Here is a 129,277-nt window from a genome sequence, read left to right on the forward strand (position 1 = left end):
AACCTTCAGAAAGGAATTTATTTCTTTGTATAGTTGTACATCTTCACTTGCCAATATTTTCCTCACTTTTTCAAAGGTATTGTCATTTGGAAATTTGTTGATTCTCCTGAAACATTGTGCTCTTGCGTAATCATAATGTGGGCATTCAAGCAAAAGATGTTCTATAGTTTCTGTGACACCATTGGTGCATAGTATACACAAAGGTGTAAAATATTGTTTAATTTTATGCAAATGTTTATTAACATTTGCTATACCAATCCTCAGTCTAATGATATTAATCATTTCAGATCTAGTCATTTTTTGGCCAAAGTACCAAGGTCTAAGCATACTATTGTTTTGTATTGTTCTGTACCAGGCTGCCTTGGTTGAAACTTGTAGCCTGATGTTTCTTTGTTTTAAGAGTCTTTTTTTCTGATATGCTTTTAAGTCCGAAATCGGTAAAGATATGTCTTTGACTTCTGTTCCCTCGGTAACAGCTTGTTTGGCAAGTTGATCAACAGTCTCATTATGTTTTAAACCAATATGACTAGGAATCCATTGGAAGGAGATTTCTTTCTCAGATAGTAGGCAATTTCTTATGATTTCTAGACACATGTTATCTTTAATTAAGCCATTTTTAATATTCTTGAGAGCTTTTATTGCAGATTGTGAGTCACTGCAGATCAGAACATTATCTTGTGGGATTTCTTTCAGGATTTTGGAGCATTCGAAAAGGGCAAACTGTTCTGCTGTGTATATAGAAGCATTTAGAGGTAATTTAAATTTTCTCTCTAAATTCATGTGAGGAATCCAGATTGCTGCTCCTGTTCCGTCTGTAGTTTTTGAGCCATCTGAGAATATTTTCAGAGAGTCTTTCCATATCTGGTTCAATGTATTGTGAACCACCTGGTGGCACACCGAAGGGTTTGTTTCACTCTTTTTTGATTTAAGATTATCCAGTGTGTCATTGAAAGTTATCTTAATGTCTGTTATTGAGGGATAGGTATCCCAGTCCAATGCCCTACCATAGTCAGAGTTGGCTTCCAAATAACTTTGGTTGAACTGACAAATTGAAGTAATCGCCCTGATATACAGAGGTTTCTTTTTGTGTCTCCAATAAGGTTTTGTATTTGTGAGTAGCTGCAGGTAGAGGCATTTGTATCTGTTTTCACTTGAGTCTTCTGTCATTGTTTTGTAGATTAGCCGTTCAGTCAAAATTTCTCTACGGTCAGCTATGGTTTCCATTGCCGTTTCATTGTGAAGGGCAATGATTGGGGTGAACTTGCCAGAGGCTGTTGCTATTCTTAATGCTTCATTCTGAATAGTTTCAAGTTTAAACAGTAAATTATTTGGGAGGTGCCCTAAAAGGAAAGAGCAGTAGTCAATCTTAGATCGTATTAGACTTCTGTAAACATTGAGACAAAATTCAGGATTTGCTCCATTCCTTCCGCATGATATCATTTTTAGAATGTTCATGTCCTTGTGGCATTGTACTAATAATTTAGATATGTGAGTGTTGAATTTTAATTTGCTGTCTATTGTTATTCCTAAAATTTTTAAATGATCTACTATAGGTAGGGGTTGGTTTTCTAGTTTGAGTTTGATTTTGGAGCTATCTATATTTCTCTTCCTACTGATTATCATGGAGTTGCATTTCTCGGGGCTTAGTTGGAAGTGCATCTTGTTTAGGGTTTGCTCTATATTTGTTAAGGCATTTTGGGATTGTTCAGCTGTTTCTTCTATATTTTTTCCAGATGAGTACACAGTGATGTCATCAGCGTATTGTAAGGAAAAGACACCATTTGGGAGGGCTTCATTTATTTCTGCTAAATACACAGCAAATAAGAGTGGGCTCAAAGTACTGCCTTGAGGTAGGCCTCTACTGGTTGATCTGCAAATTATTTGATTTTTTATGGCCATGTTTAAAGTTCTGTCTACAAGCCATTTTTGGCAGTGAATGATGAATTTCTTGGGAATGCCATATAGATACATTTTTCCAAAAAGTCTGGGCAGATGTATATTGTCATATGCGCTTGTTATATCTAATGAGGTAAATATAACCGTTTCGTTTAATGTGCGAGCTGTTTCCATATCTAGTATTAGATGAAGGAGATAGTCAGCACACCCCCTACTTTTTCTAAAGCCATACTGTGTTGTAGGTATTATTTTTTGTTTTTCAACAAACCATTCTAATCTCATTTTTATCATTGTATTCATGATCTTAAGAAACACTGGGATCAACGAGATCGGTCGGTAGGATTCTGCTTGTGCTGGATCTTTGTCTGTTTTTAGGATTGGTATGATATTTATTTTCTTCCACCTACTTGGTATTTTTGATTTGGAGTTCCAGATGTCATTATAACATTGAAGGAGGATTTTCAATGCTTCCTCAGGAAGGTTTTGGACCATACTATATGTAACCTGATCATGACCCGGGGCGGTGTCTTTTTTCTTTTTATTTAGAGCCTGTTTAAGTTCGTTCATTGTTAGGTCTACTTCCAGTGGGTGATTGGTATCTCTGATTGTGGGGGTATGAATTTCTGTTGCAAGGGGAACATAGTCTGGGACTATATGGTTCATAAATTGCTCTGCTAGAATTTGCTTGTTTCTGATGAGATCCGGTTTTTCGGATTTTTTATTGGGCTTGAGTTTGTGGATTATTTTCCATGCCATTTTGGTGTTTTTCTTATCTTCTATTAGGGAGCATATTTTATGCCACCCTTGGCTTTTTGCTTGTTTTATTGTATCTCTAGCTTTTAATTGGGATTCTTGATATTGATGATAAGTAGTTGGATTCATATGGATTCTAAATTTCTTGAAACATAGCCTTCTGTGTGCAACAGCTTTGGAGCACTCTTCTGTCCACCAAGCTTTAGGTACAAATCCTTTTTTGTTTGTTAGATTAGGGGTGACAAATTTGGGAATAGCATTGTCTGCTGCAATGTTGATAATTTCTTCTAGCTTGTCTGCGTCCCAATTGTCAGCTGAGTTTGATATCTCCTTAATATGGCTATTTATAGTTTCTGCGTATCTCTTCCAGTCTGCCTTGTTGATGTTTCTCCTAGGCTTGTCATTGTTTGCCGTTGTTAAGTTTATTTGGCTGTTACTACCAAAATTCAGGTTAATAGCGATGGGGAAGTGATTACTACCCATTGCATCGGATAAAACTTCCCAATTGTCCATGTACCGGTATAGTTCGGGGGTTATGAAGGTAAGGTCTATTGTTGATTGTTGGTGACATAGATTTGGGACAGTCGTGAAAGAATGGTTGTTTGCCAATATTAGGTTCGATTTGCAGTAACTGTTGAAAATGGCATTTCCTCTTTTATTTGCCCTTTTGGAGTTCCAGTATTGATGATGAGCATTGAAGTCACCACATATTAATGTGAGGCCTTTATCTAGTGTGAAGACCTCTTGTTCCCAGAAAATCTGGTTGACCGGTTTGTTGTTGCAGTATATATTATAAATTACTATGGGTTTAGTTAGATTGTTTATTTGAATTCCGAGCATTTGTAAGGCGTCGGTACTGTATCTTTTAATGATTTTAGTTTTTATGGACTTGTGGATAATGAAGGCTACACCGCCGTAACCATCTTCACGATCTAACCTTGCTATTTGGTAATCACTATCTGTAAGAGTGGTTGTTTTGTCTAGCCATGTTTCTTGGATGATTCCGATATGTATTTGATTTCTAAGCATGTGATTAACTGTTTCAGCCCATTTTTGTTGTAGAGATCTTATGTTCCACTGAATAATATTAATTTCTAAGCTATTATTTCTTATTACTGCTATTGTTTCCAGTAGAAGTTCTTAATGTTGTATGTGTAAGATTTTTTGACGGCACTTGTTTAGTGGTTGTAGATTCTATTAGGCCTATATCTTTCTGAAATTGACTCAGTAAGTCCTCAAATTTAGTTTTGCTGATTGTGTTAGAACCTTGTATCTTATTCCTCATTTCTTTTATTTTTTCACTAAGTAGTTTTTTTAAGTTTACATTGCTGCCGCTTGAAAAGGAATGTTGCTGGGAGGTACTTGATGCCGAGGTTGGGGTTGGTGGTGTATTGTTTGGGGTTCTTGACCTAGGTGCTTTATGGTAAGAGTGGTCTTGCTGATTGCGGGGGGTTGGAGTTGTTTTGGGCTTAGTATTGTAGGGAACTGGTAGGCTATTAGGGCTGATATCAAGATCTAATTCATCTTGTAGTGGAAGATATTTATTGCTTATACTTGTTTGACTGTATTGATATATGGGGCTCATGCTTCGTTGACTGTGGAGTCCAGCCTTTTCAGCATAAGACGCTCTAGGCCTATCGGACAAGAATGATTTGTTGTTGTTAGGCTTTGATACGTTTTGACTTGCGGTGTAATAGTCTTCTTTGTAGTCATTCATCCTCTCATTTATTTTTTTTTGTCTTATATACTCTGCGCAGGTTTTGCTGTTGCTTGGGTGGGGTCCCTCGCAGTTGGCACATTTCATCGGTGTTGTACAAGGTCCCTCGTGGAACTCTTGACCACAATCTCGGCAAGTTTTGGTTTTGTCGCATGGTGATTTGGCAACATGTCCATAGCGGAAACAGTTATAACATTGCCTAATAGGCCTCATGTATTGTTTAACAGGCATTCTTACATAATTCAGATAAACGTACTCCGGGAGTTTGTCGGAATCAAAAGTTATCATCATGAAGTTAGTGTTGATTACTTCCCTGTTTATGTACCTAGTGATGCGCTTGGCATGAACAATGTGATAGATGCAGTTACTCTCATTGATGAGTTCGTCTTCTTTAATATCCGGCTCAACAAAAATTACTCCAGTTACCTCAACCCGGGAGGCAGGTATAAAAACATTATAGTGTACTAGGTGGGGGGAATCTACCAGCTGGTTTGCTGAAAGTGCATCTTTGCAAGTAACAACGACATTCTTTCCAGCTCGCTTTATAAAATCAATTTTTTCATGGTTATTTTTTATAATTTTTCCAACAGCAAAAGGGTTGATTTTGTTTTTATCCCTGCTTTGTATAATTACCTCAAAAGGACCTTCATTGGTTAGATTGTATTGTCTTTTCCGTCTCGTATTTTGTTTTTTGTACCTATTCTCACCTGGGGGTAAACTTTCTGTGACTGACTCAGCAGATTGCTTTCTCTTAAGCGGGTTATCAGTATCTGTATTTGTCTCCATGGTTTCATTATCATTTTGGCCTTGGCCAAAGTTTATTATTGAGGCTACAGCTACATTTGTTTCATTTTGATATTCTGATGTTGCCGAATATGTCTCATCCAAGGGTTGGGCTGAACCTGACCCTGACATGTTGTCAGGCCCAGCCAGGTGTTTTGTGTTAGGTGTTGTGAGCTAACTATGTGGTTATGTTAGGCTAGGTCTAGAGTAAAAGACAGATAGAGAAATATTTAAGGTTAAATTAGGCTTAAATAAACACTTACCCACTTATTACATTACAGAATGTATTAGTGAACACATAAGGGATACACAAAATTAGGTTAAAGACAACCACAGGATTATTTAAAGGTATGAATTAATATCTTAAACAACTCAGCTCAAGATTCAACACGCGAATGGACGTTGTGGTTAGTGCCAGTGCCAGTGGTTTGAGGTTATGTTAATATGTTTTGTGTTTTTATTTGTTTGTTTCTTTTTACTGTCTGTGAGAGTGGCAGACACGGATGGACAGTCAGTGAGCGCGTTCTGGCCTCTGGGACTGGGAACATACATATAACATGCACCGGTGCGGTGCACCGGTACATGTTCCCAGAACGCGCCCAGTGATTTCGAGTTGGTAGTGTCATACCTTATAATGGCATAGCTTAGCTTATAAATTGCGAATTTCTTCCCAAATTGAATTGAATTGAATTGATTGGGGTTGTGAATTTCTAATTGTGATAATGGGGCATAGCTTATAATGGAAAATTTAAACTGCTTTATAAGTGATTGTCATAGAAATGTGATATATCTTACAACGGTTTTCTTATAATATATAATGGTATAGCTTAAATGAATTGCAGCTTAAAAAATCCACCTGAAAAAATCGTTTGTTCTTTATTTAATAAAGACTAGCTGTGTGCCCGTTCTACGCACGGGGATCTTATAGTAGTCAGTTGAAACCTTCTTATATTAAGATTAAGAACAGCAATTAGTTTGCATATTTGCAGATATGCTGGCAAAACTATTATATATAAACCTTCGCAAATACAGTATCTGACAGTTCAAGCCAAAATAAATGCTTCGCAATTAAATGTCACCCGGATCGTGTTGGTCCATAATGTCCAATGATTAAACTTAAAAATGTTTTATAGATCCATGAAGCGTAGCCCTAAAGTAGGCCTATAATTGAAAGTTACTTTCCACATCGGTTAACTTAAACGTATTTAAAGTACTACCTCAACCTCACCATTTAACACTTTATTCCGGTTGACATTTTCAGTATCAAAGGTGCTCTTGTCCATTCAGTGAAACACTGAGAAATAAGGACATTTTTAATGCGTTACCAACATACAACAAAACAACACAATACAACAATCCAACAAAGGCCACGAACTATTGATACATAAACAATATAAAGGCGTAAACAATTCATGATGGTTTGCCCAACAAATGTTTTACTCAAATAGGTTATCATTTTCTTAGCATACCGGGTAAGCTAAGATTTGGAATCCAGGCAGAAAAAGCAAAACTTATACAGAGTTAAGACATCACTTAAATTGAATACGGACGGCTCTAATAAATAAGGTGCAACACCAACGATATCTAATTTGTAAACTACCGGTTCTAAGGAAAAGAACCAGTACCTACGTAAGAACCTACCTAAGAATTACAGTAAATCGGACCAATTAAATACATTAATATCTATAGTCCCGAGGTTATTGATCTCTTATTGCTTTTGGATTTTCTCGTAAAAAGTTATAGCGTAAACTTATCGGTGTCAGTTTGAAAAAGAAGCAACCTTACCCAAACAACTTTTTGTTATTTAATAGATTACGCATTCTCTAAACAATGATTAGTATATCTATTAACATTAGAAGGAAATGTGACGAAAATCACACAATGTTGGGGGTTTGGTCATTTGTAATTTTATTTTTTAAGTAGGTAGGCCATGTATTCTATTGAAAAGTACCGGTATCAAGGATCGTCGTCAAAAAGGTTGTTATGAATAAATATGTAGGCTTACGTACCCAAGATATGAGCTATGGGCCTATTGGCTGTATGGTCCAGCGATTGCATCACACGGTGAGTAGAAACAGAAAGTGACACATTGGAAAAGCGAGTTTAGCACTTCCTCTGTTAAACCTCTGTTACAATCACCCACTGCAGTTGTGATTTTTACTTTCTCCCCCTATACCATAGTATATGGAGAAAGTATTGTTTTCGTCAAAATTTTCGAGTTTGAGTTTTGAGTGGATATATTCGTTTTGGGTCCCCCTGGACCCAAAAAAGTGGTTTTCGAAGTGATGTCTGTGTGTGTGTGTGTGTGTGTGTGTCTGTGTGTCTGTGTGTCTGGATGTGTACAGAGCTAGGGACTACACCTGTGGTCCGATTTCGATGAAATTTGGTATGTAGGTTCTAATCCATGGTATCTCCAGGCGATTTTTTCATTTTTTGAAATTTTGATTTTTAATGGGGATTTTCCCATAAAAACCCATAAAAAACCGGAAAAATCGTATTTTCTCAAAAATGGCCCGAACGATTTTGATAAAAATTTAGTATGTTGTAGCCCTTTAAATTCTGAACAAAATGGTACAAATCCCATTTCTGTAAAAAGTACAGTTCAAAAGTTATGGTAAATTATGTTATTTTCCCATAATAACCCCATAAAATAACGAAAAATAGGATTTTAGACAAAAAAATCTGTTTTTATTTAACATAGTAGGTTATGGTCCTTACAATTTTGATAGTTTTTCTCATTTCTTAGAAATTTTTATTTTTAATGGGCATTTTACCATAAAACCCCATAAAATGACGGAAAAAAAGATTTTCCCAAAAATGGCCTGAACGATTTCGATAAAAATTTAGTATGTTATAGTCCTTTATATTCTGAACAAAATGGTACAAATCCCATTTCTGTAAAAATTACAGTTCAAAAGTTATGTTAAATTATGTTATTTTCCCATAATAACCCCATAAAATAACGAAAAATAGGATTTTAGACAAAAAAATCTGTTTTTATTTAACATAGTAGGTTATGGTCCTTACAATTTTGATAGTTTTTCTCATTTCTTAGAAATTTTTATTTTTAATGGGCATTTTACCATAAAACCCCATAAAATGACGGAAAAAAAAGATTTTCCCAAAAATGGCCTGAACGATTTCGATAAAAATTTAGTATGTTATAGTCCTTTATATTCTGAACAAAATGGTACAAATCCCATCTCTGTAAAAATTACGGTTCAAAAGTTATTGTAAATTATGTTATTTTCCCATAAAACCCCATAAAATAACGGAAAATCATATTTTCCCAATATTGGCTCGAACGATTTTAATAACAATTTAGTATGTTATAGTCCTTTAAATTCTGAAGAAAATCTTACAAATCCCATTTCTGTATATTTACTCTCACCGCTTACACATGATAAAGGTTTTTGACAAACTTATGGGAGAAAGTATGTGTCAGAAAGCTGATACCGTTTATTTACTTTACACTTTACACAATCGCCATTGAAGCGCCGTCAATGAGTGGAAACCTTTTACTTTCTCCCCCTATACCATAGTATATGGAGAAAGTATTGTTTTCGTCAAAATTTTCGAGTTTGAGTTTTGAGTGGATATATTCGTTTTATGTCCCCCTGGACCCAAAAAAGTGGTTTTCGAAGTGATGTCTGTGTGTGTGTGTGTGTGTGTGTGTGTGTGTGTGCGTGTGTGTGTCTGTGTGTCTGGATGTGTACAGAGCTAGAGACTACACCTGTGGTCCGATTTCGATGAAATTTGGTATGTAGGTTCTAATCCATGGCATCTCCAGGCGTTTTTTTCATTTTTTTGAAATTTTGATTTTTAATGGGGATTTTCCCATAAAAACCCATAAAAAACCGGAAAAATCGGTATTTCTCAAAAATGGCCCGAACGATTTTGATTAAAATTTAGTATGTTGTAGCCCTTTAAGTTCTGAACAAAATGGTACAAATCCCATTTCTGTAAAAATTACGGTTCAAAAGTTATGGTAAATTATGTTATTTTCCCATAAAACCTCCATAAAATAACGAAAAAAAGGATTTTAGACAAAAATCCAGTTTTGATTTAACATAGTAGGTTATGGTCCTTACAATTTTGATAGCCTTTTTTTCATTTTTTAGAAATTTTGATTTTAGATGGGGATTTCCCCATAAAACCCCATAAAATAACGGAAAAATTGGATTTTCCCAAAAATGGCCCAAACGATTTTGATAAAAATTTAGTATGTTATAGTCCTTTATATTCTGAACAAAATGGTACAAATCCCTTTTCTGTAAAAATTACGGTTCAAAAGTTATTGTAAATTATGTTATTTCCCCATAAAAACCCCATAAAATAACGGAAAAATCGGATTTCCCAAAATTGGCTCGAACAATTTTGATAAAAATTTAGTATGTTATAGTCCTTTAAATTCTGAACAAAATTGAACAAATCCCATTTCCGTATATTTACTCTCACCGCTTACACATGATAAAGGTTGTTGACAAACTTATGGGAGAAAGTATGTGTCAGAATGCTGATACCGTTTATTTTGTAAGCTATTGGCGACGATCATTTCAGTGTCACAGCCCTATACAACACTGATTCAAGGTATTCTTCTTTCTGGTTGTCAAAACTCAAGAAACATTTTATACTCAAAGAATTTCTGGTTCCGATTTGGACGATGTCTAGTTATTTAATTTCATTTACGGTTACACTATTAGACTATATTATTGCACTTGCGATTAATTAAATCCGTTATGTAAGAAAAACGTTTTTAATCTCACTTGGTTGGGATTTGCTTTCAAATCGTGATTCGAAATAGTTGCGGTATTTGTAAACAACATTTGTAAACATGTCATTGACAGCTAGAAAAAATCATCTTGATCCGAACAGCTGTTCGTTATTTCATAGACGATTATGTGATAAAAATTGAACGAAAATTTGACAAAAATCGCACAAAACTGCAGCATTTTTGAACGTCCGTAATTTTATTTACAAAGTAGTGAGGCTATATTTAAATCATTAAAGACACGCTCGCCAATCCAGTGAATACATTAAAATGACTTGGATCTTGATATGTACTCTGGTTTTCACGGAGAAGATTGCGTAAAATGCCATCTTGAGTGTTACAGACAAAGGGACAGACAGACAGACAGAAATTGAGATAAGACTCGTTTCTGCTTCTTTAATGTATAAAACGTAAAAATAACCTAAAAGTATATAATTCTGAGCAATGTACAGACAAAACTCTAATTTTATTTATATAGATATTAAATAAAAATTTTATTTTAGCGAATTTCCCATATGAAATGAAAATGAAATGAAAAAGTGCTTTTATTTACAAATAAGTGAACAAAAAATAACTTCTTAGCACTAAATACAACTATGGACAAAAAGCCCGTCTGTTGCGGCTGGCGTACCTGGTTAGCACTTGTACAAAACTGATTAATAATAACAATTTAATGAAACTAATAAATAATAATAAAAAAGATTTTAAAAGTAATGACATTTGGGAAAATGATTCTCACAGATTGAATTCTTGAATTAACCCCCATCTTTTAGACCAAGCATCTTTTAAATAATTGCTTAAGACCCGCCAATCCCACCCATTCAATATCTCTATATTATATTGTTCCTGTGTCAAAATTGGACAGCCAAAATAAAATTTCCTTATTGACTTCAAAATGGGACAAACAGATAAAAAATAAAAAAACATCTTCTTTCTCTTGTAAATTACAAAGAGTGCACAAATGATAATTGTCTACAAGCCACGGTTTGAAGTTGAGGTTGATAAGCTCAGCTCTTGCCTTAATCGTCCAGGACATCACAGTTATTTCATATCTGTCAGCGAGGTATGTCTTATCTTTTAGGTCGAAGTTAATAGATAAGAGTTGTTGGTGATACAGAGAGTGCGCGCTCGACCCTCGCAATCACTTTTCCATGCTGCCCTTTCCCCTTCCACTACACTCATCAGCTGTGATTGTAGAACAGGGATGCCAACCTCGTCTACGTCAAAATTTATTTCCCTGCCATGCTTGTTTCCCAGACGCTTCCAATGTTTACACCAGTAAATATTCTTGTTTACTATTTGTCTGGCTAATTTAAAAGGTAAACGACTTTCAGACATTGATAACACGTTTAATAGATAGTTAATATTTAACACGCTTGAATAAAAGTATATCTTATTTGTTAATGATTCAATATAAATTAAATAATTTGGTGTGTTTTTCGGAAGATGAAATAATCTCTTGATGAAAAACTTATTAACAGACTCCACAGAATCGCTGTCAATGAAACCCCACACTTGCGCGCCGTAACAAATAATTGATCGTATGACAGAGTTAAAACACAATTGTTTGGCACTGAGTGGGACTTCGTTGCTATTTATAAGATTTCCCCAAAGTGAATTAATAGCTAATTTAGACACTTTTTCTTTTACTTTAAAATGTTTTATCCAAGATAATGAGGGAGTTAAAGTAATACCAAGGTAAGTATATTCATTCACCACTTCAATACGCTCGCCTCTGTACCACCAACGATCAGCAGACCCCAGTTTGCCTCCTTTACGAAACACCATAACTTTGGATTTACTTAGATTTACACGAAGATTCCAACGTGCACAATAATCATCTAATCGATTGATCATATGCTGGAGGACAGTAGCTGTTGGAGAAATTAAAATTATATCATCAGCATACATTAAAATATTCACTTTGACTCCCTCAAACAAAACTCCTCCACCAATCTCCTCTGGCATGTCGTTAATAAATAAATTGAACAAACTAGGGCTACACACACATCCTTGACTCAGACCTATCGTATTAAAACTATCTGTAACACCTGCTCGATTCCAGACAGAGGCACTTGTACCGTTGTAATATTGTTTTATAATATTCAAAAACTTTGTTGACACACCTAAAGATGAAAGTTTGTACATTAATGATTGTCTATCTACAGTGTCAAAAGCGGCGCTAAAATCTACAAAAAAACAGTTAACTTTTCTTGTTTATAAAATTGCAAATGTGCCATGCATGTTAAACTAAAAATATTATCAATTGTTGAATAGTTTTTCCTGAAACCAGCCTGAAACTCAGTACGAATATCTTTGTCATTGGCCCATTTAACTAACCTATTATTTATTAAACATGAAAATATTTAACCGATGCATTCAATAAAAGATAGGCCTCTATAATTTGTAACTAAATTTAAATCACCTTTTTTGTGTAAAGGAAAAACAATAGATCGCTTAAAAGATTCCGGAACTTCTTCTTTTGAATATATGTTATTATATAGAGCAAGCAATATTTGAAGAAAGGGCAATGGAGCATTTTTGTAAAATTCATACGGAATTCTGTCCAGACCGGGCGCTTTCCCCGTTTTTACTTTATTTAGCACTTCCAGCAATTCATACATCTCAAAATCCCGATCTAATCTATTGTCTAAAATCAAAGGTTCAGCATAATATATCTCCACTGCCATATAGGGAATAAGCTATTACCGTAGTACTCATGGTAAGACCTGGACGCGGGACCGATTTTTCTTTTCGTTTTGCGGTCCCTAGAGGCCAAAAACACCATCCGTTCAAATTTATATATGAGGCGGGTCATAGTAAAACTGGCTAAGTGACATTTTTTTCGAAATTGAGATTTTGACGTTTTATTATTCTATGGGAGTCAATACACCAGACCGTGTGCTCACTTTATGTCAGAACTGGCTATTTCCTATTTAAAAATCGTTTTAGCGAATTTCCCTATAGGGAAGTAGCTATTACCGTAGGTGGCACGGTAAGACCTATACCCGGGACCGATTTACTTTTTCATTTTGATGTCTCCAGTGGCCAAAAACACCATTTTTGTTCAAATTTTATATATACGTCCGTGAACGCGATAACTTGAGTAATTTTTGTCCGATTTTGATGAAATCTGGTTTAAAGGTGTAAAGCGGGATAAACTTGAATGAGTTCACGAACCAGCATGATCGGACCATGGGAACGGGGCTTTACGGGGGGCTTTATGGGGTTAAAATTGGTTTTTCTCACTTTTGACCCTCAAAACACAAAATTTCCCAATTTCTCTTTAGACCTTTTTAAAGAGCTTAAAAAACAATTAATTTAGTAAATAAAAGTATTTTTGTTCGGTTAATAGTTACGGAGAAAATTTAAAAAAAATTGTAAATTTAAAATTCCCGTGTTATTCTTATGGAGAATATTGTCAAATGTTGTAGTTTGCTTGTTTATGCATATATTTGGTATTTTGATCGAATTTATTTATTTTGTACTAAGCTATCTATATTTTACAAAAAATATTACACTTTATTAGTTTCTTGTAGCAGCAAACCTAGGTACTCGTTAAACCTAATGTTATTAAAATATATTTAATTGAAAATCAATTAAGACAAACGGAAATTCGCTTAGTCGGCAGGTTTGCTGCGGCGGGGTTATTTAAGTTTAGCGGTTGCAGCAAAACTCACCTTTTCCATCCCGACTTTTGTTGCAAAACTGGTCATTTGCTGTCCGACCAATGGTAGCGCAGCTTATGATCACGTGAATTTAAGTTTGTTTACACATCAACTTTTAAAGAGTTAGTCTTGATTTTTAAAATAATTGTTTCACGTCATTCTAATCTAGGGAGTTAGAAACGTTATTAAAAGGTTTTATATGTCAAACCTATGCTTTTATTTTAAACTCCTTATATACCATTTTAAAATGTTTGCTGAAGCAAAACTGGTTTTTTATAACAATGGTTGTTGCAAAACTGGTTATTTTTAGTCTGTCACAGCAAAACTGGCTAAGTGGTATGTTTAATGTATTTTTACTGGCTAGTTAATAGTAACAGCTGAAAAATATTTGTTTCCCAAGATATTTAAGTACTTAATGTACTTGTAATAGTATATTTCGTACCTAAGCCGAAAATGAGGTTTTGCCGGCTCGAGATAGTTTTTAAGTTCGAGACGAAGTCGAGAACTTAAATCGATCGAGAGCTGCAAAACCATTTTGGTCCGTGGTACGAACGCTATTTTTCACCACACTATACCCTATTACCACTATTCAACACTATAATATTAGGCCTACTCAACATAACTACAACTTTAAGGTTATGTGAAGAAATGATTTGAGGAATCAGCAAAAATTAAAATAAATAGTTGCTAGGCAACGGTGACAATAACACAATTCTACTGTATTGCAATGCTATGGGGCTATGGGTTTTGATTGTGTATTTAAAATGCGTTATTTTCATGTTTTAAGTAAGTAAGCGGACAGCTGATTTTGCGGCCCCGGCCTGTAAAAACCTGCTCGGTCCCCAAATTACGATGACAGCTGGCATGGCCAGCAAAACGTAACTTTCAGCCACCAATTAACGTATGTAATACAGCCAAAAACATCATAGTGTGGTGAAAAATTACAACTCTATAACTTTAACAGAACAATAGTATATTTCGTACCTAGGGCCGAAAATGAGGTTTTGCCGGCTCGAGATAGTTTTTAAGTTCGAGACGAAGTCGAGAACTTAAATCGATCGAGAGCTGTAAAACCATTTCGGTCCGAGGTACGAACGCTATTTTTCACCACTGCACCGTACTATTTTGTTAGAAACTGGAACAGATATATTTTGTTCCATTAAATAAATAATAAATCATCAAAAATATAGCTCAGATCAAAATGAAGTGCATTATGTTTATGTTTATGTTTTATAGTAATGTATGTAAATTAAATTGAATTTTGCTTGGTCAACAAAACTTTTTAATTTGCCAGATAGAGAATGAAAGGTTTAAAAAAAATATACTTACTGTAGGCTAATTAAAAATAAATGTGTTGGCTCCTGTTTGAAAATAAAAGTAACTAATAACTAACTAAAACCCAAAATAAAGCTCTAAGCATGAAATAAATATGTTTTTTATGACAACTATCCATTTCATGGTAGACTACAATCATTTTGAGAAATGTATGGGTTTCGAATAGGTATTTTACTTAAACATTATCTTTGTCGAATGCCTACAAACTAATCGTAAGGTAGCTTTGTAAGGTAAGGGAGGAAGGTAGGGCAATATCATCAGACTTGGTATCGGAAGTCTAGTGCCCTAAACGCAAATATCTTAACTAAATCAATAGTTTAATTTTTACTAAAAGCAAATTTAATTTAAAAGCCTCTAATAAAAAAAAACTTGAATATTATTATTATTGCAGGAAATGCTAAATAGAGCTTACTCCTTGTTTAAATGGACAACATATAATAGACCTAACACAGTACGGAACTGTATTTATAGCTTTAGTAAACTGTAATGAGAAAAAAATAAAACAAATTTATTCCTCTACACCTATATTTGATTATAAACTAATTGAGAAATTATCTTTATGAGAGAAGTTTTGACAATGGAAATCAAACAAAGAAAAAGTGCACCAAACATTATATATTTTTAAGATATTTCCATAAGTTTAAATTAAAATTTTTACAGTTATTAATCACGAGGAACATCTCCAGCAGCGAGTGTTGATGGCTGTCTGTTTGACCTGAAAAACAGAAATTAAAGATATTTTGTTGTCTCAATAAAACTGATGTTTTGCAGTATTTTTTTAAGTTGTCATATAGGTATTCTCGCAATAAATTATGTGACTTTGACAAATATATGGATTATAATTTCCATTTGATCTTAAAATACTGATTATTCGATGTGATAAATGTTGTGTTTTGAAATATCGCTCTGTGTGTGAGCCAATTAATTGCAAAACAACTATAGGTACGGTGTTCCAAATTAATTAATTAGGCCTAAGTAATTTCTTTGATTAGGTTTCCAAACAAATTCAGAAAATAGTCTGATTGGAATTTTGCCGCCGAAATGAGTCTTGCGCGGCCGACGCTAGGATCGCCTGCATGGTGGCAGCACTACTCTATCTCATTCAGTAAACTGACTTGGCCGCGCGTTTTCTAGATAGTCTACCTCAAGATGCATGGAGTAATAGTGCACTTTTACTCCATACATCTTGAGTCTACCTAGCTGCCGATTTTGCAAGAAATGAGACATTAAAGGTAAAAAAATTGCTGCATCCAATACCACTTGTTAGGTATCTGCGTTGCGCTGATATAATCTTAATAAATTAATAACTTGTAATAAAAATAAGAAAGAGCTTTTAATGGACTGTATTGTGTATATTTTGAAAAAGAATGAATACAACAGATGTTAATTAAATCAGCACCAAAACAAATGTTATAGAGGAAACAAGCAAAGAGTATCAAACACCACTGTACCATATACATGTAGCTTTTCTCACACTCAGTGGGGTCTTGACTCAATATATAACTAAAATTGAAATCTAATTGATTTGACCTGCATAATTGACATTGACTTGATATGATACTCTCCATGCACAGGCCTGAGGCCCACGTGGACAGGCAAATGTGAGGTAAAAAGGTTAAATAATCCTTGAATTTAACTGGTTCTATTAATATGTCACAGGTATGGTAAATGTTTTTATTAATATAGTTAGAATAATCTAAATGGCATTTTCATTAAGTACGATAGCCAAACTAACAGAAGAACTGTGTACAGTTTCAATGGAAACCTAAATACAGGGTGTCTATATAACTCTTAGGTTTGACATATACATATCTCAAAAGATTGGAAATATGAAGTTAATTTCTCAATAACAAACAGTTCAACTCATATAGGCCTACCAATTGTAAATTTTTGGTCATTATTTTTGGCAACGCTGTGGCATATAAAATTTGAAAATATCTAGAGTTGCAATGAGCCAGAAAATGGTGCTAGTAAATGGGGAGTTATTTTATAGACACCCTTTACTCATAATAATTTCTTATTAATCACAAAGAAATAATTAAAATTAAATTGAAAAAATACCTCTTCATCAATCTGGGCGTGGCTTGCTGCAGCCACTTCTTGACTGAATTTCTCATATCCTCCGTCGATGCTTCTCGATGCTTTCGCCTGACAGCATCTATAAATCAGAAAAAGGTATAGATCAGAAATCGGTTCACTAACTTCAATTGTAATAAATTTTGGAAATGATTAATTAAATAAATCACACCCATCAACGTGTACTGAACATACAAAGAAAAGAGTAAAGTATCAGAGCAGAAATACCCCTGAAGCAGCAAACCTGCAGACTAAGGGAATATCAATTAGTCTTAAATTGGATTTATGCAAAAATATTTCCATAAAGCATATTAGCATATTTTCCCAATTTAAGTAAAGTTAAAGATCTAACTAATACTTAGGTTTGCTATTATGGGGAATGTACAAATACGTTTTTTGAACAAATGTTGATATTAAGGTGAAGTAGTAGGGGTTAGGGATGGAAATTATCGTTGTTTTCCGGCAACGGTTGTAACGATAACGCAGCTGCCCAATAACGTGTTGCGGCAATACTTAAAATATTCGTCATGACGAGAAACCTTGCGCAAAACTATCCATATTTTTCATAAATTGCCCTTTAAGGTCATAATTGCTTTCTAAAGGGAACTTTCCATATACTTAATGCTAAACATACTTCAGCTGTTCTAATTTTGTATGTTGTTATTTCAATTTATTACCTTATTAAAATCTGGTGTGATATTTTGTTTGTAATGCTGTAATCTGTTTTGTTTGTTTCAGCTTAACTTAACCAATCAATAATTTTATGAATACTTATGAAGTCAAACGGGTTGAAGCCTGTGGGTAACAGCTAGTTTTAATAACGCTTGCCAACTCGTTGCTGCTAAAATCATTCCCTAATATGAAGCATAGGTATAAGATTTAAGATAGGCAAGTCATTCAATTTCATTAGACTTGTGTATCATGCAAAGTGAAGTGGGTTACCAGCTTAATACTACCATATGTACTACATGTGTGGTCATTCAGTGAAAATAATAGAATTTACACAAAAATGTTTCTAGGCCTTCAACTTAAGTTTTGGACTCACAATAAATCAAATACACCCGCTGCAGCAAACCTGCAAAGTGCAAACTAATCGAATTACCATTTGCCTGGATTGATTTTCAATTAATCTATTAAATTAACATTTATATTTAACGAGTACCTAGGTTAGCTGCTACAGGGAAACTAACAGTGTGTGCTTTTATTAAATCATCAATAGCTTATTATGAAATAAATAAATCCACCAAGTTTGATCAAAATATATCCATAAACAAGCCAACTACAACATTTTAAAAATTGTCCATACGAATTACATAGGATTTTTAAATTAATTTTTCTTTTTTTTCTCCCTAACCAATCACCGTACAAAAACAATTTTGATATACTACATTATTTGTTTTTTAAGCTCTTTAAAAAGGTCTGGAAAAAATTTTAAACATGAGAAACCCTTATTTGTAACCCATAAACCCCATATGAAACGATCATGCTGGTTCACGAACTCATTCAAGTTAATCCCGCCTTAAACCTTCAAACCAATTTTTATCAAAACCGGACAAAAATTACTCATGTTATCGTCTGGACGGACACACACACACATAATATATATTATATGTGTATATAAATTTGAACGAATGGTGTTTTTGGCTTCTGGGGACATAAAAATGAAAAATATCTGAAAAAAGACAATTCTTGAACCTTCTAAACTACATTCTTGCAAATTATCAATCAAGTAAAAATATCATAAAAAATGCTTACCAAACATCGAGCAACACGTTTTAGTTCCTAGGAACTTCCTCTTGAGGGGGAAGTTTCCCATTCTCTTCCCTATAAGGGAAAACATTTCTGCAGCCTCGTCCACTAATGTTCCTTTTAGTATATTGACCATCAAACAATGTGAATCTTTCCCTCCGATTGTAGACATTACATTCACCTGAAAATAAAATGTATCAGTTACTTGATGAAACATTCTAGTAGGCCTATCCATTTTAATGTTAAGCTGACCAAATCTATTTAATTTTTAATTGTTAGGGTAACTTCTGCACAAAACATTTTAAATCCTACCCTAGTGTCCAGGCTTTAGCGAAGAAAGAATTGATGGAATCTCATTTAGAATAAATGGCATCACAAAACTGACACTGACACAGTCTTTCATCCTCTAATTTGCATAAAATGACTTTTTTGCAACACAATTGAATTAAAACACAGAATAATCTTACATATATAATACGCTAAGCCGATTTTTGTGAATAGAACTCCTCGCTCATTTTTGGACCGATTTTGATGATTAAAGTGTCAATAAAATTGCCCTGATCTGTAGTTTTGCAAAAGTTTTTAGTTTTTTGACATCTTTATTAGTTTGGGCAGGATCTTCCATCAAAGTTGGATTTTCTCCAATAAGATTAACATGGGGGAATCTAAATATTTAATTGGAAACTTTATCTCCACTAATTTGAGAGAACGGCTGGGCGTAGAAACTTGGTAGAGGTGTCCAAAGAGAGGTCTTGGTCTGTAGATGAGTTATCAAAAGAAAAACGAAGTAAATTCACTTAGGGCTCTGCCCCAGAAGCCTTTAAAGATCCTGGACTAACATGGGAGGCCTGTCTTAGAATGACTGGTATAAAATTACAATTATTTCAAGATATTGACATGCATTTGTTCATAGAAAGTGCAATCAGAGGAGGAGTCAGTATGATTTCCACACGTTACGCTAAAGCCAATAATAGATATATGGGTGAACATTATGATCCCAATAAAGAGAGTGTGTATTTAATATATTTAGACTGTAACTCACTATACTCTACAGCAATGTGCGAGCCACTGCCCGTGGATGGATTTCGTTGGACTAATGAGATTGACTACAAAATATACAAAAATAATCAAAATGATGAGTTTGGATACATTTTAGAAGTTGATTTAAAATATGATAAAAGTTTACATGATTTACATAATGACTATCCATTAGCACCTGAGAAAATGAATGGAAAATGAATACACAATTTAAATGACAAAACTAAATATATTTTACATTATAAAGCATTACAAAAATATGAGGAATTGGGTTTGATTGTTACAAAATACCACAGAATTTTAAAATTTAGACAATCAAAATGGCTTGCACCCTATATTAATTTTAATATTGAAAAACGAAAATGGGCTAAAAATGGTTTTGAAAAAGACTTTTACAAATTGTTAAATAATAGTCTCTTTGGTCGAACAATTATGAATCAACGCAAGTTTCGTGATATATATCTCAAGGATGAGTCGGTATTAACAAAATATGTCACTAATCCAAGGTTTGACTGTAGCAAAAAGTTCGATAACAATTTGCATGCTATACATTTGAATAAATTAGTTGTAAAGTTTAATAAACCTATATATTTAGGCATGACAATTTTGGATATAAGTAAAGTAATAATGTATGATTTCCACTATAATTATATGTCAAAATTTAAGAACAAAAGATTTCTAATGACAGACACTGATTCTTTAATGTATTCTATAGTTACAGAGGACTTTTACAAGGAAATAGAATATGACTTGCACTATTTTGATACCTCTGGATATAGTAAAGACCATTTCTTATACTCTGATAAAAATAAAAAAGTCACTGGCAAGTTTAAAGACGAATTAGATGGTCATATTATGTATGAATATTGTGGTTTAAGACCAAAGTTATATTCTTACATTCCTCTAAAATGGTTATATGAAGAAGACAGGCAAGCTTTAGAGGTCAAAAAAGCTAAGGGAGCTGATGGTGCCACAGTTAAACATCTCCTTAGACATCATCATTATTTGAACTGTCTTGCAACTGGGCAAGATTACTATGAGAATGTGACGAGAATTAAATCTACAAACCATCATCTTCAAACCTTAACCATGAACAAGAAAGTACTATCCTTTGTCGATGACAAGAGGTTTATTCTGGAAGATGGCATCAACACTCTTGCTCTTGGTCATTATAAAATCTAGGATCTATAAATTGTATGTGTAGATTTGTATGTGCTATTCAATGCTGCAAAATAAATGCAAATTCTAAAAAACTTCAGTCTTTCATTTATTTACCCTGATAAAATTGGTCAAACATAAATCTATATTTACCATTATTCTTTGACCTTTCTTTGTCTATTACGAAAAAGCCATATTTAGTTTTATCCCAACATTGATGACAGAGATTTTTAAATTGGTCAAATGAAAAGTCATTACCAACATGATTGTGATATACATGTTTTAAATTTAAATCATCTTGTTTTAATAATATTAGGAAATTTACATTATCACGTAAATGTTTGTGTACTTTGCTGTAAGATTGACACAAGTAAAAACAGTTAATATTTTTATGTCGACCCATTGAGAAAAATTGTGTAATATTTGGACTATATATGTCATCAAATACAACAACTGACTGTGATTTTACATCATTTGGTGTGATTTCACAGTCAGTAAATGTGTGTAATTTCACTTCATCACACAAACTAAATATTTCAATTATTTTTTTATATTTTTCTTGTTCTAAAGATTTAGATATTAAATATAAGTTTGTAAATTTTAATCCTTCCTTTCTTACAATTAAGTTATAAATTACAACCGTCTTTCCACTTCCACTTGGACCACAAATAACACATCGAATATTGGTAGGAAATAGACCCAACTTCTTTGGTATATTTTCCTTAGTATGTACTATTTTAAATTTGTGTTTTTGTTGAATAAAAGACATTTTTAATAAAAATGGTAAAAAATGATAAGAAAACATGTAAAAAGGGCAAAGGTTTATTCCTAAAGCCTTACAGGGGTCGAGGGTTATTGAATACTCTTATAAATAACCTTCCATTCCCACTTCACATACCATCATATCGGTACTGTGGACCTGGAACGAATATTTGTGAGAATCTAGCTAAAAATGTACCTCCAAAAAATAAGTTAGACTCTTATTGTAAAGAGCATGACATATTCTACATGAATAATCCCGATACCGCTGCTCGGAACAAAGCAGACATGAGATTAGCAGACTTAGCTTGGACTAGAGTAACGGCGAATGACGCAAATCTTGCTGAAAAAGCAGCAGCTTATGCCGTGACAAATTTGATGAAGGCAAAAGCAAAAATGGGAATGGGATTAAAATTTAATAAAAAAGATGGACAACTACCAGCTGTTAGAGGCCGCAAAAGACGTGCCTCACTTCCGGGGGGTGTACCTAAAAAACGAGCTAAAAAATCTAACACCAAGAGTAAAAGAGTGCGGAATAGTTAATTTAGACAGTTCATCTGGCACACACTGGACAGCATATCGTAAAAATAAAGATATTGTAATTTATTTTGACCCATTTGGGATCCAACCTCCGAAAGAAGTAATTAAATATTTTGAGGGATATAAAATCTACTATACAACCGATCAAATACAAGAAGATTTATATAGTTCTATTTGTGGAATTTTATGTTTATCATTTATATATTCTTTATAAAAATGGATTCATTTACTATAACATTTTCGGGTACAGAGCCAGAGCTAAAGTCAGTGTTCTTTCCTCCCATAGAATTAAATGATGATTATGTAATTGGATTGGTAGATTTTCAAAGTTATAATTCTATATTTAATGTTAAAAAACCTCTAAATACTTTAACATATTACAAAGTAGAGAAAATAACATTACCAAAAGGAGAGATCTCAGTTGATGATTTAAACAATTTATTAGATGGTAAACTTAAAGTTTTAATGGATAAAAATGGAGAAGCATTAATTAATACTAAAGTCAAACTTATATTCAAAGGGCTTATTCCAAAATTAAATCAACTTAAAGGCAACAAATTAACCATTGGAGAAGGTGATGATGTTTTCTTTTATGACCACAAAGCTCCAATTATAATAGAAATTTCTGAAGGTACATATGAGGTGGTTGAGCTTGCAAAGGAAATTCAAAAACAAATCCCAGAATTTTTCCTCACAGCTAATAATCAAACTATGAAAGCGTCATTACATTCTGTCCATGTGTTTGATTTTACAAAGCCTTGTTTAGGTTCTGTTTTATTGGGATTTAAAGGAGTTTCTACTTGTGGTGTTCCATTCGAATCTACAAATAAAATAAACATTAATAATGTAAATGTGATTAGAGTAAAATGTAATATTGCAAACGGATCCTATTTAAATGGCAACAAATCACACACCATACATAGCTTTTATCCAGAAGCTCCTCCTGGCTACAAAATTATTGAAGTTCTAAGAAATATTATATATTTTCCTGTAAATAAGAGAAGTTTAGATGTTGTCAGTATTACATTTGCCGATCAGCACGACAAGGCAATTGACTTTAACGGAGAAGAAACTACAATTACTTGTCATATAAAAAAGATATGAGAATTTATAAGAATTTATCTATAAGTGTACAAAATGCTAGGTTCCTAAAGTCAATAGGACTAAAGTTGAAATTTTCTATTAATAAAAATTGAAGATTTTCTAGACGTTACAGGGAAATCCCAATTCGACGATAGTGTGGTTAAAATTACAAATCACTCCTATGTTCCCCACAACACTTTGGCAATAAATAATTCTGATGAAATTCGAATATGTATTAATAATCAAGATTTGCTAACTCTCCCATGTAGGAGTTATCTGTATATTAAGGGAGAAATTGAGAATCATGATAAAGGTCATTTTATAAATAATGCATTTGCATTCTTATTTGATGAAATTAGATACGAAGTTGCAGGTAAAGAAATTGACATTGTAAGAAACCCAGGAATATCTAGTCTTATGAAAATATTGAGCTCTTACAATAAAACTACTAAATTGTCAAATGTGGCATTTGATTCTGACACGAATTTAAAAGAGTTCCATAAAGGTGGAAAGTTTAGTACATGTTTGCCATTAGAGCTGTTAATGGGTGTATTTGAGGATTTTAATAAGGTTTTAGTAAATGTCAAACAAGAATTGGTGTTGAAAAGAATTGCATATTAACAACCACTAATGCTCCAGCCAGTGGCACTGCTGATACAATTCCCAAAATTACACTTAACTCAATTCAATGGGTGATGCCACATGTGATACCATCAGATGGGGAGAAGTTACAATTACAAAAGATGTTATTGCAAAATAAGAATTTGCAAATTGCATTTAGAAGTTTAGAGCTGCATGAACTTCCATCATATCCCAATACTACAATACATACATGGTCAGTAAAGACGTCTTCCAGTTTGGAGAAGCCTAGGTATATTATATTTGGTTTCCAAACAGCTAGGGACAATAGTGCACGAAAAAGAACTGATGAATTTGATCACTGTAAATTAAAAAATCTCAAAGTATTTCTAAACTCTGAATATTATCCTTATAGTGATTTAAATCTCGACTTTGAACATGGAGATGTCTCTAAAGCTTATGAGATGTTTATGAGGTTTAGAGAGACTTACTATAATACTATCCCAGATCCTATGATTAGTAGGGCTGAGTTTATGAAGAAATGTCCACTAATTGTGATAGATTGTTCTAGACAGAATGAAACAGTGAAGGAAGGAATTGTTGATATTAAATTAGAGATTGAAACTTCAGAAAATGTGCCAGCAAATACATCTGCATATTGTTTGATAATACATGATAAAGTGTTTGAGTACAATCCTTTGTCAAATGAGATAAATAAAATGTAAATAAAAGATGAAAAACATTCAACAAGAATTGGTTGACTCTGCAAATCAAATACGAGAGAAATATAGAGCTTTAAAACGTGGCAAGTTTCTAGAGGCTGAAGAGAGGTTCCAAACATTTCAACCTTTAATTGAGCCATTACAAGAATTAAAAAAAATTGCCAAAACAGAGAGACCTCGATTGGAGATTCTCCCAATGACTCCATCTAGAATACCAGTGATACCAAGAGTACAACCATTACAACCACACACCCCACAGAAATTAGATTTTGGTCTTTTAGCATCAGACTATTTAGGAAATTACCTCAGTAAAAGTAGTATGACAGACACCACATATGGTATTAGACGAGAAGCAAATAAATTTTTTATTGGAAATAAGGAAGGAAAACATGACATGATAAAGAAGAAAATCAATTTTAAAATCAGACAATAACATTGAAAATACTTATTTGGTAGAATTCAGTAACTCCCAATAAATGTGTGTTGTTTGAAATACAATCCTTATATATAATACGTGAAGGCGATTTCTACAAAACACTACTCCTCCGTTAATAATGGACGGATTTTTACAAACGACGTGTCAAAATAAAGTATTTTTTGTGTAGACGCCCCCTTTCACCAATTCATGTAATAAAAATCCTCGGGCTTTGCCCCACAGGCCATCAAAGTTTGAGTTTCTCCCATAAGATTAACATGGGGGAATCTAAATATTTGATTGGAAACTTTGTCCCCACTAATTTGAGAGAACGGTTGGGCGTAGAAACCTGGTAGGGGTGTCCAAAGAAAGGTCTTGGTCTGTAGATGAGCTATCAAAAGAAAAACTAAGCAAAATCCCTTAGGACTCTGCCCCAGAATCCTTTAAAGATCCCTCCACAGAGTTGTTTACATTTTGGCCATGAGAATAATACTTTTAATGAAACAGCTGTTCATTTTTAAATTGTATTTCAAACAACACATATTTATTGGGAGTTGTATTCTACCAAATAAGTATTTTCCTACAGTCACCCGACAAAGTTGGCTTCCTTGTTTTACATATTACTTGAATTTTACCTTGTTAGATTTACCCACTATCGGCACAGAAAACGTACTACTATAACCCAGAATGCCAACCGCATGGTAAAAAGCATTAAGCGGTTTGAGAGAGCTTTGCCTGTCAATCCGTAGGCAGCGCCACCAGTGTTGCCATGCAATAGCATAGCAACGCTGGTGGCGCTGCCTACGGATTGACAGGCAAAGCTCTCTCAAAACACTTAATGCTTTTTACCATGCGGTTGGCATTCTGGGTTATAGTAGTACGTTTTCTGTGCTATCGGTCCCAATTACCTTGATCAAGTGAGAAATTTGTTCACACATATCACAACAAATGTAAACCAGTAAACCTAATACAATAGACAAATGTATGATTCATTACAATGCTCTACGAACCTTCTGCTAACTCTAACTCTGGCCATTTGCAGCCATGCACTGATGCACTGTTTTACTTCGAGCTCTGTGGCTTCTTTGAATCGCCTCTTGGCTGCAACTGCAACAATAATTGAAGTTAAATAGCACCCAAAGGTCATAACCAACAATATAGTACGCATATTTTGTTTATAAAAACAATTATCTTTTAAAAACACAATATAGCCTACCATGTAATTTTCATTTAACCAACAATAGATTTTTGACTGATAGTTAATTATACATCTGTAATAGGGTAAGATACTAAAATAAGTTGCCAGTATGTTTGGGTGGTGTACAGTGGGATTTTCACAGAGAATCAATTTAAAAAAAAAACTAGAAAACTTTTGTCTTACTAAGCTTGTTGTGTGTGTTGTTGTTGTGTTTGGACTTGTTTTTTGGGGTCTCAATATTGAAAATTCAATTTGAAAATTTTCCCAAACAAAAATTACATTACATATCCTAATATGGCACGTACAGGAAAATCTCAAGCTAATTTTATATAGTGCAAGTAAGTTTTAGCTGCCAACATTTTAAGTTGGTTTCACCCTTCAGTTCGATATAGTTTTACCTTCATGGCAACCTCAATCTTGTATTTTTATTTTAAAAACAATTATGTTTAGTTTTTCTCTTTAATTAACAAATCTGTGGTGTTACTATAACACTTACTGTGAACACATTTGCAGACATTAAATTTAGAAAAAGTCAATTTTTCTTTTTTTCCCACAGATTTCCCTGTATAAGAAATATTCATAGCAACCTCGTCTGCAGTGGCCCTCCTCATCATTGCATTGATGCTTTGTTTTAATTCTTTACCCCCGATATTTTCGAGCATTTTGATCTGTAACAAATTAAAAATAAATTAATTATAATAGCTAGGCCTACATAATTTTTACATAAAAAAGAATTATTTAGTGTTAACTTGTTTGATGTATAAACAAATACCCCCGCCACAGCAAACCTGCAGACTAAGCGAATTTCAACTTGTCTGATTACATATTTACTAAAATATTTCCATAAATAAGACATATTTATTCCCAATTTAAAAAACGTTAGATTTAACGAGTGCTTAGGTTTGCTGCTACGGGGAAGGTAAACAGTGTTTTTTTGACCGAACGTCAATAGTATAGAATGAAATAAATAAATGTGCTAAATTTTATCAAAATATATCCATAAACAAGTCAACTACAACAGTTTTCATTTTCTCCATAAGAATAACATGGGAATTTTAAATTTGCCCTTTTTTAAATTTTCTCCCTATCCCTTAGGCATACAACAATGCTTTAATATACTAAACTATTTATTTTTTTAAACTCTACAAAATGGCTGGGAAAGAAATTCCAAAATTTTATCTTTTTTGCGTAAAAAATGGGAAAACCCCATTTTTTCTCCATAAAACCCCACCATAAACCCCCGTTCCCATGGTCCGATCATGCTGGTTCGCGAACTCGTTCGAATAAATGTAGGTTTACACGTTTATACCAAATTTCATCGGTATAAACGGACATATATATATATAAACATATAAATATATAGGCTATATATGAATTTGAACGGATGGTGTTTTTGGCCTCTGGGGACCTCAAAACAAAAAAATAAATCGGTCCCGGGCCCAGGTCTTACCATGAGACCTACGGTAATAGCTTATTCCCTATATGGGAAATTCGCTAAAATGAAGTTGTTTTGTCTGTGTTGATGTAGAAAACAGTATGTTCTTCATAACAATTTTACCAGAGGGTTTTTAGCAGCAAACAAAAAATTACTGATTCCCAATTGTAATTAAAACTGTACATAGAAACCTTTTAAACTCTAGTCGGTTATGTGCTATATTGTATACGATAAAAGCTAAATTAACCTTGCATAGCTATTGTCAGCACTACACGGTTAAACGTGAGGTTTTCGTTTAAATGTAGTGACATGGAATACTATAACGATGATGATTGCTGTGTTTGATATTAATTCTGAGGAGGGATATAATTGTATTCCCAAACAGGCTAGACCTACCCCTGTACCAGCCACGCTCAAATTTCTGCAACTTACAAGCAGCATTAGATGATTCAGTCTTAATACTTAAAATTGTTTGTACGTTTCTTCATCATTTAAATTCTCTTCTAATTTTTCGAATGCCTTTTGATTTTCACAGGGAATATTAGTGAATGATTCTATTTTGGAAGTTCTATTTGTTGTTAGTTCATCTACTGTCTTCTTGACCAAATCTAATTTTTCTTCCATTCTTTCCTGTCGCTCCATAATCTCTCTAATTTGGTCTTGAATTTGATGGAGAATTGTATTAGACGAGAAGCAAATAAATTTTTTATTGGAAATAAGGAAGTTGAAATTGCTAATAATGATGTTACAGTTGCAAATAAAACCTACAAGGGAACAAAAGGTTTGTGGGAATTGTTAACTTTAAAAGAACCTGAAGATTATGCTCAGGTTGATTTGCAAAATTATAAAGAGATTTTGGAAGCTACAAATGGACATTTAAAGAGTTACAAAGATGGTGCACCAATTTCAAGAAATAAACATACTAAATATCTTAATATAATTAAACCTCTATTTAGATCTGTTGGTGAAGGTTTGAGGCAAGTGACTGGTAATAAAAGAGACTATATTTATTGGGATGATCCTAATGAGCTTGTAGATAGGTTAAGACTTCTATGGCTAAGTCGCCAAGCTGGTAACTCGGGAGTGGATAATGAAATAGATTCCATTATTGAGGAATTGAGAGAAAGTGGAATTATTTATTAAATAAAAATATGTTTATAGATAAATTTTATCGTTTATGTAATCCATATAATAAACCTGCAGAACCTAGGGCGGCTCATGAACCTACTTTAAATTTAAAAGACGATAGTTGGAATTGTTTAAACCGTAAAATTGGTAATGTTAAAGATGGAGAGTTTGTAGATGATGTATCAACTTTGGGGCAGACATTAACTAGAAAAGGTGATGTCTTTTTACAAGGTAAAACTAAATATGAGTTTTTAGAATCTAAGAATAAAAATTGGAATGCTAAAAAACAGAAAATTACTAATGTGGAAAAGGGTGAAAGTTTAGATGATGTGCCCACTTTACAACAGACATTAATACGAAAAGATGGTAAATTTGTACAAGACAATAATAATTATGGATTTTTAGAATCAGAGAATGGTGTTTGGAATGCTAAGAAACAAAAAATTACTAATGTGGAAAAGGGTGAAAGTTTAGATGATGTGCCCACTTTACAACAGACTTTAATACGAAAAGAAGATGGTAAATTTGTACAGGACGATAATAATTATGAATTTTTAGAATCAGAGAATGGTGTTTGGAATGCTAGTGATTTGATGGAAGGTACAGATAGTAAAGATGCTGTGAATGTTTCACAAGTTCCAAAAATGGAAGCAAGCTATTGGAATTTTAATAATAAAAGGTTAGTACGTGTAAAACCTGCTATTGATGAAACTGACTGTGTTATAAAAGAACAGACTATAACTTTTGATAAAAAAGAAAAATGTTGGGATGCCAAAAAACAATTTATAAGGAATCTACCAGAGGGGGGACATTTGGATGATATTTGTCTAATGTCACAAGCTATGCATTATGATGGATCAAAATTTGTATATGGAGAAAAAAATTTTAATTTGATGGAATACAATCCTGATTTATTAGTTGCTGACCCCACATCTTTGAGTGGATTTAAGTATATAGATAATAGACCATATATACCAGAAAACTATGTATTTAAAAGAATGGAAGATAATCTATTGATTGGGGCTAATGGTGATGTATTTAGAGTTACAGGAAAGGGTGATGTTATAAAAAATGAATAAAATTGCATACAAACTTCATAAGCCTGCAAGAAAGTCTTTTAAAGTATTGGGTATAAACGAAACCATACAAATAGATTTAATTGATATGCAAAACTATGCTAGAGAGAATTCTGGCAATAAATATATTTTAACTTTAATAGATACTTTTTCTAAAAAAGCTTATGCTGCTCCACTAAAGAATAAGACAGGGTTGGTGGTTACAGAAGCCATTAAAACCATTCTACCAAAGGGGGTTAAAAACATTCAATCTGACAATGGAAAAGAATTTTTTAATCAATATTTTAGCAAACTAATGAAAAAATTAAATATTAATCACTATCACACATTTTCTACAACTAAGGCTGCAATTGTGGAGAGGTTCCAGAGAACTTTAAAGAATTGGTTATATAGGGAATTTAGTGCTCAGGGAAGTTATAAATGGTTGGATTTACTTCCAAAGTTAATTCAAAAATATAATAATAAAGTGCATAGATCTATAGGAATGAAGCCTAACCAAGTGAATGTTAAAAATAGTAAATATGTGCATGAGAGGTTGACTTCTAAAGTAGTGCAAGTTAAAAAGCCAAGATATAAGGTAGGTGATAGTATGAGAATTTCCAAGTATAAACATGTGTTTACCCCAAATTGGACAGGGGAGTTATTTACAATAGCAGAAGTTAAGAATACAAAGCCTGTGACTTATATCTTTAAAGATGAAAATGGCAATATAATAAGGGGAGGATTCTATACAGAGGAGTTGTTAAAGACCAAGTATAAAGACATGTATTTGGTAGAGAAGGTAATTAGGAGAAAAGGTGATTTATTGTATGTCAAATGGCTTGGGTTCCCAAGTAGCCAGAATTCATGGATTTCTGCAAAAGATGTCCAAGGGAGCACGCCCGCGACCGAGAGCGCGCCCGCGCCATGAGCCGGAAGCACGTGCAAACCACGCTCGATTTTGAGAATGATTTTGAGACAGAAATATAGACAACAACATATCAACATATCAAGAACAACTGGAAAGGGGAATGGTAGATGTACTCGCAATTAGGCATGGGGCGGGGGAGTTGGCCCAAAAATGCCGCTCCTCAAAAAAAAAAAAAAAACAGCAGCGGCACACTATACTACTACATAATCAAGTAAAAAGATTTTTAAAGTTCCAAACCAAAACAGATAAAACGTAAAATATCGTGTACACATGGTGGGGTACTATGGTACAATTGGGGGTTGCTCGTCCTGCTGCTCATGCAGTGAATAGCGTTTTTACACTACTATACTATGGGACAGTTGGTAGGTTGCTCGTGCTCCTGGTTCAATGAATAGCATATATATATATTTGAACCAAAACAGATGAAACACACAACATGGAGTAAAATATCCTGTACACATGATGGGGTGCTATGGGACAATTGGGAGTTGCTCCTGCTGCACATGCAGTGAATAGCGTTTTTACACTACTATACTATGGGACAGTTGGTGGGTTGTTCCTGCTCCTGGTTCAATGAATAGCAGAAAATAAGTGAGGAATAAGGTTTGACAATTATATAGGGATGTGTAGGCAAAGATCAGGATTTTTGGTTTTGGTGGCCAAAAAATGATCCCATGTTATTCTTATGGGAAAAAACACCTAAAGTGTCATGTCTTTCTGGGTTCACCACTACTGTTGTGAAATCAGGCCTAAGCCAGTTTCTATTGAGACTCGATTTGCGGACGGTACTACAGCGAAACAAACTGAGCTTTTCGAGTTTGAGGCTACGATTGACAATATGAAAAACGTTTTAAATGCATTCCATCTACATTCGCTGACTAGCGATGTTATTTTGGGAGTAGATACGCTACATAAACTAGGCTTGATCACGTACAACGTTAAGACTTGTCATTTCAAACAAGATATGACGAATTTAAGGGCGAGAATCTTAAGGGGACCGACAATAGAGTCGCCGATGCTTTGCCACGAAACCCCGTTAAGCAGCCACCAGCTGAAGATGTACGAGTCACAATCTGTCCCGTAGTCACGCATTTCAAGCCTTCTCTACAAACCTCAAAGGTTACCGAGCAACCGAACCCAAATCGTGGGAATCATACTTCGTTTGCAAAGATAAGCAAAGATCCGTCCTCATACGACCAATTTACTTCGGAATTGCCAGGAGAGCCAGAGCGTGAGGGAAAACACGCCAAACGGATACGACGTTTTACTAAATTGTACGATGATCCCAGAAAGAACCTCCGAACTGCCTTTAACCACAGAAAACGTACTACTATAACCCAGAATGCCAACCGCATGGTAAAAAGCATTAAGCGGTTTGAGAGAGCTTTGCCTGTCAACCGTAGGCAGCGCCACCAGCGTTGCAATGCTAAGTGCATGGCAACGCTGGTGGCGCTGCCTACGATTGACAGGCAAAGCTCTCTGAAACCGCTTAATGCTTTTTACCATGCGGTTGGCATTCTGGGTTATAGTAGTACGTTTTCTGTGCTTTAACGTACAGGCTAAAAGTTATAACCTACAGAGAAGGGATGTGCGGTACAATGTTGGTCAGTCCGTTCTAAAGCGAACTCACGTGCTCTCGTCGAAAACCGAAGCTAGCGAGTCGATTGGTGCCGAAATATGAAGGACCCTGTTAAAGTCATAGGTCGGTACAAAGTAAACCACGGGATGACAAAAGCAAACAAGTATGTATTTTACGTTAAGGATCTTAAATCTTTTCTAGAAAGGCATGAAGATTAATGGCCGAGTCGATTAAATACGTATTTGATGTTTGAGAAAGCATTCTCCATAGTTGCAGTTCCATAGTGACTGAGTAGATGAAATGGCGTCTTGTGTAGAGCAGAAATAGCCCACCACGACGACCTCCCAATACCGCACACTCAGTAATATACTGAAGAAAACCGTACATCTCCGTATAAATTGAGGAGTAAAATTTGCATTTTCCAAAATATGAATGATTAGGCTACTCTGTTTATTTCCAATTGACTAAACAGATGTATCAAATTATACATTGTGTCTTTTCAATACAATTTTACCATATTATAAATACTTACAAAAGACTTTCTGTTTTCTTCACTGTTCAATTTATTATCAAACTCTTTAAAATGATCCATTGTTTGAATTGGGAGGTATTTACAAATGTCATCCTCATCTGTCCTATTGTTTTTCATTGATGTATCTATTTTTTTTTCGAGTTCATCCATTCTTGAGGAGATATAATTCATCTTCTCGATTATTACCCGTAGGCCTATGTCATCTGAAACATAAAAATGTTGTAATTAATTACTATAATTTTGGCTATCAACACAACAAAGTTATAGAATAGAACGCCAATTGTACAAATGAATTGGTACAAAGGTTGATTTCAATTTGAATAACCGAATATTTCCATGGATGGTTGGATAAGCCAATTTAATATAGGCTAGTCTACTTAAATATGCACTTATTCCATGTAATTTAACTTAATTTCTTAAATCTGTAATATTTAATTTCATCATAAATTAGAATTGATTAAATGAAAATGTATTTAATATTAAATCTGACAGTGACGAAGACTTTCACAGTAGTTGTTCTGATAATTCTTGCAGTTTTTCTGAAAACGTTTCTGGCATCAGTAACAATCTGAGACAATGGAGTATCAACTACAACATTACACATGTCGCCTTATCGGCACCACTCTGTGTTTTGAAAACTCATCCATGCTTCAAAACTTTGCCATCTTGCCACCTTGGCACCTGAGATATCACTTTTGATAGCCTAGCTCAGTGGAGAAGGGCGTGAGTGGTGGGGGAAATTCGTAGCTCATCCAAGTCTGGATTACTGATAGCAGGTCACCCTTGAATTGTTACCAAGTTGGTCGGGATTTGCTCGAGAGAGGGCGCCACCTTGTTGTTAGGATGGATCAGTTGCAGGACTCCAACAAGGAATGTTTTCCTGCCCTAAGGTATCATCAAGTGAGCCCACTACCATGCACTCAAAAGTTTAATCTGACTTTGCAAAAACTAGGCCTTAAGCACTTGGATTAGCAGTATACCTTTAAATTATTTAACCACCCAAACTCATAAACAAAACAAAATATTATTTCGTAATTGACAACTCAGTAATCAATCAGATTAAAAATTATCTAGACAATAACCTGCGATACTACCAGGTAAACACAAATAAAGACCATATGTTGAATTGTATACACTTGTATTGCCTATTTCTCTTCCACAGCTAAGATCTTAAATACTACAAGTGAAGGAGAGCATTTAGGATAGTGATAAATAGCTCACTTAGTGAGATTCGTGCAAATAAATACTCATAAATTAAATACTGGCCAGCTCTGTTAAATACCAAATCAAGTCCCTAGGAACACTCCAATAGTAACTTAATTTAAATATAATAACTTATTCTAAAAATATAACAAACACATACCCTCATGCATAAATATAAATACACCTAATAGCTAGCTTCAATTCAGGAGTTAAACAAGACCATAAATATTTCTATCTCAGAGCTCAGAACTGGATATAATTAGTCATTCACTCCAATTCCTTATCTTGCCAGAGTCCAAGGTCACAGGTTCCACTTGATAGTGACCGATGCCGCCCGGCCGTCCGGGGTGATTCAAAGGGTGTGAAAATGAAAGTCTACTCACCGAATAGAAGCACCGACAACGACACACAAAGGACGTATTGTCCGTGTACGGTCCACAACCGGATATCACAGCGCAAGTGTGACCCGCGCGTAATGTCCTCTAGGTGCAAACAACGGTGCTGGCACCCGCAATGGTCCAACAGTCCTGCAGACGATCACACTCGTGGATCAGCAAGGTCACCAGTCAATGCCAAGACGCAGGTCCAGGGAAAAAGCCCTTAAAACAAAATCACTCCAGAATAGTCTTTACTCCAACAATATAAATTAAATAGGCTACCAATATACTATATACAGTTCCACACAATAGCCCATTTGTATTTCTTATCCAGTCGCAGCTTAAGTATTACTGACACTTTAGTAATCAGCTTATATCTGAATACATTATTAATAGTTTACAAAACACTCTTGCTCAGTTTCTAATGAGAACCTAGTGCACATTGATAAATACTGTACTTTAAAGTGAATAACCAATGTTAGGGTGTAATATGTAATAACTCAATAGGCTAGGTATCAGTAAGACTGACAATTGTTACTCTAGCTTTGCCTGAAATTACTCATTACAACTCTAGAACAATAATAATACCTAAGAATGGGTTTATAATTAAATAACATCATTAAATAACATGCTGTACATATTGAGAGATTAAGTAAATAGCCTACAATAAATAATTTATCAACGTGGTTCACAAATCATATTTACACCTCAACCTCATATTAACATTTTATAAAAAATAGCTATCCACAATCAGTTCAATGACTACGCTATATCTTGCTTTATTATAATGTTAGCAGAACAAAAAAGGTTTTGTACATTTTGTCCCTTTGCCTTTTGTTTTGTGTAGTCAGTTTTGCAAGATTAATTATTCTAGCACGGTTAAAATAGCAATATAAATATCATGGCAACAACATGCATAAAGTTCATTCTAATATTTACATTTAAAATACTAACTAATATTTACATTTTGTTTGTTTGTTAACCTTAGGACTTTTTCAGTTAGAAGGTTCTAAACTAATTACTTCTGTTTTACTTAGTGTAAAACCATTAATTAGTATCTCGTTGTATTTAATTAAATGTTTGCTCACATGTTCTGACAATCTCATTCTATGCCCAAGGCTTAGTTTAGTTTTTTTTTAAATACTTCAATATTAATGATTAGGCCAAATTAGCTGTACTACTCATGAAACTCAAGTATAACATTTTATAACATGGTAGCGGCTCACCTTAGCCAAATTCCAATTTAGGCTCACAAAAATCCAGCGATGCTGAAGGGCTTGATGTCGGTTACGGCTCTCTACCTGAAGTCTCGTGCACGCTCTCGTCTCTTTCTCTCTACTACTACTTAATGTAACAGACTCTCTACTTCCAATGTCGACTGGACAACGCTTGACGGTCAAAGGTTATGTAGCGTCCTTATCGCTCACGGTAGCCGTGGCTGAGCCTCAAATCAACAGTTACAGCTGGTGTTCAACTCTGACTCCTCTGTTATTGTTGCAACAATGAAAGCGCGCTTTTTCATTTGGTTGTTTAATCATGTTATGTAGAGTGATCAGTTCTACATAACTATTGCTTCGGTAAAACAGAAAGCCAATGTCACAAACACCCCCTTTCCTCCAGAAAATTTCCCAAATTTTCTTCACTGTTGATATTTCTTGAAGTCCGTCACATGCCATCTGCCAATCTTCTTGCCATTCATGTCCGCTAACGTGTACACTAATGGAGAAATCTGTTCTGCTATAACATAGGGACCCACATAACGTGGTGCCAACTTAGCTGAAAAATAGTTAGCAGCATCTGATTGTATAAAGTTCCGCTTCAAGACTATATCCCCTACTTTATAAGTCACATTTCTCCTTCGTAGGTTGTAGCGTTTAGAATTCTGTTCGTGTGCAGCCTTCAGTCTGTTCGAAACCTCTTGATGGATGTCCTTAAGCTCCTGCAATTTTCCCCCCACGGGTTCTAAATCTTCAAGTGGGGGTACATCCGAACCATTATTAAGAACTTCAAATCCTTCTCCAGAAGTAGCGAGTTCCCGCCCGAAGTTCAAAAATGCTGGTGAATGATTTGTCACCTCATGATGAGCCGTGCGAAGGGCAAATCCTATCTTTGGGATAAACTTGTCCCATTCCCTGTGATTTTCTGAGACATACGCTCGCAGCATAGTGACAACATCCCGATTTACTCTTTCTGCTGGATTAGCCTGAGGGTGTCGGCTGGCATTTAGAAGAATTTTCACTTTGTACTGCCTAGCTAGGTCTTTAACTGGTGCCCCAATAAACTCCGAACCGTTGTCGCAGATGAGGTATCGTGGCACCCCATAAAACAGAAAGACGTCTTCCTCTAAATGTTGTGATACAAGTTTCGCAGTAGCAGCTCGGAGTGGCCGAAGGATAGTGTACTTGGTGAAGGTGTCAGTAACAACCAACAGGTATTTAAAACCTTTTAGAGATCTTGGTAGTGGTCCGATCAAATCTGCAGCAATCATTTGCCAAGGAGAATCAACAGCACGTCTGCTGCCCATCACACCAGCAGGGAGTTGCTGGTCGTATTTGGTCTGTTGGCATATAGTACATTTTGCGACATAGGTTGCGACATCCTTTCGCATTTTTGGCCAATAATATATCCTTTGCATACGTTTATAGGTTTTCAAAACACCTTGATGTCCTGCGAGGGGGTCATCATGACACTCGACCAAGGCCTGAGGCCGGAGATCCTTTGGTACGACTAGTCTCCAGCTAGCCTCTTCAAGCAAGCCTCCTGACATGTCCACATTCTTCCACAGTTTTCCCTCTTGAACACGCCACTGGCAATATTTTTGAGGATCTTTCATTACCTTGTCCAACATTTCATTGTACCATCTGTCCTTGATAGTCGCTGGCATCTCTAGCAAGTCACAAGAGATAATATTGGAAGACGTTGGTCTAGTCTCGATCGGTGGGGTTGTGCGGGACAACAGATCAGGCACAACATTTTCATGTCCCTTACGGTGTACTAGATGAAAATCATAGGGTTGCAATCACAGAGCCCAACGAGCTAGGCGTCCAGTAGGGTCCTTCAAATTCCTAAGCCAAAGCAAGCTGTAGTGGTCAGTCACTACCGTGAATTTGGTTCCCTCAACGTATGGTCGAAACTTCTCCACTGCGAAGATCACCGCCAAACATTCTCTTTCGGTGGCTGAGAAGTTCTGTTCTTGCCTGGTAAGTGTACGGCTGGCATAGGCTACTACACTTTCTCCTTGCTCAATTTCCTGGCTCAGCACCGCACCAATTCCTACACCGGAGGCGTCACAGGAAATTGTGAAAGGCCTCGAGAAATCCGGACATGATAGGATGGGAGCAGTGATCAGGCAGGACTTTATGTCTTGAAAAGCTGTCTCAGATTCTGGAGTCCAGTCGAAACGATTTCTCCTTTTCAGAAGGGAAGTCAAAGGAGCCATACGAGACGCGAAGTTGGGAATAAAGCGCCTGTACCACGATGCCATACCTGTAAACTGACGTATCTCCTTTGGATTACGTGGTACCGGGATATCCACAATGGCCTTGATTTTGTCAGGGTCAACGCGTAAACCATCCCCACTAACAATATATCCCAGGTACCTTAATTCCTTTCTGCAGAACTTGCACTTCTCTCGATTGAGGGTAAGCTTGGCAGCACGAATTCTTCGGAATATCTCTGCCAGTACCTGGAGGTGTGAGTCAAAGGTAGAGGTCACTACTATAATGTCGTCAAGATAGACGAAAACGTTTGGCTCTAAGTCAGGTCCCAAGACTGTATCCACAAAACGTTGCCAAGTCGCAGGGGCTCCACACAGTCCAAAAGGCATGGTGACAAATTGGTATAGTCCGCGACCTGGGATTGCGAACGCAGTCTTTTCCTTGCTGGACTCCTCAAGCTCTATCTGCCAATATGCGCTTTTGATGTCCAGACTGGACAGGAACCTAGCGTCTCTAAGCCTGTCTAGGATAGTGGTTACTTGCGGTAAGGGATAAGCGTCCTTTTTACTCACGGCATTCACAGCCCTAAAATCAACCACAAACCGTTTACTGCCATCTGGTTTGTCCAGCAACATGATTGGTGAAGACCAGGCGCTCTGTGATGGCTCCACAACCCCCAACCCTAACATCCGGTCCAATTCTTCATTGATGAGTTTTTGACGAGCGGGGGAGACAGTGTAGTACCGCTGCTTGATTGGGACCGCATCTCCCGTATCAATGATGTGCTTCACCCTATCAGTTCTTCCTAAGGTGGCAGGTTCATCCTTGAAATGTTTCTCCAGAAGATCTTGGAGCTTGCATCGTTCTGATGCTGTAAGGTTATCTTCCGAGGTAATACCTTCAATCGAACTACAAAACAGATCAACTTTCTTTTGGCCGAAATCCCACTTCCGATTGTGCATATCCGCAACAATATGCATAACTTCCCAGAAGTCTATTCCCAAGATCAGAGTATGCTGCAGCGAGGGTACGACGCAAACATTCAGGTTCTTAGTTCGGCCCTGTAACGTAATGGGTAGGTTGACAAAGCCCTTGACTTCATGGCGTCTTGAGTCTGCTGTCTCCACAAAACGATCACTAGTACTATGAAGGCGAGCTGGGAATTCTTTTAAAATCCACATTCCCTTTTCACCTAAAAACGTTTGGGAAGCCCCAGAGTCCAATAAAGCTATAATCTCCCGGCCAAACACTCTCACCTTCAAATAAGGCCGATTGTCCTTCTCTTGGCTATGTATGATATAGTTAATATCTGGGGTGCTCTTCTGAGCGGCCGATCTATGAGTGGTGAGGATCTTTTCAATTTCCAAGGAGCCAGAACCATCTAATTCCTTTCTGACTCCTTGCGTTGCCCGTTTTTTGGACAACATTTTCCACAGTCTTGTCTCAAAACGTCTTCCTTTCCACAACCAAAGCAGAATCTTCGTTTTGGTTTTCGGCAAAATCTGAAGCTGTGACCCTTTTCTCGACAGTTCCAACATACAAAGTCCTGGCGATTTGACTCGAAGGGTTGCACACCAGCTACACGTCCCACTGGAATTTTGCGTCTGTAGCTTTGATCCTGATAGGCAAGGTCCGGTTCGAGAGTATTTTCTCGTGTCGTTGCTGGTCTTATCCTAACCATACTTAGTCGGCCTGCCTCTGCCCTTCGTCCCATGGTACGGAGTTGGTCAAGTGTTTGGATGCTACAAAGAGCGAGTCGGTCTTGCAGCTGAGGATGTAAGTTGTGATATATCTGAGCTAGGCGTGTGGGCTCAGGGACAGGTACCGCTAATCTACCGTATAAGCCTTCCATCGCGGCTATAAATAGATCTATAGGCTCATTATCCCCTTGCACCCTGTTAAATATCTCCTGATGGAGCCTTAGGTCATAGTCCGCCGGTTGGAAGACTTCCTTGAGCTCCTTCGTCAATTGATGCCAAGACTGAATTCTATTTGATGCCGCACGGTACCATACCAGCGCAGGTCCTGAAAACAGATCCACCGCAGACTCATATAGCTCTTGATGAGTGATTCCTCTAGCCCTTCGAAGCTCCTCCACTCTCTCAAGGAATGAAGCAATACTTATGCCGGAGTTATCAAATTTCAGCCCCCATTTGTAAACCGGAACATATTTTGGCCTGGAAGTAGCTCGTGTGTAATCTGGAGCTGAAGAAAATCTTGACAGGTCACAGTCCTCAAAAGATCCTCTAACCGCTTGAGGTCTTAAATCCTCCCTCAATTTTCCAACTTCTGTCTTCCTCGCAGCTTCTTGAATACTAATCTCTTCCATGCTAAATTTCTCTCTTTGCTGTTTTCTGATTTTCCACAACTGTTCTTCCTGTTGCCATTTTTCCTCCAGTTTTCTTCTTTCTTCTTGTAGCCTCCTCTCTTCCTTCTGAAGCCATTCTTCTTGGTGACGCCTTTCTTGGTACAATTTCCTTTCTTCGTTCTGCCGCCATTCTTCCAGTAGCTTCCGTTCCCCAGCAACGTTCTTGTCGTATTCCATCAGTGCAGGTGGTTGAGATGGAAGGGATGAAGTTTTTGGCAGCTCAAAATTTGTTTCCTGGGTCACAGTTTCCAATACTTGAGAAGGTAGACGTTCGGACGGTGTTGCCGGCGTTTTTTCTAACGCATCACTCCTCTGTGTGGGGGTTTCTTTAAAGGAATCCAGTAGCTCCCTACTTTGGTGTAACAATTTTTCCTTTGAATCTGAAATCTCCTTATCAGCCCCCGCTCCCACTGGGATTCTTTCTACTCTAAGGTACAGGTGCCAAAGACGAGCTGAAATCCTGTGAAACTCGTTGTCGTTATAATTCCCTTCATAGTCGCTTACCAATGAAGATAAATCCTGGTATTTAATCTCACATTCCTCTAATTCTACGTCTGCATCTAAGGAGTTTACAACAGCCTCATCAATTTTTGTATCTGTCGATAAACACTGCGTTAGACGCTTCCTTAACTCATTAGCAGTATCATTCGTATCAACATTCCTGATTTTTAGTTCGTAGATGACCTCAGGCTTACGCAAATGATAGGCACTCATTGTCAGATAAAATATCAAATTCACTAGATGACCAGAACAGTACATAAACAAAACCATATTATATTCACAACAAAGTATTTATAAGACCAGCAGAACTTTTATCCAGTTTTGCTCCTTTCAGTAGTTAGCTTGTGAACTGGAACAGATTAATGAAAGAACAAACAAATCCAAACAGCAGTATCAATTTTTTTTTCACTCAATTATTACCAACAAAATTTGAAGTATTAAAATTATGTTCACACACAGTTTAAAAGCTTTCCCAATACAGCTTAGTTCCTGTATTATCCAAAAGCCCCACGTTCAGGGCGCCATTTTGCCACCTTGGCACCTGAGATATCACTTTTGATAGCCTAGCTCAGTGGAGAAGGGCGTGAGTGGTGGGGGAAATTCGTAGCTCATCCAAGTCTGGATTACTGATAGCAGGTCACCCTTGAATTGTTACCAAGTTGGTCGGGATTTGCTCGAGAGAGGGCGCCACCTTGTTGTTAGGATGGATCAGTTGCAGGACTCCAACAAGGAATGTTTTCCTGCCCTAAGGTATCATCAAGTGAGCCCACTACCATGCACTCAAAAGTTTAATCTGACTTTGCAAAAACTAGGCCTTAAGCACTTGGATTAGCAGTATACCTTTAAATTATTTAACCACCCAAACTCATAAACAAAACAAAATATTATTTCGTAATTGACAACTCAGTAATCAATCAGATTAAAAATTATCTAGACAATAACCTGCGATACTACCAGGTAAACACAAATAAAGACCATATGTTGAATTGTATACACTTGTATTGCCTATTTCTCTTCCACAGCTAAGATCTTAAATACTACAAGTGAAGGAGAGCATTTAGGATAGTGATAAATAGCTCACTTAGTGAGATTCGTGCAAATAAATACTCATAAATTAAATACTGGCCAGCTCTGTTAAATACCAAATCAAGTCCCTAGGAACACTCCAATAGTAACTTAATTTAAATATAATAACTTATTCTAAAAATATAACAAACACATACCCTCATGCATAAATATAAATACACCTAATAGCTAGCTTCAATTCAGGAGTTAAACAAGACCATAAATATTTCTATCTCAGAGCTCAGAACTGGATATAATTAGTCATTCACTCCAATTCCTTATCTTGCCAGAGTCCAAGGTCACAGGTTCCACTTGATAGTGACCGATGCCGCCCGGCCGTCCGGGGTGATTCAAAGGGTGTGAAAATGAAAGTCTACTCACCGAATAGAAGCACCGACAACGACACACAAAGGACGTATTGTCCGTGTACGGTCCACAACCGGATATCACAGCGCAAGTGTGACCCGCGCGTAATGTCCTCTAGGTGCAAACAACGGTGCTGGCACCCGCAATGGTCCAACAGTCCTGCAGACGATCACACTCGTGGATCAGCAAGGTCACCAGTCAATGCCAAGACGCAGGTCCAGGGAAAAAGCCCTTAAAACAAAATCACTCCAGAATAGTCTTTACTCCAACAATATAAATTAAATAGGCTACCAATATATTATATACAGTTCCACACAATAGCCCATTTGTATTTCTTATCCAGTCGCAGCTTAAGTATTACTGACACTTTAGTAATCAGCTTATATCTGAATACATTATTAATAGTTTACAAAACACTCTTGCTCAGTTTCTAATGAGAACCTAGTGCACATTGATAAATACTGTACTTTAAAGTGAATAACCAATGTTAGGGTGTAATATGTAATAACTCAATAGGCTAGGTATCAGTAAGACTGACAATTGTTACTCTAGCTTTGCCTGAAATTACTCATTACAACTCTAGAACAATAATAATACCTACGAATGGGTTTATAATTAAATAACATCATTAAATAACATGCTGTACATATTGAGAGATTAAGTAAATAGCCTACAATAAATAATTTATCAACGTGGTTCACAAATCATATTTACACCTCAACCTCATATTAACATTTTATAAAAAATAGCTATCCACAATCAGTTCAATGACTACGCTATATCTTGCTTTATTATAATGTTAGCAGAACAAAAAAGGTTTTGTACATTTTGTCCCTTTGCCTTTTGTTTTGTGTAGTCAGTTTTGCAAGATTAATTATTCTAGCACGGTTAAAATAGCAATATAAATATCATGGCAACAACATGCATAAAGTTCATTCTAATATTTACATTTAAAATACTAACTAATATTTACATTTTGTTTGTTTGTTAACCTTAGCACTTTTTCAGTTAGAAGGTTCTAAACTAATTACTTCTGTTTTACTTAGTGTAAAACCATTAATTAGTATCTCGTTGTATTTAATTAAATGTTTGCTCACATGTTCTGACAATCTCATTCTATGCCCAAGGCTTAGTTTAGTTTTTTTTTTAAATACTTCAATATTAATGATTAGGCCAAATTAGCTGTACTACTCATGAAACTCAAGTATAACATTTTATAACATGGTAGCGGCTCACCTTAGCCAAATTCCAATTTAGGCTCACAAAAATCCAGCGATGCTGAAGGGCTTGATGTCGGTTACGGCTCTCTACCTGAAGTCTCGTGCACGCTCTCGTCTCTCTCTCTCTACTACTACTTAATGTAACAGACTCTCTACTTCCAATGTCGACTGGACAACGCTTGACGGTCAAAGGTTATGTAGCGTCCTTATCGCTCACGGTAGCCGTGGCTGAGCCTCAAATCAACAGTTACAGCTGGTGTTCAACTCTGACTCCTCTGTTATTGTTGCAACAATGAAAGCGCGCTTTTTCATTTGGTTGTTTAATCATGTTATGTAGAGTGATCAGTTCTACATAACTATTGCTTCGGTAAAACAGAAAGCCAATGTCACAATCTACTGCCAGGACATTTCTTGACTCTCCTGCTTCACTTCCGATCCAAGAGATGAATCCTGGATACTATTGCCACATTGGTTTATCAGCAGGAATTAAACGTCTGTGGAAGAAAGTTGTAGAGAAGAATGTAAATACAATAGAACTCCTGATTGGTATTGACGACCTTCCCTTATTTAATAGTTGTTCGGGGGAAGTTTGGCCAATAATGGCATCGATTGTTAACCTACCATCAATCGTCAAAAAAGTTTGGCCAGTTGGGGTATACTACGGTAAGAAAAAGCCTTCAGATTGCAGAGAGTATTTAAAACAGTTTGTTGAGGAAGCTGTGGAATTAATCACAAATGGAATTTTCATTGATGGTAATCTCATTTCTATTCAAAATAAATATAGCCTAGCCCGCATTAGGAACTGCGCAGCTTATGCGGCTATACATTACAAATAATGGAGATGTGCAAGCCTGCATATGTACATTGAAAGCGAATTAGCCCAAACTTAAAGACAACCCAACATAAAGGCCAAGCTGAGCTCTGGAGATACAAATATACTTACATCAGCTCACCATTTTTTATAATTGTAACTTGTCTGTTTCAGGTAAAAATACTTTATGACAACTACTGTACTACATTTATATTCTAAAGACCATTGTGTTAATACTTTAAATCTGACATTATTAATATGATTAATAATTATAACCCCGACAAATTAAATTCATTGGATATTTTGATTGTTATATTTTTTACATTTACAATATAAAATTAAATTTAGTATTGCAGGGTATATTATCAATAGTATTCTTTTTGGTGATTTTACTTTTTCATACAACTTTTATTGTAATATTGCAAAAAAATAATTTATTACCTAACCTTGATTTTTGTTAAAATAATTTGTATTTTAGCATATGTAATTTTTAAATACAAATTGTTTATTGCTAAAGGTGTCTTATTAATTCATCTTCCATATTGGTTCAATTCTCACAATTGTATGAACTGTCAGCGAAACATTGACGACAACCTTTAATATACAACCTTACGACAACCATTACAGTAACCTTAGCTAAAGGTTACACCAATGGTTACATTGCCAAAAAAATCTTATCCTACTGACTTCAGTGAGCTTAGACCTATATCAGTCTTGCCTGCCATATCAAAAGAACTGGAAAAATTAGCAATAAAACAAATTCTAGAACATTTAGAAAAAGAACAAATCCTTCCAAAATTACAGTCAGGGTTTAGAAGAAACCACAGTACCTGCACTGCATTGGTGAATATGTTTGCAGACTTGTTTGAGGCGAGGGACCGGGGCAGGTGTAGCTCTGTTGTCATGCTTGACTATTCACAGGCGTTTGCCTCTATAAGCCACAGTTTACTTCTCGCAAATTGGGACATCTTGGTTTTATGGATAATGCAATTGCTTGGATGCAGTCGTACTTGGAAAAAAGAGAACAGGTGACTAGAGTAGGAGCTGATGTTTCACTTCCCCTTGACAAAGTCCGGGAGTGCCGCAGGGGAGCTGTCTGGGTCCCATTTTATTCACCCTGTACACTGCAGACATATCCAATTGCGTGCACTTCTGCAATGTGCACGCCTATGCAGACTACTATGCAGATGACTATGTCAGATGCATTTATCCTATGATGTCAACTCAATTGACCAAGCTGTTGCGAGGATGAACTTTTATTTGGCAAATGTCAGTGAGTGGTCCATGAAGCATGGTCTCAAGTTAAACCGGGAGAAATGCACTGTTCTTCATATTGCTCCGCCCAACTATGTTTTTTTTTTTTTTTTTAAGAGGTTGGCGGCCTCTTTTAACCTTGCATTTGCCCGTCCACATAGACTAATAGACTTGTTCAATTGATCATTGATGGAGACGTGCAGGTAAAACTTGATGACGTGGAGTTGAAGGTGAGCCACACTGCCAGGACTTTGGGCGTAATATTAGACAGTGGTCTTACCTTCTCTGATCATATCACCCATGTTTCCCAGCTGGCGTTGGGTAGATTGCGGGGTCTGTACAAATGCCGAACCATCCTACCTGAGACAGCCAAGATTCAGCTGATTCAATCAATTGTCTTGTCAGTGCTATACTACTACTGTTTTCCTTCATATGGCAACAGCATCACGAATGAGGGCATGGAAAGGATTCAAAAACTTCAGAACACTGCAGTAATATTTATATATGGTCTGCGGAAACGCGATCATATATCTGAATTTGAAAAAACTGCCGGTCTTTTGCCCTCAGCAGCCGTGTGCAGGATGCAAACCTGCACTCTGGTTCATCGGGTACTCGTAAAAAAAGAACCAGCTTACCTGATGGAAAGACTGGTCTCCCGCGATCGGGTGTCTCGGTACAATACTCGACAGGAAAAGCAGTTTAACTTCCCGAGAGTGAGGCTGGAGATTGCCAGGAGAGGCTATTCATACTTTGGGCCCAAGTTGTATAATGACCTCCCCTGTGATCTTAAGTTGCTGGGTGTTCCAGCATTTAGAAATAAGCTAAAAGAAATGTATAGAAAGGACCTCAAATTTTGTAAATAGATTCTGTACTTTTTGTTATTAGTTTTATTTCGTATTAGTAATTAAATTGACAAGAGTTATCCTGTAAAGCAGTATGTACTGAAGAACACTTGCTAAATAAAGGCATTTTTATTTATTTATTTATTTAATGCTACACCCAAAGTTCACCCACTTAGGCGCGTTCCCCTTAGCCTATATGCTAAGCTTAAAGACACATTAGATGAGTTAAGAAATGAAAATATCATTGCAGAGGCCAATCGACCTACTGATTAGGTACAAAGCCTAGTAATAGTAGAAATACCCCCGCCGCAGCAAACCTGCAGACTAAGCGAATTTCCATTTGCCTGATTGGATTTACACTAAATTGTCTCCTTAAAAATATCACATTTATTCCCTATTTATAGAATTAGTTTAACACATACTTAGGTTTGCTGTAACAGGGAGGGTAAAATTGTTTTTTATGTAAAATGTTAATAGTTAGTAAGAAATAAAAACATTTTCCAAATTTGGGCAAAATATGTTAATAAACTAGCAAACTACAACAGTTTACTTATTCCCCATAAGAATAACATGAGAATTTTAAATTTACAATTTTTTGAAATTTTCACCGTAACCATTAGGCGCATCATAACGCTTCAGTATACTAAATTATTTGTTTTTTTAAGCTCTACAAAATTGTTTGGAAAAAAATTGCAAAATTGTATGTTTTTTGGGTCGAAAATGAGAAAAACCCATTTTTACCTCATAAAAGCCCCCATAAACCCCCGTTCCCATTGTCCGATCATGCTGGTTCGCGAACTCGTTCGAATAAACGTAGGTTTACACGTTTGTACCAAATTTCATCAAAAACGGATCATTTTTGCTCGAGTTATCGCGCTAACGGACACACATATATATATATATACAGTGCTGGCCAAATTATTAGACTAAACTCATTTTTATAGTTATTTGGTTTTTTTTTCAGCCAAAAAACTATTTTATTACTGGTTAAAGTACATATTCTTATTTGTGTGTTATTTTTAAATATTATAAGCTAAAAATTCTGTTTTTTTATTTTCACAGGTGGTAGCCCTGAATTATTTCTTTATTTTTGCTGTTTTTACACCAAAGGCAGGGGTGCCAACTGCAAAATTAAATAATGAAGTTTTCAGCTTATACTATACTTAAGTAACATACAAAAGACATTTTATACTTAAATAGGCAATACAATAATTTTTTATGCAATTTTTATGTACGAAAAATATAAAAAAAAACACGAAAAAAATGCATTAGTCTAATAATTTGGCCAGCACTGTATATATATATATATACGTGAATTTGAACGGATGGTGTTTTTGGCCTCTAGGGACCTCAAAACGAAAAAAAAAAATCGGTCCCGGGTCCAGGTCTTACCATGAGTACTACGGTAATAGCTTATTCCCTATATGGGAAATTCGCTAAAACCGGATCAAAGCTTAAGGTTATGTCTCGATTGTAAGGAACTTAATCCTATACTCTAATACGAGCAATGTTTGCTTGTATGTATGTATGTATGTATGTATGCTTGCACCAAGATCTCGAAAAAGGCTCCAACGATTTCCACAGTATACTAGCAAATTAAAAATACAGTACAAAAGGAAAACATCAGTTGTTACTATTAAGCAAAGATTATACTGAAGATTACTCAATACATTGTAGTCAAGGGTAACAGTGTGGAGTAAGGGTAATAAGGGAACTGTTTAGGACGATTATATTAAGATATCTACAATCCTAAAATGCTATGGAAAGGGAGGGAAACAGGTCCGCGACGCAGGAAGTGGTGAAGGAAATAGTAAAGGCGAGCAGTCTGGAGTGTGGGAACTGTTTTGACGATTAGATTATGGTATCTGCAATCTAAAAATGCTATGGGATGGGAGGGAAACAGGTCTGCGACGTAGGAAGTGGTGAATGAAGTAGTAAAGGCAAGCAGTCCGGAGTGTGGGAACTGTTAATGACGAATATATTAAGGTAGCTGCAAACCTAAAATGCCGTGGGAAGGGAGGAAAACAGGTCCACGACGTAGGAAGTGGTGAAGGAAGTCTTGGCCCCCACATTTAATTGTGGGCCCTGTTACCAGGATCTCCCCAGCGCAGAGGGGGAGGGGGTGGGAAAATTTTGAAAATGTCATGTATTTTAGTGAGTTTTTAAGGCAATCTAGGTATTAAATTTGTGAGTGGTAAATGGCACTTTTGCAGCCTTTTTAAGGAAGAAAAGAGTTCTTCAATGAGTTTTATAAGACTTAAAATTACAGGAATTCAGCAATTAAAACTATTATATCAATACACAAAAGCTCCATGCCTATTAATATTTTGTCTTTTTTATTTCCCTGTACGGGGGTTTGGCTATCTTAACTGCTATGGGGATTAGATTAAGGTATCTACAATCCTAAAATGCTATGGGAAGGGAGGGAAACAGGTCCGCGAAGTAGGAAGTGGTGAAGGAAGTAGTAAAGGCAAGCAGTCCAGAGTGTGGGAACTGTATATGACGATTAGATTAAGGTATCTGCAATCTTAAAATGCAATGGAAAGGGAGGAAAACAGGTCCACGACGTAGGAAGTGGTGAAGGAAGTAGTAAAGGCGAGCTGTCCGGAGTGTGGGAACTTTTAATGGGGATTAGATTAAGGTATCTACAATCCTAAAATGCTATGGAAGGGAGGGAAACAGGTCCGCGAAGTAGGAAGTGGTAAAGGCAAGCAGTCCGGAGTGTGGGAACTGTTTATGACAATTAGATTAAGGTATCTGCAATCTTAAAATGCAATAGAAAGGGAGGAAAACAGGTCCACGACGTAGGAAGTGGTGAAGGAAGTAGTAAAGGCGAGCTGTCCGGAGTGTGGGAACTTTTAATGGGGATTAGATTAAGGTATCTACAATCCTAAAATGCTATGGGAAGGGAGGAAAACAGGTCCGCGAAGTAGGAAGTGGTAAAGGAAGTAGTAAAGGCAAGCAGTCCGGAGTGTGGGAACTGTTTATGACGATTAGTTTAAGGTATCTGCAAACCTAAAATGCTATGGGAAGGGAGGGAAACAGGTCCGCGTCGTAAGAAGTGGTGAGGGAAGTAGTCAAGGTATACTGTCTGGGGTGTGGGAACTGCTTATGACGAGTAGATTAAGGAATCTGCAATCCTAAAATGCTATGGGAAGGGAGGAAAACAAGTGTGTAAACTGTTAATGACTATTACCTATATTAAGGTAGCTACAATCCTAAAATGCTATGGGAAGAGAGAGAAACAGGTCTGTGACACAGGAAGTGATGAAGGAAGTAGTAAAGGTGAGCAGTCTGGAGTGTGGGAACTGTTATGACGATTAGATTATGGTATCTGCAATCCAAAAATGCTATGGGAAGGGAGGGAAACAGGTCCGCGACGTAGGAAGTGGTGAATGAAGTAGTAAAGGCAAGCAGTCCGGAGTGTGGGAACTGTTAATGACGAATATATTAAGGTAGCTGCAAACCTAAAATGCCGTGGGAAGGGAGGAAAACAGGTCCACGTAGGAAGTGGTGAAGGAAGTCTTGGCCCCCACATTTAATTGTGGGCCCTGTTACCAGGATCTCCCCAGCGCAGAGGGGGGGGGGGGGGGTAATTTTGAAAATGTCATGTATTTTAGTGAGTTTTTAAGGCAATCTAGGTATTAAATTTGTGAGTGGTAAATGGCACTTTTGCAGCCTTTTTTAAGGAAGAAAAGAGTTCTTCAATGAGTTTTATAAGACTTAAAATTACAGGAATTCAGCAATTAAAACTATTATATCAATACACAAAAGCTCCATGCCTATTAATATTTTGTCTTTTTTATTTCCCTGTACGGGGGTTTGGCTATCTTAACTGCTATGGGGATTAGATTAAGGTATCTACAATCCTAAAATGCTATGGGAAGGGAGGTAAACAGGTCTGCGAAGTAGGAAGTGGTGAAGGAAGTAGTAAAGGCAAGCAGTCCGGAGTGTGGGAACTGTTTATGACGAGTAGATTAAGGAATCTGCAATCCTAAAATGCTATGGGAAGGAAGGGAATCAGGTCCGCGACGTAGGAAGTGGTGAAGGAAGTAGTAAAGGCAAGCAGTCCGAAGTGTGGGAACTGTTAATGACGATTAGATTAGGGTATCTGCAATCCTAAAATGCCGTTGGAAGAGAGTGAAACAGGTCCGTGACATAGGAAGTATTAAAGGTGATCATACTGGAGTGTGGGAACTGTTACAGGGGGATTAGATTAATGTATCTGCAATCCTAAATTGCTATGAGAAGGGAGGAAAACAGGTCCATGACGTAGGAAATGGTGAAGGACGTAGTAAGGCTAGCAGTGCAGAGTATGGGAACTGTCTGTGGCATTTATGTATCTGCAATTCTAAAATGGTATAGGGAAGGACGAAGGAATGCAAACAGGTCCACGACGTATGGAGTGGTGAAGGAAGTAGTGAAGGTGAGCAGTGTGGAGTTTGGGAGTGGATTAATGTATCTGCAATACTAAACTGCTTTCAGAGTAAACTAATTATTTTCCCCGAGCAATGCTCGGTCCCCAGGTACTGCTAGTATTAAGAAAGAACCTTTTCTAATTCCTAAGCCTGAGGAAATTATGGCTAGACGTGGTAAAATTTACTTTGATGATTTAATCATAGCTGGTTCTATTGAATAAGAACACGATATTATTCTTAACAAAGTTCTTCAGAAAGCAAAAGACTATAATGTTAAGTTCAACAAAGACAAGTATCAGTTTAGGGTAAACTCAGTAAACTTTGTAGATAAAGTAGTTTCTAAAGAGGGCATTAAACCTTTAATGTGTTTATTAGAAATGTCAAAATTTCTGTCTCAATATATCCCTAATTTGTCTAATTTAACCTCCCCTTTGCGCTACCTTACTAGGAAGAATGTAGATTGGAATTGGTCGAATGAACATGACCAAGCCTTTAATAACTTAAAAGCTAAGTTGACCGAAGCGCCAGTCTTAGGTATTATTGACAGTTCTAAGCTCCTTTTTTTACAGTGTGACGCCAGTAAAGATGGCCTTGGTATTTGTCTTTTTCAAGAAGGGCACCCCATATCGTATGGCTCCAGAAGCCTGACCGAAACTGATCAGAGATATGCCCAGATTGAAAAGGAGCTTTTAGCTATTACTTTTGGGCTGGAACGGTTCCATCAGCTGACTTATGGTAGGCTTGTTCACGTTCAAACTGACCATAAACGTCTTGTAAATATTGTAAATAAAGACCTATCCAAAGTTTCGCCTAGGTTACAACGATTACTACTCAAGTTATTGAAGTACTAAATAAAAGTAGAATACATCCCAGGGAAATATATGTTCATGGCTGACACCTTATCTAGGGCATACTTAAGACACTGTGAAAGATGACCCCGAACTGTATTATATTATTGTTCATTCCTTGAGTCACTTACCCATAACACCAGCTAAAAAAGAGAAGTTTAAAGTAGAAATTGATAAAGATTGTGACCTGTCAACGTTAAAACAGTTTTATTTTATTGGTTAACCTACTGCCAAAAATAAGTGTCCATCTAATGTTCTATTATTCTATTATATCTAAGTTCTATTACAACTTACAAGATAGAATTACAGTACAAGACGACCTTGTTTTTCTAGATGATAAGCTCTACACAAGGGCTTACAGTACCGTCATCCCTCAGAAATGAAATGTTATTACTAATCCATGAAAGCCATCTAGGCATTGAAAAGTGTAAATCTAGAGCTAGAGAAATCTCATACTGGCTGGGAATGTCAAAACAAATACATGAAACAGATTATTAAGTAAGAAAACAAATAATAATGATAAAAAATCTGGAGATGTTCAACAACAAAAGAAGACGTATGAGTGTGTAGAATACTCACACTCAATTCAGTATACACTTACAAAAGAGTTGAAGAAGCATGGTATTGAATTAGCTTTTAAGACAAACAACAAGACAATTAACAAATTAAATGTGTCGGATAGTATAATTGACAAAAGTGAGAAGTCAGGTGTGTACAAAAATAAATGTGCAAGTTGTCCAAGCTTTTACATAGGAAAAACTGGACGGACATTCGGAACTAGATACAGAGAACATCATCCATGCCCAAGAATCGACAAACAAAAATCCTCCTTTGCACAACACCTGGTTGACGAAAATCATGACATGTACGATCTGAACAATGGCCTAGAGATACTCCACACAAGCAAGAAAGGAAATAAACTGGATACACTCGAAGAATATGAAATTTACAGAGCTTTTAAAGAAAATAGTTTAGATGACACAATTTTAAATGAGAAACTACAATATAAATCACACTTCATATTCAACAGCATTTTAAACCAGGACAATTATAGACCAAAGGCAGGAGTACAAAGGTCAGCTGATAACACCGTCACACCAACAACGATGCAGGATTAACCTCCAGTCGGCATCTAGCTCTGATCATGTCAACCGGTAACGTGTGTGCGACAGGCCTGTTAGTTTTATTTTTGTGTATTTGTATTCGTAAAATGTGTTCGTGTTATATGTTTCTACTGTGACGACGCTGCTTCAGCCGAAGACGTCTGATGATGGCATGTTAATGCCGAAAGGGCCGTAACGGAAGTTACAACTTATTGAGCTGTAGACAAAAGGTAAATAAAATTTTGTAAATACATGAAACCGTTCTTAAGTGTAAAGTTTGCGATAGATTTCGTAAATCGAATACCAAACAACCTATGTAAAGTCACCCACTTCCTAACAGACCATGGCAAAAATTAGCTGCGGATATTTTTCAATTTGGCCCTAATGACTACTTAGTAATTACTGATTATTATAGTAGATGGCTAGAGTTTGTAACTTTGAATGGGAAAACAGCAGGTCGTGTTATTCAAAAATTAAAATCAATCTTTGCTAGGTTTGGAATCCCAAACACTTAAATTGCAGACAATATGCCCTTTAATAGTATTGAATTAAGGAATTTTCCATCAGATTATGATTTTAATGTAATAACATCTAGTCCGCATTATCCCAAATCCAACGGACTTGCCGAAAAGTCTGTTTCTATAGCCAAAAACATGTTAAGAAGGGCTTCCAAGTGCAACACAGATGTTTATGTATAACTAATAGAATACAGAAACACCCCCTTGAAAGATATTGGCTTATCACCAGCTCAACTTATGCTAAGTAGAAGGATTAAGACCAAAACCCCTTGTGTAGACAACCAACTTAAGCCTAAGAATTTTGATGTAAATGTTAAGGCAAAACTAACAGCTAAGTGTAGTAACTGTAAGTCATGGTACGATAAAACTTGTAAACCATTGCCTAACTTAGAGCTAAATGAATCAATTTTATTTCAGAAGGGTAAAGCATGGGAACCGGGACAGATAGTAAAATCATATATTACACACAGGTCATTCATAGTAAAACAGAATGATGGGAGAGAAGTCAGGAGAAACATGATACATTTAAGGGAGTCCCTAAATCAAAACCCAACGTTTGTTAATCCAGAACTCCTACATAATCCAATCAAACAACCAGAGACTCAAACCCAACATAGACCTACTCCTGAAACTCAAGTTCACAACCAAACCCAATATGACTTCAGCCCCAACCATGCTCCCTCCTTTGGTACCATCCAACCTACACCTATCTTACTCCCAACCTCTAGCTATGGTAGAATGATCAAAAGACCTCAAAGATTGGACTTATAAACAGGCTATAAGAAACAACTGTTAGATCTTGAGTTAACATAATAAAAGCCATTCTTGTTAAAAAAAGGAGATGTTTGATATCATATAAGTATTTAATATTATATAGGCTAAGTATTTCTTGCAATTAGTTTTAGTACTCTTTGTATCCATGCTTTAGAGGCCTATGAGGACACTTCTGTTGAGACTCCAGAACTGAATATAGCAACCCATGTTGTATTAAGATGTTAATCCAATTAAATATGATTATTAAACTGACTTAGTGTTTTATTTATGTCACCTGCACACTAAACAAAAACAGAATGATCTATGTAGCTTTTGCGGCTACATACATGTTCGGGGTAAATGTCCTGCATATGGCAAAACATGTTTGAAATGTGATGGTAAAAATAATTTTGCAAAGGTTTGTAGGAGTAAAACTATAAAATCTCATGCTGTTACAAACGAGGAACAACACGATAAAGACTCTTGTGTGAGCGATGTTAGTTTAGGCTCAGTAAGCTTAAACATTAGTGCAGTAAAAGGTTAAAGTGAAAAATTGTGGACGGAAAACTTGACTGTTGGTGGTACACAAGTTAAATTTAAACTATAGATACAGGTGCAGAGATCAGTATTTTACCCGCTAGTTATGTATGGAAAATGAACATTATACACATGTAAAATGTAGTTCTTATGTACTCTCGAGATGAAAAATTCAAAATCAAACCACTAGGTCTTGTGATTTTACAATGTAAAATTACAGGTGTAACTACAGATGTGAATTTTGCTGTAGTGAATGTCGAACATGAACTGCCAATTTTAGGACTGAACGATTGTGTCAATTTAGGACTCATTAAGAGAGTGTCATCGATATGTTAGAATTTTGAGGATAAGGACGATGTTTTAACCAACTACAAGACAGCTTTTGAAAGATTGGGACAGTTTCCAGGCACTCATCATATTCAGCTTAAGGAGGGTGCTGTCCCACAAATTCTACAATCACGGAGAGTACCTTACAGTTTACAGGAAAAACTAAAGGAAAAGTTGGACCAACTTGAGGAGACTGGGGTGATTCGGAAGGTTGACAAACTTACAGCATGAGTCAATCCTCAGGTGATCGTGGAAAAACCCAATAAGTCTTTGAGAATCCGATGCCATTGAACAAGGTGGTAATGAGAGAGCACCTTTTTAATGCCACACCCTGATTATATTCTGGTAACATTGAGTGGTTACAAATATTTTACTGTTTTGGATCTTAAGGATGGGGTTTTTCAAATTTTTTTAGGCAAGGAGAGCCGTGAACTGTGCACAGTCAGTACCCCATTTGGGAGATACCAATTTTGTAGATTTCCTTTTGGAATCTGTTCGGGTCCAGAATTTTGCGAGAAAATAACTACAAATGCTTTGGAAACCTGAAGGGAGTTAACATAGTACATGATGATATTATTGTAGGAGGAACAACATCGGAAGAGCATGACGAAAAATTTAAAGAGAGTTTTGGACACAGCCAAAAAGAGGGCATTAAACCTGATCCAACTCATTAACTCATTTATTATTATTCTGTGACAGTTTGGATTAAAACTGGAATCAAATTTAATCCAAACAAGATATGCAATTTAAGAAGAGCGAAGTTAAGTATCTGGGACACATAGTATCGGCTGCAGGAATCCAACCCGACCTAGATTATGTAAACAGATTATGTAGAAAGGGGTGATGCGGTTATTGGGCATGCTAAAGTATTTATCAAGGTTCATACCGAATTTAGCAAAAATCACTGCACCCCTCAGACATTTGACAAGAAAGGATGTGGACTTCTTATGGACCGTAGAGCATGAAGATGCCCTGAAGATTATCAAGACATTATAGTCCAGGCTATGCCTAATCCAATTGGCTTGCTGAAAGGGCAGTTGGAATTGCCAAAGAGTTGATTAGGAAAGTACAGTATGACAATAAGAATTTGAAAATGGTTTTTTTGGAGCTTAGGAACATGCCCGTTAAGCATCTGGGATATTCTCCAGCTCAGCTGATGTTTTAACGCAGGTGTAAGACAACGATCCCTGTTACCTAGGAACTGCTGAAAGCAACGCTGAATGATGGAAAACAAGACATAGGTTAAATACAAGACAACAGCTGCAGAAAAAATATTATGATTGGTCAGCCAAATACTTAAGGGTTGTAAGAAATAACGAAAGAGTTGTCTTCAGAAATGAAGGAAGATGGGAGCAGGGAAAGATTGTTAATCAAGGACCAACTCCAAGAAGTTACTGGGTAGAAGGTGATAACGGGGCTACATTAAGAAGAAATCGCCGCCATCTGAAACCATCACTCACTCAACAGAACAATTCCCAGTCAGTTCCAAAGCAAGACGAGCCAGTACAACTGAGACCTCGTAGAGAAATCAAGCTACCATCAAGATTTCAGAATGCAATATAATGGTCTCAAAAGAAGGGAGAAGTTTGGTTGGTTATTGTTTTTAGTAAATTCTTTCAAATTTGTTTGCTGTTTTTTTATGGGGAAAGATGTATTATAATGTTTACTAGAGAACCCGTGCGGCTCAATGAGCCGCATAGTATGAAACATAACGCAGAGGAGAGCATTATGCTTAAATTCGAGTAATTCTAGTTACATCTTAGAGCATTGAAAACTTGTTAGAAACTAATTTTAAATACCTATCTCTATTTGCGTCGTCAAGGTTCACCTACATTATTTCTGCTCTCATGTTTAACTGATTACTTCTAATGAATGCTAAACGTTCTGCTTCAATTCGAGTTAACATGTTGCAAGAAAGTTTGTCCAGCATTGAGAATTAAAGAAAACTGTTGCCTTACTGATAACCCGTGTTAAGTAATTTAAGTTGGGTCATTTTATTTCTTCTATTTGAGACATCCCCCTAAGCCAACAAATGTTTTTCGTATAGAATCCCGAAGAGTGGGGTGGATATCAATAATTTCATGTGCTCCATTTTTTACCCACAAACTCCGGGTTACAACTGGACAGCCATAATCTGCTTTGAATACGCTAAAGCAGCAACACCATTGAAAGTTGGTTAACGTATTTTATCGTGTCTGTCAGTCTCGGTATATGCCCCGCATCAGAACGTTGTCACGATGTTCAGTGAAGTTTCTCTTAATACCTGTCCCGAAGTTTTGAAAGTATAGATTCATTTTTTGAAATAGGTTGGATTTAACTCTTGTAGCTGCTATAAGATTTGGATAGCAATTTTCACTTTCTCTTTATGAACAGCGTATATATATTACTAGGTGAAACCCATTGAAATCGATGGTTACTTTTAAGGCTTACGTTAATTCATCTAACTGCGATAAATTGGGTGAAATATACATATTTTGAGCATTTAGCATTGTTTAAAGAGTAATAAGTGTAAAAACAATAATGATATTAATTGCGTTATAGTTGCCAAATTTGGTTGATCATTCAATGAATAAAATATTCCCCATACCGTACGTCGTCGGAGTTATTATTAGTATGTTATGTGGTATCTCTTCCTTTGAAAGAAACATTAAATAGTATTAAAATCGTATTGGTAGACCTTTTGTAGCTAAACACTTCCGTGATTTCATCAGTGTAATATGATTTATTTCGAAAGAAAATGCTTTTTTGGGAAGACATAATCTAACTTCAAAGGGAGCTATATCCGTTACAGTGTAAGTTTGATTTTTCCAGTCAGTTTCAAGTCAGTTCATATCGTACTTCTGAGCCAATGAATGAACCATCTAATACTTTCTTATTAAATGGTGACCATACAAAGTAGCAGAGTTTTCAGAAATTGATTGTGGGGTTACTGTTAAAGCTGGAATTCATTGACATGGGGGATGTCAGTTAGTTGTCTCAGCCTTATCAATAACATAAAGTTGTCAATATAATCTCTCTACGGAATGTTAGGTGTAGTGGAATATACTTGAAGTGAAGTTGGCTTTTATTCTTGAACTGGGGCCTCCTCGTTTATATGGTCGTGAGGCTTCATTGGCAGCACATAATGTAAATAACATAGCAATGTGGCATTTCTAAAAAGCAAAAAATACTGTAAATTGGCTGTTACGTCTATATTGACGTTTACATATTGTTAATCAACGTATCTTATAAAGGATTATGTGATCTAGTTTTAAAAACGAATATGACATTTCTGTCATGACAGTAGCTGCTTAAATAGTATTTTCTCTTTGTAGCCTACCATATTTTACAGCCAAAATGTCATGTTATTTTCAATAATGTTACCAACCCAGTGCGCCAAAGTTCGTTATATAGGCAGGTGCAAATAATGTGTCAAGATGGGTACCATTTTAGGCAAGGTTTCTATGTTTGGGTTTTATTAGACGCCATAAGAGCATATATTTCCACATAAATATTTTATATGTGTAGAATAATACGATAAAATGTAGGCAAAAGTGGTGAAAAAAGCAATGTTTACCTTTTGATTCAGCCTCATTCACGGAATCAGAAGTTTCGGGATTCTTCATCGATCTGTCCTCATCTTCTTGGACGTTACCAACACCATTTGAAGAACTCGTATCTAATGTTACATGCTTGCTTTCTTTAATCCCCTCACTTACAAACTGGTCTACTCCTTGGATGTTGTTGTTGTAAATATTTTTTATTTGAGTTTCAGCACTGGCTACTTCTTTCTCTGTTTCAAAATTATCTACATGCTGCATGTCTTCTTGTAGTTTCATGTTTTCTATTTTCGCATTGACACTTTTCATAATCATATCTTGCATTTCAGCTGCATGTTTGCTTTCTTCAACTACCTCACTAACAGAATGGTCATCCAGGATTTTGTTTTCATCATTTTTGACCAAACTACTTTCAGCACTGTCTACTTCTTGTTCTGTTACTACAGAGGATTCATCCAGATTTGAACTGAGTGCAATTTCAAGCGAATCCTCCACAAACTGCTGCATGTCTTCTTGTAGTTGCATGTTTTCTATTTTTGCATCAACACTTTCCATAATCATGTCTTGCATTTCACCTTCATGTTTGCTTCCTTCAACTACCTCACTAACAGACTGATCTTCCAGGATTTCGTTGTTTTCATCATTTTTGACCAGGCTATTTTCAGCAATGTCTACTTCTTGTTCTGTTTCTACAGAGGATTCACCCAAATTTGAACTGAGTGCATTTGCAAGTAAATCCTCCACAATCTGCTGCATGTCTTCTTCCAGTTTTATGTTTTCTATTTTCTTATCAACACTTTCCATAATCATGTCTTGCATTTCGGCTTCTTTTTGTAGATCCTGGGTGTTTTCTGCATTTCCTCCAGTTACGTTTGAGTCATCCACTTGCGACATACTACTAGCACCGATCAACTGTTCAGCAACTGACTCGCCATTTGTATACAGAGATACAAAATTGGGTTCACCATCAGAGATTATTTTCAATTCAAATGAGACTCCGTCTTCATTTGCAAGTTTGTGGAACATGTCACTTGTTACTGCGTCCCATTCACCATCTCCCGGTTTGACTAAAGCGCAGTTCATTGCTAGAGCAAGAATCTTCAATAGATCATCAGGAAGCTCTTTTAATTTAGCTACTTTTACACTGTTACCGTAGTCAATAAAAGTGACTTTTATTTCATTTTCTGAGTGATCAATTATTTTTGCTCAATACCACAAGTTGTCTTCATCAAATTGAGCGGCTACAATTTTACCCTTAGAAATGGAGTCATTCCTGAGGAGTGGAAACTCTTTAGCAGCAACAAGTCGTTCATCTATAACTTTCAAAAGTTGAGTAGCTTCTGCTGTATGGAGGAAAAAATCATTAGGCGAATTCACATGTATCAAGAATACGGTCTTTATTATGCTTTCATCTGTAATAGTCTCTACTGGAATATCAGAGCCCTCAGCGAATCTGCCTCCTTCTACGACCCTTTTAAATGGTGAGTTATCTAGAGCCACAGCGAATCCAAACTCTACTAATTCTTCAGCCAAACTCTGACCTGAACTGTCCACCAACTCAACAATCCATCCAGGTTTGTTCCTCAGAATGACAGCGTTGTACTCAGTTTCTCCTGCTAGTTCCATCAGGTTTTCCACTGGGACGGACCAAGTCACATGAAGAGACACGGGCAAAGCGAGAGCATGTGGTGTGTAGAAAGATGCGTCAAGCTGTCGCAGATGGGAGGAAGGAATAACTTCAGTGTTTCCATAGTCGACATATTGAACTTTAGTTTCTTCTCCAGTTTCCAATATTTTAGCTCTGTACCATTGTTCATCGGCAACTGATTTAGCACAGCAGAGGTTACCATTATTCCATTCTTGTTCGACAGGTTCAGAATCATTATAAAATTCATAAAGCTTCTAGAGTAAATCTGCTAGAAGATCATCAGCATATGCGATTTTGTGCAAAAAGATGCCGTCTTCACTGGCATGTGCAATACAGACCTTCTGATGCATGTTGAGGATCGGCATGGGACAGACCTTCTCTACTGACTGCACCTCATTCTCTTGCAGGTCAAGTAGCTGCCCTTCGCCGTCAAACAGTGTCACTTGCAATCTCAAAATGTACAGGTTATTGTGTTACGTTACTAGACATTACTCATAAAAAAACACACAATTAAAATATTTTTGACTTTACTATTACTTAACAGTTCTATTTAAAGAAACAGTTAGTTGTTGGTGAACAATTTCAACCTTGCTGGACGATAATTATCAAACAGCTATACAACAGCTATTATTAAATGTCTCTTTTAGCGAATTTCTCATATAGGGAATAAGCTATTACCGTAAGTCTCATGGTAAGACCTTGATCCGGGACCAATTAATTTTTTTGTTTTGAGGCCCCCAGAGGTCAAAAACTACTTCCATTTAAATTCATGTATATATGTCCGTTAGCGCAATAACTCAAGAAATGATCTGATTTCGATGACATTTGGTCCAAACTCGTTAGCGCAATAACTCAAGAAATGATCTGATTTCGATGACATTTGGTCCAAACTCGTAAACAATGTTCATTCAAACGAGTTTGTTTATGGGAACAGGAGTTTATGGAGTTTTAACAAAATGCCCTAAAAAACACAATTTCAAATTTTTTTCATAAATCATTTTGTAGAGATTTTAAAAAAGAAATTAAAATATTGAATGGTTATAGTGTGCCTAACAGTTACTGAGAAAACAAAAAAAAAATAAAAATTCCCATGTTATTCTTATGTAGAATAAATAAACTGTTGAAGTTTTCTTCTTTTTTGTAATACAATTTGGCAACTTTATTTCATGCTCCCTATCAACATTTCAATTAAAAAACACACCTCATTACCTTTCCTGAAGCAGAAAACTTTAAAATCTCAGTAACCCAGTACTGTTATTTAAATAGTAAATAAATCTGTCAATGTTGAGGGAATATTATAGGGGAAGGGGAAATATAAATAGCCAGGTAAATGGAAATTCGCTTTGTCTGCAGGTTTGCTACGGCGGGGGTATTTTATTTTTGTTGCATATTCATTATTAATATATTTTATGAAAGATTTAGAGAAACAACCCCTTTTGCAGGTTTTAAATTGGGTTCCTATTGACAGCAATATCATAAATAAATTGGTTTAATAATTATTATTTATTTAAATGAATGGAACAATCAATTTTTGTAGGCATGGCCGTTATTAATCTTTAAAACATAATAATACTAAATTTAACTACTGTACCATGAACCCAGAGCACTCTAATTTAAAATTATTTAAAATGAGCACAACAAGAGAGTAAGCAGCAGGTCGATATGCAGGGTGTCTTGCAACCTTATGAACAATCTTTGTCACTTTATTTTCATGTCAAAAGAAACAAAAAATGTAATATAACAACAACATATGTCCTATCCTATTCTGTTTTCGGTCTATCTGTCTGTATGTGAATTTACAAAAACTCCTTAACTGTTTGAGCTACAGCGTTGAAGTTCTGTAAAAATGATTATCTTATTGACCACTATTTTTGTATAAAATATGAATAAATCTCTTGTATTGTTTAAAAATGGTGGATTTTTAGATATTGGATGCCAAATTCTATGAAAACCACTAATTTTACAACATATTTGCTTCACATGTAAATTTAGTAAATATTAGGCAGATTACAACGATATCTTATAAGCTTAGTTTAGACAAAGAATAACTGATAGATTAATTATTTTCTTGTTATAACTTCAGTTTTCTCCATTTCAACAATGTTAAATTGATAAAACTAAATTTTAACATAGTTAACAGCAGTTTTTACTGTTGATGCAACTGGAAATAATTTAATTTTTTAATTGAAACGGTTGTCCATATTGAAAAAGAAACAAGAAGTCAATGGTGTCAATAGTCAATAGCCAAACAGTTTAAAATATAAAAGTGTTGAATTAAAATATTTTTCTGATTTAAATTCTACTCAGTAAACTTGTTCTACTATTATAACAAGCAAAAATGGGCAAGTGATTGTAGATAGGCAAAAGTTGTTTGATTTTCATACAGGTATGTTCAGTTCTTTAGTTTTACCCACCCTTCACTCTGTGCTGCGTCGACCAGCATGATGACATATGTGTCAGCAGGTAGCTGAGTGAAGGCTTGCCGTTGTTCGTCAGTTGCTGTTTCTTTGACATTGCTCAATACACACTTGACACCTTGACCCGGCTGCAACTCGAGGCTCTGCAACTGCAACAAACAATACATTCCACTCAACCATCAGATCCAACTATTTCCTACACTACGTTGGACTTTTCATAATTTGTCACTCATAGAACCAAGAAGGTGTCGGATTACTGAAAAAGTTACCAAAAATAGCCACTAGGTGAATCAATCAAATCTAATTGTACTCTTCTATATACTATTGGACATTAAAATAAACCAGTTGGCATCTTTAACAAACAAAAAAAAAAACAATGCATTTACATTTAACTTTCAATACACAAATTATACTACAAATAGGACTCAGCTCAGATATGTTATTACTCACTAAGATTAGTGGGTACAACCTAGTCACATATTCCTGCAGGGAAGAGCATAGAATGGGAGGAGTTGCAATCTATATCCAGGAAACTGCTGCTATCAAGGCAGAAGAAATAGAAATCTCCAACCAAAGTTTACAGTTAGTTTTTGAAGCAGCATTAGTGAAAATAAGGATAAAGAACAAAAACTTCTACTTACCTGGTATGTATAGATCACCAGGGGGACAAGCTAGGTTAGCCATTGACATCCTATCAGAAGTTCTGGAGTCACTTCAAGCTGACACCAAGACCGTTGTATTAATGGGCGATATCAATATAGACAGGCTAACTGAAAATGCCAGTAGTAACTATCTTGAAGAGGAACTGTCAACTTTTGGAGTTAGAAGACTACCACTCCCAGCGACAAGAATCACTAACCATTCAAGAACCTCTATAGACTGTATCTGTACGAATACACATGATAATGCTATAGATTTCGCTATAATTAATGCTGGAATAGCAGATCACACAGGCCAAACATGTACCCTCAAAATACAGAGTGAAGTTACTGCTAAAACGGGTATGTCACAAAAAAAATTTTTTTCAGGAAAAAACCTGGATAGCATGAAAGACGAACTCTCCAAAGAAAACTGGATAAAGGTGCACAATGCCCCTGATGCTGAAGAGGCATACTCTGCATTCCAAAGGACTGTAAGGCTCATACTGGACCATGCCTGCCCTATCAAAAAAATAAGAGCTAAGCAGAAAGGACAGAAAATTAAGGTTCAGTATGATGAAGAAGTCAAAATACTAAAAGAAGAAGATTTTCTAGATGCCTTACACCGATACGAGCTTACCGGAAATGTAAATGATAAAACAACAATGTCGGAAAAAAGAAAACATATGATTTAAAGCTCAGGTCCCTCAAGCGACAAGCCACTGCAGAATACATCACAAGTGCTGATAATAAATCCAAAGCTGTCTGGGAGATCATCAACAAAGAAAAACAATGTAAACAGAAGGAAGAACCAAATCTGCAGCTAGAAATAGAGGGAAAAATATCAAGATAACCCTACTGACATTGCTGAACACCTAAACCAATATTTTGCAGAAATAGCAGACTCCACTTTAGAGAAAAACAGAAGCCAATTCAAAAACAAAAAAATTACACATCCACTATTTCTACCACAAAGCAATGTCCAGCTACTAATTTTAACTCCTACAACCATTAAAGAAGTCTTAGCAACAATAGCCTCACTGAAATCAAAGCTGTCATGTGGAGTAGATGAAGTGCCATCAAAAGTTGTAAAACACTGTGCCGAACAACTGGCAGCCCCACTTGTCAGCATAATAAACAAATCTTTTAGCCTTGGACAATTTCCCTCCGCCCTAAAAATAGCAAAAATATACCCAAAGCACAAAAAAGGCTCACGCACTAAACAAGAAAACTACCGCCCTATCTCATTAATATCAACCTTTTCAAAAGTAATAGAAAAGGTCGCTCTGTCAAGAATGCTGAGTCACTTGAAAAGCAATGATCTAATCACTAAAAACCAACATGGTTTTCTCAAAGGGAGGTCCACCACCACAGCTCTAACTAGTTTAATCGAACAAATCATTGACCATCTAGAAGCACGCAGATATGTATCAACAGTCTAACTTGACTACAGCAAAGCTTTTGAGTGCCTGGGCAATAATCTCATCCTAAGGAAACTCACAGCCCTAGGAATAGAGGGAATGGCCAAAGACTGGGTGGCAAGCTATTTGAAAAGACGTACACAAATTGTCGAAATCCAGCAAAACACAAATGGGAGAAAATCTGTACATAGGTCCACACAACTTTCGATTAACAGGGGAGTGCCCCAGGGCTCAGTCATGGGCCCATTTTTGTTCATCCTTTTCACCAATGATTTTCCAGATTTTATTAGGAATGACAATTGTGAAACAATAATGTACGCTGATGACACAACTCTTCTATTTATGCATGACTTACCACAAGAATTACACTCCAACATCTTATCCTCAACAGACAAAGCACTGCAGTACTGCCTTCAAAATGACCTGGCCATTAATCCATCAAAAACAACCCAGTTAAATTTCAGCCGAAAACATTCGAACAAATCCAAGAAATTCCTGAAATAACCGTTGAAAAAAACTCAAAACTGCTGGGCCTGACAATTGATGAAGACCTCTCCTGGAACGACCACATACACAACCCGACCAAAAAACTTGCATCTGGTGTCCATGTAATAAAGAGGATGAAATGGATAGGAGGTCTGGAAACAGCTAAGACAGCATACTATGCTGTAATAGAATCGCATATAAGGTATTGCTTAATATCTTGGGGAGGAACATCAGAAGCAAACCTCAACAAAGTGTTGGTACTCCAGAAAAAAGCTGTCAGGACACTCTCCGGCCTTGAGCGCTTAGACAGCTGCAGGGAAGCATTTAAATCCCTTAAGCTCCTAACAGTGACAGCACTCTACATCCATGGAGTTGTCCTGTACACAAAAAAACTTAACCTTCCCAGAAATGAGAATTTTCACTCCTACCACACCAGAAAAGCAGCCGACTACAACCTTCCGATCCACCACACTACACAATACAACAGAAAACCCTCTTATATTGGCCGAAAAATCATCAACTCTCTTCCAAACAACCTCAAGAACGCAACAGGAAACCAATTCAAACAGCAACTCTGGGACTGGCTTGTGGACCGACCGGTGTACTCCCTTACGGAATTTTTTGACCAATTATGAACTTTCAACACAAAAGAAAATGTAAACTATTAAAACAATCTAAATGTTAAACATTCTGAATTTTTCTGACGCCATTGTATTTCTTTAAGAAATCACAAATAAAGAAAATTGTCTATTGTCTATATTCCAGTATTGCACACATCATGATATCTCTCATGATTTCATCACATCATTGAACTGGAGTGATCTAGACTATTAAGTGTCAGATTATCGATAATCAAATGCATACAATTTAGGCCAATAAGCCACTTTCATAACTTTATCTTGCAGATCTGTTACTAGAGTAGAATATTTTGTTCCTCCATAAACCTATTTAAAATTACTCCCCTTATTTGAATTATTGTCTGTTTCAGAAAGGTCATTGGGCAATACGAAAAGTGTTACAATATTTGTCTTGGCACTTCCTGAACTTATAAAAAACCCCACCTCTCAAGTCTCAATGTTAACTATAGTCTGCACAAAACCTGTTGGTACCTATATAATTGTACAAGTTGAATTTACTTGAGTATTGAGCAAAGTGTTAATTTCACATAACTTCTACATCAAGACAGCAGAATATATCAACATTGACTAAAAACAAATTTAGTAAATATTAAATACATGCATCTAAACTATTTTGCATAATTATATTCTTAACTCACGAAATAAGTGCTTCCTTAATTTGAATAATGATTGATAGCTTACCTCTCCATCCTCAGAGGCTGGTTGGGCGTAGACAGTGTAATCCTCCTGTACCTTCAGCAAAGTGACAGGCAATGCCTGGCCTACAATCAGGTTGGTGTCCAATTCACTGGCCACTCCCACAGCTAAAACAAAATATACTGTAGGCTATTAACAATTAATAACATCTCCTAAACTATTAAAAAACTAGTAACTGGAACACCTAGGTACTCTTTGTTTGAAGTTCATTGTTGGTGATGGTGAGTTAATGTTGTTCAATGGTTTATTGCGGACAATTTCCATCACGAATGTAAAAAACAATACACAACGTTTCGGGATCTGGAATCTGATATAAGATATAATTCTTATATCTGATATATAAGAATAAAAATCATCATTAATACACAACAGCACATCAGCCATAGCTCAACTGATGTTTCTAGAAACTATTTGATCATAGTCGAGTTGGAAGGGTCTGCCAATCGGAGATGAGGTAGCCTAATGGAGTGCTAGAGAAATGTCTGTGTTTAAGACTATTTTACAAATAAGGTCTGAAAATCATACTAGTCCCGATTACAGTAATAATTTCTGCACATAATTAAAATATAACTGGCAAATTACAATACTAACTTCTTATACTCAAATTCAACTGGCTTTGAATAAACCATCCCTAGTAGCAAAAAAATATTTTCATTATATTGAAACAATATTGTCCAATATTTACAACAATATTGTTTTGATATTTTGCCAATATTGCACAATATTGAAATATGTTCCCAATATTGTTCAATATTGTAAAACAATATTGTTTAGGTAATATTCAAACAATATTGTTTTAATTCCTTTCCAATATTGAACAATATAAAATGTTGTTATCAACTTAGTTTAAATATTGATGAAATATTCAATAAATATCGGCAACACAATATCATGTTAGTAGTTAACAAACCAATTTTGCACCATTGGCATAAACAAACCTACTATTATAACATTTTATTGTGCACTTTAGGAGATTTTTTATCAGCTATCATCATTGTAGAAATTGTTGCCATATGCCACTGTCAATTATTACAATGCAGGGTGTCTGGTCTGTAAAGTCCATCACTAAACTTCATAATGGTTTATTGGGTTAAAATAAGCAAAACAGTTCCTCTAGGGGTATGTACTAAAATGCATACCCAAGTAGCACACATTGTTGGCCAAATTTAGGGAAATGGTCGGCACGGTTGGGAAATGGTTGGAGGAAATTTTAACTCCTTGCCAACGTTGGCCCAACGGAAAATTTTATTTGTTGGCCCTACAAAGGAAAGAATCGTTGGGCCTTTGTTGGATTTAAGTATAAAACATTCTAAAATGCATTTTAACAAATTGATTTATTTATAAGAACATAAATGCTATGACAACAGAATATAAGACAATTTTGGAGAACTGTTAATCAGGTATCTAGTATCACAACATCATCTGACTACATTTATTATAGATCCAAATTTTTACAATATTTGTCTTATATTCTGCTGCCATAACATTTATGTACTTTTAAATAAATAAATTCGTTAAAATGCGTTTTAGAATGTTTTATACTTAAACCCAACGATGGCCCAACGATTCTTTCCTTTGTAGGGCCAACGATCGAATACCAGTTTCTGTTGGGCCAACGTTGGCAAATCGTTAAAATTTCTGCCAACCATTTCCCAACGTTGGGCCGTGTGCTACTTGGGTATCCATTGTTATCAGATCTGTTGGCGAATTTGTTTTGTTGGCATACCATACGACTTATCTCAACTGCAACACATATTGTGTAAGGAATAAAATAATAATAAATCTTGATTTTAAAATTGGTTATGGCCTTCCGTGAACAATAATGACTAAATCCAAAATGTTTAGCCATTTAAAGATCAAAACTAATGTTTTTACCAACTATCTTCATCCCAACTAGGTACAGTATCATGTTTTTTGTTGCGGTTGGCGGTCATATTGTGGAGTTATATATAGGATAAAGGAGCTGGTCTGTTCTTCCAATTATAATAGTAGGCCTATATATAAAGGGCTTTAGAGAGGTGCTTTTACAATGTAGGCCTATTCGACGAACTAAAAACTGACAATGACTAATTTTTTAAAACTATTTTTGGAGAGTCTTCTGACTATCGTAAAGAAACATCTACATTTGGTTAAAGGAATGGCACTTTTACCTGAAGAATGTGTGTCGCCAAGTGCGCTGCATAAATGGCTCCATTATACTCAATGAGGACGCGCGCAACATTCTTTACTGTGGCGCTCCTTAAAACCGACATGAGTATTTAATGCTTATTTTGCTTGGAGCGACTGTAGTGATAGTCGCACAGCAATTATTCATAGTTAGCTGAATACCAGCATTCACAATAGTGAAATCATGAGTCAGGCCCGTTTTCGACTATGTCAGCGCCCTAGGCACTACTAAAATACTAGCGCCCCTTTGCAATATATATAACAGGGTGACTACCAACCGGGAAATCTGGGAATTAAGCGTGATTTTTTTTTAACCCGGAATTATGCGTGAATTTTGTATTTCTACCTGGAATTGTCAATTTACCGCAATGGCGCATGACAACAGCGACGTTTCCGTGACCACGGGAGACAACACAAGGCCGCGAGGGATGATCAGAACTTTGCCGCGATCGCATGAGAGACTATGATAATGTCTACACGACCGCGGCATATGATCATGATTTTACCACGATCGCGCAATACGATAATGAGATCTACAGAGCCATGAAGGATGGTCAGAATATTGCCGCGATCGCATGACACAATGATAATGTCTAAACGACCGCGGGATATGATCATGATTTTACCGCGATCACGCAATACGATAATGAGATCTACAGAGCCGTGAAGGATGGTCAGAATATTGCCGCGATCGCATGACACGATGATAATGTCTAAACGACCGCGGGATATGATCATGATTATACCGCAATCGCGCAAAACGATAATAAGATATACAGAGCCGCGATGGATGATCAGAATATTGCCGCGATCACAGAAGACGAAGATAATGTCCACACAACCACGGGAAACAGTCAGAAATTTGACGATAATGATCTCCACATGACTGCAGGATATTATTATTCCACTTTGATGTCTTCACGACCGCGGGAGACGATTACGATATCTTCACGACCGCGGGAGACGATTACGATGTCTTCACGACCGCGGGAGTTGATTACGATGCCTTCACGACAGCGGGAGACGATTACGATGTCTTCACGACCGCGGGAGACGATTACGATGTCTACAGGATCGCGGGAGTTACAATAATGATGGCTACTCTACACGGCTGCGAGGGATGATCAGAGTTTTACCGAGATCGCGTAAGACGATGTTAATGTCCACTCCACCACAGGAAAGATCAGAATTTGGCCTCATTCGCAAAAGACGATGAAGACCTCCAAACGACCGCGGGAGATGAGTACCATTTGCCGCAATGGCAGGAGGGGATCACAATGCCTCACGACCGCGGGAGGCGATGATGTCTTCATGGCTGTGAGGGATTATCAGAATTTTATCGTGATCACGCAAGAAGATGATAATGTCCACACGACCCCGGGAAAAGATTACAATTTTGCTTCATTCGCAGTAGACGGTGATAATCTCCTCACGACCGCGGGATGTGTTCATATATTGCCGCGATCAAGGAAGACGACAATAATTATGCTGTCCACACGTCCGCCGAAAATAGTCAGAATTTTGCCGTGATCGCGGGAGACGGACGATGATGACGTATACACAACCACAGGAAAAATTAACATCTTGCCACAATTGCGGGAGACTGTTAAGATGTCTACACGTCCGCGAGGGATTATCAGTTTACCGCGATCGCGTGCAAATACAGCCACAATTTTTGTTATTTTCCAATTTTTTGGCGCCCCCCAAAAATGACAATTGCCTCGCGCCCTAGGCACGTGCCTACCATGCCTATTCGGTAAATCGGCCCTGTCATGAGTGCGTGATGCAACCTTTTTAAAGTATCTCCTCAGTGAGGAGTTATAAGACGAAGCTCTACTTGACCATAGTGTAAGTATCAATAGACGATCGATTAAAAAATATATAGTGATAGCCTACGTAGTGGGATTTGGTACAGATACATATCACTAGACGTCACTATATAGGAGATAAATAGAAAACTGTAGTGATATCAATAAAACAATTATTTATATCAATTTAAAAAAAATAGTGATATCGATTAAGAGTACATGGATGTCGGAAAATAAAACCCGGAGTCTATACAAAATACCCCGCCGCAGCGAACCTGCTGACTAAGCGAATTTTCATTGACCCGGCTTGTTTGTGCTAAAATAATCCCAAAAAATTGTCAGATTTATTTCCTATTTAAATAAAACTAATTTTAATGAGTAGGCCTACTTAGGTTTGCTGCTAACTTACCTACAGTGAAAATATTGAGGTGTGTTTATTTATTGAATTGTTGATACCATAGCTTAGTATAAAATAAAAAGAAATTGCCAACAAAAATTTATTTATTCTCCATAAGAAGAACATGGGACTGTTTATATAGTTATCGTAACTGTTGGGCACTATGCTTCAACGTACAAAATTATTTTTTTTTAAGTTCTAAAAAATCGTTTTAAGAATAATTATGAAATTTTGTGTTTTGTGTGGCATAAAAAAGAAAAATTAAATCAGTCCTGGGTCCAGGTCTTGCCATGAGACCTACGGTAATAAGTTATTCCCTACCTATATGGAAAATTCGTAAAAGCACATGAATAGAATAATTAATGTGAACGAAATAGTAAATTATGGTTGTGTTAACCCCTAATTATTAATGTGCCTACTGAGTGAACTGCACTGCTTTAGGGTTCTGCGCATCAGTCAAAGCGTGATTATCGCAAGACTGGTACACGGGGCAGTGGTCCGAGACTGTAGCTAGCGACACTTGACTTGCAAACGTCCCTCTAAGCAAAACAGAACAACACAAACTCTCGCAGAACAGTGCCCAGCTACCATTGGGTAACGCGGTGACATAAGTTAATCAAACACGCTTGTTGGGCTCTGCGCTGCATTAATGCTGCATCAATAACACTAGGAACGCAGCATGACATAATCTAAGTGTCATGAGACGAACGCGATAAAACTGGCCTTTATGGGATGGATAATAATACAAATATATTTAGGCTACCGGTACTCGACAAACTGCATATATTATGTTTCAATACCTAACATTCAACTGTAAAAAAATACTAATAATATAGGTGTGAATAAACGTTTTGTCAGTGCGGAGCAAAACTCTGCAGGTGCCCCCTCGGAAGAGTTAGGCCTAACCCTACAAAGTACTAAAAACATTTTGGCCTATTACTTATCTACTCACGATACCTTTTAAGTCTTAGCTAAGATCAAGTAGAACCGGAAGTTGTGGCCCTTACAAATGTGTCCATTGGGTTAACCTAAGTAGGCCTATGGATACAATACTGACAATATCTATAGCCTACTTTTCTTCTTATACTGAGAAAGCATCGATATTTTTTGTCGATAATTTATTGATACCAAATATCGGAAAGACAGAGGTATCGCAACATCCCTACCTTTAATAGGCCTACCTAGGCTACTTGCCCTAGCCTAGACCTACCGGTAGGCCAAGTTGGCATGCTACGTTACCCAAACCATAATCCAATCAAGCCTAGTTCTAGTTAACCCACACATAATTTTTGCCTCGTTAGAGCCTAGGCCTAGTTAAACTTCCTTGCATCATCGAACCATTGACTATATAACACTACATTACTATATGACTATATAACACCAGTAGTGTTATATAGTCAATGATCGAACGCAAGAGTTTGGCCTAGGCCTATGTCCTTAAGAAAATCAACTTTGACAAATAGGTAAGTTAGCCTACCTAAAATTAATTCAATAAGCCTATGTAGGCACATTGTACAGCCATGGAACTATTTTTATTCAGATTAAGAAATACAACTTAAAATATTTGTATACATTAACCAGTTAAAGTCTGACATTAAATAACCCTCCTACCTACCTAATAGAAATATATCCATCGATTGATCTGACAAACACATTTTGAAATTAATAGTAAATTAGTTATAAAGATTAGGAACCTAAGTTAGTAAGTTTTATTACTGGTTATTGTAGCTCCGCCCGCAACATTACTTACACAATAACAATAAAATAAACATAAACTCAATTAACCACCAAACCAAATCGTTCCGATTCCGATTCCGCCGTCCCGGACGCGGTGGTGGGGGGGGGGGTACTGAGTCCTGTTGAATGGAGTCGTAACAAAACGCTACCGTCCTCAAAAAATGCAGTAAATTCGTTATGGTCAAAGGTTTTTAAAAATAAAGACGTCAAAGGTTTTTAAAAATAAAGACATCTCAGTATTGTTAAAATTTGAGTGTTTTTACTCCGTAATAAGATCAATAATGTGTTATGCCGCACAAGTTTGGGGTTTTAAACTGTATAATGAAGTTGAACAACTTTTACGTTTTTTCGTCAAAAAGGTTTTTTGTTTACCTCAATGCACACCTAATTACATTATACTAGTGGTCGTCCTGTGGTCGAAACTCGACCAAAAATAATTAATGTACAGACTTCTCTACCCAATTTTCATTCATACGTTGAAACTTCACTTTGAATATGTTTTGAAAGTATTAAATATGCCCGAATCACGTTTACCAAAATTGTTAGCTAATGAAGTTATAAGAAAACAGATATTTTGGTATAGGGAATGGAAGAGTTTAGCAGAAAGTTTATCAGTGCACTTATCAGTAGAACAAAATGATATTAGCGAAACAAGATATCAGTTGGGTCAGCTGTTGTTTGCGGTCCGTGATAACGATCGCCAGCGTGTCCTTCAGACAGCCATGAATGCTCGCTATCATGCTATTTATAAATCACTTAGTTTTGATTTGAAAGATAATGGTTACATTTTTTCAAAGTTGGATTTTAATACAATTAAATGGATTTTCAAGTGTAGAGGTGAATTATTATATTTAAATTATAAACCATGGATACAAAATCAAAATCATAACTGTTCGTTATGCAATTTGGGGGAAGTAGAGGATGTTTACCACTTCGTTGCCAAGTGCCCGATACTGCGGCATTTTAGAATTTTTTGGTTCGGTTTAGAGGAGTTGTCCCGGGATACATTCACATCCTTGTTGAACTGGGCTGATTGGGTGCGGCTTGCCCGATTCCTACAGCAAGCTTGGCGGTAAGCCTACAGGTGGGAAATTATACAGGAATTTAATTATTAACCTTTTTTTTCAAGCTCTGAGCACTCTCTAGTTTTAAGAAAATTATAAGTTACAAATATATGTATAAATGTATAGAATAAAAAAAAACACAAAAAATAAATTAATTAAAAAAATTGTTTTAACTGAAATAGGCCTAATGGTACATCAGAAAGGTAATTTGAATATATACAAATGTACTGTACTTGTTTTATCTAGCATTTACAATGTGTTTGCCAACCCGGCTGATCGACGGTCTTATAAGACCAAGTTGGGAAAATGCGAGCCTACTGTGTGAGTCATGAACTGGTTATACTATGGAGATGTATTGTAAAACTTGTACTGTACTTAGATCATTTTGTAAATAAAGCATTGTTTTATTTCATTTCATTTCAAAAAAGGTCTTATATCTTCCCATGTATCTGGAAAACGCTGCATTAAGTTTTTTTGAAAATCTTGAAGTTAAAAACCCTCAGGCTACAAAACTGCTTTCTTATCGAATTTTGCACCAGTTGAAAGCAAAGAACTGCTTATGCTAGAGCTAAACTCACGCGTCCAACAACCTAATGAAACGGTAGCAGAATATACTGCTGACGTTGAAAAACTCTGCCGGCTTGTCGAATGGACGAGTCCAAAATCTACGGTCATATTCTAAAGGGGTTAAATCCTGCGATGTTGCAGCAAATTTTCATTTTGGAAAATACCACTCTAGGATTGTTCAAGGTGAACATTGCTAAATTTGAGCATGGTAATTACTTGTTAAGGCGTAGATTTGGGGTATTGGAGCCTAAGCAGTCCAATCATATGCTGATATTGAAGCCAAATTAAATTCTTTTACTGAAATGGTGCACGATATACACGTTTCTGCTAAAATCGACAGAGTTGAACGCTATGGTAAAGATAGAATCGACGACAGATCTCAAGACGACAGCAGGCGATCTCGTAGTTTACCACGTCATGAAGGAAATAGGTCGTCTAGTTCCCAAAAGTATCACCGATCACCTGCCAGATCACCATACCGCGAGGAGAATAGGAGACCAAGTTATCGCCATTCCCCCGCCCGAACCAGCTATAATAATCGAGATGAATGGGGACGTAGTCCTTACCGATCTGAAAGCCCTTACCACAAATAATCAAGTTCTCATACTCAGCTTAATTCGTATAGTGATCGTGATGACCGATACCCCCGCAGGGAAAATGTACATTCGACCTGGTAAACAGGTGCATTTCTCTAACTTCCCCAGTCAACCTTGTAGGAATTGTCATAACATAAGACATTTCACTGTTGACTGTCGTGCCCCTCGTTATCAAAAAAAACTAATTAGGCCAGGAGATAATGAACCTCCCCCCGCTGGCCAAATACCTCGGAAGTTTAACGACAGTGTACATAGACATAGACATAGACATATTTTATTTGCACATAACATTCTTTACATGTGTTACATACAGAATAGGTGCATTGTCAGAGTTAAAATTATCAGGATATAAAAAATAAAATAGTAATCAAGATAATAATATAAATTAACAAAATTGAATGATAAAACTATTCTAAACTAAAGGGGCATTGTAATAATCTGCAATTAAATAAAAGGCTCTGTCAATTAAGAGTTCACCTATTTTATCTTTAAAATTATTTTCATTTAACAATTTATAGTTTGCAGGCAGCACATTGTACAGCCTCAGCCCAGCATATAGCGGACTTTTTTCATAAAGGGTCAAATGGTGCCTTGGAAATCTAAAAATGTTTTCATTTCGAGTATTATATCTATGGTTGATTTGAATTGATTCTGGGAGGTTGTTTTTAGCTGAATGAATGTAGTTTAGTGATTCCAAAATGTACAGTCCTGTTAGGGTGTGGATTTTTAAATTTCGAAAAAGGTTTTTGCATGAACTACGTGGATGAGAGCAGGTCATAATACGGGTAATGCGTTTTTGTAGCCAGGGCCGCGTTAAGGGTCAGTGGAGCCCTGGGCAAACCCAAAAGCAGTGCCCCCTTTTTTCCTTGTGCAGGCAGGCGGTGGTTGAGGGGCACCCGGTGGGCGCCCCCAAACCTCCGGCGCCCCTGGGCATATGCCCAGTCTGCCCGTTTATAAAAGTGGGCCTGTTTGTAGCCTAAATATTGATTTGACTCCAGTAGCCTGACCCCATAAGATTATACCATACCTCAATACTGATTCCACATAGACATGATAAACCATTTTCAGAGTTTCTTTAGGAACACAGTCCCTTAAGTGCAGAAATACAATTGACATGGATCTAAGTTTACTTTTTAATTGATTCAGATGTACATCCCATTTTAGTGATTCATCTATGTAAACACCTAGAAATTTATGAGAAGTTGCCAATTTAAGGGATTCAATTTTATTACAATTATTTCTGACGAAAAATTGTATTGTTTCCGTTTTTTTCAAGATTAAGATTTAATCCATTGTTCAAGAACCAACCCTCCATGTCATGAACCACATTTTCAAGAGAAGATAGCATTTCAGAAGTACTATTATTTTTTATCAAGGCTGTTGTATTATCTGCAAAAAGAATTAGTTCCTGATTAATAGCTTTAGGGAGGTCATTAATGTAAATTAGAAAGAATAGAGGACCTAAGATTGAACCTTGGGGCACACCTGCCGATAGGTTTTCCCATGGCGAATAGTACTTGATCTTATCCAGTGTTATTACAGTTCTTTGTTTTCTATTAGAAAGGTAAGAACTCAATAGAGAGTGACAACTTCCCCTAATACCATAATCACTCAACTTGAGCTGAAGGACTGAGTGATCAACACAGTCAAAAGCTTTGGACAGGTCACAGAAAACACCAGCTATAGCCTGAGACCCGTCCAAAGCCTGGGTAACCTCATTTATAAACTGTGTTAGTGCAGAACCTGTGCTTAAATTTTTCCTGAATCCAAATTGTTTGTTATAAAATAGATGATTGCTTTCAAAATAACTAACCAATCTCAAATTTATGACCTTTTCAAATATTTTAGAAAAATTACTCAACACAGAAATTGGACGGTAATTGTTAATATCCGATTTAAGGCCCTTTTTAAATATTGGTGAGATTTGGGAAAGTTTTAGTTTATCCGGAAAAATTCCATGTATTAAACACTGGTTAATAATTTGAGATAAAGGTTCGGCAATGACATTAACAGTGGCTTTTATCAATTTAATTGGGATCTCATCCCAGCCAACGGATGATTTGTTTTTTAGTGACAGAACAATCTTTTTGATTTTCTCCACATTAGTTAGCCTGAGGCTGCACAAGGATATCCCATTATCATTACAGATATGTTTCACTGAAGCATGGACTCCATTGACAGTAGCCTTTTGAACATTTAAGTTACTTACTGTAATCGAAAAAAAATTGTTAAAAACTTTAGCAATACTTCCAGGATTACCAAGCTCATAACCATTTGTATCTTTCAAAACTATTCTTTCTTTTGGTTTTTGGTTTGTATTGCCAAGCTCTTGATTTACAATTTGCCAAGCTGCCTTAGTTTTGTTTTCTGATGTTTTTATAAAATTGCTATTCGCTAGTAATTTTGCTTTTTTTACAACTTTGTTAAATATCTATATATATAAAAGGCAAAGCCCTCACTGACTGACTCACTCATCACTAATTCTCCCACTTCCCATTTACCTAGGAGGCAGAAATTTGGTACACTGATTCTTTAGGCATTAAATAGGAAAACTAAGCTATTTTTATTCTGATCGGACTCTCGGGCTCCGCCCCAGTGGCTCTGGAGTTTCCCATGTTAACCTTATGAGTAATCATATTTAAATGGAATTGATGAATCTTAACAGCTGTTTCAATTAAACAAGTTGGTACTGTTCTATGATGTTCAATAGCATTAAAGTTACAAGGATTACCAACAGGGTGCAGCACTATTATTTTTTTTTTTTATTTATGACAACAGCTAATTTGCAACCAAAAGGTGAGTGAGTGAGCGTAGCGAACGAACTTCAACCTGGAGGCGAGTTAGCGTAGCGAACGAGCTAACCTGAAGGCAAGTGAGCGCAGCGAACGAGCTCCAACCTATAGGTGAGTGAGCGTAGCGAACGAACTTCAACCTGGAGGCGAGTTAGCGTAGCGAACGAGCTAACCTGAAGGGAAGTGAGCGCAGCGAACGAGCTCCAACCTATAGGTGAGTGAGCGTAGCGAACGAACTTCAACCAGGACGTAATTGAGCCATGCGAACGAGCTCACTTATGAAGTTAAACGGGGCAAAGCCCGCGGGTACAGCTAGTATTTTTATAATGCTTATATGTAATAAACTGTTGGTCATTACTGAGCTTGGCTTGCATGTGCAATTGTCGTTTTGTTTTACTTGAAATTTGTATACCTTGAGTAATCCAGTTTACAGAGAAAGACTTGGTTTTAGAATTATTACTATTATTTTTAAGAAACTTTGGAGGAAATATAGAATTAAAAGTCAAAAGAAAATCACTTAAAAAGTTACTAAAGTTTTCATTTGGGTTCAGGACTGGATCAAATGTAAAATTAATATTTTGGTTTAAATATGTACAAAATTCATCTAGGCCTATTTTTCTATCTGAAATTATTCTTTTGGTATATGAACTTGTATTATTATTATTACCAGTAGTCAATATATTCTTATATTGCCCAGGGAGGCTCAGGAATATGGCGTTATGGTCAGATAAACCTAAATCATTATTCAATTTGTGGTCTACTTTATACATTTTTTTTTTAATCATGTTATCTATACAAGTAAATGAATTGGCAGTTATTCTAGTTGGCTCATTGTACTGCAAACAGAAACCATTACATTCCACAATTTCCTTAAACCTACTTGTGATTGCATCATCCTTTAAAATGTTTATATTAAAATCCCCTGTTATAAAAACATTTTTCCTTTTGGCTTTTTTTTTGTAAACTAACAAGTAGCTTTTCAAGTTTATCCAAAAACAATTTACTTGAATTATAGTTTGGTACTGTATAAATGGAAAAAAATACTGAATTGAAATCTACAAGTTCGCTAGCGGAACATTCAAAAATAAAATCTTCATTTAAATAAGAAAACTCCTGTACAGTTAAGTATTTACAATTATTATCAACTAATATACATGAACCACCCCTTAGGCCACTATTTCTGACATAAGAGTCGGCCCTTCTAAAATTATCTATTGTGTTGAGTAAAGAAATAGAATCATTATCCAACCAAAGTTCATTCAATGACATGACTTTAATATTTAATTTGGACTGTGATAAAAATAAATTGAGCTCTGATATTTTAGTAGAATTTAACCCTTGACAATTGTAGTGCATTACTAAATTAAATTTACTGTAAGTATCACTGTTTTTTAATGAATCTGAGCTAATATATTACTCTGAGCTTTACTGTTGAGATTGTAAAATATGTCTAGAACTAGTTTAGCAGGCATTTGGTCTTTGTCAGGATATCTTAGTTTAAAGACAAATGTGAGCTATTATCTAAGGAGGAATCTACATCTATCACTGGATTGCTCTCACCACTTGACACAACACATTTACTCTGCTTTTTGGCACTTGACACTGATGGTTTCCTCTTCAACACCTCATTGTAGTTGAGATGACCAGGAACCGTTCGGTAGCCTGTGGAGCCAACATCAGGAACTTCTATTGCAGAGGGATGTTGTTGTGTTGAGGGATGCTGATCTGGTGATGACTGCTGTTGAGGGCTACTAGGTGGTGATTGTAGCTGAAGTTGAAACTGTTGTTGTGAAAACACTTCTTGATTGTGCTACTTTTTGTAATTCTTGTCGAAGTTTGAGGGTGAATTGGGGATGGGAGAGTCCATGATGGAGACCACGCTGAGCTCCTGGTTGCATGTTGGTGACAACTATGACCGGTACACCGGTGATATCATGAAACTCGCTTATCTTCATGGCAAAATGCTCAATCTGCACAAGATCTCGGACACATCCCATTGGGGAGCAGATTAGCACTCTGAAGCTCTTGGTTTTAATATTGACTGTCAGATCTTTGAAAGCAGAGTTATAAGCACCCAGCGTTGGTTTGCCGTTGAAGTGTTCTTTGGTTATAAGGCTATATACCGTTGCTTGTTTAGGATTGGTCCTTTGGCATGTCAAAAAGTTTGTTAGGCAATCTTTTAAGTCAGGCTTCCCAAAGTGTTTCCTAAAAGCCACGGCCACACCCGCAGTTATTCTTCTTCTAGCAGATAATGATGAGTGTAACATTTACAATCCATGTGTGCAAAAGCAATATCAGCAAAAGCATATAAGGTTCCTTTCTGACTTTACAAAACAAATGAAAGCGGCAAGTGTTTTCAGCTCAGTTGTTACTCGGGGAATCAAGAAAAGATATCCTTTGCACGTGAATGGAGGGAGGTGAAGTAGCTATACTCTTAGATTCTGGAGCTAATATTTCATGTGTAAATAGCAAGGAGCTCAGGGAATCAAAATATATTATCAAGCCGACTAACGCACTCCTCACTACAGCGGGGAAAACCCATTTAAATGTGTTAGTTGAAGCAGAAGTGGAATTTCGCATAGACTCTATGGGGCGGTTTGGGAGCTCGAGCCCAGCTAGTACGCGCCTAGTGTTGGACGCGCCTAACTTTAGTCCCAGGACCAGAAACCAGGCTTGGGAGCTCGCGCCTAAGTTGAAATGGTCGTAGATCAAGTATAGGCGCGCCTAAGTCGCAGCGCGGCTAGATGGACAGGGAATCGCGGGGAATTTATGTTGTAGGGTTGGCAACGGCCACTGCAGAACTCGTGACAGTCGACAACAACAAAAGCACCCTTGGAGAGGGGGGATATGCCCTGACACTATTTAGTTTTCTGTCAAATTTTGGTGTATGTAGTTCGAGAGGAGGTTGTGAGTTTTGGCGTTGATGTAATTTTTTTATTTTAAGATAATTCTTTTTGTTGTTTTAGTTAGTTTGGCTTAGTAAAGATTGTGTATGGTTACTTTGTTTAAGTGAAAACAGTGAGTTTGATTACTGTTTTTAAGTGGTAGTGATATAAAACAGTGCGGTTGATTACTTTTTTTAAGTGGTAGTGATATAGAAACAGTGCGTTTAATTGTATTATTGTGTCACATTGACCATGGCTGATACCAAGAAGACCGCGAAGCGCACCCCTAATTTGTCCAAACAAGAACTAGATTTAGTCAAAGAATTGGTGTTAAAACATCCAATAATCGAAAAGAAATTGCACGACCAAAAGACTGAATCCATTCGTAAAACTGCATGGCAGAAAATCGCAACAGAGTTTAATGCGCAAAGTTTTGTACATCAGCGAACCATCCCCCAGTTAAAAACTGCTTGGAAAAGAATTAAAAGCACTTACAAAACAAAGAAAGCTGCCGAACGTCGTAGTAAATTTAAAACAGGGGGAGGACCGCCATCGCCAACTACAGAGGAAGATACGGGAATGGAGGAAATATTGGCAGATCAAACACCTCTGGAATACATTCCCGATGATGACAATGATTATGGTGAGTATAATCTTACTAGCAACAGTGCCCGTTGTGGTGAAATATTACTAATATTATTAAATATTACACTTTACTCACTAATATTAATGGTACAGTTTACTCTTTGAAGGTTAATGTTTTAAGTATAATTTCAATAATATTCAAATTCATCGAAGAACAGAGGTGTAAATTAAATCCAGCTATCTGTAATGTTTAAGAGATATTGCGATTTGTATTTACAACATATCGACTCCTTACCCCCGACATAGTTTTGAGTTTAAGATAAAACTGCAATTGTAAAGTATCTGTTGCAATAACACAAATCATTTTTTTCTAAACTTAAGGGAAACATAACTAGCCTTCAAATAAATTCTGATGTGAATAAGTATATAAGACACAATAGGTGATAATAATATCAAATACATACAGATTTCCCATTCCCACGCCAAAAAAATATACAAAATAATTGAAAAATCTAAATTAATTTCATATGTCTGTAAAAATTAAAAAGTAATCAATAATGAAGTAAGTTATATTATAACAATGTCTAGAATTTATATTAATCATAATAAATGTGTTGCATATGTAACAATTACAAATCCATGGATTCCATATATGGATTAACATATCCACGAAGTTTCACTTGTGAATCCTCAGATGGGGGAAGCACCAGCTGCAGCCTAGTGACGTCATGCGGTCACGAGTTGTTTATATCGTTGGCGGTCACCACCCCCTAAGACGCTCTCCCTCGCCAAGGGGTAAGGAGTGAGAGGGGGCTGGTGCAATGACCTTGAGGTTGCCCGCTCAACTAGATCTTCACCTTAAAGTTTAGGAATTTTAAAATGTTGGAAAAGCGGGAATGTTAAGAGCCATACATTTTCCCACAGGATTTTTCATCAATAATACAAATCAAATCAAATCAAACCAAATCTCTTTATTGTCATTGTGTATATAGGCTACATTTATACAATAGGCAAAGTCAAAAATTGTTATACAGTCTTCGTATATATAACAACAACAACATAATAACACATTAATATTTAACAGTATTATCGTAATAAAGAATTAAATTATCGGTTTAAAAATTGATTAACTGAAATGCAGTGCTTAGGCATTTAAACGGAACAATTATACGATTACAATAATGCAAGTAATAAGGCACTTGCCAACTATTACATTAGTTTACGTAGATTTTTTCAATACTATGAAAGGATTTTCTTTTTAGAGGACGATGAACAAACCGTTGACGACCCCACTTCTGTAGAATTCCTATCTCCTGCTTCGTCATCGAGAGCGGAAAACTCAACTACAGGTGGTAATACCCCCTCTACAACCCCTCCTCCAGTTGGTACAAAGAAAACTCACAAGAAAGTTGTGAAGTATGCCGAAGAGTTCCACAAAAAACGGATGGAGTATTTAAAACTGGAGCACGAGGAAAAAATGAGAGTAATTAAAGAAGAACTGAGTTATTGGCAATTGAAAAAACGAATTGTTCTTCGACAAGAAGCTAGCCACGAACATCATGAAGGAGATGTAGAAGAAAGCTCAGAGCAACGAACATTTCAGCTCTTCAGTCAACACCTTACAAACTAAAACCTGTATAACCAAAACGAACGATAGTTTAATATGATTTTTTGGTATTTTTGATGGTATTTTTGCTCGATTTATGTTGTAATAAGTCGTTCAATATTAATTTTAGGAATGTTTTACTAATACGTTGTTAAGGTTAGGGTATGGGGGTTATTTTTTATTTAAAAACATTTCAGGTTGTTTCTTTAGTATATAATCAATTTGAATATTTATCATATATTTATTCCGTTATAATGTCTTTACTTAGTACCGGTCCAAGGAATGATTTCACTTTTTTGGTCTTAGTAATCAATAATCTCTTTTAGACATATAACGACTGTTTAGCCCAAAGACGAAACAATGTTTTACTAACGTTTAATAGGTACTGGTAATAGTATTGTACTGTATGTATAACTATTAAAATTTTTTCCCGGTTTTTAGGGCTAAGGTGATAGTTTTTATTTATAAAAGTGTTTTATTATTTCGTTTGAAATTAGTGTTGAACTTATATAAATTTAGTTTGTTAGTTCAGGTATTGTACTGTATGTATAACTATTTTAATTTTTCCCCGGTTTTTAGGGCTAAGGTGATAGTTTTTATTTATAAAAGTGTTTTATTATTTCGTTTGAAATTAGTGTTGAACTTATATAAATTTAGTTTGTTAGTTCAGGTATTGTACTGTATGTATAACTATTTTAATTTTTCCCCGGTTTTTAGGGCTAAGGTGATAGTTTTTATTAATAAAAGTGTTTTATTATTTCGTTTGAAATTAGTGTTGAACTTATATAAATTTAGTTTGTTAGTTCAGGTGGAAGGAGTTATTAATTTTGCCAAGTATTAAAATCAACCTTTTCGTTATATGTTATTTGGTTATAACAAACAATAATAAATAAAATATCGTAATACAGTTTAGTTCAGAATAAAGTACAAAATCAAATGTATGCAGTTTACGTGTGAACATATTTGTATTTCCTAACTGTACAGCCGTCAATAACAATAAAACATTATTTTTTTCAAAACAGTGTAATTTTATTAGTCACACGAGCCCCGTTTAATTGAACGTAATAAAAAGGTGTAACAAAACTTTTTGCGTTATTCCTACTGAGGTCTCTAGCACACTCTCTAGGAAAAGTGACGACGGATAATGTCGTTTCGAGACAAAATTCCTTCTGGAAGGTCATAAGCAGGGAGGTCGTTCTCATCCACAGGATCATCAGCAATGGCTTCAACGTCATCTAGTGGGTCCACAACATCTTGCCATAATGCCCTTCTTATCCCGAAGTTGTGGAGCACAGCACATGCAACGATGATGATGCAACATCTGCGAGGACTGAAGCGTAAAGTATTGTCATTGTGAAGACACCTGGAAGATATACAGATAAAATTAATATTGCAGTTAATGAAAACCATTAAATCATGGTATATCATCAATGTTGGCTAATTAGTAGCTTATTAGTTATATATTGTACGTTTTTGCTTTGTACCTTTTTTATTTTTAACTTTTAACAATTTTAAATTAAGGTATTTACAGCTGACTTCAATTGATGTATTTGACTATTTACATGCTTCCAAAATGTAAACATGGAAAATTTGGAAACCCACGGGGCGTAGACCCAAGGGAAATATGAAAATTATAATGATATTGCATTGTTATCCATTTGCGAGTTTCAAATTTCTAGCTCGGGAAGTTAGTGTAAAATCTATTGCAAAATTTGTACCTAACAAACAAGGAAGCAAAGTAATATAAACGTTGTGAAAACTAATAAGAGGCCTAAACCATTTACATAAAATTTGATTGTAAATAGATTACACTAATTTATAAAACTAATTTACTATACAATTTTAGACATGACACCCTTAATATAATATTTTCCTATTTTAACACTATCACACACCTGAATCGGTTTTTAAATAGACCAAACATTCTTTCGACACTCGATCTTGTCCGAACTAATGCTCTTTGATAACGTCCCTGGGCAGGAGTAACAGGATTCAACAAAGGTGTCATCAAGAACCTGAAATCGATTCAATACATTCAGCAGTGGCTATATTATTTATACATTTGTATATATATATATATATATATATATATATGTGTGTGTGTGTGTGTGTGTGTGTGTGTATAAATAAATATTAGGCTATTTTATCATGATCGGTTGGAAATGTTACTATGTTAGAAAGTTCATTTGTAGGCTACTTCGTATGGAAGACCAAAACGGCTACACTCAAAATGGTATTACAAAATGTTGTACGCAAAACCAGTACAATATACAATAAATTGTTAATTACACTCCATTAAATACTAAAAAAATAACAATAGGTTTAACACTGTTATTACAATTGATAAAATTAATAGCTAGGTACCTCATTACTTCATGTCAGGGTTGCATTAATATGTAATATTGTTTCACCTACTAATTAAATTATAAACTAAAGTATAATACTTGCCTATTACATTCATATCCGCTATCTCCAATCAGCAGGCCACCCATGTCTCTTTCCTCAAAATTAGCGTAAAGGGATGAGTTTTTAAATACTCTCGAGTCGTGTGTACTTCCCTTCCATCGTGCAACTATGAACGTAAATTCTAGTTCGGCACCAGCAGCGGCTAATACATTGATGGAAAAGAAGCCTTTTCTGTTCCTATACTCCTCCTTGTCCGGAGTGGCAGGGCAGACAATAGGAATGTGAGTTCCATCAATGCAACTTAAAACTCCTGGAAAACCGTACTTGTTGTAAAAACTATTTTTAGTTTCGGTTGCGTAATCCCCCGAGGGGAATTTAATATATTCTCTCTTTAATTCCAAGCAAATAGCCAGCGCCACTTTGTGAACTATTTGACAAGCAGTAGATTCGCCGCAATCTAATAAATCACCCGTTTCTCTGTGGAAGCTACCTACAGCAAAAAAACGTAAGGCTATCAATACTTTCTTCCAGATAGGAATCCCATGAGGGCCTCTCGGGTCAGGAGCTCTTAGCCTCGGAGTTAATAATTCAATTAATTCATTCACTGCATCCTTTGACAATCTAAATCGGTCTCTAAACTCTTCTTCTGACAGATCATTCAATGGATTAAAATTACGATATCTACCAGGTATGCGAGGTGGATGTATCCTGACATAGTCCAAATAATCGAGGTACTCCATATCACTAGCGCGCGGTCAATGACACTACACGAGCACAGTCACAATAATGTACTTGAACACTGAAACGATCGATAAAGACTGAGCAGTGAGCAGTGATTCTGAGCAGTTTTTATGATCTATTTTTATTGTTCGTTTTATTTCTCCACTCTTTCATAATCGGAGGAGAGGGAGTGCAGGGGAATACGTATATGCTCACTTTTTCGTAGTGAATATTTATTATAACAAATAGATTATTTATAATAAAGGTTTGGGTGCTTATTATCAAACTCTCGGTTAAAACAACTCCCGTTATTGCCTATATTTATATTGCATCTAACAATAAATACAAAAACAAAATAATTGTTGGTTAAAAGCGATCTTTGTTTTATTTTTAACTTAAGAAACCTAAAAAAATTTTTTTTTTCAAATATACTTTGAGGGTAATGAAAATGTTCGGAATTTAATAACGAATTCCAATATAACATTCTTTTAGTTAATATGTAAACAATAAACTTGCTAATGAGCTAATACCGGCATGATGTCGACTTAGACCTGCCCTCTGGCAGGACTAAAGTTGGGGACTAAACTCACTGATTTTTATGACGAAAACATACCTCTTAGTCCCGAAATTGGTCTCCCAAACCCACCGAGACTATCTCTTAGGCTGGCGTCTAAGTCTACTTGACTCCCAAACCAACAATATTTAGGCGCGAGATTATCCCTGCACAAGTTAGGCGCGCGCCTTACTGATCCCGAGCTCACAAACCCGTTTTCGAGGCGGCAGCCTAAAATACCGGAAATATCCGGATTTAGTCGCGGACTAGCGCTAATACCGAGCTCCCAAACCGCCCCTGGGGCGGTTTGGGAGCTCGAGCCCAGCTAGTACGCGCCTAGTGTTGGACGCGCCTAACTTTAGTCCCAGGACCAGAAACCAGGCTTGGGAGCTCGCGCCTAAGTTGAAATGGTCGTAGATCAAGTATAGGCGCGCCTAAGTCGCAGCGCGGCTAGATGGACAGGGAATCGCGGGGAATTTATGTTGTAGGGTTGGCAACGGCCACTGCAGAACTCGTGACAGTCGACAACAACAAAAGCACCCTTGGAGAGGGGGGATATGCCCTGACACTATTTAGTTTTCTGTCAAATTTTGGTGTATGTAGTTCGAGAGGAGGTTGTGAGTTTTGGCGTTGATGTAATTTTTTTATTTTAAGATAATTCTTTTTGTTGTTTTAGTTAGTTTGGCTTAGTAAAGATTGTGTATGGTTACTTTGTTTAAGTGAAAACAGTGAGTTTGATTACTGTTTTTAAGTGGTAGTGATATAAAACAGTGCGGTTGATTACTTTTTTTAAGTGGTAGTGATATAGAAACAGTGCGTTTAATTGTATTATTGTGTCACATTGACCATGGCTGATACCAAGAAGACCGCGAAGCGCACCCCTAATTTGTCCAAACAAGAACTAGATTTAGTCAAAGAATTGGTGTTAAAACATCCAATAATCGAAAAGAAATTGCACGACCAAAAGACTGAATCCATTCGTAAAACTGCATGGCAGAAAATCGCAACAGAGTTTAATGCGCAAAGTTTTGTACATCAGCGAACCATCCCCCAGTTAAAAACTGCTTGGAAAAGAATTAAAAGCACTTACAAAACAAAGAAAGCTGCCGAACGTCGTAGTAAATTTAAAACAGGGGGAGGACCGCCATCGCCAACTACAGAGGAAGATACGGGAATGGAGGAAATATTGGCAGATCAAACACCTCTGGAATACATTCCCGATGATGACAATGATTATGGTGAGTATAATCTTACTAGCAACAGTGCCCGTTGTGGTGAAATATTACTAATATTATTAAATATTACACTTTACTCACTAATATTAATGGTACAGTTTACTCTTTGAAGGTTAATGTTTTAAGTATAATTTCAATAATATTCAAATTCATCGAAGAACAGAGGTGTAAATTAAATCCAGCTATCTGTAATGTTTAAGAGATATTGCGATTTGTATTTACAACATATCGACTCCTTACCCCCGACATAGTTTTGAGTTTAAGATAAAACTGCAATTGTAAAGTATCTGTTGCAATAACACAAATCATTTTTTTCTAAACTTAAGGGAAACATAACTAGCCTTCAAATAAATTCTGATGTGAATAAGTATATAAGACACAATAGGTGATAATAATATCAAATACATACAGATTTCCCATTCCCACGCCAAAAAAATATACAAAATAATTGAAAAATCTAAATTAATTTCATATGTCTGTAAAAATTAAAAAGTAATCAATAATGAAGTAAGTTATATTATAACAATGTCTAGAATTTATATTAATCATAATAAATGTGTTGCATATGTAACAATTACAAATCCATGGATTCCATATATGGATTAACATATCCACGAAGTTTCACTTGTGAATCCTCAGATGGGGGAAGCACCAGCTGCAGCCTAGTGACGTCATGCGGTCACGAGTTGTTTATATCGTTGGCGGTCACCACCCCCTAAGACGCTCTCCCTCGCCAAGGGGTAAGGAGTGAGAGGGGGCTGGTGCAATGACCTTGAGGTTGCCCGCTCAACTAGATCTTCACCTTAAAGTTTAGGAATTTTAAAATGTTGGAAAAGCGGGAATGTTAAGAGCCATACATTTTCCCACAGGATTTTTCATCAATAATACAAATCAAATCAAATCAAACCAAATCTCTTTATTGTCATTGTGTATATAGGCTACATTTATACAATAGGCAAAGTCAAAAATTGTTATACAGTCTTCGTATATATAACAACAACAACATAATAACACATTAATATTTAACAGTATTATCGTAATAAAGAATTAAATTATCGGTTTAAAAATTGATTAACTGAAATGCAGTGCTTAGGCATTTAAACGGAACAATTATACGATTACAATAATGCAAGTAATAAGGCACTTGCCAACTATTACATTAGTTTACGTAGATTTTTTCAATACTATGAAAGGATTTTCTTTTTAGAGGACGATGAACAAACCGTTGACGACCCCACTTCTGTAGAATTCCTATCTCCTGCTTCGTCATCGAGAGCGGAAAACTCAACTACAGGTGGTAATACCCCCTCTACAACCCCTCCTCCAGTTGGTACAAAGAAAACTCACAAGAAAGTTGTGAAGTATGCCGAAGAGTTCCACAAAAAACGGATGGAGTATTTAAAACTGGAGCACGAGGAAAAAATGAGAGTAATTAAAGAAGAACTGAGTTATTGGCAATTGAAAAAACGAATTGTTCTTCGACAAGAAGCTAGCCACGAACATCATGAAGGAGATGTAGAAGAAAGCTCAGAGCAACGAACATTTCAGCTCTTCAGTCAACACCTTACAAACTAAAACCTGTATAACCAAAACGAACGATAGTTTAATATGATTTTTTGGTATTTTTGATGGTATTTTTGCTCGATTTATGTTGTAATAAGTCGTTCAATATTAATTTTAGGAATGTTTTACTAATACGTTGTTAAGGTTAGGGTATGGGGGTTATTTTTTATTTAAAAACATTTCAGGTTGTTTCTTTAGTATATAATCAATTTGAATATTTATCATATATTTATTCCGTTATAATGTCTTTACTTAGTACCGGTCCAAGGAATGATTTCACTTTTTTGGTCTTAGTAATCAATAATCTCTTTTAGACATATAACGACTGTTTAGCCCAAAGACGAAACAATGTTTTACTAACGTTTAATAGGTACTGGTAATAGTATTGTACTGTATGTATAACTATTAAAATTTTTTCCCGGTTTTTAGGGCTAAGGTGATAGTTTTTATTTATAAAAGTGTTTTATTATTTCGTTTGAAATTAGTGTTGAACTTATATAAATTTAGTTTGTTAGTTCAGGTATTGTACTGTATGTATAACTATTTTAATTTTTCCCCGGTTTTTAGGGCTAAGGTGATAGTTTTTATTTATAAAAGTGTTTTATTATTTCGTTTGAAATTAGTGTTGAACTTATATAAATTTAGTTTGTTAGTTCAGGTATTGTACTGTATGTATAACTATTTTAATTTTTCCCCGGTTTTTAGGGCTAAGGTGATAGTTTTTATTAATAAAAGTGTTTTATTATTTCGTTTGAAATTAGTGTTGAACTTATATAAATTTAGTTTGTTAGTTCAGGTGGAAGGAGTTATTAATTTTGCCAAGTATTAAAATCAACCTTTTCGTTATATGTTATTTGGTTATAACAAACAATAATAAATAAAATATCGTAATACAGTTTAGTTCAGAATAAAGTACAAAATCAAATGTATGCAGTTTACGTGTGAACATATTTGTATTTCCTAACTGTACAGCCGTCAATAACAATAAAACATTATTTTTTTCAAAACAGTGTAATTTTATTAGTCACACGAGCCCCGTTTAATTGAACGTAATAAAAAGGTGTAACAAAACTTTTTGCGTTATTCCTACTGAGGTCTCTAGCACACTCTCTAGGAAAAGTGACGACGGATAATGTCGTTTCGAGACAAAATTCCTTCTGGAAGGTCATAAGCAGGGAGGTCGTTCTCATCCACAGGATCATCAGCAATGGCTTCAACGTCATCTAGTGGGTCCACAACATCTTGCCATAATGCCCTTCTTATCCCGAAGTTGTGGAGCACAGCACATGCAACGATGATGATGCAACATCTGCGAGGACTGAAGCGTAAAGTATTGTCATTGTGAAGACACCTGGAAGATATACAGATAAAATTAATATTGCAGTTAATGAAAACCATTAAATCATGGTATATCATCAATGTTGGCTAATTAGTAGCTTATTAGTTATATATTGTACGTTTTTGCTTTGTACCTTTTTTATTTTTAACTTTTAACAATTTTAAATTAAGGTATTTACAGCTGACTTCAATTGATGTATTTGACTATTTACATGCTTCCAAAATGTAAACATGGAAAATTTGGAAACCCACGGGGCGTAGACCCAAGGGAAATATGAAAATTATAATGATATTGCATTGTTATCCATTTGCGAGTTTCAAATTTCTAGCTCGGGAAGTTAGTGTAAAATCTATTGCAAAATTTGTACCTAACAAACAAGGAAGCAAAGTAATATAAACGTTGTGAAAACTAATAAGAGGCCTAAACCATTTACATAAAATTTGATTGTAAATAGATTACACTAATTTATAAAACTAATTTACTATACAATTTTAGACATGACACCCTTAATATAATATTTTCCTATTTTAACACTATCACACACCTGAATCGGTTTTTAAATAGACCAAACATTCTTTCGACACTCGATCTTGTCCGAACTAATGCTCTTTGATAACGTCCCTGGGCAGGAGTAACAGGATTCAACAAAGGTGTCATCAAGAACCTGAAATCGATTCAATACATTCAGCAGTGGCTATATTATTTATACATTTGTATATATATATATATATATATATATATATGTGTGTGTGTGTGTGTGTGTGTGTGTGTATAAATAAATATTAGGCTATTTTATCATGATCGGTTGGAAATGTTACTATGTTAGAAAGTTCATTTGTAGGCTACTTCGTATGGAAGACCAAAACGGCTACACTCAAAATGGTATTACAAAATGTTGTACGCAAAACCAGTACAATATACAATAAATTGTTAATTACACTCCATTAAATACTAAAAAAATAACAATAGGTTTAACACTGTTATTACAATTGATAAAATTAATAGCTAGGTACCTCATTACTTCATGTCAGGGTTGCATTAATATGTAATATTGTTTCACCTACTAATTAAATTATAAACTAAAGTATAATACTTGCCTATTACATTCATATCCGCTATCTCCAATCAGCAGGCCACCCATGTCTCTTTCCTCAAAATTAGCGTAAAGGGATGAGTTTTTAAATACTCTCGAGTCGTGTGTACTTCCCTTCCATCGTGCAACTATGAACGTAAATTCTAGTTCGGCACCAGCAGCGGCTAATACATTGATGGAAAAGAAGCCTTTTCTGTTCCTATACTCCTCCTTGTCCGGAGTGGCAGGGCAGACAATAGGAATGTGAGTTCCATCAATGCAACTTAAAACTCCTGGAAAACCGTACTTGTTGTAAAAACTATTTTTAGTTTCGGTTGCGTAATCCCCCGAGGGGAATTTAATATATTCTCTCTTTAATTCCAAGCAAATAGCCAGCGCCACTTTGTGAACTATTTGACAAGCAGTAGATTCGCCGCAATCTAATAAATCACCCGTTTCTCTGTGGAAGCTACCTACAGCAAAAAAACGTAAGGCTATCAATACTTTCTTCCAGATAGGAATCCCATGAGGGCCTCTCGGGTCAGGAGCTCTTAGCCTCGGAGTTAATAATTCAATTAATTCATTCACTGCATCCTTTGACAATCTAAATCGGTCTCTAAACTCTTCTTCTGACAGATCATTCAATGGATTAAAATTACGATATCTACCAGGTATGCGAGGTGGATGTATCCTGACATAGTCCAAATAATCGAGGTACTCCATATCACTAGCGCGCGGTCAATGACACTACACGAGCACAGTCACAATAATGTACTTGAACACTGAAACGATCGATAAAGACTGAGCAGTGAGCAGTGATTCTGAGCAGTTTTTATGATCTATTTTTATTGTTCGTTTTATTTCTCCACTCTTTCATAATCGGAGGAGAGGGAGTGCAGGGGAATACGTATATGCTCACTTTTTCGTAGTGAATATTTATTATAACAAATAGATTATTTATAATAAAGGTTTGGGTGCTTATTATCAAACTCTCGGTTAAAACAACTCCCGTTATTGCCTATATTTATATTGCATCTAACAATAAATACAAAAACAAAATAATTGTTGGTTAAAAGCGATCTTTGTTTTATTTTTAACTTAAGAAACCTAAAAAAATTTTTTTTTTCAAATATACTTTGAGGGTAATGAAAATGTTCGGAATTTAATAACGAATTCCAATATAACATTCTTTTAGTTAATATGTAAACAATAAACTTGCTAATGAGCTAATACCGGCATGATGTCGACTTAGACCTGCCCTCTGGCAGGACTAAAGTTGGGGACTAAACTCACTGATTTTTATGACGAAAACATACCTCTTAGTCCCGAAATTGGTCTCCCAAACCCACCGAGACTATCTCTTAGGCTGGCGTCTAAGTCTACTTGACTCCCAAACCAACAATATTTAGGCGCGAGATTATCCCTGCACAAGTTAGGCGCGCGCCTTACTGATCCCGAGCTCACAAACCCGTTTTCGAGGCGGCAGCCTAAAATACCGGAAATATCCGGATTTAGTCGCGGACTAGCGCTAATACCGAGCTCCCAAACCGCCCCTAAGTGTTTTGTACATGATGTGTTTGTAGTAGAGGAACTAAATTGCTCTTTACTGCTAGGAAATGATTTCTTGTCTCAATATTGTACAGTACTCGATTATGATAAGCGAACAGTTACGTACTCGTGCCAGGGTCAACGTACAGAGTTGCCGATGCTAGGTAACTGGACACGCACTTCAGCGCGCAATGATGAGTCAGCCGCTACACGTAGTGCCCCAGTACAAATAGTCTCAGTCGATTTATTCGATGCTTCCCAAAACTTTACACTAGATGCATCCAACGTGACTCATACTTTGGAAACACTTGTCCACGAGCCCAAACCCCAAAACGTGACTTTAAGCCAAACCCCAAAACGTGACTTTAAGCTGTTACCTTCCAAAATTATATTTATACCTCAGCTGTACTCAGTGGGTGAGTGGGTTGGGTTAGGAGTTGAATTTCTAAGACTAGGTCAGGAAAAAGCGCCACTTGTTTTTTTTAAAGATTAAGGTGAAAACAAGAAACCCCCTTTTAAATTCGAATACATATCAATTTACTCAATCAATAAATCACAAAACACAATTTTTTATTATAAATGTGAACCGTTAATTCAGAGCTCATAAAAGTTACAAAGTATTTTGTTACTCACAAATATTTCCAAACCCCTAAGCTTATGACTTGCTTCAGAATACAACAATTATAATACAATTCCAAGTAAATACCTAAATTACAAAATATTTCGGACGTCCTTGTACTATATATTTAAATCAGAAACCCTTTTTTTTTTGTTTTAAGTAGATAAGAGAACAAATAATTATTATATATACACAATACACCAATATAGAAAAAGTTAAGAATAAAAGTTAAGAATTACTTAGGCTTAAAGCCATTAAATAACTGTGCAGTAGCACCACACAGTTCATAGGTTCGATGATCGGTTACTCAGCTGGAAAAACTGTCCCAGAGAATCACAGCACAAGAAAATTGGAAAAACATAAGTGTCTGACCTTAAGTGTTGAAGCGTAGTCACCACAAGTTATCAATAATATATCCTAAGGTCCAGGTAGATTATTGTTGGTCTCAAATTACAACCTTCTAGAAGTTTCCTCAATAAGTGATAATCTCAACAGGGTATACTCAAAAAAGCCTGAAAATGTAGTATACCTAGCATTAAACAGTGTCATAAAAGTACAGTTCTGTGAATCCTGAAATATTCATTTACATATACAATGGGTATGGAACAAAAACAATATAAATTGATCTTTGTAACTCATCAAACTTTAAGTTACAACACCATTATAATAATATTAATTGTTTGTAAGTAATATCAATTAAAAGAGTTAATATTACAAATTCAATAAGTACCTTTCCTTCAGCAATCATACACTACTGTAGTAAAATATCTCAATTATTGTACTCATAAATCAACATTAATAATAATCTTTGTATATGAAATAAAATTATATTTGCAAGGTTAAACAGTGAGATTCACATAATAATAATTGAGTAATCACAAAACTGAACAAATTTAACATGTAACTTTAATTTTCATAAATTATTGGCATTACCGTTACTGCAACGGTAAACGATTGCAATTGAGAAATTATTTCTTTACTACAAAGCTAACATGTCAATACCTTTACAAATTAAAGAAGGTGAAACAATTATATTTATCAAAACAATTATTAACTGTAATAAGAGGATAAAATATTCAAAAAAATTACCATAAGATTCAATATTTAGTTACATAAGACTTGCAGGAAAAGTTTTGAGATAATACATGTGAAATCCTGAGTTGAATGGTATTACTTTCTGGATAAAAATTGATTATTTAAAACACAATACATTTTTCCCAATATTTACAAAAGAATGGATTTTTTTCATCAGTTTTCCTTCATAGTAATACAGTTTGAAATGAAATTAAATTAAGCATAGACAAATGTACTCACCCTATGGGCTTTTGAAGACAAGTTTTTCACAGATAAAAATTCCTTAAATACATTAATCATAAATAGACAACATTTCCTTATTTGCACATATTTACAGGTAGTTAACATTTCATTTTCACTTGAGAAATAGGTATGTATTCTTGAGTTTTAATATCCCAACAAAAGGCTCAAAAATTATTTAACTCAACATAGAACACATTAAATCCTGCTTCAGCAGTAGTCAATTCCCAAGTGACGCTCTGTAATGGTTAGTTCAAGTTGGCAGACAGGAAATTTTAGAAATTCAGGAATGGAATGTAGAGATAAGGATGGTCGAGTACACAGTCCAACTGCAGACAATAGATGCTCGGAAATTCACTTCCCTTCAAACTAAAATATTGAAGAGCTGAAATATGAAGTCTTTAAAATAGTTTTATAAAATATAAAATGGTCACACTCCACCCTTTCTTCAAAAGAAAAAAATCCATTCACTTGAAGTGCTCGTGATCTTCAGAAATCTTCTTAGTCTTGAATCAGTTCCGCGTTTGACGATGTGTATGGTTTCAAGTCTTCAATGTGCCATCTTCCAACCATTCGACCAACATTGTCTTCAAGTTCGTAAATGAGGGGTGACACCTTTCTTGAAATTTTGTAAGGTCCAACAAAGGCAGGTGCAAATTTTGAGATCACATTCTTCTCCTTGCTAGACTGGACGAAGTTCCTCTTCCATACATGATCTCCTTCATAGAATTCCATGTTTCTTCTCCTGAGGTTGTATTGCCGTGCGCTTCTGATGTGAGCAAGAGCCAGACGCTTTTCAACATCTTCATAGATCTTCTTAAGCTTGGAATTGTGAGAGCGGTAAGGAGAGACATCTTGACCAATTCCTGAATTGCAGTTTCCGTCAATATTCTCCATCCGGGTTATCTCTCTTCCAAACACTAGACTTGCAGGGGTGTATCCAGTCACCTCACTCTTTGCAGTCCGCAAGGCAAAACCAAGTTTAGGAAGGCATTCATCCCACTTCTGATGATAATCACCAACATAAGACCTAATCATAGTTATTATTGTACGATTATACCTCTCGGTTGGATTGGCTTGCGCATGTCTGCGAGCGTTGAAAAACATTTTGATTCCATAAGAGGCACACAGATTTCTTGTTTCCTTTCCTATGAATTCTGGTCCATTATCGGAAATAAGAGCACGTGGTGAACCGTATATAAGGAAAACTCTCTCTTCCAAGTGTTGAGCAATGAGCTTTGATGATAGAGACCGAAGAGGAAAAAGCAAAGTGTATTTAGAAAACAGGTCAGTGACGACAAGAATATACTTGAATCCCCTAGGAGTCCTAGGAAGTGGACCAATCACATCAGCTGCTATTATTTCAAAAGGTTGCGATACAGAGCGATTTTCACCCATCATTCCTGCGGGACGCTTCTGTTCTGGCTTTGCCGCTTGACAAATGGTACATCTTCGAACATAGTTAGCGATATCAAATTTCATTTTGGGCCAATAATACAGTTGAAGAATTCTGTGGTAGGTCTTGTAAAATCCTAAATGGCCTGACTTAGGATCATCATGACATTCACGATAAACTTGCTCTCTATAATCTTTAGGAACTACAAGTTTCCATTCAAAGCGGTGGTCAATTTCTGGTTGTCTTGGCCTAATATATTTGTACAGAGTATTTCCTTTAATCTGCCACGAAGGATAATTCTCTGGATGGTTTAGAACATTATCATACACTGCCTGAAACCAACCATCTTTGACACCTTGTTTCACTTCAATCAAAGCCAAATCAATTTCTTCCTCCTGTGCTTCTTTTGTTGCTGTTCTTGAAAGTAGGTCCGCTACCGCATTATCCTTCCCTTTGCGGTGCTTCAATTCGAAGTTAAAGGCTTGGAGACGAACTGCCCACCTTGCTAAACGTCCTCTAGGGTCTTTAAGGTTTGCTAACCATATAAGGCTATGGTGGTCGGTATAGACGGTGAATTTGGCTCCCTCAAGATAGGATCTGTAATGCTCAATTCCCCAAATTACAGCCAAGCATTCCTTTTCAGTTGTGCTGTAATGTTTTTCAGCTCGGTTGAGTGTGCGACTTGCATAAGAAATAACATGTTCGCCATCTTCATAGTTCTGTGTAAGTACGCAACCAATTCCTTCGTCAGAGGCATCACAGTGTAGTTCAAAGGGTAAGTCAAATTTGGGACAAGATAAAATTGGGGCATCAATAAGAAGTTGCTTGATTTTCTGAAACGATTGTTCAGCTTCTTCACTCCATTTGAACACAGTATTCTTGTGTAAAAGTTTAGTCAATGGGGCTATCTTTGTAGCATAATCAGGTATAAATCTCCTATACCAAGATGTTGCTCCGATAAAACTCCTAACAGCCTTTTTTGAAGTAGGTGACGGAATGTTCTCTAAGGCTGAAACTTTATCTGGGTCAACATGAAGACCTCTGAAGTTGACCTTGTATCCTAAATATTTTAATTCTGATCGACATAGTTGGGTTTTCTCTTTGTTTATGGTTAAGCCAGCTGAGATGAGACGTTCAAAAACTTCAGAAAGAACTTTGACATGTTCAGGAAAAGTTGAAGTGACAATGATGATATCATCCAGAAAGACGAAAACTGAAGGCTCTAATTTTGGTCCTAAGATCTGATCGATTAACCTTTGCCAGGTAGCCGGAGCATTTGTGAGACCAAATGGCATCCGTTTAAATTGAAAAAGTCCACGGCCTGGTATGGTAAATGCAGTCTTCTCTCTTGATTCTTCAGCTATCTTAATTTGCCAGTATGCTGATTTAATATCAATACTGCTCAAATATCTTGCATCACGCAGCTGATTTAATATTTGGTTGACATATGGGATGGGATATGCATCCTTTTTGGTTAATGCGTTCAAGCGCCGGTAGTCAACGCAAAAGCGATAAGTATTATCAGGTTTTCTGACTAAAACCACAGGTGACGACCACGCACTGGTACTAGGTTCTATTATGTCATGCTGTAGCATTTCATCCAATTCCTTGTCTATGTGTCGTTGAACATTTGGCGAGACAGGATAGTAGCGTTGCTTGACTGGTGCAGCATCACCTGTGTCAATCCGATGCTCTACAAGAGAAGTACAACCATATTTTGTTGTCATTTGCGGGTAATATTTGTTAGTTAGCTCAGTTAATTGCTCCTTCTGCTCTGTAGTTAAGTGTTCTCTAGCACATATTGCTCGGGAATTACTTTGAAATCCACCCGTAGTACAACTAGCTATAGTACAATCAATTGGTTCCTTGAAGTGGAGTTGGTCAGAAAAATACCACCTACCCCTAGATAAATCAAGCATAATGCCGAAAAGTCTTTGAAAGTCGGCACCAAGAATCAATGACACTGTAGTGTGAGGTAAATACAAAACTTCCATTACAATAGTTCTCCCAGATACTTCAATTGGAACGTCCACCGCCCCTCCAATAGAACATTTTGATCCATCTGCAGTAGTAGCTTGGGTTATGTTTGAAGACCTGATTCGATGTCCTAAAAGTTCTAGCATTCTTCGAGTCTTGTCTCCTATTATTGTTCTATTTGCTCCAGAATCCAATAAACCTGTAATTTCAGAGCCACCAATATTTACATTGAGATATGGCCTTACATCTCCTTCCTTGAAAGTTAACAAAGAGGTAATATTTACAGAATTATTTACAACAAAGCTATCCGGACTTAATCCATTTTGGTCTTGACTGGAGCGGAACGGGAGCCGGATGTCTGGCGTTCCGCCGGAGAGTTTCCCAAATTATTAGTAGTCTTGGAACTGCACGAGGGACATTTTAACTTGGTTGTGTTTTCCTTGCCACACCCATAGCAGAACATTGTCTTAGGCTTAAAACAATCTGAGAAAACATGACCGGGTTTGTGACAATTCCAACAGGTAAATGAATTTTTGGATCTTTGATGATTACTTCTGTTAAGCGATGGGTTAGAAGACTCTACAGTTGATATTTTAATGTTGTCCTTCTTAATACGAGGTTTATAAGCGAGATCAGGCTCGAGAAGGCTTCTTTGGGGTTTTGTGTCATAACGTTGAGCTCTGAGACGACCTTTTTCTAGGCTACGTAAGATTACTTCAAGCTCATCAACATTCCTGAAATCTTGGAGGCAGAGTGCTGACTGGTATTCCGGAAGTACATTTTCCTCAATGATATCGAGCATATCTTCTTCAGATTTTGGCCTAGTCAAGCGACTAAATAAACTCCTCATTTTTGCAATATACACTGTGACGGTTTCTTCGGCACCTTGTTTTCGGTTCTCAATTTCTCTCATAAGTCTTCGATCGTAGTCGGGATCTTGAAAGGCGTAGAGCAATTTTGTCTCGAGTCCTTGCCAGTCCTTTATTCTTCCACGGCAGGACCTGTAAACTACTAAGGCGGAGCCAGTAAAGAGTTCACCAGCAGCATGGAATAACTCTCGGAAGGTCATATGATTTGCGACACGTCTATCTTCAACGTCAGCTAGGAATGCCCCAACACTTGTGTTGTCATCTCCAGAAAATTTCAAGTTCCATAATCTCACCGGGGTCCTCTTCAGCATAATCCTTCTAGAGTTACGTCCATGGTTTTCATCTGAAGATAGAGTAGAAGATGATGACATAGACAATTCTTCTTTAAAATGACAAGTCTTCTTCTTCTTCTTACTCTTCTTATCTTTTTTCTTCCGCAGCTTCCTATCTACATCCTCTTCAGCGCTGGTCTCAGAATCTGACAAAATCAACGCGTCCATCTTCTTTCTTCTCATCTTCCAGTCATCCAGAAAGTCTTTATTTCTTCTCTCATTTGGCCTTATTACTTTTGATGCTAGTTGCTTAGGGAGACCTGCCCCATGTTCTTCACTAGACGAAGTAGAAGGTCGAGCATTAACTGTTTTTGTAGATTCATCTAATTTATTTTGGTCCATAAGTTCCTTATCTTCACTGTCGCTGGGAGAATCCATCTTATCAGAGTCACCATTCATATCACGGAGTGATTGACCAATCGGTTTCTCATAGCGTCTCACGATATCTTTTATTTCTTGACCAAGTTTTTGTCTATCAGCTTCATAACGGCCACCTAATCTTCCAATTCTCTGATAAGTATGAAAGATCAATGCTTCCACTCTCCGCTTCAATTTTGGTACGTCAGTGGTTTCCAAAGGTAAAACGAGGAGATTAAACATTTCCAAGAGCTTACTTATTTTATCTTTGCAGATGTCAACCTCATTTTCGTCATCGTACGCAATAGGTATTGGTATTGACCCAGACTGTTCTTGCCTCAAAAACTTTCTCAACTTCTTCCTTAAATCTTCCATCCTAATCGAGGAATAGTCCTTAAAGCTCCGAACATCTAACTCATGTTCAAGTTCATTCCTGTCCAGATGGTTAATGTGTGACGACTTGTACATCATTTTTCTCCCAAAATAAATTCAAAGTTTCAAGGCTAATATTCAAAGATAAACCCAAAGATTCAGAATAAATTCAAAGCAACAAATTATTCAAGGTATAATGTACGACACAATCAATAATCAACAATTTTAGAGGTGATAAACAACTAATAACCTCTACAAAGAACTGTACAATATTTCTCCAAGCTACAAAAACTGGACCAAAATATTCAAATAAGTTCAATAATAATCAGGGTTCATATAAGTTTGTTATTCTTCTAAGTGTAGACACAACACATTGTAACAAAACTTCGATAATGTGTGCCCTAAAATCTCCAAGTTCAATCAAGAGTTTTGTATAAGTTGACTGTATAGATAAAAATTCTTCAAATTCTTAAAAAAATCAAGTTCATAAAACCTTGAGTAGGAATCCAACCTAGGCCTACCACGTTGGCCGCGCCATTTTATTGTTACCTTCCAAAATTATATTTATACCTCAGCTGTACTCAGTGGGTGAGTGGGTTGGGTTAGGAGTTGAATTTCTAAGACTAGGTCAGGAAAAAGCGCCACTTGTTTTTTTTAAAGATTAAGGTGAAAACAAGAAACCCCCTTTTAAATTCGAATACATATCAATTTACTCAATCAATAAATCACAAAACACAATTTTTTATTATAAATGTGAACCGTTAATTCAGAGCTCATAAAAGTTACAAAGTATTTTGTTACTCACAAATATTTCCAAACCCCTAAGCTTATGACTTGCTTCAGAATACAACAATTATAATACAATTCCAAGTAAATACCTAAATTACAAAATATTTCGGACGTCCTTGTACTATATATTTAAATCAGAAACCCTTTTTTTTTGTTTTAAGTAGATAAGAGAACAAATAATTATTATATATACACAATACACCAATATAGAAAAAGTTAAGAATAAAAGTTAAGAATTACTTAGGCTTAAAGCCATTAAATAACTGTGCAGTAGCACCACACAGTTCATAGGTTCGATGATCGGTTACTCAGCTGGAAAAACTGTCCCAGAGAATCACAGCACAAGAAAATTGGAAAAACATAAGTGTCTGACCTTAAGTGTTGAAGCGTAGTCACCACAAGTTATCAATAATATATCCTAAGGTCCAGGTAGATTATTGTTGGTCTCAAATTACAACCTTCTAGAAGTTTCCTCAATAAGTGATAATCTCAACAGGGTATACTCAAAAAAGCCTGAAAATGTAGTATACCTAGCATTAAACAGTGTCATAAAAGTACAGTTCTGTGAATCCTGAAATATTCATTTACATATACAATGGGTATGGAACAAAAACAATATAAATTGATCTTTGTAACTCATCAAACTTTAAGTTACAACACCATTATAATAATATTAATTGTTTGTAAGTAATATCAATTAAAAGAGTTAATATTACAAATTCAATAAGTACCTTTCCTTCAGCAATCATACACTACTGTAGTAAAATATCTCAATTATTGTACTCATAAATCAACATTAATAATAATCTTTGTATATGAAATAAAATTATATTTGCAAGGTTAAACAGTGAGATTCACATAATAATAATTGAGTAATCACAAAACTGAACAAATTTAACATGTAACTTTAATTTTCATAAATTATTGGCATTACCGTTACTGCAACGGTAAACGATTGCAATTGAGAAATTATTTCTTTACTACAAAGCTAACATGTCAATACCTTTACAAATTAAAGAAGGTGAAACAATTATATTTATCAAAACAATTATTAACTGTAATAAGAGGATAAAATATTCAAAAAAATTACCATAAGATTCAATATTTAGTTACATAAGACTTGCAGGAAAAGTTTTGAGATAATACATGTGAAATCCTGAGTTGAATGGTATTACTTTCTGGATAAAAATTGATTATTTAAAACACAATACATTTTTCCCAATATTTACAAAAGAATGGATTTTTTTCATCAGTTTTCCTTCATAGTAATACAGTTTGAAATGAAATGAAATTAAGCATAGACAAATGTACTCACCCTATGGGCTTTTGAAGACAAGTTTTTCACAGATAAAAATTCCTTAAATACATTAATCACAAATAGACAACATTTCCTTATTTGCACATATTTACAGGTAGTTAACATTTCATTTTCACTTGAGAAATAGGTATGTATTCTTGAGTTTTAATATCCCAACAAAAGGCTCAAAAATTATTTAACTCAACATAGAACACATTAAATCCTGCTTCAGCAGTAGTCAATTCCCAAGTGACGCTCTGTAATGGTTAGTTCAAGTTGGCAGACAGGAAATTTTAGAAATTCAGGAATGGAATGTAGAGATAAGGATGGTCGAGTACACAGTCCAACTGCAGACAATAGATGCTCGGAAATTCACTTCCCTTCAAACTAAAATATTGAAGAGCTGAAATATGAAGTCTTTAAAATAGTTTTATAAAATATAAAATGGTCACAAAGCCCTATTTCTAATGGTATCTCTGATGTTGTAGAATCTGATATTCTAACGATAGTACCTAAATCGGACCCTCTACCTCCTAACTTCTCAGGAAGTATAACTGATAGTGGCGGGAACAAAAAAAATATAAACCCACAGTTAACGCCTTCTCAATTCAAATTAGCACAGGAGCTAATACATTCTTACAGGGACGTGTTTGCTAAGGACGATACAGACTTGGAGGAAGCAAATATTCCCCCGTACGAGATAAGAGTAAAGTCCGATGAACCCGTAGCCCTACCTCCCTATCGGTTAGGCCCCAAAGAAAGGGAAGAATTAGATAGACATGTGGACGGTTTATTAGAAGCTGGTGTTATTGAACACTGTCAGAGCCAGTATGCGGCACCTACTTTCATGGTGAAGAAACCTGGGGGGAAGTTTCGTTTAGTACATAATTATAAAAAAATTAACAAACTAATGACAAATATCCTCTCCCCGAATAGATACTATCCTTGAGACCTTGGAAGGTGCGTCATTCTACTCTCAAATGGACGTAAATCAGGCATTTTTTCAACAGCCAATAGCCCCCGAGCATAGGGATTATACAACTTTCATAACCCACAAGGGGTTGTATCGCTATACCCGTCTCCCTCAGGGAATGAAAACTAGTCCAAATGCTTTTCAGCGATCAATGAACAGGGTTTTTGCGGGATTGCTGTATCACGGAACAGTTTTATACATTGACGACTTGGTCGTGTATGGTAACACTTTTGACTCGCAGCTTAAGAGTTTAGAAGAGACATTCAAAAGACTTAGGACCGCTCGTTTGAAGCTTAAGACATCTAAATGTCATTTTTTCTACACTAAAATTGAAATATTGGGGTATGAAGTACAGCCCAATGGTATAAGGCCCCTCCAGGAAAATATTCGGGCTATACAGGATTTCCCCCGTCCCCGTAAAGTCAAAGACGTGCTGAGTTTTCTGGGTATTGCGTCATACTATAGGAAATTCATCCCCAAGTACAGTGAAATCGCTCATCCGTTAACGCAGTTAACCAAGAAGGAGCACTGCGATTCGCGTAGCTTACCATGGTCAGAAGAGCATGAAACGGCCTTTAAGGCATTAAAAGATGCGTTGACTACTCCACCCTTACTAGCTCATTTTAGTGACAACCTTGACACAGTGGTTATGTGTGACGCAAGTCGAGTAGGAGTCAGCGGAGTGCTGTGTCAGTCAGTACCAAGTGGACGGAACATTGCGACCCGTTGCTTACGTAAGCAGAACGTTGAAGAATACGGAGAATCGTTGGACTGTGTCCGAATCAGAACTTTTAAGTGTGGTGTTTGTAGTGAATTATTTCCGTTCGTTGCTACTAGGTAGACATTTTACTATTTACAATGACCACGCTAGTCTTCAGTATTACAAGAACATTAAGAATTTGAGTTCTAGGCTAAATCGGTTGGCTATGAAACTGATTGACTTTGATTTCACGATAACACATAGGCCTGGTACGGTAATGAGGGTCCCGGATGGACTGAGCAGGAACCCGATCAACGTGGAAATAGACAATGAAGCAGTTGCTGAGGAGATGCTGATAAACCTGGTCACTCAAGTTAACATTCACAAACTCCAGTTAGAAGACGAGTATCTCTTAAGCATTCGTAATGCTCTTCACGATCCTGTAGAAGCACGTGGGAAGATTAGGAGAGCCTCTAGAATGAATGTCTTAAAAGACGATATTCTTTACTACAAATCCTACTTTAGGAATGGGAACAAACTTTTGCTAGCCGTCCCAACTGCTCTAGTAAAAGATATACTAAATGCATTCCATGATAGCTTATCTTATGGTGCACATTCGGGAATAACAAAGACAGCGTACAAAATAGGAATGCGATACCATTGGCCGACAATGAATAAAGACATCGCTACCTACGTCCGATCTTGTTTAGATTGCCAACCGACAAGCGAAAGCCTGTGGGTTTAATGCAGCCTATAAACCCTCCTTCCACGATCCCGTTTGTGAAGATACAGATAGATTATCTCGGTCCCCTTCCTAGATCCAACAAGAAACAATATATAGTTGTGGCAACGGATGTTACCACAAGATACGCAGTTACCAAAACCGTGGAGAAAGCAGACGCAAAAACTACAGTAAGATTCAGATTGGAAACAATACTATTAAGATTCGGGTATGTTCAAGAGGTCCAGACTGATCGAGGGACACACTTCACTGCGGACGTCTTGAAACAGCTTCTCGACGCCCTAGGAATCCAGCATGCTGTTCGGCAAAAAGAGTTCGGCATATCAACCACAGTCACAGGGTCTCACGGAGCGCTTCAACGGGACGCTGTTGGACATGCTTCATTTCTACACCAACAGCCATCATACCAACTGGAGCAAGTTTGTGGAAAATGTGACATTCGCCTACAACACGTCAATACAGGAATCCACCGGACACTAACCATTCTATCTGCTGCACGCTTATGAGCCTCTTCATCCCATCGATTTGGCCATCCTCCCAACAATCCCGGACAACGACATCTTAGAAGCAGTCAAGAGAATCCACGATGTGCGAGAGAAAATCCCAGACATCCTCCACAAAGCCCAGCAGCGCCAGAAGACCCGTCATGATGCAGGACACACACCACGGCATTACGATCCGGGTGACAAAATACTTCTAGCAACTCCCCACTCTGGCGAAGGATCAAAGAAGTTGGCCCCCTCCTATCGTGGCCCATTTGAAGTGAGGAAGAAGCTCTCGGACCTCAACTACGAGATTCATCTTCAAAAGGCGGGAAAATGGACAACAGACGTAGTCCATGTAAATAGGATGAAACCATTCTATGATAGAAGAGAGTGGTTGTAGAGTAGCATATTTATATCAATTAAGTAGGGATTATTATTTGGCGTAAATAAATTGTACTTGGATTTTTTACTTAGGTAGTGTAGTAAATGTAATACGTAGAATGAAGTTTTGACGTTATACTATAATGCAAATCTCCTGAAAAAAAGGTACTAGGTAGTATAAAGAGGGTTATTTAATAGTAGGTAGATTTAGGTGTAATACGTTATAATACATTGTAATCTAATAGGTTAACAATCCACACATTTATTCATTAATTAGAAAATTAATTTAGTTTTTGCCCTACTATCACACAATCACTGATCTTTATGAGTAGGAAATTTACAACAGCAACAGTTTATAATTGGCATATGTTTTTATCTCCATTTTACTTGCACAACTGTTGCTCAGAATCACATTTTCTTTAGGTCGCCTTACAATAATTGCCGGAAAAATTCTATAGCCCATAATAACATTATTTGTATTACATCAAATCACTAACAATTTTCTTTTTCTTGTCTGTTTATTTCATGGGAAGAGATACGCCGACTGCATTAGAATACTACAACACTGAGTTCCGCAACGTCTACAAGGTCGCTGCCATACAATCTTCGCTGACACCGCAGACTACGCCTACCTCAACCAAGCCAACGACCACGGTCTCTATCCAAACAATCAATTACAACCACTGTCATGCACCTTTCTTGCCTTTTCGTATTCCTTACATTTTTTTGTCCTCCTCCATCCTCATCACAAGCTCCCATCAAAATATTTCCCAGAACTCATTTTATCCGTCTAAATCCGATCACTATCTATGACGCCTCACTTCCTTTGACATATGTTTTTAACCTTGACCAATCCAACTCACATTTCGACTTCCCTAATACCTTTCCACCATGCCTATTTCGTTTCAACAACGCCTCGAACCAGCTTGTGGCGGCGCTCAAGACATTGGAAGACCACCTCATGGACCATCTGGATCAAGACCACGTCTACGCAGAACGGGAGCAGTATGGCAACGACCACCGGCAGAAGAGGGCAGTGGACTCCATTGGCGACTTTCTTCATTGGTGCTGTTCCACGGCCACTGATTCCGAACTTCACATCCTGACGTCAAATGAAGAAACAGTAAATAATCACCTCAACAATATACAACTAATAACTAAACTAGACCATGACGACCTGGTAAAATCCTCTCAAGATCTCCAATCTTTCTCCCGAAATGTTTCTCTCATCCTCTCGTCTGTTCATTCTACCTTGGACTCTTTCAAAAACACCCTACGTTCAGAATCTACCAACCAGGAAGCCCTCTATAATAACATCCTATCAATAGTAACCCAATTATACACCCATCTCAACCGCTCTACCTACAACTTAAACCTTTCCGACATGTCTTCCTCTTGCAGACAAAACCTACTGCCTTCTACTGTTGTTCCCCATCTACCCTTCTTAAAGACCTTTCCGAACTTAGTATGAAACTCATTCCCTTACACTATACCATTGCTATTCCTATCTCTGAAATTCACACCTATTACAATATCCCGATAGTTAGCTGTATATCCTCTCCGTCTAAAAACGTCATCACCATTAAAATCCCCCTTATGTCTATTAACATATCCTGGAGCCTTTACAAATACCTCCCCACACCCCTATCCTGGAAAATCAAACCTGCCACCTCCAACATGAAAACCTCCTTTTGGCTAAATCAAATAAGAACTGAAAACAATCTGACGCCATTGTATTTCTTAAAGAAATCACAAATAAAGAAAATTGTCTATTGTCTATTGTCTATTGTCTAGAACCATTTCCTTTCCCTCCCCCAGTCTGACTCCTGCAATCCGTCTGGCTTATGCTTCCTTCCACGGCAGCGAGGCGCCTCATCTTTGACCCAGACCTGTGCTGAACTGCTATTCCAGGCTGCTCACCTTGAGATCCTTATGGCCCACTGTGATTTCACCTGTACTCCAAAACCTTCCCATACGATAATCACCACAATTGCTCCTACTTCGTTTATCCTAACGCATCCAACCACCTTTCTAGTTCTGTCCTGCACCAATGTCACTCCCTCAGATATCCCAACCATTCCCACCAATGTCCCTGGTGCCCTACAACTAACAATACCTTGCCACTGTCAGTTGAAAGAAAATTCCTCCCTTCTCATTTCTCGCAGTTTTCCATGTGATTCTCAGTCCCTTCCTACCCTAAATCACCTCATTCCGTCTACATGGACAAACCTTCACACTCTGCACATCAGCCCTTCTTCAACCAACCACATTGAATTCATAACCTAGACACCATCCTCAATCCAAATTGGACCCTCCACAAAACCCCTCCTACACAGTTCACACCACAATTGCAGACGCTTTAGAACCTGTTTCCTTACCAGAGTCATGGATAGACATATCACACCAATCAATCCAAAAATATTTTCTCATAACAATAGCAGTTTGGAATGTAATTTTAACATTGTTTCTTACCTATCTCTACTGGAAAAGATACATAGCTAACACGATTCTAAAAAGCCAGGTAGATTCAATACAGTTAGAACTGCGTTAAACATTGTGATACAATATTTCATTTTATTGCAGCATGAACTCTCACTTAATCGACTATTACTTCTAAAAATATTGTATATTTTATTTATTCTTTACCGATGTAAAACCATCATTTGCAGTTTTTACTTATAATATGAAAATTGTCTTATACGCAGGTTCCTTTTAATGGACATGGGGACCATGTCTAACTAGGCGGGGGTAATGTGACGGGTAGTCACCAAAAATTATTTTCTAAATTTTGGGATTATATTTCAAAAGTAAAAGACCTGGTAAATGGATTTCACAATTCATATACCAGTGTCAGAACATTGGCATTTAGTAGACAGAATTCTTGATGACACGTACCTTGCTCAATCGACCGACCCAAAAAAACCGTAGACTTAGCAATTGTACTTTGGAGAGACTGAGGTTGGAGTTGACCGAAAGGAAGACACTTGGCCCCAGTCATGTCACGGGGACACTTCGCCGGTCTCCGGGTTTTTGGTAAGGCGATTACTTTATTAATATTTCATCTTTATAATTTTTGTGATTGTCCAGGCTAACTTAACCTTTTAAAGTCAGTGATTGATTGATGTTAATCGTAATCATTTTTATAATAATTGATTTCATTTATAATTTGTGTGAATAAATATAGTGACTATTAAATTCCTGTTTGAATATAATAACGTGTCAAAAAGAATTATAATTATTAGAGTTTTATATAAATTTCATTTGCTTAGGCCTACTTAAATAAAAGCAAAAGGAGCCTGTAATTATTTTATCATCCATTTTTTATTATTGTCTTTATTATTATTTTTATTATATTGTCCATCCACTTTATTTGAATAATGATTTAACATTCTTTTACCTCTCACTAAAGAATTCTTATTATTTAAATCGATCCCGGTTACGCCCCCGGTCACAATTCTAATCGTGGCAATACATTTACACTTTTGTTGTATGTTTAGTACATTTGTCGTAACTTTGCAAAAACCTATATTTTAAAACATTTTTGTGTTATTTTTGTTGATAACGTTTTATTGATACAATATATCAGAAATAACTTAAAGAGAAGATTGTAGCACGTTAAAAGGGCTTTACAAAAATATAAAATTCGATATGCTTTACTAAAAGGACCACGACAAGAAACTAGAAAAACCGTACAAAACAACCTAATTTGGCGCAAAAACACATATAAATCCGACACCGATAGCTGTGTACGAGTCATATATAGACAGTTTGACCATTCAATGTTGATGTATGTGTCTAAAGAAGTGTTTTTAACTCGGGTGTCACGACTGGACCCACTGTAGTTTCCGGTTATGATGTCTTTAAAATTGCTACATGTTACTATTTCACCAACTATGTTACTTAAAATAAGACCACTACCCCCTTTTATGCAAATAAAAGCACAACAAATCAATGTAATTAGTCCATAGGAATGTTCCCACTATATAAATACCCCCGGTGCAGCAATCTATTTCTATTTGCCTGGATTGATTTTCAACGGGTCGGTTTGTCCCGTATTCAATGTGGCCGGCCTATCGTAAATGTATTTGTAACTTTTATTTTTGTAAAACGTGTAAATTTTATGTGTCGTCAACCTGCATGTATACATTGATGAAGACTTACGTCAGATATTTGACCACATTCAATATGATGTTTTAAATAAGGATTTGATAATGGGACTTTGTTCCCGAAACTAGTCATCCATTGACTAAGTTAAGACTGAAGACGGAACAAGGTACGTAACCTATTATATACACAATTGTTGTTTTGTTATAGCTCTCAATAAATACTTTAAAATATCAATATGTCATAACCATAAACAAAGTGAAAAAAGCATGAATGTTGATAATACTAATGAATTTGTCTTATTAGTGTTAAACAATTTTATTTAGGTGTTTAACTCAGATTTTTTTAAACAATAATCCCTTTGTGATTAGAGAAAATAATAATATAAGCTGTAATAATAATAATAATAATATAAATACATATTTAACGTAAAAGCAATTTCCCACCGTTCACTTTCCATTCATATTTCAGCCCAATTTTTTCCATAAAAAATATTAAGGTCATATTATAAATCTCAAGTGATAAAAAATCTGTTAAATTTATATATTAATAAATGATCTGTTGGGTCCAGAAAACAAGGCATTCACGTTTCAAGATAATTTATTACTATGTAAATAAATTACAAATAATTTCCATAAAATAAATAAATACTATTTCCATTATTGTAGGCCTACTTCCTCTTCTTCATCTTCTTCTTCAACTTCACCTCCTCCGCCTGCTTCAGAAGATCTATAACAAATTGTACAATCACATTAGAAACTGTGAAAATTAATAGTATTAAAAGGGAACGTATCATATAAAGAATACACCCCTCATAACCTCGTTAAGAGGAGGCTTAAGGAATAAAGTGTCAGCCTGGTGATAGGACGAGAAATTAACCCTGCTTTTTAATAACAGTTTAAAACTGATAAATAATTTCATTTTTGAGTTGTTGCCTTGAGATTAAGGAAAGTAAATAAAAGAAACGTCTTTTAATACTTACGGTAGGGGATATACAAAAAACATGGTAAGTGGTGATCGATTTTGATTGGACACTCCAATCATCCTCAGACCCAATAGGCAAATGACCCTTATACCCTATTGGCTACGGGGAGCACCGGCCAATACATTTTAATTGACAAAGAAATTTAATTTAGGCTTTCAAGCTACATATTACTGACCTCATCTAGGCATAAGATCAATTACATTCAACCAAAATATTTTCTTTGGCACCTAAAATGGTGAACATTCTTGGAATGCATATAAATCAAGATGACAGTGGTGAATGATAATTTTTCCCTGTAAACTAAATTCCCTTGACTCGAAAAGGAAGTTTTGGAATCAACGTCACTGTAGTTCGTCATGTAACAAGTGTTCCTTACTGTTTAAACACATTTAATAAGTATGGTTGGCCCTATTGAAAAAGTTATTTACGTACTCGGAAAATAAAGTCTGAAAACATGTTAACGTACAACACACTTTATGATATACAGACAACTTCAATTTATTGGAGTGTACTCAATGTCAATCATATGCTGATTTCAATAAAGGTGAAAGTTGTTCGAGAATTCGTTTGAATACATCAAAACTAAAAATATATTAACGTCATCCACAATGTTATAAGGTAGAGAATTAACTTACTTTCGATCTAGTCTGGATTTAGCTTGTTGCAGCCACTTTCCCATCCAGGTCTTCACCACTTCCTCAGTTGCCACTGGATTTACTTTTTTTACAGCTTCTGTAATCAAACATCCTTTTAAATAAGTATTAACATAGTTTATAAAACTTCCATCATTAATTGCAAGATTTATAATAACACAGTCCAAACTCTGATTGAAGGCATTACTATAATCAAGGCCTACATCTATAAACACCGGTCTGAGCTTGTTTAACTCGGAGAAAATTAACCTTTCATCGGGCGCATCACTGAAGTTACCTCCGGGTCACAACATTTTTCATTATAAAAACCATAGTTTGTGTTTGGCAGGGCTGTTGCCTGCCGTACCTCAAACACCTCTTTTGCAGGATTGGTGTCGGCTACTCTTACGCCTTTCCCAGTTGTCAAACAACATTGGGAAGTGGTTTGCGTCACTCAAGGTAGCTTCCGTGTGCGCCCTTTTGTTTGACGTTATTTATCGATATTATAAAATGGATGAAGCAGAACAAATAGCGAGATTGTTGGCTAGTGTTAAAAGGGAGGACAGGGAAGAAGATTTAGTAGAAAGGCCCACTGGTGCCACTGGCGAGTTTGTTCGGGTATTATTTTTTTAAAGAAAGAGATCTTTGACAAAATGAGTATAGTCCTTCTAACAAATGATTTTTTTCATCTGACAATAGGTGGTTTATTTCATTTGAAATTTTTTTAAGAGCTTTGAAAAAATAAGTTGTCTTTATAAAAAGGATTTTTCATAAGGACCATACAAATGTTTTTTTTTGTCATACACTGATGCAATTTTTATCTAAGAGCTTTGATTAAATGAGTTGTCCTTGTAACAAATCAATATTTTCATTATACCATACGTGTTTTTATGTAATACAATATTGAAAATTGTATATAATAGTACTGTATATGTACAAAAAGTAAGTTTTTTTTTATCCACAACACTTAAGTATTTGTATTGTTTAATAAACACTTACTATTTTATAAAGAACTTAATCGTGTAAAAACTCATTAAAATTTGTTTCTTACAGTTTTATTGCTATTAGACGGGTTTTACTCAACATATGTATAGTTTTCGTATTCCCAGAGGTAACTTCCGTGAGCGCCCTTTGGTTTTTGAAAATCAATGCGCCCGACAGAAGGTTAAATACAAGCTCAATGTATAGGATTGTCAATTAACACTAAAGAAATTGTGATAAAAAATAAAAAGCTTCTTACCGAGTGCGATTTTGCAAGCATTCGTTTTCGAAAATGCAATTTTCTTCGTCTTTTGTTTGTTTTTTGCAGCGTGACCGCTGTAAGAGAATGATACCGCGACCTCGTAGGACATCAACCGTCGTAGACAGTTGTATGTCATTGATCTTACATCCTTCCCCCCGACAGAGGTTAGAACCTTAAACTGAAAAAAAATATATATTATTTGATTGTTTAATTAAGTGGACATAATATGAAGATAACTGTTAAAAATAGTTAATGAAAGTATAAGTGCTGTGTTAATTTGTACAATTCACACATTTAATGACAACCTGCAAACCTGCAGACTTAGCGAATTTCCATCTGCCTGATTGGATTTAAACTAAAATGTCTCATTAAAAATATCAAATTTTTCCCTATTTAAACAGAATTAGTTTAATGAGTACTTAGGTTTGCTGCAACAGGGAGGGTAAAAAAGTTTTTTTTATGTAAAATATTAAAAGGTACTGTGGTTTAGTAAGAAATTAATGTATTTTCCAAATTAGATTAAAATATGTTCATAAACAAGCTAACTACAACAGTTGACTTATTCTCCATAAGAATAACATGGGAATTTTAAAATTACAATTTTTTGAATTTTCTCCTTAACAATTAGGCGCATAATAACGCTTCAATATACTAAATTATTTGTTTTTTTAAGCTCTACAAAATGGTTTAAAAAGAAATTGTGAAATTTTGTGTTTTTAGGGTAAAATATGAGAAAAACCTATTTTTACCCCATAAAACCCCCCATAAACCCCCGTTCCCATAGTCCGATCATGCTGGTTCGCGAACTCATTCAAGTTTATCCCGCCTTACACCTTCAAACCAAATTTTATCAAAATCGGACAAAAATTACTCAAGTTATCGTGCGGATGGACACACACACACACACATATATATATATATATATATATATATATATATCTATATATAGATATATAAAAATTTGAACGAATGGTGTTTTTGGCCTCTGGGGACATCAAAATGAAAAAGTAAATCGGTCCCGGGCTTAGGTCTTACCATGAGACCTACGGTAACAGGTTTGCTACTTCCGTATAGGGAAATTCGCTAATAGTTAATGAAAGTATAAGTGCTGTGTTAATTTGTACAATTCACACATTTAATGACAGTCAAATTTTTTACGAACATAACTTAATGTGTTTTCTTTATACACAATTTAAAACAAGAAAACCCCAAAGTCTGTTAGGCCCCGGCCACACGAGGCGGTTTAACCGCGCGAAGTTAAGGGGCTCGACAACACATTGAATCAAATGAGAGTGGCCACACGAGGCGACGTTTAGCCGCATGTGCGGTTGAGCCGCGACATGTCGTCCCCCGACCGCGCGAAGTTAAGCCGCGTTGGGGGGATGACACACGTAGTCTTATGAGAGTGGCCACACGATACGGTTCGACCGCGCGGCAGCCGCGCTTATTGGAGATATTCTTCGGACACTTCCAGTGCTTTTTTAGTTTGTTTTGTGTAATTGTTAACGGTTGTGTGGTGTTCAAAAAATGTTTGATGTTATTGTCAGACGTTCCTCAGCACTAATTGAACTTCTCATGAGTGTATCTTCTTTAGCTACATGTGGTTGGCGCAATTCAAGTAACTTGTCGAACGATGCAGTAACACTAAACACATATATACGGTAATAACCAAAATAACTCCGAACTATGGTTTCGCATGTGCTCGTAAAAAGTTTGGAACACAATGTTAATTATATATAAATACTAGCAGAGTACCCGTCCTTCGTACGGGGTTGGAATATAAGTATAAAATGCTTATTGCAGTTATACTTAAGCTTTGCAATTGCAATGGGTGGAGGACACAGTTTGATAAAATTTGCTTTTTTAAATTTACAGTATTCTATAGTATTACACATCTACCATAGCCATAATGTTCTACCATTTCACCAAACAATAGAGAAAAATAAATTATCAATTCGCAAAATATCACAATTTATTCATGAAATGAAAAACATAAACATAACTGTAAACAATCCTACTTTGACAGTTCTCATTGCGAATCACAGTTTTTTGTTGCTGCTTAGTTCAAATTAGCTGTTTTCGTAAATGCAAAAAAAATATAGTGCTGCACCCTGTTGGTAAATCTTATAACTTTTTAATGCTTTTCCATATCATAGAACCAACTTTTTTAGTTGAAACAGCTGACTAAATTCTTTAATTCCCTTTAAATATGAATACTTATAAGGTTAACATGGGGAATTACAGAGCCACTGGGGCGGAGCCCGAAAGGATTTTTGAGATAAGAATATGCCTATATGTTAATCGGGAATGTAAGCTATCATCATGCCAAATTTCAGCCCAATCCGTCCAGTGGTTTATGCGTGATTGAACTTCAAACAAACAAACAAACAAACAAACAAACAAACAAACACACAAACTTTCACATTTATAATATTAGTAAGATATCATTTGAACAGATGGTGTTTTTGGCCTCTGGGGGCCACAAAACGAAAAAGTAAATCAGTCCAGGGTCTAAGGTGTCACCATGAGACATACGGTAATAGTTTCTTCCCTATGGGAAATTCTCTAAAAGGGTACTTGGAGCTGTTTTTACTATTTATATATATTTATTCGTAAATAAATGGATTGTTTAAAGACAAAATAAAGTATAATTTAAACATAGCTTTAAGCTTGGGTTTTGACTTGTTAAGGTTTGTAATTACACATCGGGCATGTGACCTAGACAGTTTTCTGCACAGAAACGTCAAAGTCAGACAGTGAAAATCCTGACCAAGAAGTGTGTCAGACCTTGTTACGATCCCTTTTAAGCATCAATATGTTTTATGGTCAGCCTATAATTTCAGATTTTAAGGGTTTGTACAATATTGATATAAAAACATCCTGAAAAAGTCCCAAAAAGGCTACAGCTTTGAGTTTACTTTGTGATACCTATGGTTTCCACATTCATTACTTTTTCAACGTTCCTGCACCACAATATTAATGACCACATAACTTATTAATACAAAATTGCGTACTTTGCTGTGGTTGGAAAACTACTGACGGCTATGAATCTCAGAGCATAGATCGATCAGTGTTCAAAATACTGAATAGGATAAGTTACTAGGTAAGAATTTTTTTTTGCAATGAAAAATAGACAAACTTACCAACTGCCTATTAAATTCAGAGGTTTCTAATTTCTTCTCTAAGTCTTCCATCTCATTTAAATTCTTAACTGGTATTATCCTTCCTATTATTTCGTTTTCAAATTTTACATTTTCCTGTTCTTTGTTGTACATAGCAAGGTTATCAACTTTTTTGCTTAATTTTTTAACAGTGTCTGCGAGGACAATTACTTCTTCCTGAAGCTTATGAACCATGACAAAAAGTCTATTACTATCTGAAAATATAATTTAACACCAATCACAAATCAACATTAAACATAAAATACAATGTAACTAGTGGCTTGTAGGGGCAATAGCCCCTATATATATTCTAATAATTATTTTGTACAAATTATTAGCCTCATGGGCTACATTGAATTATTGTTTAACGTTTTTGTGTATTATAATATGTATAATAGTTATTACATACCTGCATAATGCATTTTGATGTATGTTCTGTTTAAAATAAACATTCCAAAGGACATGTGGTGTGTTTATAACATAAACTTTCTAATCATAATACAACCAAAGAACATTTTCTAATAGTAATAATCTTCATTACTACTGGGCTTTAATTACATTTATTTAGATTTCTTTAATTATAGACAAATTTACTTAGAAAAACACATAGAGATAATGGCATCATCCAAATTGTAAAATGGTAATTCTATAACAAAATCTCCCTGAAAACAACATTTGTTGTATAGTATCCATTTTGGTCGATTCCTTGGTCTTTATTTGGTTCTAGTACTATTTTAACATCATCTGGCCGCTTTACCTGGCTGAACGCAACATAAAGTTGACCATGATGACACTGGGGAGTGGGAAAGTCATTGGATTTTTCAAATACAGTAAATGCCAACATTAGTGTGTGCGCAATGCACCACAATGAATGCACCCACCGTTCATTGTTCCTACGCTGTGTAATGCAATCTCATTTAAAAGTGGTAATCTATACACAGGAATAACTTCATGTTCATCTGATGCCTATTTATTCTTCTTCCATTAATATTGTGCCAAATCTGGCGCTTTGTTGTTCTCATTTTGAGGAACAATACCTCTGCGTGGCTGCCTACCTCTGCTTGGTAGTCTTCCGACATTATACATTATTACTGTGCAAAAGAACAATCCATTGAAAAAAGTATCAAATTGTTCGTTCAAAAGAGTTTATCTAGTTTTCACTTTGTGTTGTTGTTTACTACTCCACTAACAATTTTACAATAACAAAATAATGCACATTCAGGTGTGGTTATAATTTTTCAATCATTGGCTAACAAAATTTTACTGTATATAAAGTTATGATCAAACCAATTTGGACATACGGAATTCAACTTTGGGGGACCTCGAGCAAATCCAACATCGAAATTCTTGAACGATTTCAGGCTAAGGCACTGAGAAGAATTATTGGCGCACCCGGGTTCGTATCCAACACTACAATTAGGAATGACTTCAAAATTAAATCAGTGAAAGAAGAAATTACAGACCTTAGCAAAAGTTATCAAGAAAAATTAGAATATCATCCGAACAGTCTTGCTGTTAATCTGCTGGACAATAGTCAGTGCATTACCAGGTTAAAAAGTGTTGTGCATGTGCTGGACCTAAGCTACAGATTTCTGTAAATGTTTAAATGACTGATCCAATTTTTGGCAAGACTTGTTGATGAACAGGTGCTTGCTTCCTGACATTGCTTTGATATATGTTTTACTTATTGTTCTCATATTTGAAGTTTGAACAGATTGTAAAATAAATTCTGATAAAAAAAAATTATATAATCACAGCTGTGTTAACACTAAATAAAAATACATAAAATTAGATTCCCGTGCTATTTAAATGTGAATTATTTTATTCTGTAACAACCTTTTGGTGCATAATTCAGAAAAATGAATAATTTTCCCCAAAATTTCATGCCCACACCTTTATAATGAGACCTCTCCCAGCTTTCTACGGCCTCACGTTCGCTCACAATTCCATTGTAAAATTTTGGGCTTACGGAATTAGATATATAGATGCAACAATAGAAGATAGAACAATAAAACAACAACAATAGAACAATAGACCAATAGTCTAGAAAGATATACAGGGTGAGTTTTAAATGAGTTCCCCCCCTACTTTTTTCTACATTTCTTAAGATATCAACTCCGAACCACGTCAGATCAAGGTAGAGTAGTAAGTATTTCATTTTGACTGGGTTTAAATTTTTGGCCGCCATCTTGGATCCGCCATATTGGATACAAAGTAGTTTTTTTTTCAAATGTAAAGGTAGGGTTGTGACCCACCATTTCAAACTAGATTTTTACGCTGATTACGATGCTGCAATCTGTTTTTAAAAATATTGATCCATTCTAAAGTTATGAGAACTTTTTATAACTTTATTTTTACCCCATTATAACATTGTGCATTTACAAACTAAGGCCATAATCTCAAAATAGTGATAGATAAAGATAAGTGGACACCACCATTCATTGTTGACATATTTTCACTTGGTTATGATGGATGTATTTTTTTCAGCCGCCCTCTTGGATCAGCCATTTTGAAACGTATTAAATTATTTTAAATATGAAGGTGGTGTTGTGACCCATAATTTTAAACTACTTTTTTATGCTGAACTTAATGCCGCAATCCGTTTTTTGTTATCAAGCTCATTTAAAACTCACCCTGTATAATACGGTAAGGGCAGTAAATAGACCTATGGGATATACAGTTATTACTAAAAATAATGAAATGTGCTTAATCAGAAAAATGTTATAGGCAATGTTAAACGTGGGGTAAATGTATGCCCGGAACAAATTAACTCCCGGCTAAGTACAAATTTGAAAATTAACCAAAAGGTTTAAACACAGCCAAATGTATTTCAAACTATGCTCTTTTAAATAATCAATAAATAATTATCTTGTTACTATTTCTATAAGTTTAAACGTGTTTAAAATCTCTCCCGTTTATACTCAAAACCGCTTGGAAAATTTAAAAAAATACTAAAATCTGAAATGTAAATATATTTATACTTGTGCACGTATATTTATATGTATAGGCCTACCCATAGATAAAACATTCCAACTGCCAAAGAATGAGCACATTAAATTTGACACATGACAAAAAATCAACCAACTAGTTTATGCAATTATAGTTTTAGGGTGATAAACCGGTGACGACCTATGTTTATGGGTCATATTAATTAATTAAAACAAGTGTGTAATTAGTAACACAAGTTTATTAATAAAACCACATTGTAATCACAACAGATACACAGGGTCACATGTTGAGGAGTTGACGGAAGAGTGTGTGAAGTTGGAATGAAACTGGAGGGTGGAACGGAAGGGGAATGGAGATACATAGAGGAATGGAAACATAGAATATATAATTATACAATACTGTATCAACATCTCCCTTATCAACAAATAACAAAATTTTAACTTTTACTGTTAAGAGTATGTGAAAGAACTAAACAAACATTTTCAGCCTACTCATATCTAGTTAGGTTACAATGAAGTACTAGTTAGCATCAAATGTAAGTCTCCTAGGATTTCTGATTGTTCTACCTCTTTTAGTCACATAACCCTCCATGTTTTGGATAACATTATTTTCATCATGACCACTGGGAGTGGGAGGAATCAAAGGACTGGGCTGAATTAGACATTTTTGTTGGTTGGGAGTGGGACTTTGGTTTTTATGATTAGGATCCTTAGAATTGGTGCTAGGATGAGATGGATTTACATTTTCATCGGGATTGTCAGTTGGAGATAAAATAAAAAACTTTCTGTTGCGATTATAAAATCTACCATTATCATCCTTTACCACATAAGAACGGGGTGCATTTCCTAAAGCTGTTATCTTACCAGGGGACCAAGGACCATCTAGGTTCTTTTTAAAAAGAACTTTGTCATTTACATTCAACTCTGATAAAGGTTTAACATGTTTGTCATAATATTTTTGTACAGACTGTTTTCTTTTATTTACAAGATTGGGGTTTGGTTTTGTGACCTTTGGCTCTAGGAACTTTGCTGAACATGGTAATAATGAATTTAAGTTTCTCGAAAACAATAATTGTGCGGGTGAAGGTAAATTACCTTTAGGAGTGTTCCTGTAATTGAGTAAACCGATGTAGGGGTCTGTGTTTGAATGTTCACATTTTTTCAGTATACCTTTGGCTATTTTTACTCCTGACTCAATCTGTCCGTTGGACTGGGAGTGCTTTGGTGACGATAAGACATGACTAAATTCATAGCTATTTACAAATATTTGAAACTCATGACTAGTGAACTGAGTACCTGGATCAGTTACTAGTATTTGGGGAATTCCATGTCTTGCAAACATTGACTTTAATTTGTTAATAACACCTTTTGAGCTAATATCATTTAGAGACACTAATTCAATGTATTTAGAGTAATAATCCATTACAACTAAGTAGTGCACAGATTTTAATTCAAAGAGGTCTGCTGAAACTTTAGACCATGGCAGGGATGGTATTTCATGAAACAGGATTGGTTCTTTACAGTTATTGGGGGAATGTAAAGCACATGTCATACAATTATTTACAAACTCCTGTATGTCTGACTTTATACTAGGCCAATACAAAATATTTTTTGCTCTCTTTTCACATGTACTTACACCAACATGACCTTCGTGCAGTTTTGTTAACATATCTTTTTGCAAACTGCGAGGAACTATTAATCTATCATTTTTAAACACAAGTTTGTCAATTACATGGAGACTATCCCTCAAGTTCCAAAACGGTTTTACAGAATTGTCAAGATTATTTTTGTTTTCAGGCCACCCAGATTTAACAAATTCTCTTACTTGAACTAAAGTACTGTCCTCATCTGTCTTAGAAACAAACAAGCTAAATTTTTCTCGAGAAATAGGTAAACTATTTTTGAACAAATTAACTTGGCATATTATATCATCATCTGTATGATCAATTTCCTCTTTAGTTTGAAAGGGTAAGGATGACCTTGATAAGGTGTCTGCAATATACAGAAGTTTACCAGGCTTATAGATCACGTCAAGATCATATCTTTGCACTTTTAACAACATAGTTTGCAGTCTCAAAGGGGCTTGTGACAAAGGCTTTTTGAATAAGCTAACTAGGGGCTTATGGTCTGTCTCTACAGTTATTTTCTTAGAAAATATGTACTGATGAAATCTAGTACAACCAAATGCTATGGCTAGCATTTCTTTCTCAATTTGACTATAATTTACCTGGCTCGGAGTCAATGACCTTGAAGCATAGGCCACTGGGTTACTATCACACAATAACACCGCTCCTAGACCTGTTGAGCTACTATCAACAGACAATGTCACAGCTTTTTTAGGATCAAAATAACACAAGACTGGGGGGCTGACCAAAATCTCTTTTAATTTCCGGAACGCGATATCTTGTGGCTGATCCCAACGAAAAACAACATCCTTTCGTAACAACTCTCTTAAAGGTGTTGTTATTGTTGAATAGTTAGGGATGAATTTAGATAGATAATTAGTCACGCAAGAAACCTTTCCAGCTCTTTGCGATCAGCTGGGACCTGCATATGCTGTATCGCAAGAACCTTCGAGGAGTCTGGAGAAACGCTACACTCTGAGTACTCAAACCCGACAAATTTAACTTTAGGCACACGGAACTTGCATTTGGACATGTTAAACTTGATGCCGTTAGCCTTTGCGATTTCTAAGACTTTACGAAGTCGCTCGTCGTGAGATTTTTGATCAGCCGCACTAATACAAATATCATCAAAATAGCACACTACGCCCTCAATATTACCAAATAACTCTGTCATTTTAGATTGAAAATAGTCAGGGGCACAACTGATTCCATAGGGCATACGTAGAAATCTGTATCTTGCAAATGGTGTATTAAAGGTACATAACCTACTTGAATTTTCATCAAGCTTAAACATCCAAAAGGCAGAACTAGCGTCAAGAACAGAATATATTTTAGAATTTGTTAGCTTACTACTAATCTCTTCTGCATTGGGAATTTGACAATGGGGACGCTTTAAATACTTATTTAGATTTCTGGGGTCTAGTACAACTCTAAGACCAGAGCCTTTTTTATTAATTAAAACCATACCATGTACCCATTCAGTAGGTTCGTCTATTTTAACTATTATGCCCAATTTCTCCATTCTGTTTAGCTCATTTTTTAAAGGCTCCAACAAAGCAAAAGGGACTCTTCTTGGAGGCTCAACTTTAGCCTCATAATTACTACACAATTCTAATTTAATCTCACCAGGGATTGTACCTAAGTTACCATCAAACATGGTTTGATAATCTTTGAATACAAAGTCATCAGCGTTTTCAACTGTTACAGAATTCACTGTTCTACTTATGAGACCTAAGCTACAGCAGGTTTCTAGGCCTAACAATGGTGTACATTTTATATCTACTATTACAAAAGAGATTAAGTGTGTTTTGTTCTTAACCTTGCAAATTATATCAACTTTACCAATGACATTTACTTGTTGACCCGTGAAAGATGAAACAGTAACGTTACATTTGTAGATTATGTTCTGATCTAGACCTAACTCTTTGAAAAGTGAAAACGAAATTAGGTTAGTTTGAGCTCCACTGTCAAGTTTAAATTTGACAACTTTACTGTTAATTCCTACGTTTTCAAACCAATCAGCAGAAGTTTGAGTATGATTCACACATTCAATAGTGAAATTCTCAAGGTGTAGGTTATTTTCATCTAGGTTTTCACTAGGTTGAGTCTCATTTAGTTCATCAAAATTTACTTCATTTACTTTTTTGAAGGACTTTGTAGGCCTATTTTGGCTTTTGATTTGATTATTAGTTGGTTTTGACTTAGATTGACAGTAATTTGCAAAATGGTTCTTATGCTTACAAGAAAAACATTCAATACCATACGCGGGACATTGATTCACTAAATGATTTCTACCACAATTTCTACAACTATTAATGAATTTCTTATGATTAGGCCTAAACTTAGACTGGCTATTTGACTGATGAGCGCTGGGTGTCACTTTAGGCTTGGCGAATTTGCTTGAGGCACTAACTTGGGCAATTTGGGCTCCTTCTATTTCTTTAATTTGAATTGACGACAGTTCAGCAGCTTTGCATATGGCAACAGCTTTGTTTAGGGTGAGGTCCGATTCCCGTAAAAGTCTTTCCTTCATATGCTGATTTTCGAGGCCACATATCATTACATCACGCACTAGGTCTTCGCGAAGTTCTTTGAATTCACAGTTTAAGCTTTTATTAACCAAATCTGTGAAGAACGAGTCAAAACTTTCACCGGGATTTTGCTTTCTGGTGAGGAATTTGTGTCTTTCTACAGTCAAGTTCTTCTTTGGGGAAAAGTAGGCCTGGAACTTATCTACCACAGTGTTGTAGTTGGTTAATGAATTAGAGTCTAGATTAAAGGAATTGAAAATTTCGAAACACTTTGCACCTAAATTATGCAAAAGGATTGCAATTTTCCGTTCATCTTCCTCTTTATCAAGGTTTGAGGCAGTTAGGAATATCTTGAAACGTTGATACCAAAACGTCCAATTCTGGGCTAGGTTTCCTTCTAAACTTATGGGGCCTATATTTGAATCGATACTGGCATTTGTATTTGGGCTAGATGATGAGGAAGCCATTTTACTACGGTAATTTGACAGTTCTTACTGAAATTTATTCTTCAATGAAGATTATCCACACTGAGTAATAGGTTATGCTAGGTACTTACGGCAATTCTCGCGTAACCTAACCTAAAACTAATCCACTTTAATCTGCTGACTAGCACTGAATTTAGGTATTTACTCAGGGGAGGTATAGAAGAGGCTACGATGACTGCTGAGGGCTTCTTATTAGCTGAGGGAACGCCATTACCGTAACAAAACGATCGCTAGCCATCGGCCTCGGTGGTCTAATGGTTACGTGCCGGGCTGATATACTGTAGTTCCCGGGTTCGAATCCCGCCGGTGGCATTAACTTTTTGTCCAAGATTTTTTTTATTTTCTGCAAGTTTGGTTGGTTTGGTTTGGTTATTACGGTTTAATTTTATTATTAAGTCATCATAAAATTTTAATTGATCAATTTATAGTTTTATTTTATAAAGAGAATTATTTTTCCGCTTACTATAAACTTTTGTTATATTATTTCTTTATCAGCAAGTTTGGTTAATTCGGTTAGGTTATGATAGTTTAATTTTATAATTAAAAATTAATAAAATTGAATTTTAGGCATTTATAATTTTATATTATGAACAGAACTATTTTTGCGATTAGTAAACCTTCATTGCCAAAGTGCTTTTTACTACAGCGCTGTTCACGGAGGAATTTTGAACTAAATGCCTCTTTGTACGTCCCCTAAGTCAGACCCCTGAATTTACTGTTCACACAAGTGAAAACTAACAACATAACCTGACGCCATGTTTATGGGTCATATTAATTAATTAAAACAAGTGTGTAATTAGTAACACAAGTTTATTAATAAAACCACATTGTAATCACAACAGATACACAGGGTCACATGTTGAGGAGTTGACGGAAGAGTGTGTGTGTGAAGTTGGAATGAAACTGGAGGGTGGAACGGAAGGGGAATGGAGATACATAGAGGAATGGAAACATAGAATATATAATTATACAATACTGTATCAACAACCTATTGCTGAACAGTGTGATGCAGAAAAGACATTGGTTTATTTTGCCGCACACTGTATTTAAAATAGACCATCAAAGCACTAATCAGGATTACCCCTACTTTAAATGTAATAAAATTATACCCACTCTCATTATTGCATCCACTTTTTGTTGGTAACAACTGTCGATGAGGAGTGTGCTGCTGCATAGGTGGCTTAGAAGGAAGTTCTGGTTCTGAAAAATGAACTGAGGTAGAGGGATTTTATCAATACTTTGCATCTCAAGTTCATCTGACAAGTCTTATGCTAACTCATGACTAATTGAACTTAAGCTCAACTTATGCTAAATAGAAGGATTAAGACCAAAATCCCTTGTGTAGACAGCCAACTTAAGCCTAAGAATTTTGATGTAATGTTAAGGCAAAACTAACAGCTAAGCGTAGTAACTGTAAGTCATGGTACGATAAAACTTCTAAAACCATTGCCTAACTTAGAGCCAAATGAATCAGTTTTAGTTCAGAATGGTAAAGCATGGGAACCGGGACGGATAGTAAAATCATATATTACACCCAGGTCATTCATAGTAAAACAGAATGATGGGAGAGAAGTCAGGAGAAACAGGATACATTTAAGGAAGTCCCTAAATCAAAACCCAATGTTTGTTAATCCAGAACTCCTACATAATCCAATCAAACAACCAGAGACTCAAACCCTACATAGACCTACTCCTGAAACTCAAGTTCACACCTAAAACCAATCTGACTTCAGCCCCAACCATGCTCCATCCTTTGGTACCATCCTACCTACACCTATCTCACTCCCAACCTCTAGGTATGGTAGACTGATCAAAAAACCTCAAAGATTAGACTTGTAAACAGGCTATAAGAAACAACTGTTAGATCTTGAGTTAACATAATAAAAGCCATTCTCGTAAAAAAAAGAAAGGAGATGTTTGATATCATATAAGTATTTAATATTATATAGGCTAAGTATTTCTTGCAATTAGTTTTAGTACTCTTTGTATCCATGCTTTAGAGGCCTATGAGGACGATTCCGTTGAGACTCCAGAACTGAATATAGCAACCCATGTTGTATTAAGATGTTAATCCAATTAAATATGATTATTAAACTGACTTAGTGTTTTATTTATGTCGCCTGCACACTAAACAAAAACAGAATGATCTATGTACACAAGTTAAATTTATACTAGTGAACCTGTGCGGCTCAATGCCCCGCAAAATAACATATGAATTTAGAAAACAAATTCAAAAACAAAACAAATATTTTTTTTATTATTTTTAATGATATATTATATATTTATATATTTTAATAAATATATACATATATATATGAATTTGAACGGATGGTGTTTTTGACCTCTGGGGACCTCACAACGAAAAAGTAAATCGGTCCCGGGTCCAGGTCTTACCATGAGACCTACGGTAATAGCTTATTCGCTTATTCGGTATATGGGAAATTCGCTAAAAGAATCAAGTTATATGTAAAAAAAACTATGTTTGTGTAGCAATATTATTCACTTGAAGTAGATGACTTTTTTGATTTGTAGATCAGCTGTTTTGTTTAAAATTATTTAATAATGTCAAAGATTTGTGATTTTAAATACATAAATTATTATATAATAGTAAAGTTGTCTAAAATCATGGTAACATATTCTCAACTAAATTCTACTATTCCCAACATTAAAATAAAGTAGTAAGATCCATTATGGGTAAACTTTAAGGTACACAATCCTTGATTGAAATGTAATATACATTAACAGTCATAATACACAGAAATTATTATGTAGTAGACTTTGACTATTTTCAAGTAACAAACATATGTTTCTGTAAATAAAAATCATCTCCCATGTTATCCTTATGGAGAAATATGAAAATTTAAAGGGCCCCAGAGCCTCACTCTCTAATTATTTCCCTAAAAAGAAAGTTTCCTGCACAACTTCACGTTAAGCTCTTTCCAATGACACCAAAAACATGTCAATCGGTTCAGTAGTTTCGGAGGAGTAATTGTCACAAAAAACCTGCTTGCGTATTAAATAAGTACTAGTGGTCGTCCTGTGGTCGAAACTCGACCAAAAATAATTAATGTACAGACTTCTCTATTTTCTCCCCACACTGTAAATAAAACATGTGATTTGAATTTCTTCCCTTTGTTTTGATTTTCTGTTTACATTTTGTTGTTATTTCGTCACCATCATGGCAACCCATATGGTCCATGTTAATATTTTGAAGTTTTCAAATTCATTTTTTGTGCTTATTTGTTAGCCTATTTTAATTTTTAAAGGCATTCTGCACATCTACAGGAAAATATCTCTCCAACAGTATGCGTAGATTTTCCCTGCGATGCACACGAGCTGAGAAAAAAGGTTTTAAAGAAACATGCTTGCCTATTAATATATAGATAGATAGATAGATATACAGGTGCAGAGATCAGTATTTTACCTGCTAGTTATGTATGGAAAATGAACATTACACACGTAAAACGTAGTTCTTTCTTATGTACTATCAGCCTGGGGAGATGAAAAATTCAAAATCAAACCACTAGGTCTTGTACAATGTAAAATTACAGGTGTAACTGCGGATGTGAATTTTTCTGTAGTGAATGTCGAACATGAACTGCCAATTTTAGGACTGAACGATTGTGTCAATTTAGGACTCATTAAGAGAGTGTCGTCGATATGTTAGAATTTTGAAGATAGTGACGATGTTTTAACCAACTACAACACAGCTTTTGAAGGATTGGGACAGTTTCCAGGCACTCATCATATTCAGCTTAAGGAGGGTGCTGTACCTTACAGTTTGCAGGAAAAACTAAAGGAAAAGTTGGACCAACTTGAGGAGACTGGGGTGATTCGGAAGGTTAACAAACCTACAGCATGAGTCAATCCTCAGGTGATCGTGGAAAAACCCAATAAGTCTTTGAGAATCTGCATAGATCCGATGCCATTGAACAAGGTGGTAATGAGAGAGCACTTTTTTAATGCCACACCCTGATTATATTCTGGTAACATTGAGTGGTTACAAATATTTTACTGTTTTGGATCTTAAGGATGGGTTTTTTCAAATTTTTTTAGACGAGGAGAGCCGTGAACTGTGCACAGTCAGTACCCCATTTGGGAGGTACCAATTTTGTAGATTTCCTTTTGGAATCCGTTCGGGTCCGAAATTTTACGAGAAAATAACTACAAATGCTTTGGAAACCTGAAGGGAGTTAACATAGTACATGATGATATTATTGTAGGAGGAACGACATCGGAAGAGCATGACGAAAATTTAAAGAGAGTTTTGGACACAGCCAAAAAGAGGGCATTAAACCTGATCCAACTCATTAACTCATTTATTATTTTTCTGTGACAGTTTGGATTAAACTTGGAATCAAATTTAATCCAAACAAGATGCAATTTAAGAAGAGCGAAGTTAAGTATCTGGGACACATAGTATCGGCTGCAGGAATCCAACCCGACCCAGATTATGTAAATAGATTATGTAGAAAGGGGTGATGCGGTTATTGGGCATGCTAAAGTATTTATCAAGGTTCATACCGAATTTAGCAAAAATCACTGCACCCCTCAGACATTTGACAAGAAAGGATGTGGACTTCTTATGGACCGTAGAGCCCTGAAGATTATCAAGACATTATAGTCCAGGCTATGCCTAATCCAATTGGCTTGCTGAAAGGGCAGTTGGAATGGCCAAAGAGTTGATTAGGAAAGTACAGTATGACAATAAGAATTTGAAAATGGTTTTTTTGGAGCTTAGGAACATACCCGTTAAGCATCTGGGATATTCTCCAGCTCAGCTGATGTTTTAACGCAGGTGTAAGACAATGAAAATGGAATTGAAGTACTTTTTATAGATTACGGAAACTCTTCTATTTCAACTGAATTCCGAACCCTACCTCCTGAGCTAGCGGAGAAAAAAGCCTTAGCTAAACATTGTGCCTTGAAACTGCCTGAAGGTTTAGAAGAGTGGATAGAATCGGCACTTGAAAAATTTATGGAAATATCTGCAGAAGGCTGTACTCAGTTTGATTTAAAACTAATAACTGAAGGGGATCCAGCAATTGTTGTCTTACACAGCAATGACAAATGTGTAAATGAAGAGTTAAAACCTTTCTGTGATTCAAATGCTCCTGTGACCGCTAAGACTGAAAGTGCCTCTCCAGACCTGACTGGGTATGACAAAGTTGTGTATATTAGTCATATTAATGGTCCTAATGATTTCTACATTCAAGTAGACAGTGCTGAAAGTAGTCCGGTCAAAAATGATGAAAACAACAAAATCCTGGAAGATCAGTTTGTTAGTGAGGTAGTAGAAGGAAGCAAACATGAAGCTGAAATTCAAGACATGATCATGGAAAGTGTTGATGCGAAAATAGAAAACATGCAACTACAAGAAGACATGCAGCAGATTGTGGAGGATTCGCTTGAAAATGCACTCAGTTCAAATCTTGATGAATCCTCTGTAGTAACAGAACAAGAAGTAGACAGTGCTGAAAGTTGTCCGGTCAAAAATGATGAAAACAAAATCCTGGAAGACCATTCTGTTAGTGAGGTAGTTGAAGAAAGCGAACTTGTAACGTTAGATACGAGTTCTTCAAATGGTGTTGGTAACGTCCAAGAAGATGAGGACAGATCGATGAAGAATCCCGAAACTTCTGATTCCGTGAATGAGGCTGAATCAAAAGGTAAACATTGCTTTTTTCACCACTTTTGCCTACATTTTATCGTATTATTCTACACATATAAAATATTTATGTGGAAATATATGCTCTTATGGCGTCTAATAAAACCCAAACATAGAAACCTTGCCTAAAATGGTACCCATCTTGACAAATTATTTGCACCTGCCTATATAACGAACTTTGGCGCACCGGGTTGGTAACATTATTGAAAATAACATGACACTTTGGCTGTAAAATATGGTAGGCTACAAAGAGAAAATACTATTTAAGCAGCTACTGTCATGACAGAAATGTCATATTCGTTTTTAAACTAGATCACATAAT

The 129,277-nt window shown here is 36.0% G+C and overlaps 7 protein-coding genes across 9 annotated transcripts in view; 3 read left to right on the forward strand and 4 right to left on the reverse strand.

Annotated features, from left to right (window-relative positions):
- Positions 1-15,524: 15,524 nt before the first annotated feature.
- Positions 15,525-72,466, reverse strand: LOC129002037 (uncharacterized). 3 transcript variants are annotated; one of them, XM_054429543.1, is made up of 7 exons: positions 72,318-72,466; positions 66,317-66,438; positions 62,450-62,601; positions 26,053-26,149; positions 18,755-18,929; positions 16,985-17,081; positions 15,525-15,638 (listed from the first exon to the last, which is right to left on the reverse strand). In XM_054429543.1, the coding sequence occupies exons 1-4, from the start codon at positions 72,355-72,357 to the stop codon at positions 26,065-26,067; spliced, it is 399 nt and encodes a 132-aa protein (XP_054285518.1). In that variant the 5' UTR covers positions 72,358-72,466; the 3' UTR covers positions 15,525-15,638; positions 16,985-17,081; positions 18,755-18,929; positions 26,053-26,064. The 3 variants fall into 3 exon arrangements, with proteins under 3 accessions (XP_054285518.1, XP_054285520.1, XP_054285519.1); XM_054429545.1 differs by lacking the exons at positions 15,525-15,638; positions 16,985-17,081; positions 18,755-18,929 and adding exons at positions 26,737-26,908; positions 32,901-33,103 and having other exon boundaries at positions 26,051-26,149; XM_054429544.1 differs by lacking the exons at positions 15,525-15,638; positions 16,985-17,081; positions 18,755-18,929; positions 26,053-26,149 and adding an exon at positions 42,278-42,448.
- Positions 72,467-80,595: 8,129 nt separating this feature from the next.
- LOC129003455 (myb/SANT-like DNA-binding domain-containing protein 3) lies at positions 80,596-82,558 on the forward strand. The gene is made up of 2 exons (XM_054431750.1): positions 80,596-80,986; positions 82,191-82,558. Exons 1-2 carry the CDS (start codon positions 80,596-80,598, stop codon positions 82,556-82,558), a joined length of 759 nt encoding a protein of 252 aa, XP_054287725.1.
- Positions 82,559-83,656: 1,098 nt separating this feature from the next.
- On the reverse strand, positions 83,657-85,680 carry LOC129003456 (putative nuclease HARBI1). The gene is made up of 3 exons (XM_054431751.1): positions 84,983-85,680; positions 84,430-84,549; positions 83,657-83,897 (listed from the first exon to the last, which is right to left on the reverse strand). The coding sequence occupies exons 1-3, from the start codon at positions 85,678-85,680 to the stop codon at positions 83,657-83,659; spliced, it is 1,059 nt and encodes a 352-aa protein (XP_054287726.1).
- A 1,380-nt stretch (positions 85,681-87,060) lies between these two features.
- On the forward strand, positions 87,061-89,023 carry LOC129003457 (myb/SANT-like DNA-binding domain-containing protein 3). The gene is made up of 2 exons (XM_054431752.1): positions 87,061-87,451; positions 88,656-89,023. The coding sequence occupies exons 1-2, from the start codon at positions 87,061-87,063 to the stop codon at positions 89,021-89,023; spliced, it is 759 nt and encodes a 252-aa protein (XP_054287727.1).
- A 1,098-nt stretch (positions 89,024-90,121) lies between these two features.
- LOC129003458 (putative nuclease HARBI1) lies at positions 90,122-92,145 on the reverse strand. Its single transcript, XM_054431753.1, has 3 exons — positions 91,448-92,145; positions 90,895-91,014; positions 90,122-90,362 (listed from the first exon to the last, which is right to left on the reverse strand). The coding sequence occupies exons 1-3, from the start codon at positions 92,143-92,145 to the stop codon at positions 90,122-90,124; spliced, it is 1,059 nt and encodes a 352-aa protein (XP_054287728.1).
- An 18,114-nt stretch (positions 92,146-110,259) lies between these two features.
- On the reverse strand, positions 110,260-124,482 carry LOC129002035 (uncharacterized). Its single transcript, XM_054429541.1, has 5 exons — positions 124,401-124,482; positions 115,681-115,913; positions 112,535-112,715; positions 111,298-111,394; positions 110,260-110,406 (listed from the first exon to the last, which is right to left on the reverse strand). Exons 1-5 carry the CDS (start codon positions 124,459-124,461, stop codon positions 110,337-110,339), a joined length of 642 nt encoding a protein of 213 aa, XP_054285516.1. The 5' UTR covers positions 124,462-124,482; the 3' UTR covers positions 110,260-110,336.
- Positions 124,483-127,145: 2,663 nt separating this feature from the next.
- LOC129003459 (maternal protein tudor-like) overlaps positions 127,146-129,277 on the forward strand; it is a 2,715-nt gene continuing 583 nt past the window's right edge. The window contains exons 1-2 of the mRNA XM_054431754.1: positions 127,146-127,161; positions 128,126-128,956. Coding sequence (XP_054287729.1) covers positions 127,146-127,161; positions 128,126-128,956 — 847 coding nt within the window. The remainder of the gene's footprint in view (positions 127,162-128,125; positions 128,957-129,277) is intronic.

This window comes from Macrosteles quadrilineatus, unplaced genomic scaffold (assembly GCF_028750875.1).
Source record: "Macrosteles quadrilineatus isolate MER2022 unplaced genomic scaffold, UCM_ALF_1.0 Scaffold_9__3_contigs__length_116548681, whole genome shotgun sequence".
NCBI classification, from domain to species: domain Eukaryota; kingdom Metazoa; phylum Arthropoda; class Insecta; order Hemiptera; family Cicadellidae; genus Macrosteles; species Macrosteles quadrilineatus.

Excerpts from the sequence above, each read along its gene's own strand:
- LOC129002037 (XM_054429543.1), bottom strand. The coding sequence starts at position 72,357 with ATGTGTTTGTCAGATCAATCGATGGATATATTTCTATTAG. Across the intron at positions 66,439-72,317 it reads GATGGATATATTTCTATTAG|CTGTGGGAGTGGCCAGTGAA; the intron begins GTAGGTAGGAGG and ends ATTTTGTTTTAG. Across the intron at positions 26,150-62,449 it reads GACGCAGCACAGAGTGAAGG|TTGCAGCCAAGAGGCGATTC; the intron begins GTGGGTAAAACT and ends TTATTGTTGCAG.
- LOC129003455 (XM_054431750.1), top strand. The coding sequence starts at position 80,596 with ATGGCTGATACCAAGAAGACCGCGAAGCGCACCCCTAATTTGTCCAAA. Across the intron at positions 80,987-82,190 it reads CGATGATGACAATGATTATG|AGGACGATGAACAAACCGTT; the intron begins GTGAGTATAATC and ends TTTTCTTTTTAG.
- LOC129003456 (XM_054431751.1), bottom strand. The coding sequence starts at position 85,680 with ATGGAGTACCTCGATTATTTGGACTATGTCAGGATACATCCACCTCGC. Across the intron at positions 84,550-84,982 it reads AGCGGATATGAATGTAATAG|GTTCTTGATGACACCTTTGT; the intron begins GCAAGTATTATA and ends AATCGATTTCAG. Across the intron at positions 83,898-84,429 it reads CTATTTAAAAACCGATTCAG|GTGTCTTCACAATGACAATA; the intron begins GTGTGTGATAGT and ends TATATCTTCCAG.
- LOC129003457 (XM_054431752.1), top strand. The coding sequence starts at position 87,061 with ATGGCTGATACCAAGAAGACCGCGAAGCGCACCCCTAATTTGTCCAAA. Across the intron at positions 87,452-88,655 it reads CGATGATGACAATGATTATG|AGGACGATGAACAAACCGTT; the intron begins GTGAGTATAATC and ends TTTTCTTTTTAG.
- LOC129003458 (XM_054431753.1), bottom strand. The coding sequence starts at position 92,145 with ATGGAGTACCTCGATTATTTGGACTATGTCAGGATACATCCACCTCGC. Across the intron at positions 91,015-91,447 it reads AGCGGATATGAATGTAATAG|GTTCTTGATGACACCTTTGT; the intron begins GCAAGTATTATA and ends AATCGATTTCAG. Across the intron at positions 90,363-90,894 it reads CTATTTAAAAACCGATTCAG|GTGTCTTCACAATGACAATA; the intron begins GTGTGTGATAGT and ends TATATCTTCCAG.
- LOC129002035 (XM_054429541.1), bottom strand. The coding sequence starts at position 124,461 with ATGCAGCAGCACACTCCTCATCGACAGTTGTTACCAACAAAAAGTGGA. Across the intron at positions 112,716-115,680 it reads CTGAATTTAATAGGCAGTTG|TTTAAGGTTCTAACCTCTGT; the intron begins GTAAGTTTGTCT and ends ATTTTTTTTCAG. Across the intron at positions 111,395-112,534 it reads TGCTTGCAAAATCGCACTCG|AAGCTGTAAAAAAAGTAAAT; the intron begins GTAAGAAGCTTT and ends GTTTGATTACAG.